This window comes from Anabrus simplex, chromosome 5, assembly GCF_040414725.1.
Source record: "Anabrus simplex isolate iqAnaSimp1 chromosome 5, ASM4041472v1, whole genome shotgun sequence".
Taxonomy (NCBI): domain Eukaryota; kingdom Metazoa; phylum Arthropoda; class Insecta; order Orthoptera; family Tettigoniidae; genus Anabrus; species Anabrus simplex.
In genome coordinates this window covers 8,908,045-9,045,406 of record NC_090269.1, presented here as the reverse complement: position 1 = coordinate 9,045,406, position 137,362 = coordinate 8,908,045, and the positions used below count along the sequence as shown (strand labels likewise).

The following is a 137,362-nucleotide window of genomic DNA, read 5'->3' as shown; positions in this document are numbered from 1 at the left end:
TTACAATCTTTGGGCTTAGAAGACTTGGGAGTAAGGAGATGAGCCGCTCGGCTAAGTGGTATGTAAAGTCAAATAAATATGAAAGTTTATTTGTTCCACCTTTTCAATACATAAAAAGAATTTTAAAAAAGAATTAAAACTGTAGGGACATGTTTCGCTCTTTAATTAAGAGCACCATCAGCCTATATCTCAAACTGAAAGGTAAATAATGAGGTACCTGATTGTAATTAAATTGAATATAAATGTGAAGATGATGTTACAAATGGTGAGCGAAATGGTTAACAATAGTTTAAAGATTAAAATATGGATAGTCGTAAAATTTATGCACCCTCCTGAAAGTCCTTGTTTAAATATAGCAAATAGGTGTCCTGTGGAGGTTGAGGGCATAATAGAAAACTAATAGATCCTAAACAGATTGATTAACACATTAATGAATAAAATGTAGCTGACAATTCCAAATAGTGCATTAATACATTGCTCACTTCAAGTGAGTTCTACGGTAAATTGCTAAGTTGAAACAAGAAGAGTAGTAGAGAAAATTTATCAGTGTTAAATATTTCGAACGTTGGGAATAAATCAGAGTGGAGTTCAGATCCAATTCTTAAAATTTATAGCATAGAGACGCTTCTGTGGTCCATTTTAAGTGAGGTTTATAATATTATGTGAAGAAATAAAATTGTATTCCTCCAGAAGTCCGAGAGAAGAAGGGTGCTTGATGGTAAGTGGCTTGTCAAATGGTAGTTGGAAGGAGTAACTTGTGTAGAATTGAAAGAGAAATTAGGATTGAAGTCTGAAACAAAAGGAGAATTGTGTGTTAAAGAAAGGATTTTAACCCTCCAAGTGGCAAGCGCCTGATATCAGGCGTTTTATGCGTTTGCCCAGTGGCAACGCCTGATATCAGGCGTTTTGACATGCTCTTTATTTTATTTCGATAATCTTATTATTATTCATCGAAATGTGCTAATTACGAATCAATTGAAGGAGAAATGTTCGGCCATAATCATGAAATAGTTTGTGTAATAACATCTTACACTAATCTAGTGTAAATCGTCGCCAAAGTAGCGTCATAATTCCACTGTCTTGTGCTAGCTGCTACATACTCAGCAGCCGGCCACACGAATGTCTCAGCTGAACCAGCTATATTTAGTCGCCAGTTTTCCTTCTGATATCAATCTGAAGTGTTGATATGCACTCATCTCAACAATACCGAATCATTTCCTCACAGGAACAGTGAATAAATCTTCAAAGGGACTGTCTCAGATTGTTTTAGGTACAAAACTTGAACCAAGGCAAATCGTTTACTTTAGGCAAGGTGACATTCTACTGGTTGCTTATAAAGAGACGAAAACAAGGAAACCAGTTTATTGTCTCACAACGGGATGTTACACTGAGGGAAATGAGGGGTTGAAACCACTACTGATTCATAAGTACAATAACTTCATGGGAGGTGTAGATAATAAAGGTAAGTGCACTTTCCATGCCACTTGTTCCAGACCCACTAGAAGGTACTGGGATCAGTTTTTTTCAAATCTTTTAGATGTGACATTATTTGACACATACGTCCTGTACATAAAGAACACTGATAAGCTTTTAGCAAGGTGAGACTTCATGATCAGTATAGTTAGGGGATTGCTAAATGAACAGTTCCCAATTCCAGTTGTGAGGCCAACAGGTCATGCAGGAGGCCCCTCTCATGCTCTCGAAATATTGCCACAGAATAACAATCGCCTATGTGTTGTGTGCTTGAAAGTAAAGAAGAAGAAGGAGAAGAAGTCTACATTCTGGTGTTGAGGATGTAATGGTGGTATTCACCAGGGGTGTTATAAACTAGTGCACTTCTGGAGGCCTCACAATCATGGAATAAAAAGAAAGACCCACCCAAGTGACTCTGAGTGAAATGTAGAAGTGGTAGCATACAATTGTTGTATACATTGTTGTATAATTTTTCCAGCTAAGAACAGTATTATAAACTATATACTGGTACGCACCTATTTACTATGAACTGGTGCTTCTTTTGTATATGTCATTTTTTAAAATTTACCTAAATATAAACATTTTATATATAGCAAAACGTTTGCAAAAATAAATAATATAAACAAATTCAACATATTTTTGGTCTTACACTTTGTGGATGATAAATAACAGCTTTAGTATCATCATCACCTTATTCCTTGTACTTTTGAGGATAAAAGGGTGTGCTGTTTATGTATGTATAACAAGTCAACGATTTTTAACACAATTTATACGAAGAGTCTGCAACACCGGTAAAATATCGCTGCCATTACAGGATAAATGACCGTCACTTCGAGGGTTAAAGAAAGGAGAGTTTAAAGAGAAAATGAAGTGTGTAGATTGCTTACCTTTTTAGTAATGTTGAAATAGGTTGGCTTAAAGAAGAGTTGAAGAGACAATGTTTGTAATTTCATTTAATTGTAATAGTATTAAATGGTTGCTAAGGTAGCGATGAAATAATTGATATATAAGTTGCTAGTGTTGCAGAATGAAGTGAGTTTAAAGGAGGAGAGGGTTGAAGCAGTGCTAAGTTTATGTGCTGTTGGCTGTGGCGGGTAGTGGGAAAATGAATTGAAATCTTATAATAAAATAAAGAGAAACGATAATCAGTATCAAGAAGAATTCATATAAAAATGATCTAGTTTAAAGTCGATCTTTAGTGTGGAGATACATTAGTCTTCCTATTGAATTACAGTGCGGGAGTGAGGGAAAGTGTGGCAGTGAACAACCATAATTTTTTTTTATAGAACAAAATAAAGAGAAACAATATCATCCGTACCAAGAGGAATTCCAATAAATGATCCGGTCTAAAGTCATCTTTAGTGAGGAGATAAATTAGCATTCCTTTCGAATTATGATGCGGGAATGAGGGAAAGTGTGGCAGTGAATAAACATTAAGGAGAAAGTATTTAATAGAGTTAAACAGAAGTTGTTATTTGTTGTTTGAGCTTTTGGTATTATAACGGTGTGAGAAAGTGGGAGGTGGAAGTGGTGGAGGTGGGGGCTTGGGAGGGGTGTTAAGTTTATGTGGTGGGATTATATGGGTATGGGTGGGGCAGGAGTAGTGTTTTTTGGAATTACTGGGGATTTGGAATTTAATAATTTAATATTATTTAGAATGATGTGTTGATTTAAATTTAATGTTAGCAGTAATTTTGGTAAAATTTCGTATAGTGAGTTTTTTATTTCAACTATATCGTTGAAGTTTAGATTTTTGTTATAGTATTGGTCTAAAAATATATAGATGTTTTCTAATTCATTCATTAATTTTCCTTTACTTACTTTTTCAATAATTGCGAGGTCTTGATCTATAGTGGTGAAGTGATGTCCGGTTTCTTTCATATGAGAACTCATAGCTGAGAATTCGTTATGTTTGATAGCATTAAAATGTTCTAAGTACCTAGTTTGAAAGCTTCGACCTGTTTGACCAATGTAAGAGGCGCCACATTGTGTGCATGGGAGTCTGTATATGCCTGAACCTGTGTCTAAATTGTTGTTAGAGTTGATTGTGTTGTGATTGAAGAATAATATTTGGTTAGTGTTGGATGTTCTATAAGATATGCAAGTGTTTAGTTTTTTTATAGGGTTTGAAATTTGGTAAATGTTTGGATTGTTGTATGTGAAAGTAATGAACTTATTCTTTTTGGGTTTGTCAGGGATGAGGTTTGTTGTTAATAACATGTAAGTGGTATGTTCCAAGGTGTCGGCAGAGAGATGGCTTGGAACGACATTATTAGAAGAATAAGCTTGAGTAGAGCTTTTAAAAGTAGGGAAGATCATAATATAAGATAAAATTGAAAGTGAAGAGGATAAATTGGGGCAAATGTTCATTTATAGGGAAAGGAGTGAAAGGGGGAAAAAATCTTCTTAGGTCAACGCCCCGAATAAATAGCATTTAAAAAAATGTAGAGATTGGAATCATTTACCGAATCTGCCACCTAGGCAATATACATTGACTGAACCAGACACAGAAAATTGCTCCAATGAGGTGAGAACAACATTGCTATCACTTTCATTTATTGCACTAATGTGCACTTGTTTTTACATAAAATTAGAATAGTGGACTGAAACATCTTCAGTAATACATTTCTCCACAGACTGCACAATAACTGTGTTGACTGTGACCAAAAGTTTAGATAAGAAATAAGGTGACTCCACCTTTATAATACAATACAAGACTTTCACGGCCTGTGTAACTATTCATGAGGTATATTTTGGGCTTATGCCGTGTAATTAATCACAAACACACTCCACGTGTTTTGAAAGGAACCTTGTCTTTCTTCATCAGGAGACAACACAGATTTTTAAAAACACAATTTGTGTAAGTCTTAAGATGAATTATTGAATGATAAAAGTCCCAATTGGGTTTTAATGTACGTGATCTCCTGTTGGAAGCCTTGAGTTCGTGAATATCTGATCAAACAGGGCTTGTTTATAGGTGGAATAACTTATGTTGAATTATGTGGCCAGACAATTCTTGCAATCCACGTGTTATTTGGAAGTTTTTTCCACCCTGTTTGTGTCTCTCCCTTGTCCGACTGCCTTGTGTGTGGTTCCGTATGGGACTGTGTTTAAATGTGACAGATTAAGTCACCTTGACTCTTCAACATTTTAATGTATGTCATTGTTGTTTAGTATTAAGAATATCATGTGTTTTACCATAATAGCTTAGGCTGAAGATGTCTCACAACAGAAGAGACGAAACATGTCCCTTTTCTTAAAATAAAATAAAACGAGAATATCGTATTGTAAAGGTCAAGTCGCTCAATCAATTAGACCTTAATTCTTATTGAGGCCAACGGAATGATTATGAAATTTATTTCTTGCAAAAGTTTAAATACAAAATAAAACAATATATTTCTACATGAAAGTTTTGTTCTCTATATAGGTTATGAAGCCTGCAGTATGTACCGTATTTGCTAGCATTACTTACTTCGCACACTCAGGAGTGCTCATTATAATGCAACATACGATACAGAAGAAATTATTTTCAGGCTTCCTCAGTCAACTACTGATTGGTGATAGTGATTATTGTTTTAAGAGAAGTACAACTGGGCAACCATCCTTTATTACCAGTAACATTAATCAGAGGAAAAACATGGTATGGATCTGACACTTTGAATAATCAAGGTATCAGCAAAAAGACAGACAAGGGCCATGAATGGTGTGAAAATTAAGCACACTTCAGGCCTTGAAACCTAATACTGGTACCTTCAGGTTCAGAAGAGAACATAAGTTAACCAAGGGAGGTCAGCCAGGATACATGAGAGCGAGGAGTGGAAACAATACCAGGACGCAGCTAAGGGCCTCATTATCGCCAAACTACACCCCTGAGTTAAGAGCCCATAGGGCACCTTTTAGTCACCCCTTATGACAGGCAGGGAATACTGTGGATGTTATTCTACCACTCCCACCCACAGCGGGACTTCCAAGAGAGCGGACCATTTTAGAATACGGGGCATAGTTTCTGATGAAACGCTGCACCCACAGTCTACAAGCTATTGCTCTTGAGTGAATCGTTTTTCCAATCTTAATTTTTGACTGCTTTATTTGGTGATATGTGAGACGACTTTTGAATGAAGTTTTGAAGATTTTGATATTGTTTGATAAGTCTCATAAGGTCTCATCTTTATGATTTGGAAGAAGTTTTCATGAGTTTGTTTATTTAGATGTGGTATTCTACATTTGGAAGTATTTTTATAGTGAAGTGGTCTATAACAGTTGTGACATATTGTAAGGTTGATGTTCCCGATTTCAACATGAACGAGGAATGTGTTATTCTAATGGTATGTAGCAATGCAGCAGGAAACTATCCATAAGTTATCATGAATGGTGATTGGTAAATAATGAACATGAATTCTCTGCCTGTTTATTATCACAATCAAACTAAGGCTTGGATGAATAGGAAGCCGTTTAAAGAATACTTTGGCAAACAGGTTTGTTCCTGCTGTGACTCGTTTCAATAAAGCAAATGATTTACTAGTTTGAGCATTGCTCTTAATCGAGAATGCTCAATCTCATCCAAATGTGAGTTTACTAATGTGTGGCAAAATCAAAGCAGTTTTCTTCTTCGCAAACGTCCATAGCAACCAACATATCAAGGAGTCTTGCAAGACATAAAACTTGTCTATTAAAAAAAAGATTCTCAGGGCCCTTTTATAAATAAATAAATAAATAAATAAATAAATAAATAAATAAATAAATAAATCAATCAAGTAATGATCTGCATTTAGGGCTGTCACTCTGCTGGCATATTCCCTATCTGTTGTTTACCTAGCATTTTCTTAAACATTTTCAAAGAACGTGGACATTTATCGAACATTTCCCTTGATAATTTATTCCAATCCCTTATTCCTCGTCCTAAGTTAATATTTGTCCCAATTTGGCCTCTTGAATTCCAACCTGATCTTTCCTACTTTTACAAGCTCCACACAAGCTTATTCACCCACTTATGCCATTGCACGCCATCTCTCCACTGACAGCTCGAAAGATACTAGGTGACAGTTCACTTCCAAAGCAGTAAATATTAAGGCTGTGTAACACAGAAACTTTCCAGTCAGTCAAACACACAATTTCAATAAAAATTATAACACTATAACATACCTGTAAAAATACACACTATTATACAAAGAATGACTTGTTTCATTCTACAAGAACATCCTCAGAATACCTAATAAAAGAACTAGATGGTGTGCAGAGGAAAGCAGCAAGGTTTGTAACAGGGGATTTCAGGAGAAAGAGTAGTGTATCAGAAATGTTAAAGGAACTTGGGTGGGAAACTTTAAGTAAGAGAAGGGAGAAAACTAGACTTATAGGCTTATATAGAGCATATACAGGAGAAGAAGCATGGGGAGATATCCGTGAGAGGCTTCGGTTGGAAAATAATTATATTGGTAGAACTGACCACAAGCACAAAATTAGAAGGAATTTTAGCAGAAGCAATTGGGGTAAATTTTCTTTCATTGGGAAGGGCGTGAAGGAGTGGAACAGTTTACCAGGGGTAGTGTTTGATCCTTTTCCAAAATCTGTACAGATATTCAAGAAGAGAATAAACAACAGAGATAATAAATTAAATGTTAGAGGGCATTCGACCAGTGCAGGATATTGTAAATAATAAATGTGTGTGATTAAATTAATTCCATCCCCTGGTCTAAGGAGTTTGGACAGCCCAAGTAGGGGACTGCCTGTAGGGGTGAAGTACAGTGGGGACTTCGAGGGCCTGGGACCGCTACGGTAGCTGTGAAGGCCCTTCAGGAACTCAGAAAAGTGGTGGCAAAAGGGGCTCTGGTTAAGACGCAGCAGGTCGTTATGCTACTTAGGTTCCAGAATGGGTAAAATATAAATATGTAAATAATTTCAGTGTTAATTTTAATCTTATACCAGTTGTATAGTATTATTAGAAGTAATTTCACATACTGTACTGTATATGAGTTGACTATGTTTGTAAGATATTATAAGTAGAATTTTGTAAACAATATAAATTTATTAAGGATGATGTGTGTGTTTAATAGAAAAAATTATTAGCGTAAATTGTATAATATTGTATTCTAGGAAAATTTTCTTCGTCTCCTGTTAATTTAAAATTTAGTGCTTGACAATAATGTATTTTAGTGTACCATTTGCCACCGAGGTAGACACCTCATTTGCAAATAAAGAGATTTTGATTTGATTTGATTTAGTCATGTTTTGACGATCAGATTTTACTTTGGTAGTAGTTTGCTTTTTGAAGGTTTAGTCATTGTTTTTATGAGGGTTTAGTCAAAAGGGACGTCAATCCAAAATCTTGAGGTGTTGATTTGTTTCTTATTTCACAATGTTTGAATGATGGTGCGTCTGTAACAAAGAAAATTTACGTGAATAATATTTTGTGTTTTTGTGCTTTTACAGTGATCTAATGGTATGTTTCACTTACCCCTATGACTGCTACTACAAAACCTCGTGGTATTTGTTACATTACGGTGACTGTTATCTGTCGTGGTTCTACTCCTTGTGTTATACGTATGATATGTATTGAAAAGGTGGAATAAAAAAACACAATATTGTAAGCATATTATAGCAAATTTCAATACGGGTCTAAACATGAGATTAGTTACATGTAAGGGGAGAGGGGAAGCGAGGACGTGTTGTAATTTGTTGTTTCTTGTGAGGAGGTGGCATCTGGCTGTGATGTAGAGTCCTCTTGCCTGCTTGTTACACCTACGGGGCATGTTTGATTCCTACCTAATAAATCCATGTATCTCGGTATATGTTCGTATAAGGGATTTCTTTGTTTATTCATCTCGTTTAAGTTTTTGTCCTTATTTATTAGCTTATCAAGGAAAATATGAATATTTTCTAAACTATTCATCAGTCTTCCTTTATTTATTCTATTAATAATTACAAGATGTTGTTTGATGTCTGTAAATTTATGACCCGTCTCTTTCATGTGTACTCCCATTGCAGAAATCCTTCTATATTTTTCAGCATTGAGGTGTTCTTGATACCTTATTGCAAAGTTCTGCCCGGATTGCTCTACATACGTGGCCTTGCATTGGTTGTAAGTCCACTTATAAATTCCTGATGTCAATACTGAACAAGTGCGTGATATGATCCTGAGTAACAGAGGAGTGACTGTTGATGACATGGCAAACCATGCATAACAGGCTTAACTTTTCCAAAGTCTGTTGGAGATGGGTTCCAAAACAACTCGCCTACCGGGCCGTCATGCTAATGAAGGTGAAACATCTCTGGAGATGAAACATGGGTTCACCACTTCGAACCATAGAGCATGGAATGGAAGCATCCTGGATCCCCAGTCAAAAAGAAATTCAAGAGTCAAAAATAATGTTCACGGTGTTTTGGGACTTTCAAGGGCCAATCCTGGAACATTACCAGGAAAAGGGAGAAACAGTAAACGGTGAACGTTACAGTGATATGCTGGTAAACAAGCTGAAACCTGCAATTCGCAACAAACACAGAGGTTGATTGTTGGAAGAATTTCTTTTGTTGCATGCCAATGCACGTCACATAGCGCCGCCCACACTGCTCAAACTCTTGAGATGCTTCATTTTGAGGTATTCGAGCATCCTGCGTACAGTCCCGGTCTCGCCCCATCAGATTACCATCTGTTTGGTCCACTTAAAAATGCTCTAGGAGGTCGTCGATTCAGCTCCGATCAACTGACGAAGGAAGCGGTGCATATGTGGCTGGCTGCACAACCAAAAGCTTTTCTTGCAGAGGGTATCAGAAAGCTTGTGAAATGGTCAACCAAATGCACTGAAAAGCAGGATGACTATATTGAAAAAATTATATCAATAAAAAGTGTGTACTCTTTTTGTATTAAATTATAAAAATTGATTGCAGATACTTATTGACTTGCCCCCATATCTTTCAAGTACAACTCACAGGAATAATAGGATTATTATTTAGAGTGTACCATTCATATTGCCTATTTGGCAGTCAATAACTTTCAGCAGCTGAGAGTATTTGAAGTCTATAACTGTATGTGTGCACTCCTGAAATTCGCTCATGGTCACCTCGTCTCATCCGTAGAGCGTATTTCCACCACATCTGTATTTGAGAAACAGGGTAGTTCCATCTTGTTGCTCATCCTCTCCTTGATTCTGTGACTGTAAGAACTTTCTGTACCAGGGGATCTACTGTACATCACGCCACTTGAAGTACCTGTACCTCTCTTTCTCACCAACGCACTCAGCTGGTTAGAATAACAACCACACACCACCGCAGCATTTGCTGATCATGCTGCCCTGCATTTGGAGCCATACTTTAGAGTTGGTATAACAACCACCTCCAACGATTGCCATTTCCTCCAGGGTAACATTGATGCAATGTTTGTTATTGTTGTCAATTGTGACATCGCTGGTGATATCACTCATCATCAGTGGTTTGCTAGCTATGAAACTCTATTCAGTAGTAAATAATAATTTGACAGGTTACGCACAAGTGTTTAATCCTGATTAAAACAATCAAGCGGAGGGAGCATCTTGCCTTTGCGTGTGGACGTAGACATAGTTCACTGGATGAGCAATCGTCGCACTCGCTCTACATTGCGATCGTGCCACACAAGATCTGTATCATGTTATTAACATCAAAAGACAGAAATGGGCTCCTGCTACAAAAGCGACATGACATACTACCTCGTTGGAAGGATACATGCAACAAAGAGTGCCCTCATGTACCTACAGCTGATCCCATTCGCGGCCCGGTGATCACTATCACTACAGAAGAAGTGCCCACTGTATCAACAAAATGAAGCCTCACATGATCTCATTTGGCTGACAATGAGACTACTCAGTATACCTAAAGCTTATGTCAACTGGGTGAAACTTCTGCACCGGAAGTCCACAAGTTGTGCAGCAAGAATGTGCAATATCTTCCATATTAATGTAGGTGTCCACAAGGATCAGCCTTGTCCCCATTGCTCTTCTTACTATGCATGAACGCCATCACAAATGGCATCCAGACCAGGCAACTGTGGACATCATCTGCGGACGATGTCATGCCAGCTAACGAGACACACAAGGGCCTCGAACAGCAAGTACAAGAGTGGGAGATGCATCTTGGAGAATTTGGGGTGGAAGAAGATGGAGTATGTGGAATACGGTGAGCAAACCGATGGTACGATCACTGTGGGTGGGGTCCAACTTAATAAAGTGACCCAGTTCAAATACCTAGGGCCATGTATCACTTTGGACTGCAGTACGATTCCATTGTCAATACAAGAGTCAGCACCGCATGGATGAAATGGCGCCAAGTACTGGAGTCCTGTGGGATAAGAACTAAAATCTACCGCATAGTGATGAGACCAGTTGTCCTTTATGGAGCTGAATGCTGGCCTACAACATCAAAGCATGAACAGGCACTTCATGCAACGGAAATGAAGATGCTGCGGTGTCCAATGGCTTGACTCAACTAGACCATACCAGAAAGATTCTGTGCAGTAGTTGTTGAAGGTTGCCCCAATCACAAAGAAAATGTGTGAATTATGCCTGCTATGGTATGGATATGTACTCCATAGCAGTGAAACCTCAGTTGCAAAGACTGCCCTTCTGCTGAACGTGGAGAGTCGCCGACCTCGACAGTGATCTAAAACACAGATGACTCACCAAACTCAGCCCTCAGGACACTATGGATTGAATGAAGTGGAAGAAATACTGCAAGAAGGCAGAAGCCACATATACGGGAATGCAAAGATAAATGTTATGATGATGATTCGTTTTTATTTGATCACTTTTAGAGAGTTTGGAACATAATCAAGTTAAAATATGCTAATCATTCACTGTTGTACTTACGGGGGGACCTAGAAAACTGGGGTGTGTAAAACAATTTTTTCTGCAGCAATGGAAATGAATACTAAAAGGAAACTTAGTATGACGAAGACATTATTCCTTAATAATATGCCTACATATAAACCTTTGCCATTATATATAATTAATTATTAAAAATTGCGGTGTATCATGGCCACTATTTTGCCGTTTCCCTGATAATTTCCAAACATATGAAGATTTTTCTATGATTATTTTTATTATGATTAGTAATGTTATAGCTACAATATGAACTAGAATCAGTGAAGTCCATCAATTATAAATATTTTTTTCATGAAGTTATTTTCAGGTACTTTATTTTTCCTTAATTTTCATTTGAAAATATTTTTTTAAACTTAACCAATGAAACTAGCTCAATAATTCTAGTATATTTTCTCCTTCTCTATGAAATATACATGCACGCAAAATTTCATCTTAATACCTTAAAAACTTTCAGAGTTTTCAGGGAAACAGTTCTGAAAAACAAACGTTATGGGAACCAAGCAACAAATTTACTGATAAAGTGCTTGCTTGGGTTACAGGGCTTCATGCTTTTGGTCATAACTTCGAATGTATCAGAGACATTATAAAAAAATTTGCACTGTTATAAAGAGAAAAGTTCAATTTTAAATGAAAAATAAATTGAAAAATTGCCATTTTGGTTGGTCAAAGGTGTTGGTCCCCATTTAAAAGATTGATTAAATAAGGAGAAATTAAGGTACAAGGTGTGCTGTAATACAGTAAATCTCCTCGAGTGTGGGGAAGTCCTAAACTGTACAGCGTTGAATCCAGCATCGGGAGTCAGTGACTATTCAGTGTGAGAGAAATGAAGCAAGAGTTATGACCATCACATAAGAACTGTTCAGAAGTGATCATAGGCAGTGCTCAGTACATTAAGTGAGCAGCACTGAAAGAGACAGGCAAACTACTAAGTGTAGAGTTGTGTGACCAGTTCCATCCATAACGCGTGGACACATAACTGATAACGGCCAGAGCAGCAGTGTCGCTGAAGATGAAGGGGATTAATCATGTGATATGAGAGGAACTGTGACGATGAAAGGTAAACATATGTGCATGGACTTCTTAATTTTGTTATGACCGCAATTGCCTGTATTTCTTTTTTAGTTGTTCCTTTCCTATTCCTAAGATTTGTTAGCTAAGCTCTAAAAAACAGAAGAAAAAACCACACACACACACACACACACACACACACACACACACACACACACACACACACACACACACACACACACACACACACACAAATAAATAAATAAATTGCCAAGCTCACAACTTGCACAAGAATACAGGACACACACTTACACGGTTCACGCTCCCTCTCTCTTAGTTTGTCATGTTTTATCTACACACACACATAGAGTCTTTGATCACTTACACTACACTCACTCAGCCGCTCAGTCACACTTGTTAGCGATGTTAGGGTCTGCCGTCCGCACGTCAATCTCGTAGCTCGGGATAATATCCGCTGTCCACTCAGTCCGTCAAACTCCACTCACAGCTTCATGTCGGCGCACAGTGTTGTCCTTACACACTGCACAGGACATGCCATGTCTTCTCCAGCAGATGGTCCAATATACTCACACGCACAATGACAGACACACAGAAATGAGTCCTCGGCTCCAGCAGACTGACACCTCAGCCCAAGCTGTCACTATCACACTGACTGCACTCTTCGTTAACTCACTGGGTCCACACACTGGACTCACTACACAAACTCACTCTAAATAATTAAAGTCTGTAGGCCACGCCTTTCTTAAATACCCGGGTCCACGTCATCTGGATGCTTCCAGGAGGGACACACCTCCAGAGTCTTCCCGAAGGTGAATACTATCCGCGCACCGTCCAGATTCTTCCATAACACCGGAAGCATCAAATAAGCGAGCAGGACGAACCAGATAGCAGCGGTGGGGGTGCTGACCAATCCGCAAGCGGCTGTCCTCCGCATGGTGATGGGAGTAGGGAGAGTGATGAGTGTGCGGTTGGAGCTGACTAGCCCATGTTACTTCCTGTGGCAGACGGAGCGGCACACCATGCCACAATATTGTTATAAAATTAACTATAATTCTTGCTGACATATCAGGATAGGAACTCTCCAAGATAAGTGATATAAATTTCAACTCAAACGTTACGTACTTGGCTTATTGGGGGTACAATACATCCAGTCGTTCTAATGTAATTTTGAGCTGTTGTGTTAGCATGTTTTTACAAACATCCTGAAAGTAATCAAATAAGTAATGTAACCATTACTCATACTTCAGAAGAAGATCTCCCTCTTAACTCCTCCATTTAGTTTCAAACAACTCAAAAAATGTTCCTCATCCACCTTACGTATTGTATGTTTAATCAGAAGTTCAAACCTTTGCACTGTTATCGTATATGATTGCCAAAAGAAACACTGATATAGTGGAGCGTAATACTACACACCCAGCAAATCACAATTATTTCTTTGGTGGAGGTGTACAGATACCATATTAACCAATTAACACAAAGGATTTTCATCAGGATTTAACTGTCATGAAATAGAGCACAGAATTAATGTTCCCTGGGCCTGTTGGCTCCTCTTGATGTAAGATTACATGGTACTTCATTTTTCTTTTCTAGCATCCAGGAAGGTTTGGTATTCCACCTGATGGGCCCAGTGTTACCTTGGGAAGAAACACTGGTAATTTCTCAACTGAAAAAGCCTAAAGAGCTTGATTGTTGATTTGATATTCTCAATCAGTGAATTTAAATTAGTTCCTCACTTTCTTTCAGTGGAGTGGTACTAATGTTGACGTTGGTCTGCATTTCCGTTATCCCAAATTCAAATTTTAGATTTTTTGGAACTAATATGTAGGCCAATGATTTGATCACTTCACCCATTTAGAAAGTATTGTTATTCATGACGGCGACACTAAAACCAAAGTTCTTGTCTGTATTGGGAAAACTATAGCTTCATCCCATCGACTCCAGCCCGTAATGTCGGCAGCCATTATCTCCATAACATCAATCTACTATTGTCCTCCCCATCACAATCTCTGTACACGATGATATCAGCAAGTATCTTTCGGAAGATTAATTTCTTCTATCAACATTGCTTGCGATGAATCCTGAGAATGCGGTAGATCGACTGTATTACAAATGAGGAAGTGGTGAGTGTTGGTAGCAGCCTAGGTTTGAAGTCACTGCAACCCACCATCAACTACATTCAGCATGCGTTGTCAATGAATGCATCAACATCGTGTACGCTGAGGAGCCATATCCTGGATCCCACCAGGAACCAGAGACCTGCCCTCAAACATTTGCATCGAACATCTATAAAAAATCCCAAGTTCATGGGTGAAACATGGGATGACATGAGACAGACCTGAATTTTCAATTAAAAATAATGAACATTTTATGTGCCACTTAATACTTTTAGTTTGTGAAGCCACTATACCAATACAAGGTTGGTGTATTTGCACACCTTCAAATACCATCGGTGGATCGAATTCGCCAACTTGGTTCGTAAGCTACCGTTCAACTGTTTGAACCACACAGCTCAGTAGTATTCTAAGAGGCAGGGTTCCCAACATCTCTTGACTGCTACTACTACTACCACCACCACCACCACCACCACCACCACCACCACCACCACCACCACCACCACCTAGCATCATTCACACACTGTGGTGGGGTCTGCTTTGAACATCTCCTGACTGACTCTACTGAATGCCCATGATATTATTATTAGATATTAGAATTATTCGGTATTGACGTTTTCACTTTAAAAAGGAAAAAATCCTCCTAATTCACTACAAAACATTATTCCATCATTAGATGGAGCAATAAAATTCAAACATGTTTTGACTCGTTTGAGCCATCTTCAGTGAAATAACGGAGGAGGGGGGTTAAAGTAATCTACATAATTCAAGCTGAAAATGTGCTAGAAACATAATGAAGGAACAAATGAAAAACAAAAGAGACAGACGAAAATAAAAACAATAACAATATACAATATTTACATCACTAGATGGAGCAATAAATAACTCACTGAGACAAATTCAGTGAAAAAAGGGGTTATTATAAAACATAATTGAATCCAAAAAATGTGCTAAACCTAAGAAGAAAATAAAATATAACAGACGGAAAAGAAACAATAAGTGCTAAAAGTCTGCTATCTTTCATTTTATTTCCTTTGTAAAGTGCCCATGACATTGCAACACACTTATTTTTATTAGTAAAAATAATAATATTAAAGAAACTCTTTAATGACATATGGGAATCCTACAGAGAGGCAATTAGCTCTTAAAGATCCTCTCCATAAATAAGGCAATAAAATCCTGTCAAAAGCACTTCAAAGTTGCACTGAACCTATCGCTGATCTGCAGATTGGTGAATATCAAGCCAGCTCCTGCAGCGAGCAGATCTTTTCACTAAAGAGTGTCATCAAAATCAGATCTCTTCAATCCTGTATTGTCTTTTGTTGATTCCAAGAAAGCCTATGATTCAAATGACTGATTCAGTTTTCTTGATATCCTCAAGAAGATGGGTGTGGACAAGACTCATTGTGATGGAAGGAGCTGTCACACGTTATGGATAAGGAATGCACAGGAGAATGACAACAAGAGCAATGGAAATGTGTATAACATATATTACTGTCATCTCTTTAAAGAAAACTCATACAAGCAAAATCACTGAAAAGGACCAAACATTACATAAAGAAGGATAATAAATTATAAATACAGACAATGAATGTAGGCCCTGCAATAGACAGCCAAAGAAACACACAGATTTAGGACTCCATGATCAATAAATGCATTTAATGCATTCTTACAAAGATCTCATCGAGGAAGGCTGATGTACCACAGAGTATAAATCAAGAAAAATGCATTAATCATTAATATGACCTCAACAAGAAGGTTCAGTTCCTTTACAGCATGCTTTTCTGAAGAAAAATACCCTGAGCATTTCAATTAAAATGCACAAGTTGGTTGCTATGGTAATTTACCTCTGCCAGACGGGATGACAAGACTCTCCAGTGAACTGTTTCTTTTAAATTTTAATAATTCACTGTTTAATTCTATACTTATTTTCCTGACTTTAAGGTCATCACAAACATTTTGCAAATGATCTGTTCCAAAGGGAGATAGAAACATAATATGAAACAGTAAAACTGTTGGTAAATTGTTCACACAGAGCAAACCCATGATATAATGATACAATGATGCTCAGTTATTTGAAAAAAAAAAAAAAAAAACGGGATGAAGAGAAAAGAATAATTTTAATGTAACAGCCCTCTTTTAATATTACTTTTACATGGATTCTTAATAAAAGTATAGAATTAATGGCACTTCACACCATTACATAAGAATTGTTGCTGTCTCATATGTCTGTTAGATCAACATGAAAAAACTGCTTCACAAGTGTACAATTTATCCCTTACAGACAGCTCGTCAAAAGTTGGGGAATGTAAACATATTTTGTTCAACCTGACACTCCTTAGTATAAAAAAACTCATAAAAGAAGGTATATCAGCCAACCTTTCAAGTACAAGTGTCATGGCTACAGTTCGTTACATACTTCAGGGGAGTAAGAAACATATCAAGTAATCTTGAAGTCACCAAATAAATACCTCCCCTTCATCTTAGAGGGAATGTGGTTTGAAATAAACATAGCTCTTCTGACTCAACACCAACCTCTTGTTCAATAAATTTTAGGAATACTGTTTAAAATTAACACTGCTGTCCAACAAATTCAATTTTAGGGTAACAAAATTATATATCTATATCATAATATTCTGCTCGTGGAGACAAGAGCAATGTTACTATGACGAAGGGTGAGCATTGTTGATATTCTCCACCAGCCGCTTTCCCCACCAGGCTTCAAGGTCAAATGGCTCAAAATCTGCAACACAACACACATTCCTGAATGACAGTAATTCTTTATTTCAGAGTAGCAGGGATCATCAAGTTGTTTAGTACAGTGACAGAATGATATCTGCAGTGATAGCGAGGAGGAAGTATGAGAACAACTGGGTGCGTGGGGAAAAAGTAGCTTCCATATGCTGAATGAAGTTCTTGGTTCAGAAGAGTGAATTGTTCACCACAACTCACATTAAGAATAGGCGAGATAACATGTGGAAGAGAGAAACTACAGAGAGTAGGCAGTGTAAATATTTGGGGAACCCCAATGAGGAAAGTGGGAGGAACAGGAGGGAAATAAACAAATGGGGCAGAAAGGCAAACCAATTCTTCAAAAGTGTACAGGGTAATTTATAAAAACACTTCAAATATTCAGCATTAATTAATTTTTCAAGATAAGGCAATACAACAAGCAGCAGCTAATACAGAAACTCTCAAAGATTTTGTCCACGTGGCATTAGAACTCTATGTGGGTAACATGACATATGTCCACACAATATTCTAATTCCTGTTACAAGCGGCTGATGATGTCAAGAATAACCGCACTGATCATGCACTGCTTCACATCATTTTTTACAATGAAGCCTTGACCTTGGTGGTCTACCAGCTCTTCGTTTGCCTTTTATCCTTCCCTGTAATATGAGGTGTAGAAGCCCGTACTTTCTACGTCGTAGAACCTGGCCTAAATAAGCCGTTTTCCTGGCTTTGATGATGTTAGCCAGGTCACGCTCAGCTTAACATTTCATTATTTGTTACAAAATCTGCCCAGGGTATTCCGAGAATTCTCCCATGTAACCACATTTCAAAGGCCTCCAACCTGCTTTGACAGTCGAGGTCTCTACTCCATAAAGCAGTGTTGACCAGGCGTAACATTTCAGAAGTTTTTTCTTGAGAAATTGACCTCATCTTCTGGAAAGGTGATCTAGAAATAATGAAAATTCACAGCCTGTTTCCAGTCATTCAACCGGGTCAGGAATGGAACGAATGAAACCCCATCTAGCGGAAAGGACAGGAATTGTGCCAGCTGCCAAAGCTTGTCACACTCCTCTGGTGCAATAATTAATTACTGTCAAATGAAATTAAATAAAATGATATTGGAGAGTGTTGCTGGAATGAAAGATGACAGGGAAAACCAGAACTCCTGGAGAAAAACCTGTCCCGCCTCCACTTTGTCCAGCACAAATCTCACATGGAATAATCAGGATTTGACCCACAGAACCCAGCAATGAGAGGCTATCGCACTGTCACCTGAACCAAGGAGACTCGTATCCAAAAATCTCAATATGGTGTATGATGTCTTTTTCAGGGTCCGGGTTGTCAGTTATGGTGCTTCCAAGGTATGTGAACTGACTTACTCGTTAAATGTTTTGATTATTTAATAAAATAATAATGCTATTGGCTTTACGTCCCACTAACTACTTTTACAGATTTTGGACATGCCGAGGTGCCAGAATTTAGTCCCGCAGGAATTCTTTTACGTGCGAGTAAATCTACTGACATGAGGCTAACATATTTGAGCGCCTTCATATACCATCGGACTGAGCCAGGATTGAACCTGTCAAGTTTGGGTCAGAAGGCCAGCGCCTCAACTGTCTGAGCCATTCAGCCCAGCATGATTATTTAATGAAATGGGAGCACCTTCATGGTTGCTTCTGTTAAAACACCATGAACGTGTTTTTGTAGTATTGGTATTTAGATCGTATCTTAATCCATTGAGATTAATTCTATTAAGAACTCTTTCAAGACCTTGTATGATGTCACATATCTAATACTGTTTATGACGACTCCATTTACTTTTACACCTAGCTCAGTATCATACAAGGCTTCTATGAATATGTGATGTCACTGATGAAGGGAATGGATGATTTTCCCAAAACATGTATGTTAAATTAATAATTTTCTATGTTAAATTAATAATTTTCTATCATTATAAGGTGTACTGCATCTTGTATATAAACATTGTATTGATAAGGTGGAGGCTTCAATATTATTTTTATATTGTGGTAGCAATCAATACGGAGATGAAGCTCATAGATTATGATAGAACAGCCAACCAGGCAAAAAGAACGGCATATAAATACCAAAACCTGAAAATCAAAATTGCCAACGTTGTCAAAAACATCATTTTTTTGAAAGAATGTCTGTTAAACGATTTAACTCCAAAATTTCTTAAAAAATATAATAATAAACATAGGAACACCAACCAAACCCGAAATATACAGAAAAAGATGAACCGAATTTGGCTAAAAAAAGAAATTAAATTCATGTACAAGAAAAAACAACACCTTAATACACAACTGTATGAAACACACCTGAAAGCTTCACGTGACTTACCAGACACTTATTGGAACAATTTTCAACAAATAACCAATGAAAAAATAGCAAACATAGCCATACATAAACAGAATACATTGAATAAGAAACTAAATGTATTAAAACAATCACATAATCAGCACATACGAAATCACACACCCAACAGACAACACTTGGCTAGATCTACTGACAATGATCAGCATGTATTCCATCCTCCAATGAAAAACTTAACTAATACAGTATTCAATGAAACTGAATCCACTATACTGAGCAAGGGACCCAAACACAATTGGGGAAATAATTCAATATTCCATAATATTACTACTATCATTACTGAAACTGAAAATGCCATAAACAAAATACCACATGAACAACAGGATGAAATCAGATATGAAATCAAGAAAAAATTACCACAATATATTAATAGAATCAGTAAAGAGAATAATAAACAAGATATCATGAACCACATACAACTCAAAAAGCTCAAAAACAAAATTAATCAAAACAACTTATTAATAACCAAAGCAGACAAAGGTAACACAATGGTTATCATGGATAAAGATGAATACATAACTAAAACCGAAACTTGCTTCCAAAACGAAACTTTTCAAATCAAAAATAAAGATCCCACTAACAGTATTCAAAGAAACTTAAAAACTTTACAAAAAACACTCTCTTTCTTTTAAACGAACAGGAAATCACAAAACTTATCACAATGAACCCAGGACTACCCACTGCTAAAGCATACACAAAAATCCATAAAGACAATATACCTACGAGGCCTATAATAAATTATAAACCAAGTCCCACCTACAAATTATCGCATTCATTCAAAGATATCTCAAAAAACATTATGTATTCCAAGCCAAAAAAAGCCATTAAAAACTCAATAGAATTCTGCAACATCACTAAAAATATAAAAATAGAAAAGTACCACAGATTAGCATCATATGATATAATAAATATGTACCCCAACATACCTACAAAGAAAACCATAGAAATCATAGAATCCAATCTCAAAAATCATAGCAAACTTAGTAAGCTAGAAATAGAGGAATTCATAAAATTATTACACTTTGCCATCAACAATAATTACTTTAAATTTTACGATAGCATATATCACCAAAAAGGACTACGCATGGGATCTCCAACATCAGGTATACTGGCAGAAATATATATAGACTACTTGTAACACCAAGAAATCCAAAAACTAGATAATATCCCCTTTTGGTGCAGATTTGTTGACAATGTATTTGTTATAATAGACAATAGACATACCAATGAAGTCAAAATCCTAGAACAATTAAATGGAATAGATCCTCACATAAAATTCACTATGGAAACAGAAAACAATACCATAAATTACCTAGACATATCTATAATTAGACATAATGACCACTGAACATATAAAATATACAGAAAACCTACCCATACATCCAATACTACACACACACACACACACACACGCACGCACGCACGCACGCACGCACGCACAAGAAAGCCGCATATTGCAATATGATTTACCGAGCATACAACATACCACTTACAAAAGAAGATTTAAATAAAGAATTAAATTTAATCCATGATATAGCCAGACAGAATGTATACAAAAAAGAAATGATTAACAAGATTATTAATAAAATAAAAACCAACCAAAAACCAAGTTAACCAGAACCAAGAAAGATAAAATAGACTACGTACTATTCACCTATAACAATAGACATATACATCCCATAACAAACGTTTTTAAAAGACAGGGCCTAAAAATAGCCTACAAAACTACACATAACAACGCCAACATCTTACACAATTCTAAAGCCGTCAACAATAAAAATCAATACAACCACTCAGGTGTCTACCGCTTGAAATGTAATGACTGTGAGGCCAGCTACATAGGGCATACCAGAAGGAACTTTCAGATACGATATAACGAACACATAAATACAGTTAGGCACAGACATTTTTCAGCTATGGGACAACACATCGATGACCAAAAACATAGATTTACAAATATTAACCATGACATGCAAATTCTGAACACAAACCCCAAAAGCCCCTTGCTCAGCATCTTGGAAGAATTTTACATTAATTTAGATCAATACGTCAACCCAAATTTCAATCTAAATGAAATCACAGAAAAAACTAACATTCTTTTCGATACAGTCATTCCCTATGTCTCAAATATTATTACAATATTATAAGTCCACCTGTTCAATACAATACAATATGATCCACTATTTCATATGGTCAAAATTTTTTTATACAGAATACATAAAAGTCAAAGGTACATGTTTCACCCTCCTTACGGGCATCATCAGCCTATATCAATCTTAAAAATAATACAAATAGAGACATTCTAATCTTATAAATTATAGGTTAAAATGTTGAAAAATGATTTCGTAAAACATTATACAATAACATCTAAAACAACGATAATGCACCAAAGTATGTTAAAAGAGAGTGAATTAACAGTTCTGAAGATTAAAACGTGATTAAACATGAAATTTTGAGAGTTTAAAACTAAAATGGATCCATTTTTTTATAATATCATTAAGACTGGATCCATTTTAGTTTTAAACTCTCAAAATTTCATGTTTAATCACGTTTTAATCTTCAAAACTGTTAATTCACTCTCTTTTAACATACTTTGGTGCATTATCGTTGTTTTAGATGTTATTGTATAATGTTTTACGAAATCATTTTTCAACATTTTAACCTATAATTTATAAGATTAGAATGTCTCTATTTGTATTATTTTTAAGATTGATATAGGCTGATGATGCCCGTAAGAAGGGTGAAACATGTACCTTTGACTTTTATGTATTATGTATAAAAAAATTATGACCAAATGAAATAGTGGATCATATTGTATTGTATTGAACAGGTGGACTTATAATATTGTAATAATATTTGAGACATATGTCAACTTCAATACGGAACCAAAATGAGAATAGTTACTTGTAAAACAGTCATTCCCTTTCTAAAAAAAATCATTTTCTGAAAAGAATTAAAAAACAACAGCCTATACATACAAATGAACCGCCTAAAGACCCTCCCTACCCTAGTTCCGCTCTCCACAGATGCTCCTCCCATCCCTCCAAAACTTCCCCTCCGTATTCGCGAACTACAGCCCCAGAATAACACGTAACAGATCTCGACATGCAGCACGCACAGTGCCAACACTCAACGTAAGTATATCATACATATTTTACACTTTTCTTAGCCCATTAGATGCCATTTCTTACACAATCTATCTCTAATTTCAGATATTACAGTCTACAATATAAAGGAAGCCCTCACGTTATGACCTAGAACTTATGTATATTGGTTGACATCGACATAGTTTTAATCCCAAGATGCACGGCATTACTTAATACTCCAGTTTACAATAGGCATTATCTTAACTTAGCAATGGTGCACGCAATTTCTCATAATAATTTAGTACATCAAGACAACTGTAATATATTATACTAGCATTAATTAAGAAAACATCGGAATGAACAAAAACTATCACAAGTTTAAACATTAGAATACAAACACTGTGTACTTACCATATTTCAAGAATAATGCAGCAACAACAAAACCAGTACAAACTAGAGTTAAATGTAGACCCATTTTATTTTGTTTTTATCATTTCATCCACTTTTAAACGGCCTGTTATAGCGGGTCAAATTTTATGTGTATATATTCGTTTTTAATAGACAATGTATGTTCCAATAATATATATGTAAATATGTAATAATTCCACATATACCGTTATAAACTTTATTTGATGTTTACTAGACTCAGCCTACAATGAGATGATGCTTTACATATTAAGCAACTTTCTAGTCAATGAGAAAAGATCCATTATACTACTGTTATATTTACTTTTTCATGATCTGTCAAACTGGATCAGTGATATGAAGACATTAGTCCTTATGTGATGTTTTTGAAACCGATTTAATGTATAACAGCTGAGGATGACCCCATAGGGGTCGAAACTGGTACTGAATTTACTGCATCTTGTAAATAAACATTGTATTGATAAGGTGGAGGCTTCTATATTATTTTTATATTGTAGTAGCAATCAATACGGAGATGAAGCTCATAGATTATGAAACAAAGTTTTAACGCATCTAGAAGGCTGCAACATTCCTAAAGGTTCTATACAATAACTATAGATAGCAGCAGCATGCATAATTGCTTCACACGCGTATATATTTACCGCAGAAACAGGTGACGGGTATATCCCGACATACATCCAGAACAGGAAATTGGGATGTCGGGAAATGCCCGACAGTCGTCCACTGAGGGTTAACACAACATGTTTTATTAGATTTATTGTACGTAATTTGTGAATATGTTTGTCAATTTTAAGGTTAAGTGGCTAAAGATGATCTTATTGGTAGGTCGAAACTAGTCCTGCAAGGTTGTGATTAGGTACATCAATAAGAGGGGACTCAATAAGTGAAATACCCTTTCTTGTTTCATTTGTAGTATCTTGTAGTTTAATAGTGTGTATTCTGTTTAAACCAGTTTAGGTTTAACCATTTTCAATATCAACTGTACATCTGCTACTACTGGGACAAGTTGTCACTTTTGTCATCATCACTTCGTTAGCTACCCCAGACCATAGTCGCGAACCAAGTCAAATCTTTGTCCTTGTCCATTTTTGGCAATGAAATCACCTGAAATGATTATGATGTCCTTGCTGTTGTTTCTGCTATATACACTGCTCAGCATCTCATAGAATGCCTCGACTTCACCATGCTAAGCTTTGTCTGCTGTAGGAGTTGTATGAAGTTTATGTTGAAGGCTCACTCTGAATTTGTAACATCACCTGTTCCAAAATTGGTACGAAGTTCCTGACATATTTCGTATATTCAGTGATATAAGAATTCGAACTCCATTCCAGTGGTTACGGTTTTATGGCTCACTGTCAGAATAATTCATGACGACAAATTCCTGAGTCTGGCCATCATAACTCACTTATTCCTAATATGTGAATATCCATTTGTTTGGCTTCTTGTACTGCTGCATATAGGCTTCTAACACTCCAAGTGGCAATACGAAATCTAGACTAAACTGCTTTACACCGCCTAACATGGAGAACAGACACTGGTTGCAGCCACCCCTAACATGGAGAACAGACGCTGGTTGCAGCCGCCCCTAACATGGAAAACAGACGCTGGTTACAGCCGCCCCTAACATGGAGAACAGACGCTGGTTGCAGCTGCCCCTAATATGGAGAACAGACGCTGGTTGCAGCTGCCCCTAATATGGAGAACACACACTGGTTGCAACCGCCCCAAACATGGAGAATAGATGCGGATTGCAATCACCCCTAACATGGAGAATAGATGCTACTTGCAGCTGTTCCTAACATGGAGAACAGACGCTGGTTGCAGCCGCCCCTAACATCAAGAACAGGCGCTGGTTGCAACCACCCCTAACATGGAGAACATATCCTGGTTGCAGCCGCCCCTAACATGGAGAACAGATGCTGGTTGCAGCTGTCCCTAACAGGGAGAATAGACGAGGTTGCAGCCGCCCCTAACATGGAGGACAAACGCTAGTTGCAACCGCCCCTAACATGGAGAACAGATGCTGGTTGCAGCCGCCCCTAACATGGAGAACAGATGCTGGTTGCAGCCGCCCCTAACATGGAGAACAGATGCTGGTTGCAGCCGCCCCTAACATGGAGAACAGATGCTACTTGCAGCTGTTCCTAACATGGAGAACAGATGCTACTTGCAGCTGTTCCTAACATGGAGAACAGATGCTAGTTGCAACCGCCCCTAACATGGAGAACAGATGCTGGTTGCAGCCGCCCCTAACATGGAGAACAGATGCTGGTTGCAGCCGCCCCTAACATGGAGAACAGATGCTGGTTGCAGCCGCCCCTAACATGGAGAACAGATGCTGGTTGCAGCCGCCCCTAACATGGAGAACAGATGCTGGTTGCAGCCGCCCCTAACATGGAGAACAGATGCTGGTTGCAGCTGTCCCTAACAGGGAGAATAGACGAGGTTGCAGCCGCCCCTAACATGGAGGACAAACGCTAGTTGCAACCGCCCCTAACATGGAGAACAGATGCTGGTTGCAGCCGCCCCTAACATGGAGAACAGATGCTGGTTGCAGCCGCCCCTAACATGGAGAACAGATGCTGGTTGCAGCCGCCCCTAACATGGAGAACAGATGCTGGTTGCAGCCGCCCCTAACATGGAGAATAGATGCTACTTGCAGCTGTTCCTAACATGGAGAACAGATGCTACTTGCAGCCGCCCCTAACATGGAGAATAGATGCTACTTGCAGCTGTTCCTAACATGGAGAACAGATGCTACTTGCAGCTGTTCCTAACATGGAGAACAGATGCTGGTTGCAGCCGCCCCTAACATGGAGAACAGATGCTGGTTGCAGCCGCCCCTAACATGGAGAACAGATGCTGGTTGCAGCTGTTCCTAACATGGAGAACAGATGCTGGTTGCAGCCGCCCCTAACATGGAGGACAAACGCTAGTTGCAACCGCCCCTAACATGGAGAACAGATGCTGGTTGCAGCCGCCCCTAACATGGAGGACAAACGCTAGTTGCAACCGCCCCTAACATGGAGAACAGATGCTGGTTGCAGCCGCCCCTAACATGGAGAACAGATGCTGGTTGCAGCCGCCCCTAACATGGAGAACAGATGCTGGTTGCAGCTGTTCCTAACATGGAGAACAGATGCTACTTGCAGCTGTTCCTAACATGGAGAACAGATGCTGGTTGCAGCCGCCCCTAACATGGAGAACAGATGCTGGTTGCAGCTGTTCCTAACATGGAGAACAGATGCTGGTTGCAGCCGCCCCTAACATGGAGGACAAACGCTAGTTGCAACCGCCCCTAACATGGAGAACAGATGCTACTTGCAGCTGTTCCTAACATGGAGAACAGATGCTACTTGCAGCTGTTCCTAACATGGAGAACAGATGCTGGTTGCAGCTGTCCCTAACAGGGAGAATAGACGAGGTTGCAGCCGCCCCTAACATGGAGGACAAACGCTAGTTGCAACCGCCCCTAACATGGAGAACAGATGCTGGTTGCAGCCGCCCCTAACATGGAGAACAGATGCTGGTTGCAGCCGCCCCTAACATGGAGAACAGATGCTACTTGCAGCTGTTCCTAACATGGAGAACAGATGCTACTTGCAGCTGTTCCTAACATGGAGAACAGATGCTGGTTGCAGCCGCCCCTAACATGGAGAACAGATGCTGGTTGCAGCCGCCCCTAACATGGAGAACAGATGCTGGTTGCAGCTGTTCCTAACATGGAGAACAGATGCTGGTTGCAGCCGCCCCTAACATGGAGAACAGATGCTACTTGCAGCTGTTCCTAACATGGAGAACAGATGCTACTTGCAGCTGTTCCTAACATGGAGAACAGATGCTACTTGCAGCTGTTCCTAACATGGAGAACAGATGCTGGTTGCAGCCGCCCCTAACATGGAGAATAGATGCTACTTGCAGCTGTTCCTAACATGGAGAACAGATGCTGGTTGCAGCCGCCCCTAACATGGAGAACAGATGCTACTTGCAGCTGTTCCTAACATGGAGAACAGATGCTGGTTGCAGCCGCCCCTAACATGGAGAACAGATGCTGGTTGCAGCCGCCCCTAACATGGAGAACAAACGCTAGTTGCAACCGCCCCTAACATGGAGAACAGATGCTGGTTGCAGCCGCCCCTAACATGGAGAACAGATGCTGGTTGCAACCGCCCCTAACATGGAGGACAAACGCTAGTTGCAACCGCCCCTAACATGGAGAACAGATGCTGGTTGCAACCGCCCCTAACATGGAGGACAAACGCTAGTTGCAACCGCCCCTAACATGGAGAACAGATGCTGGTTGCAGCCGCCCCTAACATGGAGAACAGATGCTGGTTGCAACCGCCCCTAACATGGAGAACAAACGCTAGTTGCAACCGCCCCTAACATGGAGAACAGATGCTGGTTGCAGCCGCCCCTAACATGGAGAACAGATGCTGGTTGCAACCGCCCCTAACATGGAGGACAAACGCTAGTTGCAACCGCCCCTAACATGGAGAACAGATGCTGGTTGCAACCGCCCCTAACATGGAGAACAAACGCTAGTTGCAACCGCCCCTAACATGGAGAACAGATGCTGGTTGCAGCCGCCCCTAACATGGAGAACTAACGCTAGTTGCAACCGCCCCTAACATGGAGAACAGATGCTGGTTGCAGCCGCCCCTAACATGGAGAACAGATGCTGGTTGCAACCGCCCCTAACATGGAGAACAAACGCTAGTTGCAACCGCCCCTAACATGGAGAACAGATGCTGGTTGCAGCCGCCCCTAACATGGAGAACAGATGCTGGTTGCAACCGCCCCTAACATGGAGGACAAACGCTAGTTGCAACCGCCCCTAACATGGAGAACAGATGCTGGTTGCAGCCGCCCCTAACATGGAGAACAGATGCTGGTTGCAACCGCCCCTAACATGGAGGACAAACGCTAGTTGCAACCGCCCCTAACATGGAGAACATATCCTGGTTGCAGCCGCCCCTAACATGGAGAACAGATGCTGGTTGCAGCCATCCCTAACATGGAGAACAGATGCTGGTTGCAGCCGCCCCTAACATGGAGAACAGATGCTGGTTGGAGCCGCACCTAACATGGAGAACAGACGCTTGTTGCAGCCATCCCTAACATGGAAAACAGATGCTACTTGCAGCCGTTCCTAACGTGGAGAACAGACGAGGTTGCAGCCGCCTCTAATATGGAGAACAGACGAGGTTGCAGCCGCCTCTAATATGGAGAACAGACGAGGTTGCAGCCGCCTCTAATATGGAGAACAGACGAGGTTGCAGCCGCCTCTAATATGGAGAACAGACGAGGTTGCAGCCGCACCTAACATGGAGAACAGACGCTTGTTGCAGCCATCCCTAACATGGAGAACAGATGCTACTTGCAGCCGTTCCTAACGTGGAGAACAGATGCTGGTTGCAGCCGCCCCTAGCATTCAGAACAGACGCTACTTGCAGCCGTTCCTAACATGGAGAATAGACGCTGGTTGCAGTCGCCCCTAACATGGAGAAAAGATGCTGGTTGCAGCCGCCCCTAACATGGAGAACAGACGCTGGTTGCAACCACCCCTATCACGGAGAACAGATGTCGGTTGCAGCTGCCCCTAGCATGGAGAACAGACGCTACTTGCAGCCGTTCCTAACATGGAGAAAAGATGCTGGTTGCAGGCACCACTAACAAGGAGAACAGACGCTGGTTGCAACCGCCCCTAACATGGAGGACAAACGCTGGTTGCAGCTGCCCCTAACATGGAGGACAAACGCTGGTTGCAGCTGCCCCTAACATGGAGGACAAACGCTGGTTGCAGCTGCCCCTAACATGGAGTACAGATGCTGCCCAATATGTTTCAGTGGCATTTCATCATCCACTAAGGGACTACCACCCTTTTGAAAGAGCTCATTTGCCCACAGCTGCTGGTTTGTTTCTTGTCACCCAACACTTGGTGTAGAATCACTGCCATAGTAGGAGAAACCTGGCCAGACATTGGTGTCACTTATTATTTATTTAGCGTATGATGGTACAGTTGACAATCGACTGTGTATACAAAAAGTGACTCTATATACTTAATATATATATATACAAACTCCACATTAGAAAGGTTAATGTGGGGGTCTTTCAGTCTCCTAGAGACAAATGTCCAGCTCTTCCAGCCAAGAGAGTGCCTCAGGGGTCACTCGGTGATGTCCTTGGTGGAATCAGCCAAAGCTCGCAGAGGGCAGTCCTTCAGAATGTGCACGATGGTTTACATTTCAGCACCACAGTCACAAGCTGGAGAGTCTTTCCAGCCCAAATGATGCAGAGCAGAAGTACATCTTCCTACTCCACAGCATATCCTGTTGAGTGTGGTCTGGGTGGAGCGAGGAAGGTTGAACCCAGGCAACTCTGTAGTAGGATCCCTGATGTTGACAATGCCAGGAGGGTGTTACCGAGACCAATCGTATTTCCATACTTCATCAGGCTTGAAATGTGAATTAACTAATTCCTTTGCCGTCTTCCAGGCAGGTAACTGTTCTTCACTATCCTGGTCCACAGTCTGACAAGGGCGCTCATCGTCTGATGTGAGGAGGCTGAATGTTGCTCTGTAATGGTAACCATTGAATAGGAGTGGAGTGCAATGTACCAGATATAATTGGTGTGTAGTGCAGTTGGACATCAACCAGACTAGTGTGGGACCTATTGAGCCATACAGAGGAGCAATATTCAGCTGGTGAATATACTATTGCTAGAGCAGTTGTTCGTAGTGTGCATGCATCTGCACCCCATGAAGTACCAGCTAGTCTAACCAGCAAGTTGTTACGGCTTTTAAGCTTAGCAGGCAGTTTCTCAAGATGGTGTTGATAGGTTAAGGAACTGTCTGAAGTTATACCAAGATATTTTGGGTTGGTATTACACTGCAATGTGTGGTTTTTGAACCTGATCGTAGGTTGATAGTTTGCTAGCCTGTTATTTACGTGGAACGTAGCTACCTCTGTCTTTAGTGGACTAGGTTTCAGGTGCCATTTTTTGAAATAATTATCCATCTTGTCAAGGTCTTGAGATAGAATGTCTTCTGCCTCATTGAAGTCTGTTGTTTGTATGGTGAGGTTGATATCATCTGCATAGATGAACTTGCGAGATACAGTTTCTGGGAGATCATGGATGTATAAGTTGAAGAGAATGGGAGACAAGACTGATCCCTGTGGGAAGCCATTATTAAGTTTATGGCATCTGCTATGGACATGTTCTGTATGAATTTGGAAAAAAACTGTTACTGAGCATATTTTTTATCAAGGTGAAAATTTTAAGACAGGGTATAGTCCTGATGAGTTTCAGGAGAAGGCCTTCTTTCCACATGGTGTCACTAAATTCAGCAAATGGCTATAGGTCTCAACATTCAGTCTCCTGCTTCATCACATACTTCTTGTAGTAGTCTCAAATGAGAAGATGGGAACTTTACCACTTCGGGCCCATTTTAACAAGCAACTCATTCTTCAATGTAATTTGAAGGAACTACTTCCAAAGATCATAAGGACCCTTTATGTCATGAAGTATTGTAATTCAAGGATTTCACTCAACAGCAGTGGTTATTCTACGATGTTTTTATGATTGCACCCGTTAGTTTTTACAGACTTCTTCATCAATAATCTTATGAACAATTCTCATCGATATTATCGACTACAACATGACTTGGAACTTTAATCAAGTTTGCAATTATATTACTTCACTATATGTCCTTGTATATGATAGTGTATTTTTAACTGATGTCTTAACAATCTATTTATTTATTTACTTATTTACACTGTTTACTCCCACACTGGAGCAGCAAACTCAACCTTATACAATAAAATCTTCACAAAATAAGTACATAAAAAAAATGTTCATTTTTTAAAAACTTGATAATTTCTTCTTTTCCCAAAACTTCTTCATTCTAGACGATCTTGCAGCCTGTTCTTCTGCAGATATAACATACTGCTTATGTTTTGATGTTTTAAGTGATAGTTTTGTATATTTGTTGTTTAGAAGCTTCTTCTCCTCTCTATTTTCAATTTGTTCTGTAGTAATTTTCAATTCAACCAAATCCATTTGTATTTCTTTAAACCAAGTGTTTTTTGTTTGACCGTTCCAAAAGAAATCAAAAAGCTGTTTTAGGAGTCTAAAATTTGGCAATAGGTATGTGTGTCCAAAAAATGCAATCCTCTGTTTTCTCATCATGTCAATAATTGATTCACTTTCCTTATAATTTACTGAATTGAGTTAAAGTCTCCACTGGGCATCAACATGATGTTTTTTATTAATTCTTCTATTCACTTTCTGCAGTTTGTCTGTTGTTGCTTAGGTATTAAGTTTGAATAATGTTTCACTTGCGCACGTTGCTTCTGGTTTGATGTCGGCGTTATAATAGCGAAATTTAGCATGAATTGAAAGAGACTGTTTTTTGTAAATCGGCCATGTAATTTGTTGTGCTCATCTTGATTTTAGAGTTCTATTATCTAGGGATGCTTTTTCATTAGCATTCCAAGTGACGATTTTACCAAGATATTTATTTTATTTGCAAGTTTTATATTCTGAGTACTATCTAATATAATATGTGGAGTGTCAACTTTAAAGGATGGCATCATTTCTAGATACACAATGAGTGAACAGAAAGTCACATTACTTACACTTTTAGTCGTGCATTTTAGTAGTGCATTTGACACTGTAAAGATAGACATATTGCTGGCCAAATTAAAAGCCCTTCATCTAAATAAGACTACCTTACAACTCTTTAGCTCTTATCTCACAAACCGCAGACAGCGAGTTGTTATAAAGAATAATACTCCACAATGGGCAATGAAACACACAGAAGTACCCCAAGGATCAGTACTTGGACCACTGCTTTTTGTTTTGTACATAAACAACATAGCATGTCGATTGAAATATTGCGATTATTGTATACAGTAGAAACCCTATTTAACATTTTTACAGGGACCTGATTTTTTTAACCTTAAATGGGGGTTTACCTTCAATCAAGGTTTCAGTAGAAAGCATATGTTTTCCATAGATCTTTGCCTGTATTAACATACATTTTACCACCATACACTATTTACACTGCTACAGCAATAAAATAAGGAAATATCTACCCTACACACTGTACTGTAGTTACAACTTTGATTACTCTTGTGTTAAACTGCCCCTGCTATCTAAGCAAGAGACCTGTATTGGCTCAGATTGTTCTTTGAAAATAAGTAAATGGTTGGATATGCCCTAACAAATTTGTTCCTTTGCATGATCATCAGATAACAGACCTATGCTATTTGCTGAACCCAACTGAATAATTGCTGAAGGCACATACATAAGGAAATGTATTTGCTAGATGATGGATCATTATCTCATCCATGCTTCTTAATTGTAAACTGCTACACCTTATAGCATTCAGTCTGCAAATCAACTAAGTGCTTCCATAGTCCTCTATTGGTAAACAGCTCTGTAGCTTGTTTTACACTGACTGGCAAAATTTATGGATCACTTGAATTTTCAAATAAAAAAAGCATGTTAAATTATGAACCACTTGTTTCATTATTTACATTATCTAAGTAAAAATGAGGGTAGCAATAACAGCTTGTTTCATGCAAATGATCAACGTATGTAATAAAACAAATGTTTCACAATTTAACATGTTTTTTCCGAAGAAAATTCAAGTGATCCATTAATTTTGCCAGTCAGTGTAGTTTCACACCTCTTAAAACTTTGCCTCCCTCTACATCTCTTAGTTGGTTAAGAAATTCTTTTCAATGTTATTCAGAAATATGTTCGCTATTATTCCTGATAATGGTGAGTTCATGGTTAACCCTTCCTTTTGACAAATTTTTGTCCGTGAATGCCAAACCGCTTCAGTTTAAGGTTGTTCTAATAATTTATACATGATTTTCCATAAAAGTCGGGAAAGATACCCAAATCGCACTAAAACTCTTTAAAATCGGTATGAAACGAGGAACATGGAGACATTCACTTCAAACCAAATTAAACAACAGATCACTACATCTGATGAAAAGGAATACTTATTCAAGTTATGAATGTTCCCCTTCAAGCTACATACAAACCATTACCCACATTACAATTGAACAAAACATAACTTATAAATCAAGTGGCTCGTCTATACAGATGGGGAATACCAACTCCCAGAACAATTCAGGAATGTTTGGTTTCTGTAGGAGCAACGACATAGTTCGGCACCAACCATAGCAGTTTTGACGTGTCGTTTGGTTTCAATTTTGGATGTGCTGTCGGTCTTCATCAATGTTTTAAATATGGATACTACATTGAGACATATCAGATTGTTTTCTTTATTAATGGTTGAATGTGAGCATATGCTTTCCAAGTGGATTGTGGCTGAAGATGTATGTGGGGTCTAAACTAGTCCCAGTTGTACAGGACACTATACAAGCTAATGGTATTGAATACGTGAATCCTTCTCTACCCTTCGATAGGAAACAAATGGCAGGTTTGAAAAAGGCCTATCTAGCAAAAGACTTCCTGAAACTTTAAACTCATATGCTGCCTCCAATCTCCACTGCCTTTGCTCTAATAACCCTGGATTCATTTCTCCTATATGAATCCAAGCCTATCAATTTTATTACATTTCCCTGTCTTTGATCCTCTGAATGCTTCTCTTGAACCAGCATTCTCAAACTTTTCTTGGTCTTCCTGTCAATGTCATATGTTATATTCAGAAACACCAAACTTTCCTGCAGTTTGTACATTATTAGCATATTTTGTCTTTTGTACAACCCGCAATATGAAGTTTATATCATAACATCCCTCTCCCGCATTTAACAAGTGACAAATACATTCTCATCTCCAAATGATCTACCATGACTGAAATAGTGACCAAAACTGAATGCATTAATTAAGATGCCAACTCAACAATAAAAGATCACAAGAAACAAACTGGAAAAAAATCATCAAAGTTCAAAAATTTTCAGTTCATTCGTGATCTTGAGCTCAGCTGCAATGCACTTGTTAACTTTCACCACACAAGATGATGGAAAATGATAGAAATAGACCAGAGTCTTTAAATGTTAGATTGTACATACCAGATGACTACAGATTTATTAGTACATTTTAACGTTTAAAAAAATTATTAAGGATACGAAAGGATGATTGGTAAATGTGGGGAAGACATGGAAGCTAATGGGAATGGGAAGCATTTGCTGGACTTCTGTTCTAGTATGGATTTAGCAGTTACAAATACATTCTTCAAGCATAAGGCTATTCACCGCTACACATGGGAGGTTAGAGGTACCAGATCCACAATAGACTAAATCTTAACAGACTTCGAATTCAGGAAATTGTTAGGAATGTACGAGCTCTCCGGGGATTTTTCGATGATACAGACCACTATCTGATCTGTAGTGAACTAAGTATCTCTAGGCCTAGGATAGAGAAAGTAAAATCTGTCTGCAAACAAGTAAGGGTAGAAAATCTTCAGGACGAGGAAATTAGACAGAAGTACATGGATATGATTAGTGAGAAGTTTCGAACAGTAGAGAGTAAGCAGGTTCAGGATATAAAAAGAGAATGGGTGGCATACAAGGATGCTGTAGTAGAAACAGCAAGGGAATGCCTAGGAACAACTGTGTGTAAAGAAGGGAAAAAGTGAAAATCTTGGTGGAATCATGAAGTGAGAGCAGCTTGTAAACGTAAAAAGAAGGCTTATCAGAAATGGCTCCAAACAAGGGCTGATGCAGACAGGTAATTGTACGCAGATGAAAGAAACAGAGCGAAACAAACAGTTGTTGAATCCAAAAAGAAGTCATGTGAAGATTTTGGTAATAACCCGAAAAGGCTAGGTCAAGCAGCAGGGAAACCTTTCTGGACAGTAATAAAGAGTCTTAGGAAGGGAGGGAAAAAGGAAATGAACAGTGTTGGGGTAATTCAAGTGAAGTCATAATACATTCCAGGGAATCACTGGAGAGGTGGAGGGAAAATTCTGAACATCTTCTGAACATAAAAGGAAATCTTCTTGGTGGTGTTGCGAACAATCAGGCTCATAGGGAGGAGGAAAATGACGTTGGTGAAATTACGCTTAAGAAGTGGAAGGGATGGTCAATAAACTCCATTGTCAAAAAGCAGCAGGAACAGATGAAATTAGACCTCAGATGCTGAAGTATAGTGGGAAGGCAGGGATGAAATGGCTTGACAGATTAGTAAGATTAGCATGGAGTGTTGGTACGATAACTTCAAATTGGACAAAAGCAGTAATTGCAGCTATGTATAAGCAAGGTAACAGGAAGGATTGCAACAACCATCGAGGTATCTCAATGATTAGTATACCAGGCAAAGTATTCACTGGAATCTTGAAAGGGAGGGTGCGATCAGTGGTTGAGAAGAAGTTGGATGAAAACCAGTTTGGTTTCAGACCAAAGAGGGGCTGTCAGGATTAGATTTTCAGTACGTGCCAGGTTACTGAAAAATGCTACGAGAGGAATAGGCAGCTGTGTTTATGTTTCGTAGATCTACAGAAAGCTATGACAGGGTACCGAGGGAAAAGATGTTTGCAATACTGGGGGACTATGGAATTAAAGCTAGATTATTAAAATCAATCAAATGCATTTATGTTAAAAATGAGAATTGATGATAGAATGAATTCTTGGTTCAGGGTACTTACAGGGGTTAGACAAGGCTCTAATCTTTCACCTTTGCTGTTCGTAGTTTACATGCTAAAAGGTATAAAGTGGCAGGGAGGGATTCAGTTAGGTGGAAATGTAGTAAGCAGTTTGCCCGATGCTGACGACTTGGTCTTAATGGGAGTCAATCAATCAATGCTGATCTGCATTTAGGGCAGTCGCCCAGGTGGCAGATTCCCTATCTGTTGTTTTCCTAGCCTTTTCTTAAAAGATTTCAAAGAAATTGGAAATTTATTGAACATCTCCCTTGGTAAGTTATTCCAATCCCTAACTCTCCTTCCTATGAATGAATGTTTGCCCAAATTTGTCCTCTTGAATTCCAACTTTACCTTCATATTGTGATCTTTCCTACTTTTACAGACGCCACTCAAACTTATTCATCTACTAATGTCATTCCACGCCATCTCTCCAATGACAGCTCGGAACAATTTAATTACAAATCAGGTACCTGATTTATACCTTGAGGTAGTACTATGACTGATGATACCCTCAAGGAGGGGCGAAACATGTCTCATAGGAAATAATGATAAATTCCTAAATGTTTAAAATTTCTAATGTATTGAATAGGTGACATCATAAACTATTTAGCACCGGGCGAGTTGGCCGTGCGCGTAGAGGCGTGCGGCTGTGAGTTTGCATCCAGGAGATAGTAGGTTCGAATCCCACTATCGGCAGCCCTGAAAATGGTTTTCCGTGGTTTCCCATTTTCACACCAGGCAAATACTGGGGCTGTACCTTAATTAAGGCCACGGCCGCTTCCTTCCAACTCCTAGGCCTTTCCTATCCCATCGTCGCCATAAGACCTATCTGTGTCGGTGCGACGTAAAGCCCCTAGCAAAAAAAAACAAACTATTTAGCACCTACATCCCACTTAGTCGAGCAGCTCGTCTTCTTTCTCCCAATTCTTCCCAGTCCAAACTTCGCAACATTTTTGTAATGCTACTCTTTTGTCGGAAATCACCCAGAACAAACCGAGGTGCTTTTCTTTGGATTTTTTCCAGTTCTTGAATCAGGTAATCCCGGTGAGGGTCCCATACACTGGAACCATACTCTAGTTGGGGTCTTACCAGAGACATATATGCCCTCTTCTTTACATCCTTACTACAACCCCTAAACACCCCCATAACCATGTGTATAAATCTGTACCCTTTATTTACAATCACATTTATGTGAATACTCCAATGAAGATCTTTCCTTATATTAACACCTAGATACTTACAATGATCCCCAAAAGGAACTTTGACCCCATCAACGCAGTAATTAGAACTGACAGGACTTTTCCTATTTGTGAAACTCACAACCTGACTTTTAACCCAGTTTATCATTGCCTGCTGTCCACCTCACAACATTATTGAGGCCATGTTGCAGTTGCTCACAATCTTGTAACTTATTTATTACTCTATACAGAATAACATCATCTGCAAAAAGCCTTGCCTTGTGCTGAAAGCCTGCGTCTTATATCTTGAAACTTGAAAATAGGTGCAATGAGTATGGTATGAAAGTTAGCCTTTCGAAGACTAAATTGATGTCAGTAGGTAAGAAATTCAACAGAACTGAATGTCAGATTGGTGATACAAAGCTAGTACAGGTAGATAATTCCATGTATTTAGGTTGTGTTTTCTGCCAGGATGGTAATATAGTAAATTAGATTGAATCAAGGTGTAGTAAAGCTAATGCAGTGAGCTTGCAGTTGCGATCAACAGTATTCTGTAAGAAGGAAGTCCGCTCCCGGACGAAACTATCTTTACATCGGTCTGTTTTCAGACCAACTTTGCTTTATGGGAGCAAAAGCTGGGTGGACTCAGGATATCTTATTCATAAGTTAGAAGTAACAGACATGAAAGTAGCGAGAATGATTGCTGGTACAAACAGGTGGGAACAATGGCAGGAGGGTACTCAGAATGAGGAGATAAGGGCTAAGTTAGGAATGAACCCGACGGATGAAGCTGCACGCAAAAACCAGTTTCAGTGATGGGGTCATGTGAGGCAAATAGAGGAGGATAGGTTACCTAGGAGAATAATGGACTCTGTTATGGAGGGTAAGAGAAGTAGAGGGAGACCAAGACGGTTAGACTCAGTTTCTAACGATTTAAAGATAAGAGGTATAGAACGAAATGAGGCCACAGCACTAGTTGAAAATAGAGGATCGTGGCGATGTTTTAACGTAAATGACATTGTCTTACATTCGGGTCTATATGGTATTTCTATAATGGTGTTCCAATCTGAAACTGAATTTCATTCTGAAATATGTTTATGGATCATGAGTGTCAACCTACCTTTCAATTGCGGGTTGGGATCCTGCTCTACATAGTAGAGAACACAAGGTCTACCTGAAATATAAACAGATATAAGTCAGAATGGAAATGTTAGATCAACAGTTCTCGACAGGTGTGACATCAAACTTAATAGCATTTATTTAAAACAATTCTGAACAGAAATATGGGTGGTCTAGTGGAAAGGGGCCAGCCCCAAGTATACTAAACCGCACAAAAATTGGCCTGGAAAAGAAATATTTAATTCTTGAAATGTGAAGATCTTTGTGGATAACTCGTGGCCGAACAGATAATACTTAGAATCCTACCACCTACACAATATGTACATCCTATTTCAAATAAGATTTTGAAAGAAAGAAAGAAAGAAAGAAAGAAAGAAAGAAATCAATCAATTACTGATCTGCATTTAGGCAGTCGCTCTCTTTGTTGTTTTCGTAGCCTTTTCTTAAATTATTTCAAAGAAATTGGAAATTTATTAAACATCTCCGTTGGAAAGTTATTCCAATCCCTAACTCCCCCACCTATAAACGAATAATTGCCCGAATTTGTCCTCTTAAATCCCAACTTTATCTTCACATTGTGATCTTTCCTACTTTTAAAGACACCACTCAAACTTATTCGTTTACTAATGCCATTCCACGCCATATCTCTGAGCTGCTGTTCGAACTTCTGTGACGATAAAAATACACATTAACCACTCAGTACTGATTAGTAAAATACTGGTTAATAGAGGTGCAAATACACTACGTGTCACTCTGCAAAATATCGCAAGATATTGATTGTCAGTGCACCTAAAATCAAGAATCAAGAATCTTTATTTGCCACTGACCATATAGGCCCTACAATGAAATAGGAGTCGTCAACTGATAATAATTTAGTACTTTCTATTACTAAGGCTAAATGAACATACACCTTTTATTAAAACATAATAATAACATTATGCATTTCTAAGAATTCAGAGGTATTATAAAATGGAATTTTCTATTAACCAATCATATATTTTCCTTTTAAAATTATTTAAAAGAGTGGACCACGCAGAATGTGGTAATCTATATATATATAAAATAAGAGTTTTTGTCTGTACATTACTCAGAATTTGAAAAGAATTGTATTTATGTATTGGTCATGTCCATAGTAACAAGGAAATGCACTTTTTACTTTCTGTAATTTCTGTCTGTCTGTGTGTATGTACACGCATCACGAGAAAACGGCTGAGGAGAATTTAATGAAAACCGGTATGTGAAGTCGGGGGATGAGCCACTACAATCTAGGCTATAAATCATTTTACTCACGCTGAGTGAAACGGTAGTTAGGGGAAGGCCTAAAATTGAATTCTCAAATATTTATAATATTAGTGGTCCTATCGATAAATACTAATTCACTTAAGTTATATAGAATTAAATTTCCGATCATTTATGCCATACATTGATACCGCACCGGCTTTGATAACACAGATATTAGTGAATTTGTATTTTTGTTGCCAAGTCCATATCAACGCCGAGCCACGAGAAAATTTAATGAAGTCGGTATATAGAGTTGAGGAATAAGAAACTACAGTCTAAGTTATAAAGAATTTTATTCGCCCTGTGTGAAATTGTAGTTTAGGGGAAGGCACCTAAAATTTAATTTTTAAATACCTATGTTATTGGTCCTCGCGAAAAGTACTACATAACAAAAGGTATAGAGAATACAATTTCTGATCATTTATGTTTTATTCAATTTTGCTGTACCGACTGTGATAAGAGTGGTTTCAGAGTCGGAAGATAACGAAATGTGAAGGCCTACAATATTGAAACCGCATAACATTGATCAACAATAACATTACATTGACCATTGTTTGTGGTGATGTTCATTGTCTCTTATGCTGCCGCTCAACTGCGATAGATGGGATTATTGCTGCGTACCGAGTATAACAGCTTGACTGAATATTGGCGGGAAATAGCTGGGGAGTTAGAAAACTTTCTTCTTTAGCATGTCATTCCTCTGGTTCATCACAGCATTCCAGCTTTTCGATCCCAACTCCGACGTGCTGTTTTGAATGAGCAGTGTGCACTCTTAAGGCAGAGGCTCATTTAGTAGTAATAGTAGTAGTAGTAGTAGTAGTAGTATGACCTGGTCTGGAATTACAATTTAGGCATATTCCACCAAATTATAGCACCACAATTCACTAAATAACGCAAAAATTCAACCCTGAAAAGAGCCGTTTCTTAAAAGAGCTTCTTCCTCTTCACTTTTATTAAATTCTACATTCATTTTATTCAAAATTAGCAGTGGAGAGGGAGTTTCTCCTCTGGCTTTGAGGAAAAAATTGCGCCCAAGTCAGATAGATTTTTCCACTGCCAGTGTAGTGAATTGAGATTTTCTGACTCTTCGGGTACTCCTAGGAAACAGATTAGTAAAAGGGCATAGTTTTTGCCCTGGAAATCTCCACTATTCGACACCCCCCCTCCGAAAAAAGACTAAGAGTGTTCACGGATCACGGCTGTCTGCGGCCTGGTCATTCCAGGTCTGGAACTTTGGACTGTTGGATTGGCAGCATAGTACTGTTTGTTAAAGGTGAGAAAATGTGTGGTTGTCCATTTGATCGAGTAATTAATGTGAAATCATTGCTTTTACTTGTGCCATTCTTACTGACGTCACTGTAAAGACCTATGTTCATTTCAGTTGGGAAAACCACTGAGACAGTCTTTCCGAGGATGTAAAAAAGCAGGTAGAGAGTGCGTGTCTGCCATTTATTGCAATTCCCAACCTGATTGTGACTGATGGTAGACAAGCGGGCCTACTATTACAATGAAAATTTCCGAACGCAGTCTTCATATGAGAAAAGACGTTTTGTGATTTCTCTGGCATGTTTCCAAGGTAACGTTAAGAGCTATGCAATTTAATACAGTCTTGCTCACAACGTGTACTCAACCTAACCTACAATTCTGTATACAATGTAGAATTCTGTAGCGAAGCATAGGTACATCAGCTAGTTTATTAAATAATCTTAAACAACTGATTTTATGTGAGTGAGCAGTATTTGGCAGCCTGTGAATTGCTTTTTAACATATGTCAAAGATATATAAATATACAAATTTATAATTGTCAGTATTTTCGGAGCTCGCGGTACCATACCTCGTCAATTTGTCGCCACATGGAATTCCCAATGAAGTTCATCCCGGAAATCGTGACCCTCGTCCTCCGAGCCTCCATCAAGATCATGAGGCACCACCTCTACAGCCAATTTTGAATTTTCTTTTATTAATACATATGTACATAAAATTGATATGTTTTACCTTGTTCTTAGCGGCAGCCTGTAAATACAGGAGGTCTTTCCAAAATAAATGGAAATTATATATAAGCTTAATAAAGAGAGGTCAACAGTGGTCAATTGCACCAGCCCTACCCATTGTTCGGGCAATCTTTTTCTGTATTAAAAGAATATTATATACATAAGAAGAATGCCCCCATAATAACAGTCCATAAGTAATGGGTGACTGGAAGAGACCAATATATGCCATCTTTAAGTAGTCACTGCTAACTAAATCCCTCAATTTCCATATCAAATAGGCCACTCATGATATTTTTTTACAAACATGATCAATGTGTGTTTCCCAGTTCAATTTGGCATCAATATGAAAACTCAAAAGTTTGACTGACTGACTTTCAATAACTTTGGATAATCCTGGTGTGAGAAATTAAGTTTTATCCTGATTGCACAACAGCCTATTGAATGAATACCAATGCATTGCAGTTGCAAGAGCTTCCTGCGACATTTGATATAAACCCGAGATGCTCTGGTGTTACATAAAATCAGCTTCATGGTCTGTATCGCACTTCAATAGATTCACAATTAAGTATTTATTTATTTTCCACCTAGTCGATACAATGATTGCTTAAGGCAATTTTTAATGGTCAAAAGTGGTACGTTTCGTATATTATCAACATCTTCAGCCACATAACACTGTTTAGATGAAAAATATATAAAATTGACAAAGTAATGCTTTAGAGGAAGTGTCCTTAAAATTAACATAAGATTAAGGACACTTCCTCTAAAGCATTACTTTGTCAATTTTATATATTTTTCATCTAAACAGTGTTATGTGGCTGAAGATGTTGATAATATACGAAACATGTACCACTTTTGACCATTAAAAATTGCCTTAAGCAATCATTGTATCGACTAGGTGGAAAATAAATAAATACTTAATTGTGAATGCTCTGGTGTTTCGTAATTAACGTTGTATCGTCTGCATAGGATACAAGAGCATGAGCTGTGACATTTTGCAGTAAATCATTGACTGCCAGAATGAATAAAAATGGACTGACAGAGCCCTGTAGCACACCACTTGTAACTTTCTTCAAAGTGGAATACCTTAATTATGAGCAGTGAGGGATACTAGACACCATTCATGATTAATACAATCAAAAGCTTTACTTAGATCACATAACACCAAAGAGATCGCCTGCTTGTTTTCAAAAGCTGTTAAGATCTGATTAACAGTTTCAAGAACAGCAGTAGTAGTACTGTAATGGTTATAACGTCTGCCATGCCAACTTGCTATGGGCCCGGCTCGTCACCGTATTCGGAGTCTTCCAATTCGCGAGGTTCCTGGATCCATCGAGCATCCGGACTATTCTAGAAGGGCCAGCGCAGGAATATAAGAGAGGAACGACCTGCCTGCAGTGAGTGAGAGCGAGATTGAGTTTGCTGGTAGCCTGGGCTGGGAATGTCAGCATGATGGAGTATCTGCCTGTTGGAGCCGAGGACTCGTTCCTGTTTCCCTGATGTCGTGTGTGTGAGTCCCTTGGAGCCGGCTGCTGGAGAAGAACCTTAGGTGTTCCGGAGCAGCGCGAAGGGAGCACCGGGTGACGATGTGTGCAGACTGAGAACGGAGTTCGATGGATTGAATGAACAGCAGATAGTATCCTGACCTACGAGACTGACGTGTAGGCTGTGGACCGTGACAGCGCTAACGAGTGTGAATGAGTGGCTGAGAGAATGTAGTGTAAATAATCGATGACTCTGTGTGTGTATCATTATAGATGGAACATGAGAAACTAAGAGAGCGCGAACCATGTAAGTGTCTAACCGCGTACTTGTGTAAGTTGTAAGCTCGGCTATCGTGTGTGTGTAAATCTGTAATTGTAGTGCTTAATTAATAAATCTTAGAAATAGGACGCTACCAGGTTCTGTACTCATTTATTTACTTATTTACCCCGCCAACACGTCACAACTGGCATCAGAAGTGGGATGGACAAGTGTGATAAACTAGTGGATAAACTCTTACGTTAAAACTGGTGTCAGAATTGAGTACCTGGTAGCGAATTTTGTAGTCAACAGAAATTTCTACTAGTGAAATGAATTCCGAACAGCTCCAGATTTTTCTAAGCAAGTTTAGTGAGCTTGAAAATAAAATCTGATCTACCTATGGTGAACTCGTTAGTGAACTGAGATCTGAACGGAGTTCTATCCCGTACCAGCTGAAAACAAATTTAAGTGAACAGAAGAGTAAGCAGTTAAAGCCAGAAAACGAAGTGCGCTCTCTCGAAACCTAGGTCGACAATGACAAAGTGCGGGACGACAACGAACTGGACGAGAAGCTGTCCGAAGAGATGCTCACGGTTGTGGAGTCCGGAGTTCTAGGCCCAGCGGTGGAAATGAGTGCCCTGCGTGCAGAAACGATGGCTGTGGAGACGTGAATGAATCCTCCACCATCGTGAAGTTGGAAACCCTACAGGACGACAGGATTATTTCCAAGAGAACATGCTGGACGCAGTTCGAGACCGGATCGACGTCCAAGAAGAGTGTCGAATACCCGATCGCCGGACTACGTGTACAGAAGATGATGGTTCAACGCAGCCACCAGCAAAGTTCGACCTATGAGGAGGTTGTGGGAGTGCTCGACGTACGCTGCGGTGTCCACCAACCGAGTCCAGTGCAGGAGAGGACTCAGCGCACAGATATAAACGCCGCAGATAATGGACGCTGAGATCGAGCGACTAGGCGATATGATTGTGGAAAAGTTATCCCGAGGTGACACCAAGCTCGAGGCGGCTGACACCTGTGATAAACTACGTGGCGCTGAGATCCGCCCAGGGAGGACGATCGGCAAGAAACAGAACTACGAAGAGGCTCTGACGATGGCCCATGAGACAGAGGCAGCGATTGCAACGGCACGGCTGGAGGGACCCTTACTAGGTGACGGAGCAGCAATGGAAGACGAACCGATGACCAACGAACGAGGATGCCACCTGACCAGGACACTTGTTCTGGCACGAAGCTGCGTGCCGGTACGAACATCAAATTCCGCACCCCAGAAGAAAATTAAATTCAGCACGGCTAAATCTGGGATGAGCAAACCAGTCCTGGGCATCACACGAGAGGACTAGGAGCGCGCTCAAGCCCTGAAAGTGGACGCGAGAGTGGAGGAAAGGAAAACACTGAAGTTCCGGCTGCCACGCGAAGACTTGCTGATCGTTATCAACAGGAACGAGGACACCATCGGCCGGACCCAGCGGATCCCCCATGTACTAAAACATCCCATGCCGCCTTGCATTTGTTGGGTGCCTTCTCGATATATTTTTCACAAGCTAAAGTTTTGGCATGGATAAGTTTCCTTTTATATAACTTTTTACAATTAAGCGTATCGTGGAACAGTTCGGGATGAGCAGCCTTAGAGGGGGCAATGTAATGGTTATAGCGTCCGCCATGCCAACTTGCTATGGGCCCGGCACGCCACCGTATTCGACCACCCCCTTACTTTAACCACGCCAGACATGAGCAGCACTTAAGTGCTAGGCCAGCCCTACTCGCTTCCGTCCGCGGTCCCGTAGCAGAGGAGTATGGAAATGACTCCACGATTAATCTGGAGTCTTCCCTTTCGCGAGGTTCCTGGATCCATCGAGCATCCGGACTATTCTAGAAGGGCCCGCGCAGGTATATAAGAGAGGAACAACCTGCCTGCAGTGAGTGAGAGCGAGATTGAGTTTGCTGGTAGCCTGGGCAGGGGATGTCAGCCTGATGGAGTATCTGCCTGTTGGAGCCGAGGACTCGTTCCTGTTTCCCTGACGTTGTGTGTATGAGTTCCTTGGGGCCGGCTGCTGGAGAAGAACCTTGGGTGTTCTGGAGCAGCGCGAAGGGAGCACTGGGTGATGACGTGTGCAGACTGCGAACGGAGTTTGATGGATTGAGTGAACAGCGGATACTATCGCGACCTGCGAGACTGACGTGTAGGCTGTGGACCGTGACAGCGCTAACGAATGTGACTGAGTGGCTGAGAGAGTGTAGTGTAAATAATCGATGACTGTGTGTGTCATTGTAGATGGAACATGAGAAACTAAAAGAGAGAGCGCGAACCGTGTGTCTAACCGTGTACTTGTGTAAGTTGTAAGCTCGGCTATCGTGTGTGTGTGTGTGTGTGTGTGTAAATCTCTAATTGCAGTGGTTAGTTAATAAAAGAAATAAGACGCTACCAGGTTCTGTACTCATTTATTTTCTTATTTACCCTGCCAACACGTCACAGTACATTTACCTCATTTGAAACCCAAACTAAATGTCGGATAGGAGATTGTAAGTTTCAAAATAGTTGCTAAATTGATTGTACAAAAGTGTTTCAAATATTTTAGAAATTATTGGAACAATTGAGACTGCACGATAGTCCTGAAGAAATTGTTTGTCCCCACTTTTAAATACTGGAATAACTTTAGAAATTTAAGTAAATCACAAAAAATACCAAACTCTAAACACTTATTAATTATAAAAGCTAGAGGTTCAGAAAACAAATGTATTATTCTTTTCATGATGTAATTAGATAACCAATAACAATCCATACTCAATGTTTGATAATTTTAAGGTAACTTTAATTACTGTTTAAGAAAGGAAATCACCGAAAATGCTCCAACTACCGGGGATATCACTCCTTTCTTATGGGCTTAAGATTCTTGAGAAAATCTTAGAGAACAGATTGCGAGTTATCTTAGAGCCACAGTTTGAAGAGGAACAGTATGGCTTCAGGCCTAACAGGTCCACAACAGACCTAATCTTCAGTGTCCGTATGTCAATGGAAAAATATTGGGAAAAAGGCAAAGATCTGTTTATGGTTTTCCTTGACATTGAGAAGGCATATGACATCATTGCAAGAGAGAAGATATGGGAATGCCTAAGAAAAAGGAATGTGCTGGAGGGATTGGTGAGGAAAGGTCAGATGCTGTATGAGAACTGTACCAGCTGTGTGTGATTGGGTAACGGACATTCATCCTGGTTCAAGACCGAAAGCAGAGTCCAGCAAGGCAGTGTACTATCCCCATTACTGTTTATCACCATCATGGATGACATAATGAAGAACATCAAGAAAACCTCTGGTGAACTAAATGCAATGGCCTTTTCTGATGATGTTACGATCTGGGGAGAAACTGAGGAACAAGTACAGTCGAGACTCAATGAATGGAACGTTAAGTTCCAGGAGTTCAATCTCAAGATAAGCAAACTTAAAACAGTAGTGATGGCAATAAACAGAGAGGGATGACCAGTGAACACCATGCTAGGAAACCATCCACTAGAAAGTGTGGAAACTTTACATACCTCGGCAATGTAATATCTGGAGATACACTAGCCACAAAGGAGGTGGCAAATATAGTGCAGAAGAGCTCTCACTTTTACCAGCCAGTATGAACACTCCTCTGGGATCCCAAAGTACCAACAAAATTGAAGCTGGTGATGTTCAGTCAGTACTTCATACCAATCTTAACCTATGGTATTGAAACCTGCAACCTCACTAAGAAAGACTCATCAAGGTTGCAGGCATCCGAGATGAAGCTCCTTAGATTCACAATTCAAAAAACCAAACGGACAAGTTGAGGAATGATGTGGTTAGGAAGGAAGCTGGGATTGTTACATCATTGTTAGATTGGATCAGCATGTCCAGAATGAGGTGGTTTGGGCATGTAATGAGGATGGAGCCAACAAGGACAGCATATGTTAACTTGGAGCGACATGTGGCAGGGAAATGGATGGTGGTAAGACCTAGAAACCACTGGATGGACATCGTAAAGATGGACATTGCAGATCGGGGAAAGACAATGGAGGATGCCATTAACAACAGAATGTATCTCAATAAGACAGAATGGAAGAGGCTCACCAACAGTACCCGGGAAACTGGAACTGTAAAATTATGATAATGATTTAATTACTTCATCAGGTGTGATTTCAACCCAATGGAAAGTGTTTCGGCAGGGGGGTTGATTATGAAGAAAGTCACTCGCAGCTGTACCTATTGCCTTAATTTGATCTCTGATTTCTTTTACAGAGCTTAAGAAATAATTATTCAGTTCTTCAGGATCGAGAAATGCGTCTTGAGTATGAGTAGGGATGTTTTCTTCTACTAAAACATCCCATGCCTCCTTGCCTTTGTTGGGTGCCTTCCCGATATATTTTTCACAAGCTAAAGTTTTGGCATGGATAAGTTTCCTTTTATATAACTTTTAGGAGGACGTAGGCTACAATGGTTTGGACATGTTATGAGGATGGACAGAACAAGAACAGCAACGAATTACTATGACAGAGAAGTGAAAGGGGAGAGGCCAGTTGGGAGGCCAAGGAATCGATGAACAGACACAGTGAAATCAGAGGTTAGCAAGAGCAATGCCAAGTGGGAGGACAAAGAGGAACAGAAACTATACTCTTAAAGAAAGAAGTGGCAAGCGCTTGTACACCACACCCAGGAAACTGGAGCTGAAAAATGAATAATAATAACATACATTAACATTAATGACTGTTATGCCTTCCAGCGTTCAGTCTGCAAGCCTCTGTGAATGTAACAAACGTCGTCACAATCTTTTATCTGCAACTAGTGTTGTGGCTTCATTTAGTTCTATACCTTTTATCTTAAATTTTTAGAAACTGAGTCTAACCATCATCGTCTTGGCCTACCTCTACTTCTCTTACCCTCCATAACAGGGTCCATTATTCTACTAGGTAACCTATCCTCCTCCATTTGCCTCACATGACCCCACCACCGAAGCCAGTTTATGCATACAGCTTCATCCATTGAGTTCATTACTAAATTAAAATTTATCTCCTCATTCCAAATACCCTCCTGCCATTGTTCCCACATGTTTGTACCAGCAATCATTCTCGCTACTTTCATGTGTGTTACTTCTAACTTATGAATAAAATATCCCAAGTCCACCCAGCTTTCGCTCCCGTAAAGCATAGCTGGTTTGAAAACAGACCGATGTAATGATAGTTTCGTCTGGGAGCTGACTTCCTTCTTACAGAATACTGTTGTTTGCAACTGCGAGCTCACTGCATTAGCTTTACGACACCTTGATTCAATCTCACTTACTACATTACCATCCTGGGAGGACACACAACCTAAATACTTGAAATTATCAACCTGTTCTAGTTTTGTATCACCAATCTGACATTCAATTCTCTTGAATTTCTTACCCACTGACATCAATTTAATCTTCATACCATACTCATTGCACCTATTTTCAAGTTCCAAGATATTAGACTGCAGGCTTTCGGCACAGTCTGTCATTAAGACCAAGTCGTCAGCATAGGCCAGACCGCTTACTACATTTCCACCTAACTGAATCCCTCCCTGCCATTTTATACCTTTCAGCAGATGGTCCATGTAAACTACGAACAGCAAAGGTGAAAGATTACAGCCTTGCCTAACCCCTGTAAGTACCCTGAAACAAGAACTCATTCTGCCATCAATTCTCACAGAAGCCCAATTGTCAACATAAATGCCTTTGATTGATTTTAATAATCTACCTTTAATTCCATAGACCCCCAGTATGGCGAACATCTTTTCCCACGGTACCCTGTCATATGTCTTCTCTAGATCTACGAAACATAAACACAACTGCCTATTCCTCTCGTAGCATTTTTCAGTTACCTGGCGCATACTGAAAATCTGATCCTGACAACCCCTCTGTGGTCTGAAACCACACTGGTTTTCATCCAACTTCCTCTCAACTACTGATCGCATCCTCCCTTCCAAGATGCCAGTGAATACTTTGCCTGGTACACTAATCAACGAGATACCTCGATAGTTGTTGCAATCCTTCCCGTTCCCTTGCTTATAGATAGGTGCAATTACTGCTTTTGTCCAATCTGAAGGTACCTTACCAACACTCCATACTAATCTTACTACTGTATGAAGCCATTTCATCCCTGCCTTCCCACTATACTTCACCATTTCAGGTCTGATTGCATCTATTCCTGCTGCTTTATGACAGTGGAGTTTATTTACCATCCTTTCCACTTCCTCAAGCGTAATTTCACCAACATCAATTTCCTCCTCCCCATGAGCTTGGCTGTTCGCAACACCACCAGGAAGGTTTCCTTTTACGTTGAGAAGATGTTAAAAATATCCCCTCCACCTCTCCAGTGATTCCCTGGGATCAATTATGAGTTCACCTGAATTACTCAAAACACTGTTCATTTCCTTTTTCCCTCCCTTTCTAAGATTCTTTATTACTGTCCAGAAAGGTTTACCTGCTGCTTGACCTAGCCTTTCCAGGTTATTACCAAAGTCTTCCCACGACTTCTTTTTGGACTCAACAACTACTTGTTTCGCTCTGTTTCTTTCATCTATGTACAAATCCCTGTCTGCCTCGGCCCTTGTTTGGAGCAATTTCTGATAAGCCTTCTTTTTACGTTTACAAGCTGCTCTCACTTCATCATCCCACCAAGATGTTTGCTTTTTCCCTTCTTTACACACAGTTGTTCCTAGGCATTCCCTTGCTGTTTCTACTACAGCATCCCTGTATGCCACCCATTCTCTTTCTATATCCTGAACCTGCTTATTCTCTACTGCTCAAAACTTCTCACTAATCATATCCATGTACTTCTCTCTAATTTTCTCATACTGGAGATTTTCTACCCTTATTTGTTTGCAGACAGATTTCACTTTCTCTACCCAAGGCTTAGAGATACTTAGTTCACTACAGATCAGATAGTGGTCTGTATCATCGAAAAATCCCTGGTAAACTTGTACATTCCTAACAGATTTCCTGAATTCGAAGTCTGTTAAGATATAGTCTATTATGGATCTCGTACCCCTAGCTTCCCACGTGTAGTGGTGAATAGCCTTATGCTTGAAGAATGTATTCGTAATTGCTAAACCCATACTAGCACAGAAGTCCAGCAAATGCTTCCCATTCCCATTAGCTTCCATATCTTCCCCACATTTACCAATCACCCTTTCGTATTCTTCAGTTCTATTTCCAACTCCCATAAGCGCTGTTCTATCCTTGCTGTTGACCCTGATCACGATGTCACTCAATGTTTCATAAAGCTTGTCAACTTCATCCTCATCTGCACCCTCATATGGTGAATACACTGAGACAATTCTTGTCCTAATTCCTCTGACTGACAAATCTACCCAAATCATTCGCTTATTTACGTGCCTAACAGAAACTATGTTGCGTGCAATGGTATTCCTGATAAAGAGCCCTACCCCAGACTCTGCCCTTCCCTTTCTAACACCCGTCAAGTACACTTTATAATCTCCTATCTCTTCCTCGTTGTCTACCCTTAGCCGAATATCACTTACTCCTAGCACATCTAGATGCATCTTCTTAGCTGACTCAGCCAGTTCTACTTTCTTCCATGAGCCCCATTAATATTGATAGCTCCCCAGCGAATTCCATTTCGTTCACCAAGTTGTTTTCAAGGAGTCCCTCGCCTGTCAAATGGGAGTGGGACTCCATTACTCCCATAGGTCCGAGGCTTGCTTAAAATGTTCTGAGCTCGGTAAATTCATGAAGCAGGATGCTACCCTACTTGCACATAGTCCAAGTGAGGATCTCTCCTCTAACGGGTTATGGACCACCGGTGAATTGTATAGTCCTAGCCGCCTGAGCACAAGGAGGGCCATGACTCAGAATATGTCCGAGATGCCCACTCCCATTCCATAACAACTGGTATCCCGACTCTCAGGATCACTTAATAGGCCACTCAGCCGTTGCCTATGGTTCACGAACTAGGACGTGACTATAGTAACCCACAAACATGAACAATAATAATAATAATAATAAAAACCAGGATAGCACAGAGCTTTGTCGCTGGCTTCCCACCCAGATGGCCAGGCTCCGAGAACCTGTGAAATAACCAAGAAAAGTGGTAGAATTTTTTTTCTGTTTAATAATAATAACAACACATACTTATGTTCAACCATAAAATTAAATGTTGATAAACTTAACCATAATGGGTATTTTAAATAGTTTCTTTAATAGATTCATAAAATTAAAATGATGCACTGCCAAACAAAAGATCAAATTCATAACTCTCATTTACACTAAAAAATAAAGAATATCCTCAATGTACACCAAAAGGTACCGTATTTGTATTGCTCAGAAATCTAGGGATGAACAAACTGGTTCAGAAACTTTGTCACTAATTAGTTCATGTTGCTCCATCATCATCATCATCATCATCATCATCATCATTTCCCTTTATCCAGCTATAGCCGGGTAGGGGCAAATATGGTTCCTCTCCACTTTCTTCGGTCTTTCCACCACTCCTCCTCCAACACTGTGTCCCAGTCCAGGTTTCTTTCTATAATGCTGCATTGGATGGTATCCTTCCATCTCAATCGTGGTCGTCCACGGCCTCTCCTTCCTTGGATTTGCATTTCCATCGCCTTTTTTGGCATCCTTTCGTCGCTCATTCGCTTTATGTGCCCAAACCATCTTAGTCGGCTCTTCTCTATTCTATCATTCATTTTTTCCACTCCAATTTCTTCCCGGATTTTCTCATTCCTTATTTTGTCTCTTCTACTCTTCTGTATCATACTCCTCAAGAATTTCATTTCGGCTGCCTGTATTCTACTCTCATCCTTCTTTGTCATTGTCCAAGTTTCTGCTCCGTAAGTTGTTATGGGTACGTAATACATCTTGTACATAGTATCCTTTGCTTCTGTTGGCACATCTTTGTCCCATAACATGTTTCTTACACTATGATAGAAACAACTTCCAGCTTGAATCCTTTTACTAATCTCAGCATCCAGTCGAGCATTCTCCATTAATTCACTCCCCAGGTATTTAAACGTTTCCACTACTTCCAGGGACTCGTCTGCCTGACCTTTCCCTTCTTTTTCCCCTCTAGTCATAACAAGAGTTTTACTCTTTTCTACACTTATTTTCAATCCACATTCTTCAATCTTCCCATTCACCACATTCAACTGTTCTTGAACCTTCCTGTCGTCTTCTCCCCAAATCACAATATCATCTACAAATAACATCATGTTCATTTCTCTTCCTCCATATGCTGCTTTTGCTGTTCTCATGATGTCATCCATTACTATTGTAAACAGGATTGGTGATAGAACACTTCCCTGTCTCAGCCCACTAGTTATTTTGAACCAACTTGTCCTGCCAACTTGTGTTTGCACGCAACTACAACATTCCTTATACAATGTCATGATCATTTTTATTAATCCCTGTCCAATTCCTTTTTGCACCAGACTGTCCCAAACTTTCGTCCTAGGGACACTGTCATATGCCTTTTCAATATCAATGAATGTCATCACCATATCATTCCCGTACTCCCAATGCTTTTCCATTAGTTGTCTCATAATGAAAATGGGCTCTATTGTTGACCTTCCACTTCTGAAACCAAACTGATTTTCCTGTTTCTGCTTCTCAACCCTCAACCTTATTCTACTTTCCAGTATCCTTTCCATTATCTTAGGAACATGGGATATTAGAGTAATTCCCCTGTAGTTCTTCAAAACTTTCTTATCACCTTTCTTGAAAATTGGGATGATTATTCCTTTTTGCCAATCCTCAGGGACCTCCTTATTCTCCCAGACATTCCTGAGAACTCGATATGTCCACTGCAGGCCTACAGCTCCAGCTGCCTTTATCATCTCCACTGAAATTTCATCTATTCCAGCAGTTTTTCCATTCTTCATCTTTCTTACTGCCATTTCAATTTCATTCATTGTAATTTCTTTATCCATTTCTTCGTCAACTAATTGCCTTTCCTGGTCGTCCATTGAATGACTGTCATCCGTTCTTATGTTCAGCAGCTTCTGAAAATACTCTCTCCATCTATTTCTTATTTCTTCTGGCTTTGTTAAAATTATGCCACCTTCATCCTTCACAAATCTGGTGTTTACTTGATCTCTCTTTTTGTTTCTTAAGATGCCATACAGTAATTTCTTGCTGCCCTGCGTATCATCTCTCAATTTCTGTGTGAATAAGGCCCAGCTTTTCCTCTTTTCTTCCTCCACTACTTTCTTGGCCAAATTCTTTGCCTCCACATATTTTCTTCTACTTTCTTCAGTCTTAGATGTTTTTCATGCTTTCCATGCCATTTTCTTTTCCTTCACTTTAATCTTTACCCTATCACCAGTGTGTTTCTTTGTCTTTCATATTTCCTGATGTTCTACCACACACCTTTTCTGCACATCCAACCAGTGCTTCCTTAAATCTTTTCCATTCCTCTTCAACATTCCCCACCTCTGTCCTGGGTACCAAGGGTATTATTTCCCTTTGAAACTCTTCTTGTATGCTTTTCTCCTTTAACTTCCATACTTTAATTCTTTTCTCTCTTCTTTCCAACTTTCAATTTTCCTATCACAACTCTATGATCTCCACCAAAGGCTTCTTCAGGCATGGCTGTTACATCTACAAGGTTCTTCCGGTGTTCTTTCTCTATGATTATATAATCAATCATGGTCTTTGTTCGTCTGTCTCCCCAGCCATACCTTGTAATCTTCTGACTGTTCTTCTTCCTAAACCAGGTGTTTCCAACAATCATTTGATTCCTCATGCAAAAATCCACCAACAACTCGCCTTCTGGATTTACATTTCCATATCCAAAGGGCCCTACAACATCTTCCTTTCCTTGTCTTTCCATTCCAACTTGTGCATTTAGATCTCCCATCAATAGTACTTCCTTATCTTCTATCTGTCTCTCCACTTCCTCTAAGAAGTCCTCTAGATGTTCATCTATGCAACCAGTTTGTGGGGCATACAACTGAAATAGATCTTTCACGCCATTTTCAAACTGGAGTCTCACCATCATCATCCTATCGCTGACGTACTTTGTATATTCCAGATATTCTTGGATTTCTCTTCTAAGTATGATGGCCACTCCATTTTTTGCTTCAGGTCCTCCGCTGTAATACAGCCTGTATCGTTCTCTCAGAGGGATCTCCCCTGTACCCCTCTTCTTGGTCTCGCACAGTCCAAGTATGGCTATACCTTTTTCTATCATGAAGTCAACCAGTTCTTCTGTCTTTCCCGTCATTGTCAGTACATTTACTGTTGCAATTTTGATGTAGTTTGGTGCTGGTTGCCCATTTTTCACAGTTCCCCCAGCACCTGAAGAGCTGCGCGTCGCTTTTAGCAGGGGACGCCCTAACCTTTTCCGAGGCACCATATCTGCTTTGTCCATATAGGCTATTGTTACGATGGGATTGCCACACCCAAAGGCATTTTATACCTACTGCCAGGTTCAAAATTAGGTTGCCCCTAACATGGAGACAGACGCCTTTCGTAGCCGCTCCTCTGGAGTACAGACGCTACGGGTATGCCCCTTCTGCCATCTCCACCGTACCGAAGTCCACCTTCTCTGCCGTAGATGCCGTTGAGGTCTTCATTCGTAACCCTGAGCTGGGACCCTTTATGGCCCTTCTCTTTCGTTTGCTGATACATTCATTTTTTGAAGAGTTGGACCTCTTCAAATTTTTCCCTCTGATTAGTGTTAATCAAGGATGGCTGCCCAGTTGTACTTCCTCTCAAAACAATCTCTTTCTTCCTTCCTTTCTCCAATTAAGTTTTGGCTGGGTTGTAGATCACTGACTTCCATCTCCATCAATTCATTCACCAGTCCTGTGCGAATACCTCTTCCACAGTTCTTCAGAGATGTGGGTCTCTCTCTGAGTCTTGTGCGTTTTAGATTCATTTCAAATACTTGCCTTGATGTTCTCTCTACTTCCATATTGGTACAAAGTAGCTTTTGTAAAGGGTTTCTTTGAATTCCAATGGTTCATCGTTATTCACACCAGTACTCCCACGCTCTGCTACTGATCTTGCAACTTCTTTTCTGCCTTCGACACTGGACATTCACTTTCACACACCCTTTTCATCGTTCTCTTGTACTACAACAGTCCTGCTTGTCTCTTTATTAATTCTTTCCCCAAACCTCAATTATTTGTTTGCTGTATTGATGTGGGGCAATGGGGAACAAACACAGGACCAAATTAATGACTTAAACAAATAATTAACTAAACTGACCAGAAATTAGAATATGTCATAAAAATTTACCTTTGCCATTATCAGCTCCATTTTGGTTAGAATGCTCGAATTCTCTTGAAACTTTATTCCATGCTGGAAAGAGAAAACAACATAGTTCAAAAACACAAGAGAAATGAAGGATTCTTGCTCAATTTAGAGCTTTTATTTTAAATATTACTTTTACGTCACATACTCTCAGGTCTTGTGACCTTCATAAAAGTACCGGTGCAGCTACAGCTTTATGTTTCATTTCCGTATTGATAGTTCACTTATGAATACACTCTTGTCTATACACAGCTACAGCTTGTCCGTATCTTTCAAATGAAAGCTAGCAGCTACATTCCCAGTTAAAGCTTCATAAGTTATACGAAAAGAAAATTCAATATCAAGATTGAGAGCTGCAGTCACTTAAGTCGGCCAGTATCCCGTATTCGGGAGATTGTGGGTTCGAACCCCACTGTCGGCTGTTTTCTGTGGTTTCCCATTTTCACACCAAGCAACTGCTGGGGCTGTACCTTATTAAGGCCACGGCTGTTTCCTTCCCACTCCTAGCCATTTCCTGTCCCATCGTCACCATAAGACCTATTACAAGTTGTCCATTTCATGACCGTATCGATGTTTAATCAAGAAGTAAGTATAAATAACCACCTAATCGATACTTTATTAATGCTCAGGCAAAATTGAATAAAATTAAAACTTACAGGACATGTTTCGACCACTTAGTGGTCCTCTTCAGCTGTATAAATAAAGAACTGAAAAGAAAAACATTGACAATAAGCACAAATAAAAGTTCTTTGGAGACTCCTTTGATAAAAATGGAGGTCGTCAGAATAGGTAATAAATTCGTCTTTATAATCTCAATGGTGTTCTTAATAGGAATGTTCGTGTACATGTCCTTGATGTCGAAGGAACTTGTTACATGAGATGAAGTTAACTTGAAATCTTTAATAGCAATGCAGAACTCTTTGGAGTTTTTTATCGAAGATTTGGTATAAAATACGTAGTTATGAGTTAAGAACCTATGAATAAATTGGGATATTTTGTATGTGGGGCTTCTCCGAAAATTAATTATAGGTCTCATAGGTGCATCCTTTTTATGTAATTATAAAGATTATAAAGACGAATTTATTACCTATTCTGACGACCTCCATTTTTATCAAAGGAGTCTCCAAAGAACTTTTATTTGTGCTTATTGTCAATGTTTTTCTTTTCAGTTCTTTATTTATACAGCTGAAGAGGACCACTAAGTGGTCGAAACATGTCCTGTAAGTTTTAATTTTATTCAATTTTGCCTGAGCATTAATAAAGTATCGATTAGGTGGTTATTTATACTTACTTCTTTACCATAAGACCTATCTGTGACGGAGCGACGTAAAGCAACTTGTAAATAAATAAATAAAATTCAAGCTTATTATTATTATTATTATTATTATTAGAACCTCCGGGGCTCAGGCAGCAACGCACTGGCCTCTCACCGCTGGGTTCCGTAGTTCAAATCCTGCTCCCTCCAAGTGAGATTTGTGCTGGACAAAGCGGAGGCGGGACAGGTTTTTCTCCGGGTACTCCGGTCTTCCATGTCATCTTTCATTCCAACAACACTCTCCAATATCATTTCATCTGTCATTCATTAATCATTGCCCCAGCGGAGTGTGACAGGCTTCGGCAGCCGGCACAACTCCCATCCTCCCCGCTAGATGGGGGCTTCATTCATTCCATTCGTGACCCGGTCGAATGACTGGAAACAGGCTGTGGATTTTCATTTTTATTATTATTATTACTGGTATTTGCACCACAAAATCTATGGTGTTATGTGAAATACAAACGACAGACATGTAAACTTTCATTTAGAAAAATATGAACATGGAAAGGAACACATAACAGGAACTTTATATACATGACTTTATTTGTCATTTGTTTGTTTCTTTCCTTTACTTGCACCTACCTACTGGGTTTATTTTCTTCTTTTGTTGTTGATGATGATGTTTGTTGTTTAAAGGGGCCTAACAGGTAGGTCATCAGCCCCTAATGGTATGAGCTGCAACAAAATGAATATTAAAACTAGAATCTAAAATGAATGGTGATGAAAAGATCGTGAAACAAAAACAATCAGTGGATCCAATTCACAATGTTTTCGCCTGCGTGCCCCACCCATAGGGGGTTTCTTCTTTTGTGTTTAGGGCCGAAGACCTTAGATGTTAGGCCCCTTTAAACAACAAACATCATGATCATGATCATGATGATCATCATCATCATCATCATCATCTTTTGTGTTTATCCTGCATTCCTAGTCTTTTACCACTGGTATTTCTTTTTCTCTTTCCTTCACTTCACTACAGCCCGAAGAATTGAGATGCAGATGTGGATATTGGCCCTATCCTTTTGTGTTTTTAGGCTCTTCCTTGTCACATAATTCTATTCCTCCCTCTTCCCAAATTGGCCTGTCGTGTTTTTCTTGTTATGTGCTCCTTTCATTATTCCTATTTTTCTACTGTACATATAACCCGATTGTCACTCATTTGTCTCTTTTCATTACTTATAAAGCAAATATCTTCCTTATACATCAAATATAAAGGCACGTCATCACATTTGTTACAGCCTACTTTAGACTTAAAGCATATCATTACGGATATTATAAATGTCTGCCACTCTACTCAATAGTACATCTGATTTTTCATGATCATGATCACTTCTCGGGAAATGTTGCCGTGAAGTTTGGAAGTAGGAGAAAGGGAAGATAGGAAAGGGAAATGTGGAGTAGTGGATAGGAAAAGACAGGTGGAACAGGGTCATGGGATGGAGAAAAGGAAGTAGCTTCTGAAGCTATCAGGAAAGATAGGACTGACCAGGAGGGGAGGGGATCAAATGAGGTGGGTAGGGTTGAGGCTCTGGTCATGGGGGATTCTATGGTTAGACATGTCGGGAAAGTGTGTGGAGGAAAGGGTACCAGGGTAGAGTGTTACCCAGGAATTAGGTTAAGGCAGATGTTGAGGAAAGTAGAAGAGAAGGAGGAGGGAAAGGAGAAGGTGGTAGTGTTTCATGTTGGTACTAACAACGTAAGACAAGCAGGTATAAGTATCAACATAGTTGGGGATGTGTGGGTCTGATAAATGCAGCATGGGTGAAGTTTAAGAAAGCGGAGATTGTTATCAGTGGAATACTGTGTAGGAGGGATACTGACTGGAAGGTGATTGGGGATTTAAATGAGACTATGGAGTGGGTATGTGGGAAACTGGGAGTGAAATTTCTAGTTCCTAATGGGTGGGTAGGAGATAGGGATCTGCGTTCAGATGGCCTTCACTTAAACCGTAGTGGTACATATAAGTTAGGAAATTTGTTTAGAAGGGTTATAGGGAGGTACATTCAGGGAAACAGGGTGCGCCAGGGAGCGGTGTAAAGGGAACAGGGAACTGGAAATCAAGTAGGAATGACATAAAACTGTTAGTGCTCATCTGTATAAGTATTGTAAAGAAAGGACTAGAATTAAGTAATTTAATAGATATATACTTACCAGATATTGTAATAGGAGTTGAATCATGGCTGAGAAATGATATAATGGATACAGAAATTTTCTCACGGAACTGGAGGGTAGGAATGGCAGGAGGGGGAGAATTCATTCTCGTGAAAGAAGAATTTGTAAGCTACGAGAAAGTTTAAGACAACCACGAAATTCTAGGTGTAAGGCTCATTTCTAAAGATAATAGGCAACTAGATGTCTTTGGAGTGTACAGACCGGGAAAGGGTAGCGCAGATGCTGATTCAGAATTATTTGATAAGATAATCAGCTATGTGGGAAACGATAAAGAAAGGAACGTAATCATAGCGGTGATCTCAATTTACCAAATGTCAATTGGGAAGGTAATGCGAACGACAGGAAGCATGACCAACAAATGGCAAATAAGTTAATATGGGAAGGGCACCTGATTCAGAAAGTGATGGAACCAACTAGAGGGAAGAATATTCTGGACGTGGTGCTGGTAAAACCCGATGAGCTCTATAGAGAAACCGAAGTAATAGATGGTATTAGTGATCATGAAGCTGTTTTTGTGGTAATTAAAAATAAAAGTGAAAGAAAGGAAGAGATTAAAATTAGGACTGTTAGGCTGTACCATATGGCTGATAAAACAGGCATGAGGGAGTTTTTAATAAGTAACTATGATCGGTGGAAAACGGTAAATAAAAATGTAAACAGACTCTGGGATGGGTTTAAAGCAATTGTTGAGGAATGTGAAAATAGGTTTGTACCTATAAAGGTGGTAAGGAATAGTAAAGATCCACTATATTATAACAGGGAAATAAAGAGACTAAGAAGGAGGCGCAGGTTGGAAAGAAATAGAGTTAGAAATGGCTGTGGAAGTAAGGAGAAATTGAAGGAACTTACTAGGAAATTGAATCTAGCAAAGAAGTCAGCTAAGGCCACACTAATTTTAGTGAAAAATGGAAGAGTATGTATAGGTACTTTAAGGCAGAAACAGGTTCCAAGAAGGACATTCCAGGAATAATTAATGAACAAGGGGAGTGTGTATGCGAGGATCTTCAAAAGGCAGAAGTATTCAGTCAGCAGTATGTATTGTTGGTTACAAGGATAATGTCCAGATAGAGGAGGTGACTAATACTAAAGAAGTATTAAAATTTACCTATGACAGCAATGACATTTACAGTAAGATACAAAAGATGAAAACTAGAAAAGCAGCTGGAATTGATAAGGTTTCGGGGGATATACTAAAGACAATGGGTTGGGATATAGTACCATATCTGAAGTACTTGTTTGATTTTTTTGGCATAAAGGAACTTTACCAAATGAATGGAGAGTTGTAATAGTAGCCCCTGTATACCGGGTGGTACAGCTGCCCCTATTTTTTCCCGAATATATGCAACCAGCTAGGACGTAAATGCCTCTTAGTCCCATCTTGCGCAACACCTTACAGCAATGTTATGTGCAGTTAACCCGATGTAGACTTCTCCGCACAATGGAAAAATGGTACAAGAGGCAGTAAGTGAGGTCCATCTCAAAAACACTGTACCATTTTATGTAGAGCGGTGTCCAATACTCTACTAATTTTTACGAAATGTTACTATACTGTACAAACCATAAACACGCCTATAGCTGTCGGTAGAGAATTGCGCACCTGATTGGTCCAAGAGGCCATTTTCTTTTGATAGAAAGGGCGGTCGTGGTATCATAGAAAACGTGATAGGGTAAGACCAATTACAGACATGTCCATGACCACCATTTTGTACAGTCTCATCACATCGAAATTGATAGAAACGTGTTTTGCACTGTAGTTTATAATCTGTGGGGTACGCAAATGCTGTACAGCAGTTGTGATAGCTTCTTCTTCTTCTTCATAGTACCGTATCAGGTCCCCCTGACGTTGGCGATCACTGTGGTGAATGCAGAACGATCTCTTGCTAGGTGGAAAAGTCTTTCAACACTGTGAATTCCAGTCCATTCTTTGATGTTTCCAAGCCATGATGTTCGCCTCCTCCCGACACCTCTCCGACCCTGTATTTTGCCTTGTACAATCCGCTGTAAGATGAGGTAATGGTCATTTCTAAGGATGTGGCCAAGGTAAGAGATCTTCCGGAATTTTATTGTTTGAACGAGTTCCCGACTTGCTCTTGCCCTTCTGAGTACTTCTTGGTTCGTTAGTCGTGCAACCCACGAAATCCTGAGCATCCTACGGTGGATCCACATTTCAAAGGCTTCCAAGCGTTTCACTGATATGTTCTTGAGAGTCCATGTTTCCACACCATGTAGCAAGGCTGACCATATATAGCATTTGACCATCCTCTGTCTAAGTTTTAAATTTAAGTAGTCATTGCAAAAGAAAGATTTCATTTTTGTAAATATTTTTCGTGCTATTGCTATCCTCTGTTTCACTTCTTTCTCGGGATCAAGTTGTTCAGTGACAATGGCACCCAGATATTTAAAAGTGGTTACTCTCTCAATCTGTCGGTTGTTTAGTTGTAAGATTGCCTCAGCATTGGCACGTCTGCTGAAGATCATGAACTTGGTCTTGTTTACATTTATTTTTAGTCCCATGTCCTCACTTACTGCACTGATATTATTGAGCAGGAGTTGGAGACCTTCAAAATTGTCACACAGGATGACACTATCATCCGCATATCTTATGTTGTTAATTATGCCGCCATTTACCTTTATTCCATATTGTTGATTTTCTAAAGCTGTTTTCAAAATTTTATCCGAGTAAAGGTTGAATAACAATGGAGACAAAACACAACCTTGTCTAACTCCTCTTTGGATGGCTATCTCGTTTGTAGTTTGATTTCCGATTCGGACAACGGCCTTTTGTCTCCAGTAAAGGTTTTCAATAATGCGGATATCTTTGCTGTCAACTCCTATATCTTTTAGGAGTTCTACAAGTTTTGGATGTTGAACTCTGTCAAATGCCTTTTCAAAATCAATGAAACAAGCAAACACTTCTTGCTGATAGCTTACGCCATGTAATTACTACCGTTAGAGCGATCAAAAAAGGCATAAAACGGGACCATAAGGCTGTAACTCATCAGTAACTTGTCGAAGCGGGAACTTCCGCTCTCCTCGTGAATACAGAGTTACAAGGATGGCGCTTGTACGTTGCAAATAGCTGCGCGGAATTACGTATGGAAGACGTACCTCGATAGGTTACTTGAAGCAGGAAGGGTTCCAACCATTCTTGAGTCATGCATTTTTTAATGTCATTTCGTATTTGCCTAGGCATCGTTTACGAAGACCTTTCTGAAGTCTCCGATATTCTTCTACGGAAGTTATAATAAACAGGTATCATAAATATCGCCACATACGCACCGATTGTGAATACCACCTGAAACATAACGCTGGACTCATTCAACCAAGTAACGCGTAGAAAATAGTTGCAACTATCTGGGCGTAAGAGAGACGCGATTCTTTAGTTCACTGTGGTGTTTGCACATTCGAGTTCAGAACTTTTAACATCAACGATCAGTATCGAAGCGATAGCCTAGGTAATTCCATTAGTACAGAGCTACGAGACCAATTCTTTGTCGCCTGCAGTGGCTACATGGCACCAATCGCAGCGAGCTTACAATATGTTAGCAGGCATTTAGAGTTCGAATCTAGTTACGAGCTTTTCAATTTTATTTTGATATTATACTTGTAAGGCCATTCGTAATAAATATTTAACGTTCTTAAGTCTCAAAAGTAATTTGACACCTTTACAAAGAAAGCATACATACGAAAGGAATAATAACATGCGACTTCCATATGGCAAACGACTACAGGGAATGAAGCGCAGTGCACGTGTTGTCAACATTCTGACCCACCCATTCAACCAAGCAACTGCGCACGTTCGACTCGAAGACCAACTAACAGCGGTCTACACTTCATACGTAGGGCACATGAAACAGCATATCGTAATCCTAGCAGCAACGTGTGAGCACGTACTGTACGGTTAGCACGAAAGCAAACATTATGTATTCACGGGATGATTATGTGGATATGGTACTACTTTATGGAGAAGCAAGGCAAAATGCACGGGAAGCCAGACGCTTGTATCAAGAACGATTTCCTGGACGAAGGCTGCCAACTGCAGATACATTTCGACGTGTTGAAAGACGGTTGTGTGCAACGGGGTCATTTCATACATTTCCCCCCCGTTCGGGATGCTCCAGTGACGTCTGGAAATAACGACGAAGCTGTTCAAAATGCAATTGCATACAACCCGCACACAAGCTCACGGGCCATAGGAAATGAACTGAACATCAGTCATGTATCTGTACTGCGAATATTGCACCGCCATAAATTCCACCCTTTCCATCAACAGCTGCACCAGGAACTTCACGGAGATGACTTTCCAAAACTGATAGAATTTTCGCAATGGATATTACAAAGAGTTGAAGCTGATGCGAATTTCTTAATGGACATTCTCTTTAGTGATGAATCCAGATTTCACAACAACGGAACTGTTAATTGTCACAACTTCCATTACTGGAGCGTTGAAAATCCTCACTGGATCAGGGGAGCTCGATTTCAGGTACAATGGGGCGTCAACGTGTGGTGCGGGATACTAGGTGACAAGATAATTGGACCATATTTCTTCGAAGGAAACCTCACGCGACGACGCTATCTAGAGTTTCTTCGTGAGTACCTCCCACTCTTATTGGAGGATGTGCCCCTTACGACACTGTTACGGATGTGGTTCCAGCAGGATGGAGCTCCCCCACACTGGTCGTTGGCAGTACGGAACCACTTGCATAGGACATATCCTGGACGATGGATTGGACGAGGGGGTCTGGTCACATGGCCGGCTAGATCACCTGACCTTACTCCACTCGACTTTTTCCTCTGGGGTTATTTAAAGGAAAGAGTCTATGAGCAGGAGCCTGAGAGCCCGAATCATTTACGGCGGCTCATCACGGAAGCCTGCAGGCAGATTCCACCACATATGTTGCAAGCAAGAATGTCTCTCCTCCACCGTGCTCAGATGTGCATTAACGAAGCAGGTGGTCATTTTGAACATTTGCTTCATTAATCGAATGGCCATGCATAAGCCCATCACACCGTTGTCGGTACAATCTCACTTTACTGCAAATAGCTCTTTTAAGAGCTCCTTAAAAAACAAACATAGCTGAGTACCTGCAATATGAGAACTGATCATGATTTAGATTTGTCGTCAACAACACGACTCTCATGAACATCAACAACGCAATAAAAATATTCGTCGTACACAGGACTTGAACCGCCTACTAACGAACACCGGTACTCTCCTCTAACTTTTAGCAAGCTCGGCTATCACGGGTTGCTGTTTAGCGCTGTTGTGTTGCTGCTACTTCTAGTCATTCAGCAATAATATTCTCTGTACAGGACGTTTCTGCGACACATAATTTTCACGATTCTTTACCATCACAATTAAAATATCAAGGAAGGTTCAACCTTTTCAATACAAAATGTGTTGCATAAGATGTTCACAACATAATATTTATTAAATAGTTAGAACCGGTTTCGACGCTCATCGCGTCATCATCAGCTACAAAAATCACAAATGGGCAAAGTACATGTCATAAAAATTGCATTAATAACTCTTGCATGGCTGAATACAAATGGTAGACTGCTTTTTCTTAAAAGCTAGAAGAACTTGAGTAAAATATGATGATGTGATGTGACACATAAAAGCAGAGTAGTTTGATGGGTAAATATTGTGCATAAAATTGAACTGATGCTTTGAACATAAAAGTCTGAATATGATGATAAAACCATGTGGTAAAAACAAAGTAGTAAAATTGTCCACTCTTCTGATGTTCAATTCAGGCACATAAGTCCAGGTCCGATGTTATATAGCAATACCAACAAAAGGATTTTGTTGAGGCCGAGACACCTGATGTTGGGCGAATTGAATAAGGTTAATCTTCGAATAAGTCATGTACTTTGCCCATTTGTGATTTTTGTAGTTGATGATGACGCGATGAGCGTCGAAACCGGTTCTAACTATTTAATAAATATTATGTTGTGAACATCTTATGCAACATGTTTTGTATTGAAAAGGTTGAACCTTCCTTGATATTTTAATTGTGAATCTCAGTTCAATACAGGAAAATGAAGTTTTTAACTTATAATCTTTACCATCAATTGGTATTTTATCATTAATGCTGATTTGCTTGACACGAATAAACGAATTATGGAAAGCGTTGTAAGAGCACACATTGTAGTGAGTAGTCAAGGTCAATATTTTTAGGTTCAACTATAATCTGTGGGTTGCATAAAACAGCGTGAATAGGGGCAGCTGTACCACCCGGTATAAAGGAAAGGGTGATAGACATAAAGCTGAAAATTACAGGCCAGTCAGTTTGACATGCGTTGTATGTAAGCTTTGGAAAAGCATTCTTTCTGATTATATAAGACATGTTTGCAAAATTAATAAATGGTTTGATAGAAGGCAGTTTGGGTTTAGGAAAGGTTATTCCACTGAAGCCCAACTTGTAGGATTCCAGCAAGATATAGCAGATATCCTGGATTCAGGAGGTCAATTGGACTGTACTGCGATTGACTTATCTAAGGCATTTGATAGGGTAGATCATGGGAGACTACTGGCAAAAGAGTGACCGAATGGGTGGCTCTGTTTCTAGAATATAGAACTCAGAGAATTAGAGTAGGTGAGGCTTTATCTGTCCCTGTAAAAATTAAGAGGGGAATTCCTCAAGGCAGTATTATTGGACCTTTATGTTTTCTTATATATATATATCAATGATATGTGTAAAGAAGTGGAATCAGAGATAAGACTTTTCGCAGATGATGTTATTCTGTACAGAGTAATAAATAAGTTACAAGATTGTGAGCAAGTGCAAAATGACCTTGATAATGTTGTGAGATGGACCATAGGCAATGGTGTGATGATAAACGGGGATAAAAGTCAGGTTGTGAGTTTCACAAATAGGAAAAGTCCTTTCAGTTTTAATTACTGCATTGATGGGGTGAAAGTTCCCTTTGGGGATCATTGTAAATACCTAGGTATTAATATAAGGAAAGATCTTCATTGGGGTAATCACATAAATATGATAGTAAATAAAGGGTACAGATCTCTGCACATGGTTATGAGAGTATTTAGGGGTTGTAGTAAGGATGTAAAGGAGAGAGCATATTTGTCTCTGGTGAGACCCCAACTAGAGAATGGTTCCAGTGTATGGGACCCTTACCAGGATTACTTGATTCAGGAACTGGAAAAAATCCGAAGAAAAGCAGCTCGATTTGTTCTGGGCGATTTCCGACAAAAGAGTAGTGTTACAAAAATGTTGCAAAGTTTGGGCTGGAAAGACTTGGGAGAAAGGAGACAAGCTGCTCAACTAAGTGGTATGTTACATGTTACAAATCTCATTTTTGGTCTGTATTGAAAATTTACAGTTCAACAACAATAAAGGTGTTTTAATTTAATCCACCTATTAAATACTTTTTTTTTTCACTTATAGTGGTTACATAAATAGACTCACAGTTAAATGGGACATGTTTTGCCCTCAATTAAGGGCATCTTCAGCCTAAAAACAATCATCAAGAGTACAACTAATATTAAAAGTGGAAGCTAAAAGTTTAGCCAGTTATTAAAATTCGGGACAAAAATGTGAAAAATGATACAATGTATAAAGATGCTAATGGAAACACTGTCAATGATTAAACTATAATCTTGTCGGAGACTAAAACTTCTTCCATTAAAATTCCAATTAAAACAGTTCATTTAAAATGTTAGTGGTAAACCAAAGTGGTAATAATATAAAGCCAACGACATGAGGGCGTGAACACAAGCATAAAGATGAATCCATAGAAAAAGACCTAGCGATAATTAGAAACATAGAAAAAGCGAGAATGTTAAACGAATTAGAAAGTTTATATATCTATTTAGATCAGATGTACAATAAGCAAGAGAATCTTAATGAAACCACGGACAGGAAAAGTATGTTACATGAATTAATGCCGAAATTATTAAAGTCAGTCAGTTCGAATAAATTTAGGATACCTAATATATTTAATTCTTCATACTCTAATACTCCTCCCATACCTACAGATATTAAGCCTACTTCCAGCAATACGATTGACTCTGCCCCTTTGTCAGCCTCGTCACAACTGACTCCACCCATCCTCTCCTCCCTTCCACACTCCCCTATTCCTTCCCCTCCGAGTTCACTGCCGCCTCTGCAGCACAGTTACAACACCAGACTCAGAGCCAACAGAAGGACAACAACCAACACAACAGTAGATAACAAATAACAACTTTCAACTAACATGTAAGTCCTCACCTGTTTCAATTTATGTAATCCGAATTCTCTCCTTACGTTCAACTTCTTATTTCATCTTTTCCTTCTCTTACAGAAAACATTATTTCAGTATCTGCTGACATTTCCTGGCAAGGTTTCAGCGAATAGTATTACCTACCGGTGCTAAGGGCCACTTACAATTTTTCAACTGATGCTTCTGTCTTACTTCATGCTGACAAATTTCATCAGCGGCCTTGGACATATTGTATTTATGACAATCATGTTTATGCTTGTGTTCACGCCCTCATGTCATTGGCTTTATATTATTACCACTTTGGTTTTCCACTAACATTTTAAATGAACTGTTTTAATTGGAATTTTAATGGAAGAAGTTTTAGTCTCCGACAAGATTATAGTTTAATCATTGACAGTGTTTCCATTAGCATCTTTATATATTGTATCATTTTTCACATTTTTATGTCCCGAATTTTAATAACTGGCTAAACTTTTAGCTTCCACTTTTAATATTAGTTGTACTCTTGATGATTATTTTTAGGCTGAAGATGCCCTTAATTGAGGGTGAAACATGTCCCATTTAACTGTGAGTCTATTTATGTAACCGCTATAAGTGAAAATAAAAGTATTGAATAGGTGGATTAAATTAAAACACCTTTATTGTTGTCAAACTATAAGTGGTATGTTCCCAGCTGTCAGTGGAGAGATGGCGTGGGAGGACATCAGTAGACGAATACGTTTGGATGGTGTCTTTAAAAGTAGGAAAGATCACAATATGAAGATAAAGTTGGAATTCAAGAGGACAAATTGGGGCAAATATTCATTTATAGGAAGGGGAGTTAGGGATTGGAATAACTTACCAAGGGGGATGTTCAATAAATTTCCAATTTCTTTGCAATCATTTAAGAAAAGGCTAGGAAAACAACAGATAGGGAATCTGCCACCTGGGCGACTGCCCTAAATGCAGATCAGTAGTGACTGATTGAATGATCATAATTCTAAAAGTGATGCAATTTTTCTCCTTCAACTTCCTAAGACAATGGCTCTTAAACTGAAACATACAACACATGCTAGCAGAGAACAATTGAACCCATAGGAAACAAGATATAGTAATGAAGAGCAGTTAATGTTAAAAAACTTTAGGAGACTTCATACACATGAGTTAAGGAAGTTGTGAAGAATGGGTTAAAATAAGCAACAATAGGTATCTCTTCAATAGAAACTAAATCTGGGACATAAAACACACTCATTCCTAAGACTTCGTATGGAAGATGGGTCGTTGCAACTGGAAGCAAGATATCAGAAATATTTGAATTATAGTTCGCAGTAGCTGATGAAAATTATTGTCCAGTTGGAAATACAATGGGACTCACAGCTGCTCTAACACGTGTTCTCTAGCTGTAATGGGGATGGAGTGGGAAGTCATGAACGTAGCCAATCAGGTGAAACTAACCACATGTTTAACAGAATCCTGTGAAACAGGGCTATGAATAGGTCAATACAAAAATATATATAAATTATTTATTTCACATTACATCAAACATGTTTCGAGAATCGACTAGATCTCCTCCTCAGTGATTTTCAAAGAAAAAAAAAAAGGTCCAAAATCCATAAGACTTGATCCTAAAACACTCTATTTAAGTAAGCACTCACACTAAAAACTTGTACAATATTGCCACACTGCTTTGTTATGGCCTCCTAAGAACTTTTCTATTCTTCTTCCAGGAGAACAATATTCTTGCAACCTTCCTAATAAATTCAGCATACCAATACGCTACAAAATTATTCCAGCTTATAAATGTCATATTTTGTCCCGTATTGGCTCAACACAACTAAGGTTAAGTTATAAGGAGCTTTCCACCTTCCAATACTTGTCAATTTCTATATAATGGTTTTATTAATTACATGATATAATCCAGCTTAATCTCTAGGAAATGTTTCGTCCTGATTATGGAACATCTTCAGCTAAAAGATTTGACAAATTGGCAAGACAATTAAAATACATGTGATAGTTATGATGATAAAAGCAGCTCAAAGTTTTGACAAAATGGCAAAACAATTAAAACCCATATGATGGTTATGATGATAAGATAAAATGTTCATTCATGTTGGGTTAAAATTTCCAACAAGTCAGCGTCCAAGTGACGAAGCAAAATCTGCGTACAGCTTCTTCTTTATGTTGGAGATGTGTATACTTCTTAATCTTGAAGATAAAATTGGAGATATAAAAGATTTTCTTAACCCTGCAACCGGCAAGCGGTTTACCTTCAAGTGGCAAGCATGTAGGCGAGTTTTGCAAGCAACTTTTACAAAATTCATAAAAATGTTGTTTTTCAATTTATTTTCATGTATAACATGTAATTTTATTCAGAAAAGGACGAAGATTACTATAGTAGGAAATTAAACTTACTAATTTAGTATCCTGAAGCAGTATGGGCGAAGTATTCAACACACGCTAAGTATTCCAAAATAATCCAAAAGTTCTGGGCAACGTGTACGTAAAGAGTAACATTATATGAAGATTTTACTATATACAAAATTTGCACAATTTTATGCTGATTAAAAATATGTAGAAAGGTTTCACTACATTGAAGTATTGTTAAGTAAAATAGAACTGAAATAACACAAGCACATCGCACCAAAACGTGAGCCTACTTAGTCAGATTCATCCTCGCTACCTTCGGGGTGGCTCCTCTTTCTTCCTGCTTTCATAGGCCTCCAAAAATGTTTTAATTTATGGTAGTACTGTTTATGGACACCACAATTACATCCTGGGCACCAGAAGTGGGTACGTGACTTTTCTCTGCAGTCGAACAGACAGGGTACAACCATAGTTTTTTCCCTGGGAGGCGTACCAGCTGATGTCCCATTTCTCCTGAAGGTCCAGGTGGAATGTTTAGAAGAGTTTCTTCATCTACAAGACCTTCGACAATACTAACCATAAATTCCTCATGTTCAAAGGGTTTGTTGGTGTTCAAACTATAGAGTATGTAGGCATCAACAATTACCATTACCAACAGGTTATAGAATATTTCTTTCCAGTCGAAATGCTTTAGTGACATGACTTTAGAAAAATATGGAAATATTTGCGATTTTCAAGTGCACCACTATTTTTCAATATTGTTATTAGGGTTCAGACCCATATTTATAACTAGAGAAATGTTTTTTTTGATTTTTGATATTGTAACGTCAACCCATCTTTGCAGATGAGAAAACGGACCCATATTTCCGGAATTCGTTTTATTTTGAATAATTCCATGTGCGTATTTATTAGTTTCAGTCACTAAATGATTCCAGATAGCATTGGAGAAAAACAAATAGAAATATGTTAGAGGAGGACTGTTTCCCGGAGGGCAATTTCGTACACCTGCGTTTCGAACCTTGAACTTCTCTTCCACTTTTATTTTTGGCTCTGGAGGACAAGCTCTTGTCCACTTCGGTTCTGTTTGGTCAACTGCATTACCATCATTATCATCATCAATGGCTGGTTTATGGTGTTCCACATCATCGTTAACATCAGTGTCAAAATCACTTAGCCTAGGCTCATGTAACTCGCCACTACCCGACGAATTATTGTCAAAATCATCTCGTCAATTCCTTCTAAAAATACGTCACTATCATCTTCGCCGTCCAAATCAAACAAACATTTACGAATTTAACTACTTCCTGACAATTCAATAATTTTGCGCCACGAAAGGAAATGCACATCGGACAACCACAGCAAGCACAACAGAATGACAGTCTGCAAAGCGTTCTCGTTTTTCCACGTGTATACCGCACACACTGTCACACTAAACTACTTCAGAATTGTGCTGTATTATAGAGTAGAGTTTCCTCTTCAACATGATGCAAGATATGTCATAAAGGTGTTGAATGTCAAGGCGCTATCTCGAAATTAGTCAGCGCTGGCGTAATGCATCTCGATAGCGACTCTGCCGGTTGAGTAACAGGAAAATGAGTCACAATCGCGACGACTGCCGGTTCCAGGGTTAAAGTATAGTTATCGGGGGAACTCTTGAAAAATAACCGTAGTTGAAGTTGAGTAGCAGTTAGACTATTAAAACAAGACTTGTAGTCGATCGTGTCGTATTTGGTGTCCGCCCCTATGCTGTGTCGTTTTGAACCTTAACATGAATGAACATTTTATCTTATCATCATAACCATCAAATGTGTTTTAACTGTCTTGCCATTTTGTCAACACTTTTAGCTGATTTTATCATCATAACTATCACATGTATTTTAAATGTCTTGCCATTTTGTCAAATCTTTTAGCTGAAGATGTTCCATAATTGGAACGAAACATGTCTTAGAGATTAAGCTGGATTATATCATGTAATTAATAAAACCATGATATAGAAATTGACAAGTATTGGAAGGTGGGAGTCTCCTTATAACTTAACCTTAGTTAAAAAATTATCTGTTAAAATGTTGACATGCTATTATAAAAAATGTTCATATAATTTGGAGCAAATGTTTGAACCAGCGCATTAAAATCCAGTATGTTTCCTACCATGGACGGTAGAAGGTTACGAACACTGACTCATTGCTACACAATGCTATCCAACACCTCATTTATGTACGTGTATTATAAAAGAAAAGAATATCCAACCATCACTACACTACACAAATCTCTCGGAGAAGCTTGCTTAATTCAGGGCAGAAAAACTTTGCGTAGGAGTGTCATAAGAAATTCAGGTTCTTGTTATAGGAAAATAAACAGTAAGAAATTCCAACAGAAAGAATGGACATTTCTGCTTGGTGACGTAGGTTTCTGAGGGAGATACTAAAACATAATTCTTAAGAGATAATTTGACTGGATGAAATTTGGGTCAACGCCCACTGTTCCGTGACTAAAGGCTGGACAGATGACCCGATCGGGGGAACAATGAGGATTACACTGGTTATGGACGCCCGAACTATTTTAAACAAGCTTCATGGCGAACTGCTTTCTCCTGATGATGATGAGGTTCATTGTTTAAAGGGGCCAAACAGCTAGGTCATCATCCCCTAATGGTACAAGGTGCAACAAAATTAAAACTTCAAAATGTATCCACTGACTAGATTCTAAAACGAATGAGGACTGAAAAATTGACCATGAATCCAAAACAATCAGTGGATCCAACTCTGAGATGATGTTTGTTGTCGAAAGGGATCCAAAATCCAGGTCATTGGCCGCTCATAATAGTACTAATCACTGGTAAAGCAGAACCATGATGTTCCTCCTATAGTGTTCCAATCACAGGGAATGTAGATCCATGGTATGTCACACATAATTGAACCACTCATAGGTAACAAAACCCCATGGTGTTTCTCACATAAGGGTACTACTCACAAGCAATGCAGACCCTCATATAGTGGGACTAATTACGGATGCCAGCTAGATTTGTGTCACTCCTCACATAGTGGTACTAATCACAGGCCACATATACTCATGGTGTCGTAATCTATGATCTTCATATCCGTATTGACGAACTACACAATTAGAAATAGGAAAGTACTTCCACCTATCAATATTTATTGCACTTATTATCCTACAGTACCGGTTTCCACCCCCTACATAAGGTCATCTTCAGCTGAACAATACATTCACATATAGATCATGAAACTATGAAAAGATTACATTGTCTGGTGAATGCCATATGATAACAAGTATTTGGTCACGTCCAAATGGGGCATGTCAAAATGGGAACTGGCGTGTGTCACTATGTGTGACAATGCAATTGTATGTCTATAATGATATGCTTTAGGTCTTAAAATTAGTTTGTAAAACACTATCTCCACTAAAAACTAACTTATAAGTATATAAGATAAAAACAATATACGTAGGAACACTTCATGCACATGAATGTTCGTGTCTTGCGTGTTAGGCCTATAGTAAGTTATAGACGAGAAAGGTTCCACCTTATCAATACAAATTTATTTATACAAATATCTACAGTACCGGTTTCGACTCTTTACATGTAGTCATCCTCAGCTGTAAACCATTACCTTCACATAAATCAAATTAGTTGATTTGCCAAATCAAGGTAAAGAGTCGAAACCGGTGCTGTAGATATTTGTATAAATAAATTTGTATTGATAAGGTGGAACCTTTCTCGTCTATAACTTACGATAACGGTCAATACGGAAAATGAAACTGATAAATCAAGATCTTGCGTGTTATTCAGTTCATCGGTTGACTTCTGTGTTCAAGTCTTATTTTCGTAGTTGTACACTTGGTTGATGTTTTTGGAGCTTGAATGATATGATTTGCTTGTAATATTATCACATTATATGTGTAAAAGATTTTGTTTTCAAGTATATACATAGAATAAAACACTTTCAAAGTTTAAAAAAGAGTATCAGGCGTATGGATACAATTAGGATAAAATATGTATATTCAGCTCTGCTGTGTGTTGAATCTTGTTGTTTTATGTTAAAATTGAATCATGTTGTCCTGTGACATCTGTAAAATTTGAGTGGCATTGGATTCAAACTGGTGGCTCCTTTCCCATCTGTAGCTGTGCAGTGATGTTATAATTATTGTTATTGGTGTGGTTGAGTTGCATTTGAACGCACATATCAAAATCCAGGTCATTGGCCGCTCATAATAGTACTAATCACTGGTAAAGCAGAACCATGATGTTCCTCCTATAGTGTTCCAATCACAGGGAATGTAGATCCATGGTATGTCACACATAATTGAACCACTCAAAGATAACAAAACCCCATGGTGTTCCTCATAGTGGTACTAATCACGAGCATGCTCAAAAACTGTGGTGTTCCTCACATACTGGTACTAATCACAGGCCACATATACTCATGGTGTCGCCCATATAGTGGTACGCATTATAGGCAATGTAAACCCAAGGTGTATCACACATTATGGTACCACCCACAGGCAACATAGACCCATGGTGTTCCTCACATAATAGTACTACTCTCTGGCAATGCAGACCGATGGTGTTCCTCACAACACAATTTAGCGCAGCGCACGGCACCTACTCACGCATTGACATTAGTATATGCAGTTGAGCGAGCCCGCCCCCTGCCTCAGTGGAATGCACACGATAGTACTAATCACAGGCAACATGCATGGTGTTGCTCACATAATGGTACTAATTGCAAGTAACGTCGGCCCATGGTGTCCCTTACGGAATGGTACCAATGACAAGTAATCTCATGGTTCGAATTCCATCATCCCTCCGTCGCCCCTTACGACAGGCAGGGGATACCATGGGTGTATTCTTCATTTATGTCCCCCACCTACAAGGGTTACTGTCTCCTCTTTAACTCCAAGAAGGCCAGTGATTATCATGAGGAGATGAACCATAAAACATTTGAAATAGTTTACAAAACCCATCCGTGACTGTTATGGATAATGCAAAATATCACTCCTTAATTTTCGACAAGCCCCTGATAATGGCATCCAATAAAAATCAATTGACTGGTTAAATCATAGAAATGTATGGGTAACTGATCCAAAGAAGGTAGAATTAATAGAACTTGTTACAAAACACAAGCCATGACATAGCTGCAAAGAACGGACATAAGATACTAAGGCTGCCACCATATCATTATCATTTTAACCCTATTGAAACAATATGGGCTCAAGTTAAGGGTTATGTCGTCCACTACAACAAAAAATTCACTGTGTCATCCGTCATAAAGCTGGGCACAATAACGAGCGAGAAGTGGAGTGAATCAGCATAGGGAAATGAAGGTTTCGTGGAAGAGAACGTGGCAAGAATAATTGTTTTTCTGGCAGGTTCCACGCTCTTCTGATGACGATGGTATTAGTTCTGACTTTGGAAGTGACTAGCAGATGCAACAACAAGTAGTCTTATGTCACACCGACAAAGATAGGTCATGTGGCGGCGTTGGGACAAGAAAGGGCTAGGAGTGGGAAGGAAGCGGTTGTGGACTTAATTAAGGTACAGCCCCAGTATTTTCCTGGTGTGAAAACAGGAAACACCAAGCTCGATAGCTGCAGTCGCTTAAGCGTGGCCAGTATCCAGTAATCGGGAAATAGTGGGTTCGAACCCCACTGTCGGCAGCCCTGAAAATGGCTTTCCGTTGTTTCCCATTTTCACACCAGGCAAATGCTGGGACTGTTACCTTAATTAAGGCCACGGCCACTTCCTTTCCATTCCTATCCCATCGTCGCCACAAGACATATCTGTGTCGGTGCGACATAAAGAAAAAAACAAAACAAAAAAAAAACAAAAAAAACCAGGAAACAGCGGAAAACCATCTTCAGGGCTGCCAACGGTGGGGTTGGAACCCAGTCTCTCCCGAATACCAGATACTGGCCGCACTAAGTGACTACAGCTATCGAGCTTGGTACTAGCAGATGAATAGTGTAGTCCCAATATAGAATTATTATCTCAAGTATGACATTAAATATTTGCATAAATCCTGTTTTATATTATTTTTTCATTTTTGTGTGCTTTTGGGTTACCTACTGTAAAATAGGCAATTGCCATACAAGAATTTTATATATGGACATTGATAAACATTTATTCTTGTCACAAATACTACCGTAATCTTAATAATGCATTGCAAATTTTTGTTATTTTACTTCTATATTGGGACTACACTATTCATCTGCTAGTACCAAGCTCGATAGCTGTAGTCACTTAGTGCGGCCAGTTGAATTCTTTAACATGTCTCCTCTAATGTATTATCCGCACACTTTATCTTGGTGCATTTGTGTACGGGGGTGAGGAGTAAAGAGGGAGCTGTCCCGGTATCGATAGTGCTGCCTGGTGCTGCCAACTGAATGAAAATGAAATCTGAATTGAATCGAGAATATGATCGATCCATATGAAATTTCTAAACCGTCAACATCTTAAACCAACAACTATGTCACATACACATTATATAACATTATAAAACATTTCTCGATGCGAATCTTGTTCCTAGCATGAATTCTGTACTTTGGCTTTGTTGTGTAAACAACAACAGTACTAGTACGTAAAGTGTACGCCAGATGTCGCACAACGATGCTTAAGTGATTCATAGTTTGTGTTTCAAAGGTTGCCAGTAGGAATTTCGAAGATCGCCGAGGTCGACCGATTCAGCACTAGGGTGTAAATGCACCAAGATAAAGTGTGCGGATAATACTTGACTTTGCCATGAGGCAGCTTTCATTGGGTAACAAAAAGAGGCATAACCAAGCAGCTCTTCCATGTCAATCCCATTCTAGTTTTGTGTGGACAAGAATAATGTAGTATACCGGTATATAATGTAACAAAATTAAGTCATTTTGTGACAGATAAAGGGAAGGCTAGGACCACTGAGAAAAATGAAATCAAATTATTGTTGATTAAGGGCCAAAAAATCCTAGTTAACAGTCCTGTGCACAAAAGAAAGAGCTCCAATCTCAATTATTATAAAGATAACAAGGTTTACAAAATGAAGGGTCATGGGATGCTAAAGACGGGAAAAAGTCACCCTATGCCTAGGATACCCAGATACTGTTGGAGTCAGAAGACAAGGACTGACCACTGAGAGTATAACAAGAAAGGAAGCAATAAGAGCTTGGTACACGTAAGTAGAAGCCTTAGATCTTTAATTATAAAGGGAAAGGGTTCTATCAATTACATCAAAATGTACCAGTTTGAACAGAGAATTATAAGTTAGCAATTTTGAAGCATAAATTAATAGCATTTGAGAATAAGTCAACATGTTTGTTGTATGTTAAGTCAAAACCTTTATATCTTACTTACAGTCACAAATAAATTTAATTAAATCATCATGTTGAGTTGGCGTGGAATCCTGTTGCACCCTCTGAGTGTTTGGTCTCTTGCCATTGAGGGATTGCATTTGTGGCCTTGGTTGACTGGAACAATAAAACATGTTTTCTAAGCCTTACATCTTATTCTAAAAACTCGTGACACGACAATCAGACAATAAGTATAGAAAGGCTACGACAAAAGCTACCACTATATGAATAATACTAATTGTAAGTGCCAGCGTGACAGAACAATATACAGTACCTCATTTTAAATTACTATCGTCCTCGTACGATGTCTTCGCGTACTACCTGTCACAACAACCCTATCTTCAAACAAGAAACATTCACTTTAGAAGCCATAAAAATCGAGGGGCTGAGGATGTATCGGAGGGCGTTTTAAAAAACGCCTGCCCCGCCTTCCAACGCCAATATCCTCTTAGCTTAGCCAGCAGCTGCTTGTTTATTTACAAATATTAAGTTGTCAAGAGATCTTCACATATGTGAATTGCAAACGGAAGTCATCTGATGACGGGCACTTTTCATTCTATTGTCTATCACATCCTTCGACATCTAGATTTATAACTGTAAATAAATTCATTTTATATTATTTTTGTGGAGAATAATAAACTAATTACGAAAATTTACTCGATCTGTAAAATTTAATAGTCAGTAAGACTTACTTTCCAAAGAGTACACATCCGGGGTAAGATAAAACACATGATATAAAAGCAAATTATTTCTTGATTAACAGAACATGTGCGTCGAAATGTTTTGCACCTAAAAGGATTATCTATCTTATTGAGAATCATTGTACATTGTGAAGAAAATGGCTGCGGCGACTCAGGGGCAAAGGGGCCGTAAGAAATCAATTTGTTATAATTCATTTTAAAATTCTTTGTATAAGATAAATCCTATGTATTCTTGTTAAATACACGATATTTGGTAAATGGACCATGAACTATACGAATCGAGAATCTAAACCATGATCAGTTACAAGGTTATGTGCATGTGATTTTATTGAATAGGAATTAGTTTTTCTTCGACAATTATTCTAAAAGTTAAATGACGGGTAAATTCAAATTGTATCCCCCGTTGATGATAATTATATCGGTTCCCTTCGATTTGTCTAATGGAGGGAATACTTTAGCACTGATGAAACCGTAGGAAAAAAAAAAAAAAAGAAAAAAAGCCATAACCTAAAGCGAATTGAAATTGTTACACATCAATTTGCGACTTCCCCTTTGAAGATTGGATTATGGGTCAGTACTATTAGCCAGATACATTGATAGAGTATGCATAATAGCCTATTGTTTGGCTATGTGGCAATCATTTTGGTATAGTTGGTGTTTAGAAAGACTAGAGAACAGTATTCTGCTGCAGAGATGGTAAGGTGAAGAGCTTGAAATTGCAAGATAGTACTTGAGAATCCCATGTAAAACAGCATATGGCAGTGATGAAGAAGTAGGGGACTGGAAATAATAATAATATTGCATTGAAAATCAGTCACATGTGTTCAGCACTCCATTTTGAAAATTTTCTTTTTCAGGTTCCAAAACGTAGGATTTTTAGTGATTTTATGGGTAATATTGGTAATAATTAGCCTACTCATAATGAAGTAGGGATGCCTTTGCTGGCGAGATGTAGTGTTTACAGTGCACTATGTCTTTTGGTATGGGCTATATCAAATTTGTTACTTTCATTGACCTGTCTCAGTCTCATCCTTGGCTTTGGCAGTATGAAAGTGACTGAGGTATGAGTCCAGTCCCTGTTATGAATGGTGTGAAAATATCGCTCATAGGGTCGGTTGGTGCATGCATTTCAATGGGCTTGGCAGACTGATATGTAATAGCAGCGGGTGGCTCGGTGAGGAAAGCAACAGGAAACTACCTCACTCCTCATTTCCCTAGTACGCCTCTTCAGTGACGCCTAGGCTATTTATGTCAGCTGTTGGCGGAGTTGCAGAGGATCAAACCAGCCTTCGGGCTGAATACTCAACATACAATGAAGGAGGAGGATGTATTTATCATAGCCATCTTTGTTTCCAGAGATGTTATGAGTAGTGATGGGCGAATGATACTCAAGTTCGAGCAGGCTCGAGCCAGCCCGTTACACTACGTAGGCTCAATACGGTATTGAACCCGTTCTGTCAGGCGACCCCCACACATGGACTGTGCGGAGTGCTGGCAGACCAGTTGTCGTATTAGACTACTACTAGGTACACTCAGTATATTTTTGTGTGTAGGGTAGTGAACACAACATTCTCTATGAAGGGAAAGAGCATTTGTTTAATAGTATTTCTGGTAGTACGAACAACAGATTGGTAAAAGCAATTTTATAGTAAGCTATTTATTTCGTTAATGTTTAACTTTGCATTTTACATTTTGTCCGCTCTTCAGAAATGCTTTTCTTTATAACTTTGTCGTGTTTTGCAGGTTTAATGTTGTTAATCATTACTTTCAAGTACCGGTAGTTACAATGTTTTTTTGTATACTACGTGTTATTATTTTCTCCTTAATAATTATTAATAATATATTATAATATGCGAACTTGTTATTACTTCAGACAGAGCAGACAATGACCGGTGGAAAAAGGTCATGGACTTGGGGCTACTTTGAAGAGCTTCCAGACAAACGAGTAAAATGCACACGATGTGATAAAATATTAAAAAACGACAGTAAAAATACATCGACGATGACAAGACACTTAAAAATTCATAATGTTCATAATTCGTCGAACGAAGCATTCCAAATCAGGGTCAGACATCTCCACCTAAAATGACGTCGACGTATGCAGGTAAAATATCCTTAATAGGCTCTTTTTTTTTTTTTCCCTCCATGAATAGCACAGTGGACGGCCGCTCGCATTAGAATGGTGAAGGTCTTGGAATGTCCGCCTGGACAGGGTCTACAAATTTACTCTACTGTTGAGGTATGCAGTTTATACCGATTTTATGTGCATACGCATTACATTATGAAACCATCAATTTGTTCTTTGGCAATTAGTCCGCCTCTGTAGTGTAGTGGTTAGTGTGATTAGCTGCAACCCCTGGAGGCCCGAGTTCGATATCCACCTCTGCCACGAAATTTGAAAAGTGGTACGAGGGTTGGAACGGGGTCCACTCAGCCTCGGGAGGTCAACTGGGTAGAGGTGGGTTTGATTCCCACCTCAGCCATCCTCAAAGTGGGTTTCCGTGGTTTCCCACTTCTCCTTCAGGCCGCTTCCTTCCCTCTTCCTTGTCAATCCCTTCCAATATTCCCATTCCCTAACAAGACCCCTGTTCAGCATAGCAGGTGAGGCCACCTGGGAAAGGTACTGGTCATCCTTCCTGGTTGTATCACCCGACCGAAAGTCTCAAGCTCCAGGGCACTGCCCTTAAGACGGTAGAGGTACGATCCCTCGCTGAGTCCGAGGGAAAAACCAACCCTGGAGGGTAAACGAACTAAGAACGAAAAGAAATAATAATACTGAGCTCAGTAGCTCCAGTCACTTCAGTGCAGCAGTATCCAGTATTCGGGAGATAGAGGGTTCGAACTCCACTGTCGGCAGCCCTGAAGATGGTTTTCTGTAGTTTCCCATCTTCACACCAGGCAAATGCTGGGGCTGTACCTTAATTGAAGCGGCGGCCCCTTCCTTCCCGCGTCTAGCCCTCTCCTATCCCAATGTCGCCATAAGACCTATGTGTGTCGGAGCGATTAAAAGCAAATTGTAAATAATTCTCTAGTAGTTACCAATAAAAGTATACAATAATAATAATATAGCCTAGATTATTCTCCTCGCTCGCCATCCCTGATGCGCCTCTGACTTCTGGCCAGGATGTAATAGTGTCAAGGATAGTAACAAAAGTATGTTCCTGCAACGGTACAAATTACTCGCATGTATACAAATAATGTTGCGGCAACATTGTAAGAAGAACTTGTTGTGACGCGTCGTCTTTGTACTGTACATGCACCGGGCGAGTTGGCCGTGCGGTTACGGGGCGCGCAGCTGTGAGCTCGCATCCGGGAGATAGTGGGTTCGAACCCCACCGTCGGTAGCCCTGAAGATGGTGTTCCGTGGTTTCCCATTTTCACACCAGGCAAATGCTGGGGCTGTACCTTAATTAAGGCCACGGCCGCTTCCTTCCCATTCCTAGGCCTTTCCTGTCCCATCGTCGCCATAAGACCTATCTGTGTCGGTGCGACGTAAAGCAAAAAAAAAATAGTACTGTACATGCAAATGAAGTTCTGGAGGCAGTCTGTATATTCTGGGGAGGCATTTGCAATGAATCATCGCACAAACACAGATTTTGGCTGTTTCTAAATTGCGGATACAGTTTGAAGGGCGTATACGCTCAAAATATACAGAAGTGCACAGCAAACACAGGACGAGGCGGTATTGCCTAGCTCAGTAATCTAACACAGCCTTCTTGAGGTTTCTGTCTGATAATAAGCAAGCCGCTAGGTCGCTGCGCACCCAAAAGCTCGAACTTGTTCGAACTCTGACGTCATCTGTTTGAGCAGCTCGAGCTGGGCTCAAGCACATCGCTAGTTATGGGATAGACTGGTCACTTTGACTTTAGAGCAAAGCATATAACTTACGGTAGATGAGGAAAGCATGGAAGTTACAACGCAAATCATGGAAGTTATAAGTGTTGTTTATGTTATTGATATTTATATTTTCATAGGTTATGGCATGGTGTTGATAAGAGTAATGTCTCTAGTTTCGTCTGCTTGAACCCCAATTGACGGGTCTATCCAGACCAGTGGTCTAGTCCGACCCCTATTGTAACCAGTCCAGACCAGTGGTCTTGTCCAGGCCCTACCCTAACCAGTCCAGACCAATGGTGTTTGCAGTGCAATCTAGAGGTCTAAGGCCGCTTTGCGGCTCTAACCTGGGGGCTTAAGCCCCCAGACCCCCTTCGCTTGTCCCCATATGACTGGTCTATCCAGACCAATGCTCTTGCACCATTTCATTTTATCCGGTAAATAACTCTAAACACTGCTCCTCCTTGATCATTTGCCCTTGACTGGGTGTGGTGCCATGCCATGAAGTAGCTCTCTTGATGTGATCCTTCCAATTATGCTGGTCTGCTGGTATGTGGATCACCTTAAGGAGAGATTGCTCCAGTAGGGGCTGTAGCTGTTACATTCCTCTTGCCAATGACTTTGCCCTCTACTATTAGCTTCTCTATGGTGCATCTTCTTCTGGCGATGTGGCCAGGAGCCTCATTTCTATACCAAGTTCATACAACACTGTGTGGTGTTGAGGCCAGGATATCCTGAGGGTACATTTTGAAGCTCTGCCTGTTTCATGGTCCATGTTTTGGTGTCATAATTTGCAGTGGGGAAGATAAGCATTGGTGAGGTTGAACTTCGTGTTCTTTGAGGGTCTAATAAAACAGTACATGCAGAATTTAAACTTTATTTTAAAACTGATCTCATATCATTTACAATCAGTGAAGAAGTCATGATGTACTTCTCAATTTATAATTTTAAAACTCAAAAACGCTATGGAAATGCTGCGGAGATAATTTTATGAGAAACTACCTTGTTTCAGTAATGGCTCTGTTCAAGCGAGGGTGGCATGAGATCCCAGAAGTAATTGGCTCTTCCTTCATGGCATTAATTGGAATTGGTCTGGCTAGTGTTGGAGTCTACAATTACTATGCCAAGGATGGTGATAACAGGAGGTTCAAACAAACCTACATTGGTATGTATAACTTACAAAATGAAACTAAATATTCCCATTTTTATATTATATGATATTTACAAGGATTTAGACCAGACAGATCAATCATAAACCTATTTTTCTTTGAAAAGAATGCTTTTTGAAAACTGTTGGGATAAGAATAAATGGTTTTGGTTGTATGCTAACATATTAGGGGTATGATTTATCAAACATAACAAGCGTTCACCCGGTTACAATGTTCCAAATATGAAAAATTCAAAAATAAACTCGGAAATAAACACTTGCAGAATATTTATTAGCTAAGCACTACTTACTACTTAACTACGACTAAATCTACTATGTAGCATCTCGCACATGGGCAGATAGCCAGCTCCACATGCAACACCCACCTCTTCATCTAACTAAACTAACTACTTAACTACATTAAATCTATCCTAAATCTGTCTGGTCACGACATCACCCCTGGTGAGGAACTGCTACCACCCTTCCGTGGGATGTCACAACCAGACATGTCCCATGAAGCCGGAAACTGATACCACATAGACCCCTTAAGCTGTCAATGTTATTTCCTCACCACTCCTTTATGTAACAGCCCACATGTGAGCGGATTGCCAGCTCTACACGTAGCCTGCATTCTTCTGCCAAGACGGATGCCATAACTCGGCTTATCTTTAATTGTCTCACTGACAATTTACTTCCTCTAACCTAATACTGTCCACTACCTTACTCTACTCTACACGTGCAGATGTATTGAATGAACACTTTAGCCTGAGATAGGTCACGCCTATTATAATTTATAAGTTTCAGGTCACGCCCGTCTCACCCTCTCCCAGCTCTACGTCACCAGCCAAAACAAACTAACAAATAAACAATCAGGCAAACAACAAACAAACAACCTAATTAGAAGGAATACAGTACGGTGTACATATCAATGAACTGAAATACTACTAATTAGAAAATATACAATATGTAAGGAACAAAGGAAAAAATCTGAACAAATATAAAAACAGAACATGACTCTAAAATTGTCGCCTTTACTTATTACTGACTTGAACTCTACAATGTTCCATATCTGTGTGTCAAAAGTTGTGTTACGTATGTACATGGTTACAAAACTTAGTTATTATTACCCCATACAGAGATGATACTTCAGAGATTAATAATTTTCCGTATGTTTTCTTCTATTAAGTATAATCAATTTTAAACTGCTTATTTTGTGTACGGGTAAACAACCAATTTTGGAGTCTCCCTATTTCAACTTCGATTGTCCAAGGTAGGAGAGCCGAGACTTGGTTCATCCTGAAATATCAGCATGCGTTCCTGTGTATGTACAGTACTACCCCGCATTTATGTTCCCGGCTTTTACAACATTTTTTGTTGGTCCCCTGAATTTCCTATGCTCGCAATGTATTAGAATCCTCAAATTTACGTTTGTAACAATTTATGCAAGGTAAAATGGTGTCGCAACTAACCTAAAACGCTTTGAGTAACCATGGCATAGCTACCAAATCAAACAACCATGGTCTGTAATAACTCTTAGAACTCTCAGTATTGAACTTCCGCTTAACCAACGCAGTGCATTCTTTGATATCAGGTGTTTTCCACAGCATCCTAAACCTTATTTTCAAATCCGACAACGATAAAGTGCCCATTAATCTTCCATGAAGAAGAAATCTGACGAGTTGAATGAACAAAACCGCAAAGTAGGAGAAGAAGAAGGAGATATCAGGTGTTTGCTCTATTGCTAAGTACAGTATAAGCCACAAGAAGGAAACGTTATCAAGTGATTCAGTGTTTGTCTTGACCCAGTTCGTTATTTCACGGTTATTGTTTTACACTTGCGTTTGTTGTTGGAGTTGTTAAAGTTATTGTCACTGGTTTCGTCACATTTACTGTATTTTTTTTAATTTGTTACGTTCTTGTTATGTGAGTCGAGCTGTCAGAGTGAATTGCCGCGATCTTCCTTTCCCATCGTGTGTATTTGTTAATCCTTCTTTGTTATTGCTTTATTGTTTTCCTGCTAATAATGGACAAAAAGAAGGAAAGAAAAACTTTCAGTATGGATGAGAAAGTTCGAATATTAGAAAAGGTTGATTTGTACCGTGGAACACGTGTTTCATTGGCACGTGAATTGCAGGTTCCTGTATCCATGCTGAATACAATTGTGAAAAACAGAGGAAGCATTACATCAAATGCTTCAGAATGCAGACCAAACTCCAAGAAAAGGAAGTATGCGTCATACTGCAAATACGACAAAATGGGAAAAATGGTAAAAAAGTTGGTTTGAAACTTCAAGAGCCGCATGCATTCCAATTGATGGTGTGCTCTTAAGGGAAAAGGCGCTTAAAGTGGTGAACATTCTTGGCATTGAAAATTTCAGCGCGTCCAGTGGCTGGATATATTACTGGTACAGAACTATTTAAAATAGTTTTATTTGAATCCGCCTTGTCAATACACTTATTAATGAAAGAAAACTATTTATTTAACCATACATGTTTCGGGAAGTCACCCATTCCCTTCATCAGTGGTCAGTTCAAAGAATAAAACAATATAATACAATCTTTTGTTTTTACAATTCAAAGAAGTATTGTGTCCTAATACTCCATGTCAATGAATAAAGAAAACTTATGAAATATTATAAAAATGATCAGTACATAAATTTTGTTGAACTTAATGAGAATACTTATATAAATTTAAGATCTTCAAGTTTTTCTTCTTTTTTCCCCTTTTTGTTCCTTAAATGATCATATGCTAGTCTATACAGTGGGTTATCTTCTACACTTCTCTTATTTAAACTTGATTCAAAATTATTTTTTTATGAAAGATACATTTCTAAACTTTCCAAAACAGTCATTTATTTTCCCTTTTTGGCCGAATGTAATAATTTCATGTCATTAGAAATGTCTGTAAATTTATGATTCTTTTCAACCATATGTTCTCCCATTGCCGAACATCTTTTATGTTTGACTGCATTAACATGTTCTTTGTACCTTATAGCCAAACTTCTTCCAGACTGTCCTATGTATCGTCGTTTACATGTTTGGCATGTTAATTTGTAAATTCCTGATTTATTAAATATACATTTATTCTTTATCGTATCTGAATTGAAAATTATCTTATTAGTATTATTATCCATTTTGTATGCGATGTTGATGGTTTTTTTTTTCCTGAAAATTTTAGCCAGTTGATAAGAGTGCTTATTTTGAAAAGTTAGAACTGCAGATTCCTTTTTCTTCTTTCACTCTTTAATTAAAGTTGTTTTTTGTTCATTTTTCACTTTATTTACAATTCTGTTTGTACCGGGCGGTACACCCCTATGCCGCACTTTTAAATCTTGCGCCAACAAAACCTCCTCTACAGGAGAAACACTGAACTTAAAACTAAACCTCCTTAAAATTTGCTCAGAAGATGTCACTACATTAATTTTGTGATTATGAAGTTGCCAGTACTGTGTGAATTTCAACGTGTTTTGTTTTCCGTTCTTCAAGAAGTGTGGACATTCTCTCATAGATGTGTCTGCTAAAAATCTATAATCATGCACCCTGGTGCGAAGTGAAGGAACCTTTTTGAAGAAATTTTGTATTCATAAGTTTTTTCCTTACTAAATTATGTTCGTTCATTTGTGGGTTGGCAATGTTGATCTTTTCTTTCCGCCAGTTTTGAATTTAGCCAATCCAGAATTTCTGTAATTAATTTCCTACCATTCATGTATTTCTTCTTCGATTTTGAGTGTAACTTTTGAAGTTAACCAATAAACACCGTGGGTGTGTCTTGATCATTCATGAAAGGTCTCAAACTTTCCCCGAGGGTTTATAAACTGCTGATTTTCACGCCTCTTGGCCATTTGATCAACATCTGTCTAAGTGTATGGATGTGAAGCAGGAGGCGGATGGTGCCTCTTTCATCAGGCAGCATGTCTTCAGCAAGGTAATGGCCATTTAACGACTTTATTTCTTGCTAGCTCGGCAGTTTAACCTGCGGGAAAGGTCCGAAACCTTTACTGTGTAAGCTATCTTTCGAAACATGTAATTTTCTGCCGGCTTGTGTAAAAACTTAATTAAATCTGTAACTGTAATTCGGGGATAGAGAGTGATTTACCCTCTCGAGCTCTCCTTCATTTTGGTTTGAGGTGACTACGTTTTGGTAACTGATTTTCTTCTCTCTCTTAATGTCTTAAATAACTCTTATACAGTCACCTCCATAGTTTGGGAATAGCCCCTGTTTCATCGGCCTGGTGCCTTTTAGGTTTTAACCCCTTCAGTCCCGAATTATCTTCTGGCGCCGAAAAAAATTATTTTTGCTGCCTAGTAGACCTCTTGGGATTCTTTTAAGCCATATTCGAACAAAAATTGTTTTTGTTGCCATTACTTCAAAAAATATTTTCTTGTCCAATATATTGGACACTGGGTCTGGGAGGTTGTAAGATCATGAAATGTTAAGTGACTAAAATGTAGGTTTAAAAATATTTTTTTATTGCAGAATATGACTACACATCGTTAATATTGCAGAATGATTAAGACTGGCTTTCTTCTTCAAAAGAAATACTCCCGAGAAACAAAATAACTTGGATTGACTTCACATTTTTACATTTCTTCCTAGAAATTAAACCTGCTTGCTGTCTGTATACCTGTAAAAAGGAGGTACTGGTATTTCTCTTTGGGAAAATCGAATGATCATAAATATGTCTTTCAATAAAATGTGTATTGCGATGTAACCTAGCAGCCGTGCAGGCTATGATGTGACGTATTGATGGATGGCCATGACAGAGATCTACGGACTGTGCAGCTCCCTTTATACAGGTCCATGACTTATTTCCTACAGCTCAGTGTAGGCAAATCAGTGCTTTAATTTTACTGTCATTGGTACTTTTGAAATTTGTTTTACCAGACTACAGGGCATAAATATTTGTATATTTTGCAAAATTTTCAAAATCATCATCTGTGATATACTTGATGAAGAAATCAATAGGATAATCTTGAAAACCTTGAACGCGATGGAAATCATGTTGAAAACGAGTTAAAGGGAGAAAGAACAACACCTGTATTGATTTTCAGTGGTTTTTTGTAGTTTTTCAGCGAGATAATCCTACAGGTGGCCATTGTTTGTTATAGTTGTCTCACCAGTCCCTAACTGTATAAGTAAACCTACAGCTTCTTCCCCACCTGTCTGTATACCTGTAGAAAGGAGGTACTGGTATTAGTTGATCTGTCAAAACACGTTCACATCCAATATCATCTGCCAGTCCTGTGAATCCCATTTAGGTTTCACGTCTTCCTTGACTGAAAGATTTGTACATCCTATCCTGACACCTTGGCCAACAGCAGCTGGAATATCTTCAAAATTATCCCTTTCATCTGACATATCAGTATCAAACAGATCTCAGTCTTCGAGCATGTCCAGTATTCCCTTGGCATGTGTTTCATTCAGAACACTATGTTTTCCTGCATCCTAGAAGTAAACAAAAAAAACCCACCATAATTTCTAAAAATAACCTCACATTTTTATTGTTGAAGGGCAACACCTAATTATTATACATTTTGGAAGAATTATTGTATAATTTAAGCCTGTAATACTTTGTTAAAATTCACAAGTTGCAAACTCTCATCAGCATCCAGGTCATGAACTTCAGAAGAAGTACTACCATTGTGACCTTATGTCCAAAATTTTGGACATTGAATTCCATCGCTTAGGAAGCTCAAGTAAACTTGTTTCTTCAGTTATCATATTATAAAGCTGAAACTTATGTTACTCTCTTCCACACACATAATTTTCTGAAGTCATATGAAGCAAATTGCTCAAGTAATTAATACAGAAATGTGACTTACCTGATGATCCTGGCAATGAGTCTGCCATCTTGCATGAAGGCAGAGATATTCGATGCCTTGCACTAGCCAAACGTCCAAAATAATGATCATGAGGTTTTAATGGTAATTGAGACAGTTTACTGCGTTTAAAATAGGATAAAAGTTAGTGTCCAATATATTGGACACCAGATCTGAAAGGGTTAAGAAGCTACATAGAGGAGTGCAAGTGTGCCTCCTTTCATTTTGTTTTCGGGCCATTTATTTATCTGTTATTTCTTCTACACAAAGGCCCTGTAGGCTGGGTTCGAGATACCCCTGTTTCATTATTGTATGTTGTGCCTTGATGGCCAGTAATTGTAAGTTTCTGATATTGCCTTGAATAGGCTTGAAAAACTGAGAGCGTGTCAGCTCTTTTCTAGTGTTGTTGGAATGCCTCTGGGAGACTTGACATTGTAAAGTGGGAGCAAGTGCTCCATATTATTAGGGGATTTCTGCCCTTGAACAAATTTTGGCGTGGAGCTAGGAGCTCAAATTGTAAAACTAGGGGCTTGTAGCCCAGGAGAGTAAAAATTCTTGGATCCTGTTAAATTTTGGTTGTTATTGATTGTTAAACTCAGAAAATATAACCTTGTTAAAGTTTTAAATTAACTTTGACTCTGTAGTTAGACCCATTCATCCTGGCACCTTCTTTCACCTCTGCTGATCCACCAACCATGGTAACAAGTGGTAGCAGAGCGTGGTTGAATGGGTCTTAATTTAGCCCCTTTTGACGGCTAAACATTCGATTTGACTTGTACTCTAACAATTTTCTCTGTCGCTGGAATTTTCTTTCCTATTTTCTGAATTTATGAAGTTTTTGTCATCATGTCCGGCCCTCGCGAAGTCCTCCATCCCGGCTACTTGCGCAAGGAGGAATTGATTTATGAATTAGCTATTAGAAATGTTCAATCTGAAGGCACGGTTGCGGCCGATACCACCAAGCTTAAAGAATCCCTTGGATTACCACTTAGTATCCCAACCTTGGGAGGGAAAGATATTGATGAGGCTCTATCCACTATCACTGACAACACTACTGAGCTAGCATCTGTAGGTAGTTTTTTTGAAGTAAATGATGCCTCTATTGTCTCTTAAGTTAAATGAAGTTCAAGGGTAAGGAGGCAAGTAATCTTGTTGAACACCTTTCTAATATGTCCAGTAAGGTTAGTCAATTGTTAACTGGGTCTGCTACTCCCAAAATTGACCAGCCCACTGTGGTAAACATAGCTAATGGGGAGGATTCTTCCGAGGGTGAAGAAGGTAGAAAATCAGTAGATACTCAACAGACGTCTGCCCCATTAGGAAATGAGTCTGATCGCCGTACCTCAATTCCACCTTTCTTTTTGAATAACGCTGTCTCTGAAGCCTCTTCACCCCCTAGGCCGTTACCTGTTATGTCGCCTGGCTTTAGTAGTTTGCCTCACCCTTTGGCTATGTTACTTAGAGGTATTTCTAAGTTTTTGGTTAATTCCACTAATGACGTCATTGCATTCTTAAGGCTTTTAGTTGAATCCAAGATCACGCTCTTGTGTTTTCTCTTTCCCCATGTCAAATTCTTCGAATTATTTACCCTTACTCCATAGGTGTCCTCTCAGACAAAATAGTAAGAGCAATTGCTGAACAATCATCTACAGAAGACTTCCACGCCGATCTGCTAGCTAATTTCATTCCGGCCAGGGCAATGTCCTCTCTAATACAGAAGTACTATTACAGAAGAAGTCCGATAGTCCGGCACGATCGGAATCGGCCCGGTGCCGGATTACCGAAAATGCCGTACTATCTTACTACGATATAAGTTCAGGTGTACTGTGAAAACAGCTGTAATACAGCATTTTGCAGTAAAATGTTGATCAGCAGAATCATTAGTTTAATAACACAGTCCTCTTTTGTTTCTTATTGACATTCCATAATAATGCCGAAGTTCATCGATAGTTTTATCTGTAAGTCTTCCTTTACCATTTAGTCTTTCCATCTACAACTTCTCTTTTCCTTCTGTCCGCTTCAGTTTTTGAAGGCATGTTCCCATCCGTTCTTGAACGTGGCCCATACATTCAATGTTTTAAATCTTTTTTTTATCAAATGGTTGGGTTTCCAGTACTTAGTGTAGCATACAGCCTTCCAGACTAAATATTTCCAGAGATAGAAGTCAATGCACAACAACTGGATTGTATCAGATAGATTTGCACTATTAACTTTGAAATAATAAAAAACTACATTTCCAATGGTTTCGACAAATAATGCATCAAATTGTTCAGGAGAGATCATTATTAAGAAATAATAACATTAAAAATCCTAGAATGGTGCCGGGCCATCGGGCGTTCGGGACTGTTGGATGCCGGACTAATGGAATTCTACTGTACCGAGTACAGCGACTGGATGAAAATCTTGCCGACTTCATACTAGACATTAAGTTCTACACAAGGGTATTTGTTCTGCATTTCCCAGAAGACCAAATTGTGCAGGCCATTGAGGAAGGAATTTCACCACCCTACAGGTCATATTTGTGTTTTGCGTTACGTCTGCAAACTTTTGCTGAGTTAGAAGCTATGGCTGTCTCAGCCGAAGGAGTTAGGTATGCCGACACCTTACGTGTTGCGAAGGAGCCCCCTCCGTCTTCGAGGAATTTTCGGCCTCCACCTCGCCGAATTTCCCCAACCTGCAAATGTTATGCTAGTGGGTCGGCAGATCATCTCCGGAATAAATATCCTTGGATTAAATCCAGCAGGACAAAGAATGGAACAGGGTCATCCCAAGGCTGTTTTAAATGTGGCTCGTTTTCTCATATTGCCAAGAATTGCCCGAGTGCTAATAGCACCCCCTCCTGTTCGACTTCTGGTGCAACCTCCACCAACGCAAATTATCAAAAGTGACTAGTGGCATCGGCTGAGTCGGCGCGCTCACCTTCTTCAGGCTCAGCCCCTGTTAAACCCGACGAAAGCTCAGGGAAAAGTCAGGGCTCTTCTAATTTATCATTCGAAGGTCCCAAAGAATGTCTTAGGATTGCGGCGGTGACCCTCGCACTGGTTCCTTTTCTGAAAATTGAGTTGAATAATGAACCGCTAACTGCTCTATTAGACTCTGGGAGCGTTTGTTCTATTATTTTGGCTGAATGGTACTCTAAATTAAAGTCTGTAAATTTCCCAAATATTGTTCGTCTTTGGTTCAATATGTTTCGGCTAACTCCTCTCCCTTGAAAATTTTAGGTTTCATCTTTGCCAAAATTAGGATTGCTAAATTCACTTGGAAAGTTAAACTGCTTGTGGCTAAGCACTTGTCTTGCCCCATTATATTGGGAGCGGATTTCATGTCTCATACTGGTCTAGTGCTTGACATTCAGAGCAAGTCGTGCACTTTCAAATTTGCTAGTAATAGTAAAATCCCCTTACTAAAATGTAATTCTGTGTCATGTTCATCTGTTTCGCCTACCCAGGATGAGATGTTGTTAGACCTTAGACATCTACCTGAGGAGCAGGCTGAGAGTATTCGTAAGTTGTGTCAGTCGTTTCCAGAGGTTTTTTCTGATACTCTTGGTGTTACTGACCTTATCGAATACAAGATTGAGGTTACGGATTCGATTCCAGTTAGATTTCCACCTTATAGGTTATCTCCGCTTAAAATGAAGGCTCTGAAGGAGATCATTGAGCAAATGCTAAAAGATGGTATAATTCGGCCCTCTAAGACGGCATATTCCTCACCTATTTTCCTAGTTCCGAAACCCCAAGGCGGCTTCAGGGCTTTGATTTGACTATAGGACTTTAAAATCGGAAGATGGTGTTGCAATCTGTGCCCCTTCCCGACCTTCACTCTTGTTTTTCATGGTTCCGGAAGGCTAAGTTCTTCACCATCTTAGACCTTAATCAGGCGTATAATCAAATCCCTCTAGCTGAGGAATCCAAACATCTCACAGCTTTTGCCATGGATTGGAACTTGTACAACCGCATACCTTTCGGGCTCCCCTCGGGAGCAGCTGTGCTTACCAGACTACTAGATAGGGTCTTCTCCGACATCAAGTTTGAATACTTATACCATTATCTTGATGATGTCGTATTTGAAGAACATCTAGATCATCTGAAAGAGGTCCTCAATCGCCTTCGTAAGACAGGGTTAACTGTTAAGCTATCTAAGGTTTATAATACCAATATAAATGGTCCGTTATTGGACATTATAAATTTTCCAGCTAGCTCATTCTTGGTTGCCAGCGTTTCGCCCTCGTGTGCTAGGGTGGGCTCATCAGTTGGTACCTAGCACACCTACCAATACGCTGGCTAGTGCATACCGTGGAGGCCACTGCGTAGGCTAACTGGAGCCACCGGCAGTGCCAATGCACTAAGAGACTTTGTCTCATCACTAAAAATTGATGCCTGCTTGGCCATCAGATGATATAGATGTTGATTCCCATAGGGAATCTGAAATATTTGTCCTGAATGAGCAAATTTATAATACCAATATAAATGGTCCGTTATTGGACATTATAAATTTTCCAGCTAGCTCATTCTTGGTTGCCAGCGTTTCGCCCTCGTGTGCTAGGGTGGGCTCATCAGTTGGTACCTAGCACACCTACCAATACGCTGGCTAGTGCATACCGTGGAGGCCACTGCGTAGGCTAACTGGAGCCACCGGCAGTGCCAATGCACTAAGAGACTTTGTCTCATCACTAAAAATTGATGCCTGCTTGGCCATCAGATGATATAGATGTTGATTCCCATAGGGAATCTGAAATATTTGTCCTGAATGAGCAAATTTATAATACCAATATAAATGGTCCGTTATTGGACATTATAAATTTTCCAGCTAGCTCATTCTTGGTTGCCAGCGTTTCGCCCTCGTGTGCTAGGGTGGGCTCATCAGTTGGTACCTAGCACACCTACCAATACGCTGGCTAGTGCATACCGTGGAGGCCACTGCGTAGGCTAACTGGAGCCACCGGCAGTGCCAATGCACTAAGAGACTTTGTCTCATCACTAAAAATTGATGCCTGCTTGGCCATCAGATGATATAGATGTTGATTCCCATAGGGAATCTGAAATATTTGTCCTGAATGAGCAAATTTATAATACCAATATAAATGGTCCGTTATTGGACATTATAAATTTTCCAGCTAGCTCATTCTTGGTTGCCAGCGTTTCGCCCTCGTGTGCTAGGGTGGGCTCATCAGTTGGTACCTAGCACACCTACCAATACGCTGGCTAGTGCATACCGTGGAGGCCACTGCGTAGGCTAACTGGAGCCACCGGCAGTGCCAATGCACTAAGAGACTTTGTCTCATCACTAAAAATTGATGCCTGCTTGGCCATCAGATGATATAGATGTTGATTCCCATAGGGAATCTGAAATATTTGTCCTGAATGAGCAAATTTATAATACCAATATAAATGGTCCGTTATTGGACATTATAAATTTTCCAGCTAGCTCATTCTTGGTTGCCAGCGTTTCGCCCTCGTGTGCTAGGGTGGGCTCATCAGTTGGTACCTAGCACACCTACCAATACGCTGGCTAGTGCATACCGTGGAGGCCACTGCGTAGGCTAACTGGAGCCACCGGCAGTGCCAATGCACTAAGAGACTTTGTCTCATCACTAAAAATTGATGCCTGCTTGGCCATCAGATGATATAGATGTTGATTCCCATAGGGAATCTGAAATATTTGTCCTGAATGAGCAAATTTATAATACCAATATAAATGGTCCGTTATTGGACATTATAAATTTTCCAGCTAGCTCATTCTTGGTTGCCAGCGTTTCGCCCTCGTGTGCTAGGGTGGGCTCATCAGTTGGTACCTAGCACACCTACCAATACGCTGGCTAGTGCATACCGTGGAGGCCACTGCGTAGGCTAACTGGAGCCACCGGCAGTGCCAATGCACTAAGAGACTTTGTCTCATCACTAAAAATTGATGCCTGCTTGGCCATCAGATGATATAGATGTTGATTCCCATAGGGAATCTGAAATATTTGTCCTGAATGAGCAAATTTATAATACCAATATAAATGGTCCGTTATTGGACATTATAAATTTTCCAGCTAGCTCATTCTTGGTTGCCAGCGTTTCGCCCTCGTGTGCTAGGGTGGGCTCATCAGTTGGTACCTAGCACACCTACCAATACGCTGGCTAGTGCATACCGTGGAGGCCACTGCGTAGGCTAACTGGAGCCACCGGCAGTGCCAATGCACTAAGAGACTTTGTCTCATCACTAAAAATTGATGCCTGCTTGGCCATCAGATGATATAGATGTTGATTCCCATAGGGAATCTGAAATATTTGTCCTGAATGAGCAAATTTATAATACCAATATAAATGGTCCGTTATTGGACATTATAAATTTTCCAGCTAGCTCATTCTTGGTTGCCAGCGTTTCGCCCTCGTGTGCTAGGGTGGGCTCATCAGTTGGTACCTAGCACACCTACCAATACGCTGGCTAGTGCATACCGTGGAGGCCACTGCGTAGGCTAACTGGAGCCACCGGCAGTGCCAATGCACTAAGAGACTTTGTCTCATCACTAAAAATTGATGCCTGCTTGGCCATCAGATGATATAGATGTTGATTCCCATAGGGAATCTGAAATATTTGTCCTGAATGAGCAAATTTATAATACCAATATAAATGGTCCGTTATTGGACATTATAAATTTTCCAGCTAGCTCATTCTTGGTTGCCAGCGTTTCGCCCTCGTGTGCTAGGGTGGGCTCATCAGTTGGTACCTAGCACACCTACCAATACGCTGGCTAGTGCATACCGTGGAGGCCACTGCGTAGGCTAACTGGAGCCACCGGCAGTGCCAATGCACTAAGAGACTTTGTCTCATCACTAAAAATTGATGCCTGCTTGGCCATCAGATGATATAGATGTTGATTCCCATAGGGAATCTGAAATATTTGTCCTGAATGAGCAAATTTATAATACCAATATAAATGGTCCGTTATTGGACATTATAAATTTTCCAGCTAGCTCATTCTTGGTTGCCAGCGTTTCGCCCTCGTGTGCTAGGGTGGGCTCATCAGTTGGTACCTAGCACACCTACCAATACGCTGGCTAGTGCATACCGTGGAGGCCACTGCGTAGGCTAACTGGAGCCACCGGCAGTGCCAATGCACTAAGAGACTTTGTCTCATCACTAAAAATTGATGCCTGCTTGGCCATCAGATGATATAGATGTTGATTCCCATAGGGAATCTGAAATATTTGTCCTGAATGAGCAAATTTATAATACCAATATAAATGGTCCGTTATTGGACATTATAAATTTTCCAGCTAGCTCATTCTTGGTTGCCAGCGTTTCGCCCTCGTGTGCTAGGGTGGGCTCATCAGTTGGTACCTATATCATCTGATGGCCAAGCAGGCATCAATTTTTAGTGATGAGACAAAGTCTCTTAGTGCATTGGCACTGCCGGTGGCTCCAGTTAGCCTACGCAGTGGCCTCCACGGTATGCACTAGCCAGCGTATTGGTAGGTGTGCTAGGTACCAACTGATGAGCCCACCCTAGCACACGAGGGCGAAACGCTGGCAACCAAGAATGAGCTAGCTGGAAAATTTATAATGTCCAATAACGGACCATTTATATTGGTATTATAAATTTGCTCATTCAGGACAAATATTTCAGATTCCCTATGGGAATCAACATCTATATCATCTGATGGCCAAGCAGGCATCAATTTTTAGTGATGAGACAAAGTCTCTTAGTGCATTGGCACTGCCGGTGGCTCCAGTTAGCCTACGCAGTGGCCTCCACGGTATGCACTAGCCAGCGTATTGGTAGGTGTGCTAGGTACCAACTGATGAGCCCACCCTAGCACACGAGGGCGAAACGCTGGCAACCAAGAATGAGCTAGCTGGAAAATTTATAATGTCCAATAACGGACCATTTATATTGGTATTATAAATTTGCTCATTCAGGACAAATATTTCAGATTCCCTATGGGAATCAACATCTATATCATCTGATGGCCAAGCAGGCATCAATTTTTAGTGATGAGACAAAGTCTCTTAGTGCATTGGCACTGCCGGTGGCTCCAGTTAGCCTACGCAGTGGCCTCCACGGTATGCACTAGCCAGCGTATTGGTAGGTGTGCTAGGTACCAACTGATGAGCCCACCCTAGCACACGAGGGCGAAACGCTGGCAACCAAGAATGAGCTAGCTGGAAAATTTATAATGTCCAATAACGGACCATTTATATTGGTATTATAAATTTGCTCATTCAGGACAAATATTTCAGATTCCCTATGGGAATCAACATCTATATCATCTGATGGCCAAGCAGGCATCAATTTTTAGTGATGAGACAAAGTCTCTTAGTGCATTGGCACTGCCGGTGGCTCCAGTTAGCCTACGCAGTGGCCTCCACGGTATGCACTAGCCAGCGTATTGGTAGGTGTGCTAGGTACCAACTGATGAGCCCACCCTAGCACACGAGGGCGAAACGCTGGCAACCAAGAATGAGCTAGCTGGAAAATTTATAATGTCCAATAACGGACCATTTATATTGGTATTATAAATTTGCTCATTCAGGACAAATATTTCAGATTCCCTATGGGAATCAACATCTATATCATCTGATGGCCAAGCAGGCATCAATTTTTAGTGATGAGACAAAGTCTCTTAGTGCATTGGCACTGCCGGTGGCTCCAGTTAGCCTACGCAGTGGCCTCCACGGTATGCACTAGCCAGCGTATTGGTAGGTGTGCTAGGTACCAACTGATGAGCCCACCCTAGCACACGAGGGCGAAACGCTGGCAACCAAGAATGAGCTAGCTGGAAAATTTATAATGTCCAATAACGGACCATTTATATTGGTATTATAAATTTGCTCATTCAGGACAAATATTTCAGATTCCCTATGGGAATCAACATCTATATCATCTGATGGCCAAGCAGGCATCAATTTTTAGTGATGAGACAAAGTCTCTTAGTGCATTGGCACTGCCGGTGGCTCCAGTTAGCCTACGCAGTGGCCTCCACGGTATGCACTAGCCAGCGTATTGGTAGGTGTGCTAGGTACCAACTGATGAGCCCACCCTAGCACACGAGGGCGAAACGCTGGCAACCAAGAATGAGCTAGCTGGAAAATTTATAATGTCCAATAACGGACCATTTATATTGGTATTATAAATTTGCTCATTCAGGACAAATATTTCAGATTCCCTATGGGAATCAACATCTATATCATCTGATGGCCAAGCAGGCATCAATTTTTAGTGATGAGACAAAGTCTCTTAGTGCATTGGCACTGCCGGTGGCTCCAGTTAGCCTACGCAGTGGCCTCCACGGTATGCACTAGCCAGCGTATTGGTAGGTGTGCTAGGTACCAACTGATGAGCCCACCCTAGCACACGAGGGCGAAACGCTGGCAACCAAGAATGAGCTAGCTGGAAAATTTATAATGTCCAATAACGGACCATTTATATTGGTATTATAAATTTGCTCATTCAGGACAAATATTTCAGATTCCCTATGGGAATCAACATCTATATCATCTGATGGCCAAGCAGGCATCAATTTTTAGTGATGAGACAAAGTCTCTTAGTGCATTGGCACTGCCGGTGGCTCCAGTTAGCCTACGCAGTGGCCTCCACGGTATGCACTAGCCAGCGTATTGGTAGGTGTGCTAGGTACCAACTGATGAGCCCACCCTAGCACACGAGGGCGAAACGCTGGCAACCAAGAATGAGCTAGCTGGAAAATTTATAATGTCCAATAACGGACCATTTATATTGGTATTATAAATTTGCTCATTCAGGACAAATATTTCAGATTCCCTATGGGAATCAACATCTATATCATCTGATGGCCAAGCAGGCATCAATTTTTAGTGATGAGACAAAGTCTCTTAGTGCATTGGCACTGCCGGTGGCTCCAGTTAGCCTACGCAGTGGCCTCCACGGTATGCACTAGCCAGCGTATTGGTAGGTGTGCTAGGTACCAACTGATGAGCCCACCCTAGCACACGAGGGCGAAACGCTGGCAACCAAGAATGAGCTAGCTGGAAAAAATTTATAATGTCCAATAACGGACCATTTATATTGGTATTATAAATTTGCTCATTCAGGACAAATATTTCAGATTCCCTATGGGAATCAACATCTATATCATCTGATGGCCAAGCAGGCATCAATTTTTAGTGATGAGACAAAGTCTCTTAGTGCATTGGCACTGCCGGTGGCTCCAGTTAGCCTACGCAGTGGCCTCCACGGTATGCACTAGCCAGCGTATTGGTAGGTGTGCTAGGTACCAACTGATGAGCCCACCCTAGCACACGAGGGCGAAACGCTGGCAACCAAGAATGAGCTAGCTGGAAAATTTATAATGTCCAATAACGGACCATTTATATTGGTATTATAAATTTGCTCATTCAGGACAAATATTTCAGATTCCCTATGGGAATCAACATCTATATTATCTAAGGTTTCTTTTGCTAAGCCTTCCATGTCATTTCTAGGGCATATCATGTCGCCCAATGGCGTTTCTATTGATCATTCTAGAACACAGGCCATCCGTGATTTCAAACCTCCTAAGGACATCAAAGGTATTGCCAGATTCATAGACATGGTGAATTTCTTCAGGAAATTTATTCCCAACTTCGCTAACAGAGCGGCGCCCTTGAACTTACTTCGTAGGAAAGACGTCAAATTTGAGTGGGGCCTTCTCAACAAGCCGCTTTCAAAGACCTGAAATTAGCCCTTTGTAATGCCCCTGTTCTTGCTATGCCTGATTTCTCGAAGAAATTCATCGTTCAAACCGACGCGTGGCCGGCGGCGGTGTCTGCTGTGCTTCTTCAAGAGACTGAACTTGGAAGGCGACCCATCGCCTATGCATCTAGGACACTATCGGCTCAAGAAGCCAAGTGTTCCATCTATGAACTTGAGGGTTTGGCAGTCTTATTTGCACTAGAGAAGTTCTGCCTCTATCTGGAACACGTCAAGTTCAACTTGGAAACTGATAACCAAGCCTTAAGTTGGGTCTTAGCTAGGCTGTGTCATACTGGTCGTATAGCCCGCTGGGCTATCAGGATTTCTGCCTTCCAGTTTGATGTTAGGCATATCAGAGTATCTGAAAATGTTGGTGCGGATGGACTAAGCCGCATGTTCGCTCATGATGTAGAGACCTCTGATCAGGAAGATAGTTCTACACTTCCCACAGCCATACCGTCGGGTGCAAATGCCATTCTAACTAATGCCCCCATGTTGTTTAGGGATATAGAAAAATATCAACGTGAAGATCCTATGCTGGCTCCTATTATGGAAACCCTTTCTTCTGGGGAACACGTCGTCCCTTATGTCTTGAGGAATGGAGTTTTATGTTGCCCGTCGGGGCATGATAAGAAGATGAAAGTTGTGGTTCCAGCTGTTCTCGTACCCATGATCTTCAAGTACTACCATGAGACCGCATTAGGGGGGCATTTAGGCATCTTCAAAACCCGGGAAAAGATCCGAGAGATGTTCATTTGGAAAGGTATGGACGGCGAAATTCGTGAATTCGTAAAAGCTTGTAAATCTTATTTGCTTAGTAAGCCCACCTTGTCCACTGAGCTAGAATTACTATCTTCTCATCAAGCGTTGCTCCCCATGGAACGCCTCTACATCGACTACGTAGGACCCTTCCCCCAATCTAAGGGGAACCAACAAATTCATTCTCGTGTGTGTAGATGGTTTCACAAGATTTTCCTGGTTATTTCTGACTAAGCTGGCTACCGCTCAGTCCACCATTTCTTGTTTAAATTCCATCTTTGCCTCTTTTGGTCCATGCCAATACTTGGTTTCTGATAATGCTAAAGCCTTTACCTCCAATCACTTCCGTAAATTCTGTTTTGACCTGTCTATATCTCATATAACTACTTCAGCGTATTATCCTTAACCATCTCTGCCTGAACCGGTCAATCGTAATCTGAGATCGGCTCTAATTGCCTATCATCATGACGATCATTCCAGGTGGGATACGTCTCTGCATTGGTTAGCCTTTGCTTTGAATTTGGCGGTTCATGAGTCCCATAAGTTCACTCCAGCTTCTTTGATGTTTAAATTTGTGTGTAACACGCCGCTCTCTAACCTTTGGTCTCTTAGTGATATTCTACCAGAGATAATATTAGAGATCTTTGGAAGAAAGCTAAGGCCATTTTTAAAGTTTCTCATGAAGAGATTAGGGAAAGATATGATCGTGGACGGAGGCCCACCAATTTAAAAGTAGGAGATCATATCATGGTTAAGAACTTTGATCCTGTGGGCAAGCTTGCCCCCAGATTTCATGGACCAAGCATCATTTTAGATTTCCTGGCCCCTGTTACATTGTTGGTAAGCAATCCAGCCACCGAGAGGATCTTTAGGGTCCATAACTCACAGATGAAACCTGTGTAACGTCATTGTTAACTTAGTCATTAACATTTAGCAGGAGCTTGGAAGGTTATATTTTTTGTATTTAAGGCCTTCTGACCTATGGTTTAATTTTCTTATGTGTGTAATACGGATGTACGATCTATTCCTCGGGTTTCCCTGCTGTCAATTCCTTTGTGGCCATTACCAAGCCCCAGTCTCCTGCAAATCCACACTAGTGGCAAATTGTATTCCACGCCGCTGACCCCTCAGCCTCACCCAACTAAGATCGTTCCTTAAAATCACAAGTCACCAACAACCCTTCTCTGTCGCCGAGATCTTACTCTTTCAGTGCCCCGCAGCCGTTCGTCGCCGTACCGTCACTGAGGTGGGGTACGGGCCCACTCCACTCCCGCGATGTCTACTTGTGTACGGCGCGCCAGTTTCCTTCTCCCGGCATAGGCTAAATGCGGCGCACCAACCGCCAACTTATCTGGGGACTGTACACATACTTTTGATCTGCGGCATCCTTCACAACGACTACCCCTCTCATAGTAGCGGGAGAGGTGTATCTGAGGGTATTTGAGTTGCTGTATACTTAGAAATACAGGTTGCTAATTTTTGACGGCAAGGCCTGCCGCGGCTGCCGACATCCAGTTTGAGGTCGTCCGGACCCCTCAAATACCATCAGGTTTAACCTTTTGTTCATTGATAATGAGAAATAAATAATCGACATATCTCAACCGCAATGAAATTGAAATAATAAATAAGGTAGTTCAACCTATTCAATACAAATAAATATGAAAAGTAGTATTACATTCCTATTTAATTAAAAGCAGAAGCGGTACCTGTTTCGACTCTAATCTGGGTCATCATCAGCTGAATAAAACGCAAAAACAATGCATAGGTAATAAGAAATTAATGAGTGAGTCTTTCACAAAAACAGTTGAATAGGCAAAATATGTTAATGGGGATTGGCACTGTGCAATTTTAAATCGTAAAATCTAGAAGAAGTAGAAAGTCAGTCACTTATAAGAAGTAAGGTGCTATCTTCTGAATAATAGCACAACACATGCAAATTTCACCACTGTCTCATAATGTTTACAAGCAGAGGTGAAAAGTTAAATGAGCCAGCGAAAGAGGTGCGAAGTCACTGTATAATTAATAAATATGAAGTCCCAAAATTGTTTAGAAGTCGAAGACGAGTCGCTTGATTGAAGCGAATTGCTAGCTCCTGAAGATCAGCGCAACACACTCAATGTCCGGCACTGTGATTTCAAATGCCGACTGAACTCGGTGAATAGCTTGATGAACCAGTCTGTAATTGCTTCGGTTTCAAAAATGTGAGTGTGTATATATATATAATACAATTTAATATAATTTAAGTACGTAAACAGAATCTTGTAGATTCTTTAGAACAGTTGACGTAAAAAACAATTGTGAAGAGAAAAATGGTAAAAAGCGCAATACCGGAAACAAATGAGTGTATATGCACAGTGCGCTACTTCTTGAAGATAAGAATTCAGGTCGTAATGGAGGTAGTCCAAGGCAGCGCAAGATATGAGTTTAAATTTGAATGTAAAAACCCAAAATGCAGGTGGCACTGTAGTATATACAGTTCAGTTCGAAAAAAGTAGGGTTTTTTTTTTGAGAGGAGAGGTGAAAAGAAAAGATAGAATAAGTTAATAAAGGAAGAGGATTAGTAGATAAGAGAAGATAAAAGGGTTGGAAGTTGAAAGAAGATGGGAAAGGATAAGATAGGGAATTAAAAGAGGAGTATTTTAGGCTGGGTTAGGAGGGTGGGTTATTGGAGGTAGAAAACGTGGGTAGGAACTTTGTAAGGCATGGAAAATTGAATCTGGGTTTTGAAACTTTGAATTTTGAAGAAGAAGAATTAGGAAGTCAAATAGGATATTGGGTTTTTCAGAAATATCATTTAAATTGAAATTAGGGTTGAAGTATTGGTCAGGGTGAATTTAGGAAAAGGTATAACCTAACTTATAAAACTGTTTGTGGGGAATCTAATGCAGTTAATGATGAAACTGTGGAAGAATGGATCGATAGAAGATTGCAGGAGCTGACGAAGGATTATGAACCCAGGAACATTTTTAACCTATAGACATGATACTGTATAGGATTTGGGCTTTTGCCGTGTCAAGATGATGTCTAGATGAAACTGGACTCTTTTTTCAGTGTGTTGCCCAGCAAGACTTTGGCATTCAAAGGAGATAAATGCCATGGTGGGAAACACAGCAAGATGAGGCTCACAGTGATGTTGGGAGCCAGTGCTGATGGCTCTGAGAAGCTCCACCCCTATGTGATAGGGAAATCTAAAAAGCCTCGTTTCAAGAATGTGCGATCATTACCTACTGCCTACGATGCCAACCATAAAGCTTGGATGACCTCAGATCTTTTCCAACAGCAGTTAATTGCTCTGGGTTCAAAAATGGGTACGCAAAATAGGAAGATTCTTCTTTTCATCGACTATTGTCCTGCACATCCCGTGGGTGTTAATTTGAGGAATGTGCAGTTAAAATTTCTGCCTGCTAACTTCACAAGCAAGCTACAACGTATGGATGTAGAGGTTCTCCCACTCCTTTACGTTACTTTATAGGAAGAACCTGGTGCAGCAAATTTTATTCCTTATGGATGCTGGAAAGGGTCCATCATCATTTAAAGTTTTGATCCTGGATGCGCTTCACTTCATTGCAAAGTCTTGGAAAGCCGCGAAGCAGACTACCATCTCAAATTGTTTCTTGAAAGCAGTATTTTTCAAGAATCATGCCGAATCTCAGCTGCCAGAAGAAGAAGGCCTGCTACCTGATGTATGAAGAATGTTGCAGTCAGACTGCACTACTGAAGATTTTCTTCGAGTAGATGATTCTTTGATCACTGCAAAGGAAAGAAGTGTGGAGGAGTTGGTTGCTGAGGACAGCAATGAAGCAGAGGAAGACAGTGAAGTAATGCCTACCAGTGCTGATGCAAGTGCAGCAGTGGATGTTTTACGCACGTATCTGTCATCTGTAGAAGGGGGTGAAAATAATTTTCATAACCTTTATGAGCTTGAAAAACAAATAGAGGTCATAAGAAATAAGATGTGTAGACAGGGATTGATTCTGGACTATTTTGGTAGGAAACAGTCACTGTGTGTAGTTTTCCATCTGGAATAAATTTGTGTTAATGTTGTAAATACAGGTACATTAGTAGCAATTAAAATGTTTCATTTAGAGAGAATATTGCGTCTTAGATAATTCTATAGCCTTTTTAAGAAAGTAACTACTGTATATTATTATAATTGTTTAGCCAACATACAACTACTTAGGTTCATGGATTTTTTTCTTCTTTTTGTCAGTCCAATACTGTTTCATCCTTTCTGAACTACTGTATAGTAAAAGAATATATTACTAAAATTTTTAACCTCCTACGGGTAACCTTCTCGTGGGCAAAGGATGAGCAGAATTACAAAGGCAGTGTAGTCAACAATTAATACATTACAGTAAATAACTTACATGGACCTTTGTTTGAGGTAATTACAGTAAATTGATTGAGATTGAAATACTCTATAAATTAATAATATACATTTGTGTAACATTTACCTTCTTTCCCAGAGCACTTTTATATATACCTGAACAAGTTGTTTCCCACAATTTACACTTTTCCCCCTTTTACACCAGTATTCCTTGGTCCCTTGAAAAGTGTAAAAGGGGGCTAATACTGTAGTTTAAATGTCGTATAATATTTTAACCATGTGTACTAGTGTGTACTCGTGCTGATTTCACTGTTTTCAGTTTCTTCAACAGCATGTACCATTCCCTCTTTCATCACTTTAATTTTTTTGGGGGTACCTTCATCAGCATTGACCCTTCCCTTATTCACCACTTTCAATTTTTTCTCCCACCAGCTTTTTACAATTATCAATAATTTTGATAGTTTCCCTGGCCTTCTCCATTCCCTGTTTATTAATTTGACAAGAGTATAATATTCAGATTCTTTTTCCATTTTATTTATCTCTTCTGCTTCCAAGTATTTAACCCGCAATGCTCTTGTACTTTCACACTTTCTCAAGATATGTGCATTTCCTAACTCCTTCTCACACAATAAACATGTATCTGCAACTTCTGTAAATGCCTAATTTTTATGAACTCCCATCAGCCACCATATCATTCCCCTGTATTCTCTTTTGGTTAATTTATCATGTATTATTTTCATACCTGGATATATATTATAAACAGCATCGTGAGGACCAGTGAAACCTACAATTTATCCTTGAATATTAAAAAGACCAAGCTGATTGTTTTCTCGAAAACACCAAAACAGGCCTCCCTTTACATCAACAACATCATCCAACAAGTATCTTCCATCAAATATCTTGGAACTCTAGTGAACCAGCATTGTGATTCAAAATGTGAAATCTTATCCAGGATTGGACAAGTAAAGAATATGTTCAATGCCACGAGGACCTTATTCACCAGCCGAGAACTCAACCTCCAGCTCAGAGTTCGAATGCTACGTTGTTATGTCTTTCCTGTCCTTGTGTATGGTTTCGAAGGGTGGACGCTTAGCCCTTTATTGGAGAAGCAGATTGAATCTTAATGTATTTATACAGAAGAATACTCCGAATATCTTGGGTAGAAAAAAAGACAAAATATGAAGAAGTCCTCAACATCTTGAACAAGAAGAAAGAGCTTCTCATAACTATCAAGGAGCGTAAGCTCAGCTGCCTTGGACACATAATGAGAGGTGAACGATACAAACTTCTCTGACTGATCATTCAAGGGAAGAGTGATGGGAAAAGATCTGTGGGAAGACAGAGAAATTCCTGGCTGAAAGACTTGTGGCGGTGGTATGGACATACGTCGATTGAAATCTTCCGTGCTTCCGTTTCGCGTGTAATCATAATCAATTGGATCGCCAACCTTCGGAGGGAGACGGGGTCAGAAGAAGAAGAATGCCTCCAGAGTTCGCCTATTGTGACCCTCAGCTCTTAGCATTTGTATTTCCTACAGACTTTTCTTTCTTCTAAATCTTTGTCCCAATAGTTCCCCATCCCAATTCCTTCTAGTAATTTCTTTAAGTTGCCTGCCCAGTACCCATCCTGTTACCTCATTTGGTACAATGGATCAATAACAGTAAATTTCCACCTTTTTGACAGTTATATTTGCGTTAAGCAAATCAATTAATCATACACAGTACATGTTTCATTCCATTTGGAACATCTTCAGCTGTGTTACAACGCTTAGGTGAAATTACAAAGTATTTATCTTCTTAAGAACATCTTAATAAATACTTTGTTTTACTTAAAATCTATGTGAATTTAAAAATTAAACTAAATTAAAATCAATGTGGATGGTTGAATGGGGTGGTGAAATGGTAGGGAAAATGGATTTACTTATTTAGCCTATTTAAAAAACTATATCTATTCATTTGAACAGACGTTGTGAAAAATGTTTTGTATCCAGCACTTTTTTCACTATGATATAGGATGTTCTGCTTGTCTACTAATAAAAAGTTTTTGAAAAATAATTTTCCTTTGTCACTGTTCTATATTTAACAAGGATATTCTCTTCATTTGCTCCTTCCAAGTCGAATGTTGTTTGTTTTAATTTTTATAAGTGTGTTTCTTGAATTCAGTTAATTCAGATTCCCTGAAGCTGATTGCTGTCATACTATTATAAAATATTTTCCCCAAAATCTGAAATTAAATAAATTGGGGATTGCTTTTAAAAGAGTGTTTTAACTCTGCACAAGGAAACCTAATATATAAAAGAGTGGTTTCATACCTTATTGCTGATAAAATCTACTGTGTCCTTGGAGGAGCAATGGCTGATGCAGCCTTCCATCTTGTGAAGTAATGATGTGTGTGTTCCAAAGCTTGCTCCACCTTCGGGGGAGACAAGGCTGTGGAGTGGGGAGGAGGCGTGTCGCTTACGGTCACGGTTTCGGCTTTTGAAGAAGGGGTAGAGGGAATAGATATACGGGAGGGCGGAAGTTCGTTTATTTTCTTTCTTTTATTGTCTGTTTTGTTTTTAATGCCTAATGCTTCCAGATGTGATAATATCCCTTCGTATAAAGGGTTCCTATTTTCAATTATATCATTTAGGTTATTATCCTGATTACTTTGTTGATCTAAATATATATTTTTTCTAGTGTATTTAGAAGACCACCTTTATTTGTTTAACGTAATATTGTCAAATCTGGCTCTATAGTGGTGAACTGATGACCGGTTGCACTCGTATGTTGGCCCATCGAGGACATTTTTTTATGCCTCTCAGCGTTGACGTGCTCTAGGTATCTTAACCGTAAAACTGTGTCCAGTTTGTCCGACGTAAGATTTTTTGCTTTGATGACATTTTAATTTGTAAACCCCTGAATCTAAATGTTTGTCTTTCCCTAGGGAATTAATGCTGTTATAGTTAAAAAAAAATGTTGCTTAGTATTATTAAGGGTCGAGTACGCAATCTTATAATTATGTTTTCTGAACAAATTCGTTACTGCATATATATTAGGATTGTTGAAAGTGAACCTGGCATATTTATCTTTCTTCTTTATTTCGGGTGTTGGTATGAAATTTGTTTGAATTTTCTGATTATTTTATTTGTCATATTAAGTCCAAAACCGTTATATTGGGCTTGTTTACAGATAAAGAGCAGTTCCTTTTCTCGTTCTATGTGGGAGAGAGGTATATTAAATGCTCTTTATATGTGACTACAGTAAGCCAAATTTTTTTGTGATTCCGGATGTAATGAGTGGTTCTGTATCGTAATAGGAATAAAAGTGGGCTTTCTTTGTTTCTTAAAAATAAACTCTTCCTTATCGCGTGTTATATTTGTCTAAAAAAATGTATGGAAACATCTTTTTCTTTTTCTACTGTAAACTTTACTCTGGAATCTAATGAATTTAAAATATTGAGGATATTATCACTATTGTTCACTCTTTGATCTGTTACTATAAAGGTATCGTCTACAAAGCATATCCATAGATTAAGATGCTCTATTTGTCCTATTATTTTGGTCTGTTCGAGATGATCCAGATAAATGTTGGCTAAAATGCCAGAAGCGAGAGCTCCCATAGGGAGGCCTTCCTGTCTGTATCTTCGTGTTAAATGTGAAATAATTGTATTCCGAAACAAATTTAAGTTAATGAAGTCTTCTATTTCTGGTAGGCTAAGTTGTTTGTGTTCTATTGAATTCTTCCTAATGATTTTTTTGTTTCATCTACTGAAATATTTGCATACATGTCTTTGATATCAAAAGATGATGTTATATGATGATTTGTTAACTTAAAATTCTTAAGTACTTTACGGAAATCTACTGAATATTTTGTTGGTGTCTTATTGTGAAAAACGTAATGATTAGTTAAAAATGTATGTATATATTGGGATGATTTGTAAGTAGGACTGCTCCGTAAGTTTATAACTGGTCTTATGGGTATTCCTTCTTTGTGTAACTTGGGTAAGGCCCTTGCAGTTGGAAGACCAGGATTCATATTAATCAGTTTCTGGACATCTTGCTCATGTAAAATGAAGGTTGCACTTTTAAGTATTTCTTTTAACTTTTCTGAGTACGTATTTTAGGGTCTCGATCTATTTCTAAAAAAGAGCTGCTGTTGAAATTTTTTTAAGTTTCCTGATATATTCCTCCTTATCTAAAACTACTGTTGTCCCCCCCTTATCAGCTTTAGTAATTACTATTTCTTCTCATTTTATTTTGCGTGATAAACTCGTAGTGGGTTTAATACTGCTTTGGAAGACTTTTAAACCTTTTACAAGGCACAAAATTTTCTTTTTTTTTTACTTCATGCCTGACATCATTTTGGACCTCGTTAGGGAGTTTTTGTATAGCCGTTTCGACTTCCGCAATGGTAGGTATTACATATCGTGATTTACGAGTTTCGTGTCCGTATTGACAGATTACACATATGCAGATAAGAAAGGATTTCCACCTTATCAATACTGTTTATTGTAAAAAATATTATCTTACAGTACTGGTTTCGACCTATCTGGTCATCAACAGCTGAACATATTTTGTACCTTTACATATATGTTAGGCAATAATTGACATTACTCTGTCTATAGGGAGATGCTGTGAGGAAACAACATATCTGAATGTGTCCAAATTGGGCATGCTAAATGTAAAATTGAATATGTGTTATTATTTGGTACCTGGGTATAAAACTGTCTTCTTTAACACGTTCACTGTGTATTAGCAGAGCGTGACATACCCGCCAACCTGAGCAAAATATTTGTGTGGGACTCTTTAAAAGTTGTAATTATCGAAGTTTTGTGCTTTGGTAGGACGAGTTCTATTGAACTCGTGGACTTATCCCACTCACACGCCTGGTGCACGACACGTATGGTGGTTGAAATTGAGAAGTAATACCAGTCACCAGACAGATCACGCGCCATGCACGTTGGCAGATTACTGTGCATTATTTACCGCGGATAGCAAACAAATGCATAAAGTATGTTACAGACCATAAATATATTCATATTTACACTTCTCTATTACAGAATTTGACAAACAAGAATGAAACCCTATAGCTAACACAAGCGATAAATCAATGTAACAGCAATCAGTCTTTATTTTGTGAACAGTGGGAACTACAAAAAAGGCAATAATATAAAACTATAAATGAAGAGAATGACTGTCTAGAAGTCGAACTTGTCCTATGATCATTACAGTACTTATAACCATGATATTCCCTAAAGCAAGGCGTGAGGCAGAAACCCGGAAAGCCCGGGTAAGCTGAACAGCCAAAAATGGAGTCCTTCCTGATTTTGTACTTTTCGCTGCAAAGTCTGCATCGTTTTCTCTGCGTCTTGTTGTTCAGCGTTTTAGGCAAGTACTCTGGCAAGTGAATTGCATGACGTTGTTCACTTTCTGCTGGTTCTGGTAGCAACTTTGAAACTATCTCCGAGTGAAAGTCATGGAGATCAAATTTCTTTTCTCTGCTGTACATGTTGTACAGGAAATGTGCATTATTCAACATCATATGAAATATATGTATCCCCATTTTCTTGTACCAACAAATTGATTTATGGGTCCGTGGATAATAGGCCAACATCTGATCCTGCCTTTCAACACACTTCACATGTTTGTTAAACTCCACAACCATTTTGGGCTTAATTTTCTTCTGTCTACGCTTGTTTGTGATCTCAACCAAATCACTTTCATATTCACTGGAGATCACGAGAACATCTCTTTATAAGGCCACAGCCGCTTCCTTCCAATTCCTCGGCCTTTCCTGTCCCATCGTCGCCATAAGACATATCTGTGTCGGTGCGACGTAAAGCAAATAGAAAAAAACCCATCTCTTTATATTTTTCCACTTACTAACACGGTTGTAACGGTTGATCACTTCACCCCTCTTCAACCGTTTGGCTACAACTTCTGGTGGGTTTCCATTCCTCTTTGCTTGCAGAGTTCCGGTACAGTAGGTCTGCTTTTGGAGAAGCTCTTCTGTAAGGCTAACAGTTGTAAAATTTATCCATGAAAAGGGAATGGCCTTTCCCTTCCAGCCCTGTCAGCAACTTTTTCACCACTTTCGCAGCATGCCCCTTGACCACTAACCTCAGGATCATTACTGCCACCGTATATATGAATTGCGTGGGTAAGGCTATTCGGCTGAGCCAAAACATACATCTTCATACCATAAATATGGCGTTTGCCTTCAGTATATTGTTTCCCTCGCAACTGACCTCTCCACAACACCATACTCTCGTCTATGGAGAGCTCGCAGGATGGGTGACACAATTCTTTCATTTTATTATTGAAATAATCCATCATTGGGCGAATTTTGTAAATTGGATCTCCTGAGGTTCGCTCTCTTTGGAAATGTAAACTTCTTAAAAGTAGTAAAAACCTATCTCTTGACATGAATTTTGACGACAAGTTAAATAAGTAATGTTTCTTCCAACAGTCATTTATACAATTCAGGCAAATCAATCCCATATGAAACACTATGTCTATGAAAGTTTTCATTTCATCAGCAGTGGTGTCTTTCCAATCACTGATTCTCAACCTTTTCCCCATGCTTTCAAATAGAACGTACTTTGAATAGTCGTTACATTCTTCAGCAAGAAATTCAAAAAATTGGGGGGTGAAAAAAAATTCAAAACAGCTAAAGGGAGTCAACTGCAATGGAGTCACTTAGAATCCTCTGTTGCCCGAAAACTGAATGTTTGGTATTGCAGAGGGTCGAGTAGGAAGCCGCTTACTTGCACTAAGAGCTGCGGATACCTGTTGCGATTGCGGAGATTCTTCACGTGGAGCAGCGAGTTGATTGTCTTCATGTGAAGAAACATCAGCACTACCTTCAAGATTCCCACTGGTTTCATTCTCATCCAAACTTTCCGATACGATTTCTGAGTCGAAAAGCTCCATCTCATCCGACTCCTCTCCGATATCGTAAAGCAGCGTCACAATATCTCTATCATTACAGAACTGCCGAGGCGGTATTCCGTCTGTTGAAGCACGCCTCTTAGTGGGTGGGTCTCGTGATGTTGAAGGAACCACATTATCGGCCATCTGAAAAAAATATAAATAAAATGATAACATAAGCATCACGATGCAGTCAGAAATGATTACTGCAAGTTCTTTCAAGTTACTTATAGGTATGATGCAGGAATAAATGACAATTAGAAGTTCTTTTGTGTTATACACACATATGATGCAAGAATAAATGACAAAAGTTCAGTTCTTTTACTGAACATATTGCAGTAGTGGAATTCGTTTATTTCAAAAGCGGAATCGTTCGTAATTCTCTTGATGTAATAATAAACAGAAAACGTAGTGTCTTACCTCACATTGAAGTTGTCTTGCTGCTCAAAGATCCCATAAAGGAATGATGACATGTGACAACTCTGGAGAGGAATTGAAATTTGGGTCTTGACTTCACGTTTTCTTTTCCTCTTCAGTAAGACTGACTTTAGAAATGTTCTTGTTGAAAGAGGGGTATTCATTTAAATCTGTTTTTAAACTTGAAGATTGAGTTTTGCCTTTTTGCCTTTTTCTTCTATTGGCCTGGCACTTTTTAACCTAATAATTTGTTATTAAGGGTTCCCTGTTTCCTACCTAGAATGATATCTTTCTTGGGTATATCTTTGGAACGAATCCCACTCCAAGGGCAACAGTAGTGTTGGAGTTTGGCGATGTGCTGAATACATTTTACCATAATGAAATGCTTTCTTCCTGTAAAGTTATTGTATTCCATTTTTCAGCCAAATTCGATTAATTCTTTTTTGTGTGTCATAGTGATAGCTGGGGAGGGTAAGTGTTTCTTTTAGGTTTTATTTAAAAATTTAGGTAACTTTGCTAACTTAGCTACTTTTCACCTTTAGGTTAAAACAGATGTTGGCCTGTTTATTTGCCTGGTTGGACTTAAGATTGCAAGAAATCAGCTTCATTTCCCATATCAAATCCTATTTACGATGAATCAAACCCAAAAGAAACACCATGCCTTTGAATACACTGTTGTTATGTAACCCTCAGTAAGCATTATGACACTTGTGGTATTGTGAGGTCTGGGGGACCACACATAATGTTTTCAATTTCAGAAAAATGTCATTAAATCAATAATGCTGTATTTAGTTACCATTAATTGTAATCATTTGTCTTGTCTGACTCAATGGCTAAATGATTAGCATGCTGGCCTTTGGTTACAGGGGTCCCAAGTTCGATTCTCGGCAGGGTCGGGAATTTAACAATGATCGGTTAATTCCGCTGGCATGGGGACCGGGTGTATGTGTCGTCTTCATCATCATTTCATCCTCATCACGACGCGCAGGTCGCCTACGGGAGTCAAATCATAAGACTTGCATCTGGCGAGCCAAACTTGTCCTTGGACACTCCCGGTACCATTTCATTTCATCATTTGTCCTCATTTTACTCCTTAGGGTGGTTTTTGAAATATCATGTAGCTAATGTCTACTTCAATCAAGTATGTAATGAACTGCTTAATCTCATATAAAACATTTTTAATTGTGTAATTGCAATATCAATAAAGGTCCAACAATGAAATTATGAGGGGGGGGGGGAATCAAATATAAACGGGATTTTATTTTTATTTAAATTCATTTATTGAGAAACACAAGGCAATTACAATTTATTTTTCCGCATAGTTTCCTGCTTTGGAAATGCATTTGTCCCAGCGTATGCACAGCTTTTCGATGCCCTTATTGTAAAAAGAACAGGGCCGTGTCACCAGCCATTTGGACACAAAGTCTTCCACACTGTTATCATCTTCAAGTCGTTGCTCTCCTAGAGCTTCTTTAAGCAGCCCAAACAAATGGAAATCGTAGGGCGATAAGTCCGGGCTGTAAGGAGGATGATCAAATGTAGTCCAGTGCATTTCCTGTAGCTTGGAGACAGAGCTGCAGTATGGGACCACGCATTGTCGTGGAGGTGGATGACCTGTCGAATCGGTTGTTATCATCTTTTGCTGCCTTGTTCAACAGCTCGCAGTAGTAAGCAGCATTGATTGTGTGTCACTCATGCAAAAAAATCAATCTGCAAAATGCCTTGCCGATTAAAAAAAATAAAAATAAAAAAAATAGAGAGAGTGCCGAAAATATTGTATGTGAGAGAGAAACAGAGCCTCCTTCTAAACGAAAGAAGAAAAACACGGTGAGTACAAAAGCTATTTTATCGCTATTTTCGTGGCGGATGGATTACTTTTCTTCACCAGAGATTCAAGTAACTGTGACAGGCTCTGAGGGCCAAGTAGTGTTTGATGATAACCCAAAAATCATTGACGTTTTGAAACTTTTGTGCCAGTGGAGTTGGTGCAGATAGTTGAACAAATCGGCATCACAAAAAACCAGTAGAAAACTTTCCAGGTTTGGAAAATATTTTAAAATATCAACTTATATACTTCTAAGAACTTACATGTATTAGTTGCCTACAGATTGTCAGAAATATTATTATTTTGGGCTCTTTACTTTGTATAAAGATAATACAGGCATGGGCACATAAGTGTAATTTTGTTTTCTCTCAAAAAAATAATATTGAACATAAGTGTAGGATTTTCCATTTGCATTTAGATTTATAAACAACCAACATTTATAAACATTTTAAGGTAATCACAGAACTGATAAGTTAAAAATTGTGGCTTCTACAAAATTTTTTACATACGAATGAAAAAACTCAGCACTGAAGTACCAAACAGTCAACTGGTAACTCAGCACTTAAAAGGTTAATGTATTGTGCTAGTCTCTTTTTGACTTGGTATCTGACTTTTATTTCGAAGATCAGAAGAAATTTTGTTTAGGGCAATTTCTGTTTTTGCAATAACAGTAGTGACATTATGAAAAATAGAGGTAACCTACTTTATTTGTCCAATTGTATTTTGGCCCTTTGTTCATTATGTTGGTTTCTGTTTGAAGTTTACATCTGTTAAGTTTGTGATGGATGAATGAAATTTGTCTTTACTGTCTTCATTTGGGTTGTTTTCATTCAGTTTAATGAGTTCTTCAATTTATCTTGAGTTTTTAGAATCTTTCAGTTTATTTTACTACTTATTTAAGGTGTTTACATATTACAGAGTTTTCTAGTTTTTCTTGGGTGAGTCGTTGGAAGTTTTTCCAATAACTTTGGGGCAACTCACTGAGTACTTTTAGGTGTATTTCATAAAGTTTTGTATTGAGGTACTATTTTTTTCTATGAAGGAATTTGATCTCATCCCTTAACCAGACTTTGTTAGTCTTTATCTGTGTATTGCGTGTTTGGGTGGTGTTTCTGTGTCTCTTATTTTGTCCTTTAAGAAAGTTTGGTGTTAGATTGTTCTCATAGAAAAGCAATCTTTTTAATTACTTTTGTTCTGAGAGATGAAATATCTGGTGCCCCCTCCCTTTCTTAGCACTTCTCACCATAATGGATCACGAGTTCTACAGTATTTGCTTCAACACACAATTTGTCACATCTCCTCAAAGTCAGCAACACAATGCTCGGTTTCAATATGTTTTAATTTTTGTCTGTTTTCAACTTGCATGTTTGCATTGATAATTCACTTTTAATAAGCCTTTAGTTTAATTTTTTTCAACAGCTGAAGAAGGCCAAATATAGGCCGAAACATGTTCTGATGTTTTAGCAACTTTTTTATATCAACTGACAAGTATTGATTTCTTGGACCCTTTAATAAATTATTTCATAAGAATGGAATTTTTATATATTTTGTCTTAGGAAAGATGTTTCTTATTTAAGAAAAGTTTGTAAAGGCGTGTTTTAGATTTAATCTCTGCTTTCCTTTTTGATCTCTGAGGCTTGATTCATTGGTTTGATGAGGCTTTACGTTTACAGTGATATATTGATATTTCTGTGCACTTATATTTAATTCTGCGTTGTGATGTTAGAAACTATCACATTTTGTAGTTCTTTACATTTGTTGCCTGGATAATAAAATTTACAGTATACTGTTGTTCTGTAGCGATACTATGGTATAGACCCTTTGTGAATTTTGACAGGTGGTGGTGATCACTGATTTAAGAGAAAATACAGTGAGGCAAGCATCCTCTGAATTGTCAGTGTGATTAGAGGTCACATAGATAATTAAAGCCACAGCCACTTTCTTCCCACTCTTATCCCATCGTCACCATAAGACCTATCTGTGTCAGTGCAATGTAAAGCAAATAATAATAATTTGTGACAGTATGTTAAGATCAGCTCTTGCTTGTTCCACGTCTTTCCAAACTGAATGTGTCTGCCGTCTTTGTGGCTCGTACAATGAACATACTTGTTAGTCAGCATATATAATATTATTGTATTTTTTTCTTGTTACAGTTTACCGACCCGATGACCCACGAGCAGCTAGAGTTCGAACAGATTGAAGATTAGTAAGCTATTGTTTACCCTACCATAGATTTGATGTAATGTAAATGGTCTTTATGTTGTTAAATAAATTAGTTGATTTTTCTGTTGAACTTTATTCATAGCATTAAAATGGCTACATGACCTTCAGTCACTCACTACTGATCTGTATTTAGGGCAGTTGCCCAGGTGGCAGATTCCCTATCTGTTGTTTTCCTAGCCATTTCTGAAATGATTTCAAAGAAATTAGAACTTTATTGAACATCTCCCTGGGTAAGTTATTCCAATCTTTAACTCCCCTTTCTATAAATTGTCCTCTTAAATTCCAACTTTATTGTGATCATTTTTATTTTTTATTTTTATGCTAGTGGCTTTACGTCGCACCAACACAAATAGATCTTATGGCGACGATGGGATAGGAAAGGCCTAGAAGTTGGAAGGAAGCGGCCGTGGCCTTAATTAAGGTACAGCCCCAGCATTTGCCTGGTGTGAAAATGGGAAACCATGGAAAACCATCTTCAGGGCTACCGACAGTGGGATTTGAACCCACTATCTCCCGGATGGAAGCTCACAGCTGCGAGCCCCTAACTGCACGGCCAGCTCACCCGGTTTTCATAGTTTTAACTCTCTCTGGTCTAACTGCGAGCATAGCTCGCAGCGGCCGAAATTACGTTCAAGCCGCGCTGCGGGCATAGCCTGTAGTAAGATTTGACAATTCACTAAAAATCGAGAACGAGCTATGCACGCATTCTGGTGTTTACATCGTGTTTCTTCAAGTATTAGTTACGAGAGTATTTTAGCAGATGGCAGTATTATATGTCTAAGTCAGATAATTTACGATATTTTCGATCAGCATGCATCAGTAGATGTTGTCACTTAGAGAGCTCTAAGACATGGCTTCTCGCAGCAAACATGTGCTTGACGAAAGCGATATTTTCGATATATTATGATATATTATGATATATTATAAGTTTATGCGCAAATGAACATATTATTGATATATGAATTCGAAATAACTTCTTACATTTCATTATGATTGGAGTTCGTTTTACGGCCTAGCGCATGTTCCCACGTATTTCATACTTGCGTGAATACGTAAGATTGTCTACATATTACTAAAGTTGTCTGTTTAGAAGACTGTATTTTCCCTTTTTCAGAAGTCTTTTGTAGTAAATGGAACAATAGTATTACATCTGAGTAACTTTTGACAAAATTTATCAATTAAAATAAAATTTCATAAGTGCTCCCATTTTCATTATTGTAATTATTACTATTATTACTGAAAAATTATTATTTTTATATCGTACTCATTATTGTTGTTGTTTTGTAATTGCAATGCACATTTTATATCAGCAAAATTGGGTAAATATAGCAGCATTTCAGAGAACTGTACTTGCTTAGTTATCCGTCAGACCTTTCCTCTATTCGCAAAACATGGTATAATATATAAACAATTTTAAAATAGTTGACATGATACAAACAGCGTTTTTCAAAATTAGATGCTCAAATAAGTACAAAGATAAAAGAATCATGCAAATATCTCCTACAGGTACAGAGATATAATGTTTTAAATATCCTTAAAAATGCCCAGTCCAGAACGTTTGTTAGGGATATTAAGGCCCAGACTGGAATGGGTTAAAGACACCACTCATACTTATTCGTCTGCTAATGTCGTTCCACACCTCTCTCCACTGACAACTCAGAACATACTGCTTGGTGGGTGTGCTAGGTACAAACTGATGAGCCCAACTTAGCACACAGGAGCGAAACGCTGGCAACCAGGAATGAGTTAGCTGGAAAATTTATAATGTCCAATAACGGACCATTTATATTGGTATTAAATACCGTTTCGTCGAGCAGCTCGTCTCCTTTCTCCCAGGTCTTCCCAGTCCTAACTTATAACATTTTTTTAACACTACTCTTTTGTCGGAAATCACCAAAACAAGCTGCGTCTGTGGATCATTGGTAGAGCGTCGGCCTCTGGATCCCAAGATAGTGGGTTCAAACCTTGCAGAGGTAGTTGGATTTTTAAGGGCGGAAAAAAGTCCATTCGATACTCCATGTCGTACGATGTTGGCATGTTAAAGATCTCTGGTGACACATTTGGTGTTTACCCAACAAAATTCATTCAATCTCAGCCATAGAGGCCCAAGAGAGTTTCGATTTACTCGGTCTGCCATCTAGTGGGCCTAGAGTAAAACGGAACGTCGAAATTGATGAGCAGACAGCCAGATGGCATCAACTTGGAATGTCTGTACATGGTAGATGAGGCCATACGATGATGATGATGATGATGATGATGATTATTATTATTATTATTATTATTATTATTATTATTATTATTATTATTATTATCACCCAGAACAAATCGAGCTTCTGTGGATTTTTTCAGTCCTCGAATCAAGTAATCCTGGTGAGGGTCTCATAAACTGGAACCATATTCTAGTTGGGGTCTTACCAGAGACTTACATGCCCTCTCCTTTACATCCTTACTACAACCTTTAAACACCCTCATAATCATGTGCAGAGATCTGTACACTTTATTTACGAACCCATTTATGTGATTACCCCAATGAAGATCTTTCCTTATATTAACACATAGGTACTTACAATGATTCCCATAAGGAACTTTCACCCCATCAATGCAGTTCTTAAAATTGAGAAGACCTTTCCTATTTGTGAAATTCACAACCCGACTTTAAACCCTGTTTATCATTGTATCATTGCCTGCTGTCCATCTCACAACATTGTCAAGGTCATTTTGCAGTTGCTCACAATCTTGTAACTTATTTATTACTCTACTAGCTGTTACCCACGGCTTCGCTCGCGTGAATTTCAAGGACTTTCAAAGGATAGAGAAGGGTCCACCTACCCAATACCATTAGCTTGTAGATTGTCCTATATAACTGGGACTAGTTTCGACCCCATATATATTGGGTCATCTTCAGCCACGCTCCAGTTGGAAGACATATGCTTACATATAACCAATAATAAAGTAAACAGTCTGGTATATCACAATTTACAATCCAAATTTAAAACATTAATGAAGTCCGAATGACACATCCAAACTTGATGTTCATAACTTATGAATTTCAAGGAAACTTGCAGAAAGATGAACCATACGTCCTGGTCTGGTCAGTCCTACCATTGTAGGATGCTAAAGGGTTTATTGTGTCACCTATTCAATACATTATAAATTTTTTAAACATGTAGGAATTTATTATTATTTCCTTATTGAGACAAGTTTTGCCCTTCATTGAGGGCATCATCAGTCAAAGCACCTCCTCAAAGTACAAATCAGGCATCTGATTGGTAATTAAATTGCAAACACTAAGATACAAACTTTAATGTTACAATGGAAAAGTCAAGAAAAAAAACATGTTCAGTGATGATGAGTTAAACAATATATGTTTATAGACACAGTGTCGGCACCAATGCGTAAAATCACAGGGTATTTAGAAGAGTCCAGCAGTGGTGGTCTGAAGAATAATTGACGCTACTCTATTAGGAAATCGTAGGAAATTATAAAGTTTATACACATATTTACGTGGAAACAGATAGGGGAGAAATGGTATAAAGTGTCTGTTCATACACATAAAGTTTATACATATATTTACATGGAAACAGTTAGGGGAGAAAGGGTATAAAGTGTCTGGCGTCAATGTTCATACACTAGTTACTACCGGTGGTTGGACGATTACAGGTTGACAGGGTAATTATACAGTAATTTTACAATATCCAATTGAACATTTGAGAAATTCAAATTCACCGTTCTTATTGAACCATATTCTTGAACCCGGGACTTCAACCAGACAACTTCCAGTATAACTACGCCTATAGAACCTCATTTGACATTCTTGAATAAACGGTGAAATATTTTTCCCTGCCCCCTATGGTTATGAACTGAGGTTGGACCACTCTGCATATTACTGATAGTGTTAATGCTGCAATTGTCAACCAACGGCTAAAACAACGGGACGCACTTGATACTGGACATTTGTATCCTTTCTCCCCAAGCTGCTCCCTTGTAAAATATGTATTATAAGCTTGTAATTTCTCAAATGTTCAATTGGATATTGTGAAATTACTGTATAATTACCCTGTCAACCTGTAATCGTCCAACCAGCGGCAGTAATTAGTGTATGAACATTCACGCCAGACACTTTATACCCTTTCTCCCCTATCCGTTTCCATGTAAATATAAGTATAAACGTAATAATTTTGTATGATTTCCTAATAGAGTAACGTCAATTATTCTTCGGACCACCACTGCTGGACTCTCCTAAATACCCTGTGATTTTACGCATTGGTGCCGACACTGTGTCTATAAACATATATTATTTAACTCATCATCACTGAACATGTTTTTTTTTCTTCTTGATTTTCCCATTGTGACATGTTAAGTTTGTATCTTCGTGTCTGCAATTTAATTACCAATCAGGTGCCTGATTTGTACCTTGAGGAGGTACTTTGACTGATGATGCCCTCAATGAAGGGCAAAACATGTCTCAATAGGAAGTAATAATAAATTCCTAAGTGTTTAAAAAATTGATAATGTATTGAATAGGTGACACAATAAACCCTTTAGCATCCTACATTCAGTATCTTCAATACGGATTAACAATGATATTTATCACTTGCAGTCCTACCATTGTCGGTTCCTTTGTAGGTTCGGTACGTTGAGGGTCGGTGGTGGTATTGATATTTTCTTCAAATAGGAAAGCTGGTTTCAACAGGTCTACTGAATTTAGTTAATCCATCAAGACTCCGTATCTTCTCATGGTTGTTAAGGTGTTCCTTTAGAGGAACCGTATTATAGCATACAGAAAATTGGTAAGGCCTCCTTTAAGAATGAGTTCAGGATGAGTGATCCAATAAGAACCAGACACCTGGAGAGTAATATCTTCAGTTTTAGAGATATACGTATCGGTATAATCATAAAAATTTTACCAATTTGTCACTCCTTTTCATCCTCATTCCATGGATTTTAGGAAAATGGTGAAATAGTGTTTCTTTATTTTTAAAAGAGATTCTAAAAACCAATTTTTGCATCTACAAACATTTTCAGTCTTTGAGGTTTAACCCATATCTGCCCAAATTATTCTTCTGTGGAATATAGCGATATATTTCTTAAGTACAGATGTTTTTAACCTAAATGAAAGGCTTATGATGATTTTAGGTTTCATTAACATATTTTCATGGAGATTTACCGTGTCGACATATGTCGACAGTGAGCATGAACGGGTAGGGTAAGTGACATGCTCAAAAAAGGAACTTTTCTTCGCATTTTAAGCTTATGTGAAAGTAATAATTAATCAGTTAGTGAATATTAGTCACATAAGTGTTGAATGAGCAGAAAATATTTTAAAAACATGATCCAAACATAAATGAGGAACAGTTTCGTCTCAATTTAGAATGCATACTGTTTCAAAACAAAAGGACAATATTCGTATGTTTATAGTACTTGTTACACACACAATACCAAATTTTGAGCAAGTATGATCACTCTGAAAATAGCAAAAAAGGAAAACTACGAGTAGAATTTCAAAACAGTTTAGTCTGCGTTTTGAGGTTACACTCTGCTTCTCTTCATCCAGTCTGGTTTAGCGTTAGTGAAATGACTCGAAGCAAAGGACGTGGCGGCCAACGTTACATTTTGCACTGTTTCCTGGCAGCTTTACCACAGTAAGCGCACCGCACTTGCTTCCCTCTTGTTTCGAGGTAGTGGGATACCCCATCGGAACGCACTTCTGGCAACACGCGTGAAGATACTTTCGTACTCGGTCTTCATGCGTTAGGACGCGTAGCGGCACGAGATAGGATATATGTCCTAACGATGTAGCGTGTGAAGCCGAGAAGGTCTAAATTGGGGTCAAACGGTAAGGTTGCCATGCATTGTCCATGGAGACGTTCAGAAGGAACACCCTTAGAGGCCAGTACCATTTCTTGTTTTTGATGCTGATGCGGTAACAAGATACATTTTGATCCAATTGATCCACACTCTCCATCTGCATATTATGCAGAATTATACATGCTGGCTGAATTATTGTTATGTATTTCATTTCAGCATTACCATTGTACCATTTTCACTTATTTTTGTACACACTAGTTCAGCATCAGCCCGGAGTTGATTACCAGAGAGTCTGTAAATATCTCCACAAGACTCTTCATCATCGCTATCCCCGTCACTATGGAAAGCATTTTCAGGTTGTTCTATGTATATATTAGCATCTAGGATGTTTTGTGATTCCTCTAGGATTATTACGATCTGCTCGATGGTCACTCTGAGAAGAATAAAGGAAAATTGTACATCAGTACTGAGGCAGTCCCATTCGCGCCCACTGTCGACATATGTCGACGTGGAAATTTTTTGCTCTGCTAGACAAAAGCAACTATAAATCAGCCATAAATGAATTGAAAATCTGTTAAAGGCATGTTTCGTTATTACGTTTACCACAACAGTCCGATCTTACTTTCAAGTGTAACAATATTATAAGAAAATATTACTCACTGCGACGGAAGCGTCATCCTCTTGAGTGTATACGGAATGATATTTCATACGCAGCCATGATATAAGGCGCAAAAACGAGTGATTCTTGTTTTCGTGCTGTGCAGTAAGTATCAAACTATGAACTGCTAACAATGCACCTCAAAAATGTCCCACAGTTCATTGCTGCTGCTGACTGGCGTAGAGGAAGTCGGGACCTCAGTCCCTTGGATTATTCTCTGTGGGAGAAGCTCGAGGCGATAGCATGTCAGAAACGGCACCGCAATATAGAGAGAGGTTAAAAAAATCTATCACGTCAGATGTCAAAAAAATTCCACTGGACACGATTCGTGCAACTATTGATGAGCGGTCTCAAAGTCTTCTTAATTACAATAAACAATATTTTATTATAAACCACATATTCAATATATTAAAATGTTATTACATTTAGAGTTTCACCATTAATAGAAAGTTATAAGCAGGACATGTTTCGCTCCCTTATAGAGCATCAACAGCCAATCTAGAATTTCAAAGGTTGGTTTATGTTTACAACTAATGACTTAAAAACTATTTGTACATTTTACATTCAATATCATAGAAGGCAGAAACATTGGTAGCGTACCTTATTAACTAGAACTTAATAGTGGAAAAGTTGATAAAAATACATTAATTTAAAATTATGATAGAATGAGTTTGCTCTCAAGTATTTACAAACATTTGGTATGTCTAAAATCGTGAAGAATGACTTTTGATTCAATCTTAAGAACTTATGATTAGGTCATAGATACTTAAAGTTTAAAACATGAGATCGGGCCAAAAGTTTGTTATCCTTTGAGGATAAGAGTGTATGAAATTCTAATATTTCTCCATCTTGTTGATTGTAACATGTGACAGGTTAAACTTTAGGCTTTACGAAGTTTGAACTTTTGTTGTCATTTGATATCGGTGATGTTGACTATGTATTTGTTGACATCAATGACCAAAGCTTTGAAGCAGTGAATTAAAATGGAGCGTAGTTAAAAGGGACTGATTCGACGAACAATGTAGCTACAAGTTCTTAAATAGGGCTATCACTTGTTGGCATGTCTGTAACAAGAAAAAAGACTCGTGTGAGTGTCGAATGTTGTGTCACTAGTTGAGTGAGCACTTACGGAAACTTCACTAACCCCTTCAATTACTGCTTGTATGTCTAGTGTTGTCTAAAGTTACGTAGTAACTGCCTGTTGTTCCGTGTCTGCTCCTTGTGTTGTACAAGTGAGATGGTAAGGGTTGGGGAGAGGGAGTAGGGATGGGTGGAGTTATGTTAGTAGGTGTGGCTTTGGGAGGGGAGCGTTTAGGGGAGGTGCAGGGAGGGATTGTGTTCATTAATGTTACACGATTATTGGTTGTTTTGGGGATAAAAACTTTAGCAAAATTACTTTTCTCTAGATTAAGTGTTTGTAAAAGTTTAGGCAATTGTTCATGTAAAGGATTTTTCATTTTGATTTTATCATTTAATTTTTTTCCTTTTAATAATGCTGGTCCAGTTGAATATAAATATTTTCTAATTCTGTCATTAATTTTTCCTTTTCTGTTTTTTTATGATTTTTAAGTCTTTCTGTATAATTATAAAGTGGTGGCCTGATTCTCTCATGTGAACACTCATAGCAAAATGTTTATTGTGTTTTGCAACATTGACATGTTCAAGGTATCTCGTAAGAAAGCTATGGCCAGTTTGGCCAATGTATGAAAATTTACATTCTACACTTATTAGTCTAAAAATACCAGAATTTAGATAAAGATTATTGCGCCGGGCTGAGTGGCTCAGACGCTTGAGGCGCTGGCCTTCTGACCCCAACATGGCAGGTTCGATCCTGGCTCAGTCTGGCGGTATTTGAAGGTGCTCAAATACGTCGGCCTCGTGTCAGATTTACCGTAAAAGAGTAGTTAGTGGGACGTAAAACAAATAACATTATTATTATTATTATTATTTTTATTATTGAAGAATATTGCTTGAATTTACACTATTGTGGTTGAAAAAATGGTTCGATTTGTGTTTTGTGTCTTGAATGCTTGTTAACATCTCGTTTCTTAATAGAATTAGTTATTTGATAAATGGCTGGATTAGTGAATGTTGCAATTTTGGATTTCTTAGTTTTGTCAGAAGTAAGATTAGTTGTTAATTTGTGTTTTACTTTATTAATGATACGATTGACCATACCCATTTTGTAGCAGTTAATTGATCTTTTATGAATTTAAGTTCCGTTTTTAAGTTACTGTCTGAAGGGGAATTTTGAAAGCTTTGTAAATCAAGCTAAAGAAAGCCACCTGCTTCTGTGATTTTGGGTGGAGTGAGTCGGGTTTTTTGTTAACGGAGCGTATGTTAGTTTTCTAAATATTTGAAAGTCAAATTTGTTACCTAATCATGTTACACTAATCTCTGTAAAGTTTATTGAGTTGTTAGAGTCGTCCTCTTTCGTGAATTTTATATTTGGGTCAATATTACTGTATTTAAGAAATTTAGGATTTTTTTCACTATCGTTTTGTTGACTATCTATTATGACAAAGGTGTCATCTACATATCGAAGTGCCAGGCTGAGTGGCTCAGATGGTTGAGGCGCTGGCCTTCTGACCCCAACGTGGCAGGTTCGATCGTGGCTCAGTCCGGTGGTATTTGAAGGTGCTCAAATACGGCAGCCTCGTGTCGGCAGATTTATTGGCACGTAAAAGAACTCCTGCGGGACTAAATTCCGGCACCTCGGCGTCTCTGAAAACCGTAAAAGAGTAGTTAGTGGGACGTAAAGCAAATAGCATTATTATTACATATCTAAGCCAAAGAGAAAGTCCTTTTCTGTTTGTTTCTATTTTATTTTGCTCCAAAATGGTCCACACATATATATATCAGCCAGTATGCCCGACATGGGGTCACCCGATTCACAATTAAGTATTTATTTATTTTCCACCTAGTCGATACAATGATTGCTTAAGGCAATTTTTAATGGTCAAAAGTGGTACATGTTTCGTATATTATCAACATCTTCAGCCACATAACACTGTTTAGATGAAAAATATATAAAATTGACAAAGTAATGCTATAGAGGAAGTGTCCTTAAAATTAACATAAGATTGACAAGATTAAAACCATGAAGCTGATTTTATGTAATGGGGTCACCCATTGCTAAGCACGTTTTATGGTAAATCTTTTTGTAAAAGGTATAATTATTAATATTTAAAACAAATCTCAATAAGTTAATAAAAAGGGGGGGAAGTAAGAGCAACTACACAATGTCAGAAAACACTACACACTCAGCGAAACATCAGCTGGACTACGCGGATCTCCGCCAACAACATAATACGTAAATATCAGTAGGGCTAGCTAGTGGACAATAAACCAGGAAGGTGGAAGGAACTACGACCTACTGAGGGCATGGACATGGCTTAGGTTGCGGTTTCCGAAATAATTCGCCGTGATCCTTAAATTTGAAAAATATTATTTACAGGTGAAATTTTACAAAAACATTCCGAAACAAAATACACCAACTTACAACTTACGGACTATAAACTCCGTGATACACGTATCTTAGAGTTTCTTTGATAATGACTTCACTACAAGTTTCAAACTTCAAACCAACTATACATCTAGTTACAAATCCAGTTGTACAATGCAATTTAGTAGGTTAAAAGCAATGTAAAAAGCAATTACAATTTACAGTGAAGTGAACGTACTCTCCCAAACTCTAGCGTACATCAAGTGACACTGAACTACCAGAGGCAAATCCCAAGGTAAATATATTAAATTACAATGTACATATTTAGTGAAATAAGAAGTGGGAATGCCTGGAAAACAAACAGGCAAGTCCAGCTGAAAAGCTAAGGCGTCATAAATAATTAATTTGGCAAATCTAGGTTAGGCTAGGGCAGTCCTATACGAAATAGTAACCGTACCGAACATTACGGAAATATTAGCCGGAACAGAATTCAAGAGTGTTTACCCGAAGGTGGCCCATCCCGGTAGCGAAGCGTCGCACACGACGTAAAACTTCAGACACACTAAGGCAGACCAGGCCAAGACAAGTCCGAATTATCACGAACGCAGCTTCGCTCTCTCTCTATATATATATAGGTAAACCCTGGCCTTGGAGTAGCCAATCAGAAAGCATGAGTCCGCACATCCCCACCTAGTTTCACCAATCACAATTCCTACTTTCAGTTGCGAACTTTAACTAAACTTCTCGAATACGCACGTTCGCGAATCTTCCATTTCCAGAATAGTTAGAAAATGCCTTCTAGAACACATAACCAACAAAAGGCAACACACCCTGTTCAAAAATTCATGTAATTTTCTGGATACTTCCATTAAGTATAGAACTGAAATCTACTATTTACACATACCATATGTTACAAATATTACACAGTACAGGTTAGGTCGTTACAAATAAAACATATTACCACACTTTACAAATAAAGTCTTCAATAAACATTTTCCACTTCCACAACGTTGTTCACCTGTGACAGTTTGTCATGTCAAATGAAACCATTTTATGATGTGGTTGTAAGTTGAATTTGTTTAATTAATCACAAAATTCTATTGAGTTTTTGATCAACGATTCGTTATTAAACTTGTAGTGTCCTTTGAGGAAGTAGTGTATAAATTTAGATGTTTTATATGTTGGGCTGTTTCTGCTGTTAATTATAGGATGTATGGATACATTAGTTTTATGTAACTTGGGCAATGCTCTTGCCGTTGATACGAAGGCCATCCGAAACGTGGTACCCGTTTGCGCAATAAAGACACAGGAGTAAATATTAACAAATATACATATTTTTATTGGAAAGAGTGTACTTTATGCTACTTCTCCACATAATCTCCAAGCATATTTAGGCATTTGTCATAATGTGGGATGAGTTTTTGTATTCCAGCATCATAGTCCTCCACCGCCAGCATATTGAGATACATAGTCACGGCTCGTTTAAGTTCTTCATCGCTGTCAAATCTTTTTCCCGCCAGAAAGTCTTTAAGCTTCGTAAAGAGATAAAAATCCAAAAGGGCCAACTCCGGGCTATACTGGGGATGGTTGAAGGTTTCCCACTTGAATTGCTGCAAAAGTTGTTGTGTTGTCGCAGCTGCATGAGGCCTGGTATTGTCATGAAGGAGATTGACGCCTGTAGACAATAGACCTCGCCGTCGATTTTGTCTTTAATGTTTCACAATACGCATTAACATTAATTGTGTCTCCACGGGCCATAAAATTAATGAGCAGTACACCTCGGCGATCCCAGAAAACTGTTGCCATGAGTTACCTGGTGGACAGAACTGTCTTGAATTTTTTTGGTTTGGTGACTGTCGTTTACTCTCAGGTGATGCATAACAAACCCATGTTTCGTCCCCAGAAATGATGTGAGTCAGGAAAGAGTCTCCTTCATTGAAATAACGTCCCAGAAACATCAGTGTTGCAGCCATACGCTTGGTTTTGTGCTCCTCTGTAAGCATGCAAGGGACCCACCTTGCATAGATTTTTGAATAATGCAGATGGTCTTTGACAATTTCATGAACAGTTGTTCGAGACACATTAGGAAAATGTTCACAGAATTCATCAATTGTGATGTGCCAATCGTTCCTCACGCGTTCATCTACTGCGCTCAGCAGTTGGTCTGTAATGACAGATGGTCTCCCTGAATGCTCATCGTCGTGTATATTCCCCCTCCTCAGGTTGAAGTTGCGACACCAGTGCCGAACAGACGACTCGTCCATCACATTGTCTCCATACACCTCCGTTAATTGGCGATGAATATCACAGGGTCAACGTTTCGTGCATTAAGAAATTTAATCACGGCCCTCAGTTCACAACTGGCAGGGTTCTCAATTCGTTTAAATATTTTAAACGATCACAGACACAACACAGACAATGCTAGCGTCAAGCAACCTCACGCAGAGCAGGCAGACAAGCCACTGACACGGTCTGACCTTGCCCAGTGGCTACTCGAATCGTCAGCGCTTCATGCGGTGCTAACGGGTACTACTTTCCGGATGGCTCTCGTATCTTAGGGTTCATGATTATCATCTTTTGGTATTCTTGTGCATTAAACTGAAAGGTAGAATTCTTAAGGATAATTTTTAGGCTCTGCTGAATCTTGCTTATAGTATCTTTGTTTACTACAGTGTAGATTTTTCTGAAAAGAATTCCTCAGTTTTTTTATATAGTTGTCTATTTCAAAGGACCTTAGTTTGACCTTCATCTGCTTTGGTAATGATTATGTTGTTATTGTTTAACTTAGTTTTTAGTGTCATGAGTTGTTTTGTGAGAGGAGGATTTTCTTTCATTTCTCTTATGAAAGTTGGGAGTCTTTTTGACTTCAAACCTGATATCATTTTGTAAATCTGTTGTCAATTTATTTAAGTTAAATTCGACTTCTGCTATTACGGTGATCACATCTTCTATTTTTTGTGAGTTAGACCAATTAAATTTTGAACCTTTATTGAATGGGTTCATCTCATTATCCGTAAATTCTGTATCTAATAGATTGATCGTGGTGGGAATGTTTTTTAGATCAGAATTAGGATAATTTGCTCTATTGTTAACTTTGTTTGAATTTAATTTGTTTTCCTTTAAGTGTAAGAGTTTTTCTGTTTCTTGTCCAAAACGTCAACAAGCTCTTCTCTTATGTAATTTTGGATAGATCTCCATTCTAGAGAAGGTAATAGTTGAGAAATTTCCAAGTGTGCACAGTATTATTGCAAGTTTGGAAATTCCTATAGAGTAATTTAATTTCACTTTTCAGTCAGATCTCATTTATTTTAAGTATCAGCTACCTTTGGATTATATATGTTCTTTCTTTGTATAGATTTTAAAAATCTAGGTACTAGCTTAGATTTTTAATATTCTTTCAAGAACCAAACATCTTTGGATATCTTGCTAATAATATAATATAATATAATATAATATAATATAATATAATATAATATAATATAATATAATATAATAAAACATTGTTTATTGTAATTAAACAGACTTTTAGTACGTATTAAAACATGAGGTTAGTTACTTATAACTCAACGTCTTGACTGCTGTATTGCCAGACAGGATGATCCTTTCGAATAAGACTATGTTTTTTTAAGAATATATGTATATAATGGGTTTGCATAGTTTTATTTAGTAGTTGTATTTTGTAGTAGTTGTAGTTATTTAGTAGTTATATGCATTGAAAGTACTGACAGAACTTACGGCGATACTGTGTACTTCCCATATTTGTTGAAGAGTTGAGGTGACTGTCCTACTCCATGTTCTTGGTGGAACTCCTTTGATAGAGTCTGAAGCACTCTCACTGATCCTGTAGTTTCTTAATGTAGTTCAACTATCAGCCATATCAGTGATATTAGCACTGACCATAGCTGATGCCACTTTACTTTCTGACAGTCAGTAAAACATCTATAATGGAGGAGAAAATTCTCTATTATAATTAGATGTGAAACACTTAAATGGTACAAAAATAAGTGTATTTCCTCAAATTGTATCATTGGTAGTGTGCAGTGAACTGCTTGTACAATAATTACTGTGTAAATAACAGTCAAATCATAACATTAGTACATCTGCTAGAAATACTAAACTACTGCAGGAGAAACCAACCACCTGTTCTACGTGTTTGACTTGCACATATTTACACTCCGTTGTTTATTACACATCCCTGTCCTTGATAGAAGTCCTATGTTTGGTCCAAGACACTCATTGCACTCAGCAGGACATGAATCTTTAATCTTCTTCCTGTCAGCTTTATTAATTGTCCATGTTTCAGCTTCATATGTGGCAATGGAGAAAATCAGAGTATTTATGAGCCTGAGTTTGATGTTGCTAGTGGTGACCCTGTCCTTCTAGATCTTGGACAGCTCTGCCATCGCATTCTGTGCATAAGAAGGAACACATACGTTCAAGTGCACAAAAATTGGTCAGCAGTGAAATATTTAATTTTATACATCCTTGATACTCAATGATATTTGTAAACTGTGGGTAGCTGCTGGCTGGAATCCTGCCATCTGCAGAATATGTTCCCCTTTTTCAAAGAAGAGGATTTTAAAACAAAGCCATCCTCTGCGACAGCCAATTTTTGTGCACTGCAATATGTGTACAAGTACAAAGAAATGAAGGAATGGTAAGCTAAAATATCTTCCATAAGAGACATGATCCTAGTGCAGCAATATTCAGATACTTAGATAGGAATGCTACCACTAGACTACCCTTATTAGCTAGCTGTGGGAGAATAATAGGAATACCACATATACTATGCCAATTTTGTTATTTTCTTGTGAATGATAGAGACATGTGCTTTATTACTTCAAAATTTCATTATATCTGAACGTCTGAAGGCCTTCTTGTAAGTCAATACAGATATGAACAGCTTCTTTTGTAACAAACAACAGTTCACTTTTCTGTTCCATTTCATAGAATAAAACAGAACATCGAAATTGTCATGTAGGAGCATCAAATAAAAATATTTGCACACAGTAGCTGAGGCCGTACTAAAACCAACAACATTATTTGTTTAACTTCTCAGGATGTTAGAATTTTGTTCTGCAGTACAAATTCTTGAACGTACTGGAAGCCAGTGACATTCAAGCAACTGAAGTCGAGACTAAACTTCTAGTAGGTCAAACCAATGGCACACCTGTGGGGAGGGCTAAGGGAGGTAACGCCCCTTCCGCCAAAGCCAAATAATTATCGCATATTTCCAATAAAGAGGAAATAATTATTTAGAAGTTTTCCATAACTTAATTTATGCAGGTGTTTTTTATGATAAGTTAGCAGTATTATTTGAATGTTGGCAGTCCTGTATATGTTAACAGAATGCTCCTGGGGGGATCAAGGTGGTCATGGTGTTTTTGGTTAGTAGTAATGGGATTGATGTAGTGAATAAATGCCAGAAGGATGTCTACTCAAATCTCTTGAACTCTGTCTGTCTCTACTACTAGCCCTTTATCTATGTTGCACTGGATCAACACTTAATGGGCCAAACGGGATTACGTGAACTTGCAGTAATAATGTTATTGATTTTACACCCCACTAACTACTTTCACAGTTTTTGGACACACCGAGGTGCCGGAATTTGGTCCTGTAGGAGTTCTTTAACGTGGCTGTAAATCTACCGACACAAGGGTGACATATTTGAACACCGGACTGAGGCAGGATCAACCCTGCCAAGTTGGGCTCAGAAGCCTAGTCCTCTACCATCTGAGCTACTCAGCCCGGTAAATGGATATCCTTATAGATGCAGAAGAAGTTATGTCATTTCTCAATAAGAAGGTCTGACAAAGACTGGATTTTGTGTTTTTGTTAGTAATTTTCTGTATGGCTTAATCTTTGAATTTTATGTCACTCACAAAATGAGAGTTAGTTTAAGTTAGGTCTTTAAAATTAAGTAGATTCATATTTTGTATGTAAATTGGTGTTTCATGTATTTACCTGTGTTCAATGTATTAGTTGTTTTAAGATCTTTATATCTTGCCCTACTTTACTATTTGGCTGACGATGACACTTGTAATGTGTTGAAACCGGTCCCAATAAACAAGTTGTGACTTCTTTTTAGTTCAACTTACAACGAAGTATTGAAAGGTGGATCTTTCTAATGTTGTACATCTTCTTAACAAGCAAAACACAAGTAAAATGTTACTTGTGAAAAGCAAGAGGTTTTCTGAAACTGTGAATGGGGTAAACTTACCATGAAATGCTAAAAGTACTCTTATGTCACTTAGGTGAACTGAATGTAGTGGCCTTTGCTGATCATATCATGATTTGGGGTGAAACAGAAGCGGAAGTACAGACCAGACTCAACGTATGGAAATCCCAGTTCCAGGAATATAGCCTCAACATCAGCGAGACCAAGACAGTGGTGATGGCAGTCAACAGAGAAGGGCATCCAGCAAGTGTAAAACTAGGAAACCACCAGCTAGAGTGTGTGGACAGTTTTCCTTACCATGGAAGTGTAATCTCCAGTGATAATTCAGTCAGAAAGGAACTTACAAACTGAATGCAAAAGGGATCAGAATTCTGCCAACAAGCAAGAATACTTTTATGGGATGATATGATTCCAAAACTGGCCAAACTGATGATGTTTAACAGCTATTTCATACCAATATAGACCTATGGTATTGAAGCGTTCACCCTCACAAAAAGAGAGTCATCAAGACTGCAAGCATCAGAGATGAAATATTTAGATCCACCATCCAGAAGGCCAAGATGGACAAGTTAAGAAATGAGAAGGTGAGGAAAGAAGCCGGAATAAGGACATTCCTATTAGAATCGGCACATCCAGACTACGGTGGTACGGATATGTGATGAGGATGGAGCCTGCAAGAATAGCTAGAATAAATTTGGAAAGACAGGTGGAGGGGAAAAGACCTGCAGGAAGACCTAAAACTTGATGGATGGACATGATCAAGTTTGATCTAGTTACCAGAGGATGGACAGTGGATGATGTTCTCCATGACTTGTTCTACATGGACAGGAAGAAGTGGAAGAGGCTCATTAACAGTACATGGGAAACTGGAACTGTACAATGATGATGATGTCTCTTCCTAATGTGAGGTATTATTCCTCGCTATGGTACGATCAGTTCAGCATTTTATTCATGCGTCTCTTACTGTCTGCCTCACGGTGAATTCAAATCTCAAGATTCCTTGAACTTTCTCTGATTTGGTAATGGTGAGCCATCTGGCGTTCGAGTTTGAACCAGTCGTACGAGGTGACCAAGCGGTGCTGCTATCTAGCCGGGAAGTAGTTAACCCTGCTAGGCCGGTGATCGTGGCTTGTCAATAATGAAATCGATTGCAGTTTTTTTAATTCTTGTGTGGGATTGGAAGAAGACGCCTTGAAAACTACGCTTCTGGTCCTGGTTTGAGGAAAAATTGTCCGTGAAGAGAAGGAAAATGATGGGATTTGATCCCGGATAAACATTTCTCCATCAGGGCGTAAAGCCCTGAAAAACTGGTTTGTTATCTTTAAAGAGATTTCATTTCTTCTTGCGTCTGACCTTGTAAGTAGCTTCGAGCATATCTATAATGGTTAACCTATCCCATCGAAGGCGGCTAATTATTGGGTTAAGAGACATGGACACTACTAAACGCTATGATATGTGAGATTTTCTACAGCTGATCTTTCGAACTTTTCGAGCTTAAAATTTTAAGAGTTTAAAAAAAAAAAAAAAAATCTGAAGTTTGTCATATCTATGTAATACTTATACCTTTGGTATTTCATTCGAGTGTATGAAAGATATTAATGTTTGCCTTAATGTATTTTTTGAAGTTTCCATGTTAGTAAAAGTATATTTACGTTGCGGAGCTCCCAACTAACTACTATATACGAAGTGTTTGCTTAAGCTTATGGTGGTTTACTTCATTTCCTCCTTTAAATCGTAATAATTATGTTATTATTTAAATATATTTAAGCTCTTCGGAGCAAGTAAGAGGAAAAGAATAAGTTTTAGGATGAAAGCTTTTCTGATGAATTACTCGGTACTTGAGTTGGGATTTGATCATGGTGGTTGTCACTCTGTTACACCAACCGTGTAACAGAATGCAAACGAAAGGGGGCGTTGCTCCTTTGTGTCTGACACATGAGTGTCGGGTAATTATTATGTCTTGACTGTCATCTGATTTTTGGGAAGGATTGTTTGGCCGTGTTGCTTACCTTTCTTCAGTCTTATGACTGATTTTATTGAAGTTACTGTTCCTTGTGGGGTGTCTAATTATGGTGCTACTTGTGGATTTATTGCATGTCATTGCATTATCTCTGACTTATTTCTGAAGTAATGTGTGTTGTGGGTTATGACTGTTTCTCATACCATTTGTGGTAACCGAGATAATCCATTGGAGAAGTTTTCAGCCTGCATATTGAAATATTTGATTCAAGTTTTCTTATTTGAGTTGGACTCCCATTACTTAGGGATCAGTATTTGAATTACAGATTGGATGGTGGTACTTTCCTTAAATGATTTGGGTTGACTTAGCATTTTAATTTTGAACTGGACTACATTGATTTATTGTTCTGGAAGATTTTCAGCGCTCATTCTTTAAACTTGATTTTAATATTATAATTCTGTATTGATTATCTTTCATTAATTGCTCAGAAATTTAATTTTTTTTTAAGGAGGTCAGATGTTCCTTATGATTTTGGCTTATTAAAGTTTTCTTTAAATTGATCAAGGAATTATTATTTCAGCCAATTAGTTAAGCTTATTTTAAGTTGATTCGCTTGGCCTCTTGTGTCCAGTGCTTCCTCAATCAGCGTCAGCCTTTTGTTGGGATAATTTGTAAGTATTTCCTTTAATTTTGCTTATTTATCCCTGGTCGTGCTAACACTCTTGACTTTAACCTTATGTTGTGAGAGTCCCAAAAAAACACTGAGAACTCTCAGTATGTTTTGCGGGAAGCAAACTGATCAGTTTTCAAGAAGGAACCCTTATCCAGAAATGCACGGTTTGGACGCTGTAGTGCATTGAAGTGTGATGTTTGTTCCATATTATGTTGTCAGTAAACCCAACATGAGTAGCACATCAGGCTAATTACAAACGGGGTTCGAGCTGTGTACCTCCTACGTCATTGCAGAGCTCACATCAGCGGTGCTGAGCCTCGTGCACATGATCCAGTGTGTGCGGTTGTCTTTGAAGAATTTCACTCACTCCATGGACTTGAGCAATAAAGTCCTCCACTGATATTACAGGATTGTCGTACACCATACTCTTCATACTACCCCATAGAAGGTAGTTGAGAGGTGCCACGGAACTGGTCCACCTCTACCAATCCATTGATTTGGATATGCGACGGTGAGGTGATTCGGCACATTAACATCAAAGTGTGCTGGAGCTCTGTCATGTTGCAGACACAAAGCACTGGAAATACTTAAGTTGTATGTGAATTTGTATATGATGATGCTGAATTTAGAATGTTAAACTAGCAGTAACTCTTGTAATATTTTCTTTCTATGGAATTGTTTGTTGCACTCTTGTTGTTTGTTTGTTGTTGTTAACTTTACTTATTACAGTACAGTAAGTGACCATTGCCACCAGGATATTTCCCATTTATGATCTATTTCTTTATAACAACAACAACAACAACAACAACAACAATAATAATAATAATAACTCTAATTTACATTTTATATTAGCTGCCGAACATTTAGTAGCACTTCATCCAATAGGGTACTCAAAACATCTCTAATGAATGTGAGGTAGAGCTGTCCTGTCAGTCTGTTTGGCAGTAAGTCACCAATTAACCCAGCCCTGATGTTATTACAGAACCTGCATTGGTGATTTTGAATCACCTGCGCACACAGATTTTTGTCTGCTCAAACATGCATGTTGTGTAAGTTTAATAGGATGTTTCTAGTAAAATTGCATTCATCCGTGAATAGCACCAAACTCGGGAATTGTGGGTGGAGTATGCATTGTTGTAAGTACCACTGTGCAAACTGTACTCGCCATAGGTAGTCCTTCTCCCATAATGCCTGGACTTTCAACTGTCCGGCTTCTCTTAGTCGTCTCTTGATGGCCACGAATGCAGAATGATGTGGGATATATCTGTTTGGTAAACGTTCCGCATACAATCGTGCAGCAACTCTGCCATTGCAATCTGCTTTGCCGTAAGCAAGCACATTGTCAGTCATTTCTGCAGCTGTGTACTGGTACATGTCACACTGGTGTTAACAACGTTACTGCACTGGTAGACTACAGTACACAAGTAACGCAGTAGGATGTGCGTGGAGGACTGTATGGAAGAATGTAGCATATACGCAGGAATGTTATTAGGCTAGGGTTGTCTATCCGCAGTAAACAGATGCCTAAAGGGTTGCATGCCTTCCGTATTAAGATACCAATCGGTACAAATTGTCTCAACCGTTCTCAGACTTCGATGCTCTCCAGCACCCAAACCGTGCATTTCCTTACAGGGGCTCCATCTTGAAAACCGATCAGTCTGCTACCCTGCACAACATTCTAAGCCTTGTGAGTGTTTTATGGGGACACCCTGTAAACATAATGAAGTTAAATTTAATTTCATGTGGCTATTTCTAGTCGAGTGCAGCCCTTGTAAGGCAGACCCTCCGATGAGGGTGGGCGGCATCTGCCACGTGTTGGTAACTGCGTGTTATTGTGGTGGAGGATAGTGTTATGTGTGGTGTATGAGTTGCAGGGATGTTGGGGACAACACAAACACCCAGCCCCCGGGCCATTGGAATTAACCAATGAAGGTTAAAATCTCCGACCCGGCCAGGAATCGAACCCGGGACACTCTGAACCGAAGGCCAGTACGCTGACCATTCAGCCAACGAGTCGGACCACATAATGAAGTTATAGGTGATGCTATCCGTGAAACCATACCTTAAGTTGGTAAATTATGTTTTTGGTTTATTTTATACTTTGATAGTAGATAAATTTGCAATCATTTTTGCGAAAACCAGAAGTCTCTAGCTTAAAAACTGATCACTTTATGTAACTTTGAATTTGTAAGACAGACTTTATTGAATTTCATGAAAATTGATTTGAAAATGGGGCATAGTACACTGATAAAAATTTAAGGATTTAAGAAAATCTGACTGTTTCATTAGATATAGGAAATCAGCTTTTATGTATTAAAGTAATTTTCATAATATTTAGGAGTTATATTCTCTAGAAATTAAATATGTGAACATGTTCCAAATTTGAAAAAAGTGGAAAAAGGTAGTTTTTAGTCTTGCAGCACTCATTTTCGCAGAAGTTCTGTCTTAAGATGTACAAATAAGATAAGGATACAATAATAGTAGTAATGCTAATAATAATAATATGGATATTTTAAAAGATCGATCTGAAACTACACACAGTTGATATCCAATTAATGATATACATTACTGATCTATCTGGGTTAAAGTTCCTTATGGGGATCACTGTAAGTACCTAGGTGTTAATATAAGGTAAGGTCTTCATTGGGATAATCAGGGATACAGATCTCTGTGCAAAAGTTTATGAGGGTGCTTAAGGATTGTAGTAAGGATGTAAAGGAGAGGGCTTAACTGCAATATGGGACCTGCACCAGGATTATTTGATTCGAGAACTGCAAAAAACCCAAAGAAAAGCAGCTCGATTTGTTCTGGGTAATTTCCGACAAAAGAACAGTGTTACTAAAATGTTGCAAAGTTTGGGATGGGAAGACCTCGGAGCAACAAGGCAAGCTGCTCGACTGTTCTGAGCTGTCAGTGGAGAAATGGCGTGTGGCCGGGTGCAAGTCTTTCCGTGTGACGCCGTATAAGTGACCTGTGCGTCTATGAGAGTGCGGCACTGTCTGTGATGAATTCTAATAATGAAGACGCCACATACCCCCAGCCCCTGAGCCTTGAGGGTTAAAATCCCTGACCCGAGAACCCAGGACCCTTTGGACCAAAGGCCAGCATGCTAGCCATGGAGCCAGACCGTGACCACCGATAGAGAAGGCCACAGCATAGGAGCGTGACGTCATCACAGGTGGTTACACGGAGACCATTCTCCCGTTAGGCAACATGAAGTTGCTATATAGCTATTAATAAAAAGCGTTGCACTTGCACCCGTTGTTAATTATATTTTTACTT

The 137,362-nt window shown here is 39.1% G+C and overlaps 2 protein-coding genes across 2 annotated transcripts; one reads left to right on the top strand and one right to left on the bottom strand.

The window, feature by feature from the left end:
- Window positions 1-15,928: 15,928 nt before the first annotated feature.
- Window positions 15,929-77,250, bottom strand: LOC136873662 (MAPK regulated corepressor interacting protein 2). Its single transcript, XM_067146753.2, has 5 exons — window positions 76,972-77,250; window positions 76,702-76,814; window positions 55,289-55,351; window positions 38,018-38,071; window positions 15,929-17,201 (listed from the first exon to the last, which is right to left on the bottom strand). The coding sequence occupies exons 1-5, from the start codon at window positions 76,974-76,976 to the stop codon at window positions 17,122-17,124; spliced, it is 315 nt and encodes a 104-aa protein (XP_067002854.1). The 5' UTR covers window positions 76,977-77,250; the 3' UTR covers window positions 15,929-17,121.
- A 166-nt stretch (window positions 77,251-77,416) lies between these two features.
- Window positions 77,417-115,433, top strand: NdufA3 (NADH:ubiquinone oxidoreductase subunit A3). The gene is made up of 3 exons (XM_067146754.2): window positions 77,417-77,566; window positions 82,245-82,397; window positions 115,289-115,433. Exons 1-3 carry the CDS (start codon window positions 77,536-77,538, stop codon window positions 115,333-115,335), a joined length of 231 nt encoding a protein of 76 aa, XP_067002855.1. The 5' UTR covers window positions 77,417-77,535; the 3' UTR covers window positions 115,336-115,433.
- Window positions 115,434-137,362: the final 21,929 nt, after the last annotated feature.

What these genes read in the sequence shown, in the direction of transcription:
- LOC136873662 (XM_067146753.2), bottom strand. An exon ending in TGGAGCTGATAATGGCAAAG is followed by an intron (nt 38,072 to 55,288) that starts GTAAATTTTTAT and finishes TTTATATTTCAG; the next exon opens with GTAGACCTTGTGTTCTCTAC. An exon ending in TCCCAACCCGCAATTGAAAG is followed by an intron (nt 17,202 to 38,017) that starts GTAGGTTGACAC and finishes GTTGTGTTGCAG; the next exon opens with ATTTTGAGCCATTTGACCTT.
- NdufA3 (XM_067146754.2), top strand. Translation starts at nt 77,536, where the DNA reads ATGGCTGCGGCGACTCAGGGGCAAAGGGGCC. An exon ending in GACTCAGGGGCAAAGGGGCC is followed by an intron (nt 77,567 to 82,244) that starts GTAAGAAATCAA and finishes ACCTTGTTTCAG; the next exon opens with TAATGGCTCTGTTCAAGCGA. An exon ending in GTTCAAACAAACCTACATTG is followed by an intron (nt 82,398 to 115,288) that starts GTATGTATAACT and finishes TTCTTGTTACAG; the next exon opens with TTTACCGACCCGATGACCCA.